Source organism: Thalassophryne amazonica, unplaced genomic scaffold (genome assembly GCF_902500255.1).
Source record: "Thalassophryne amazonica unplaced genomic scaffold, fThaAma1.1, whole genome shotgun sequence".
Taxonomy (NCBI): domain Eukaryota; kingdom Metazoa; phylum Chordata; class Actinopteri; order Batrachoidiformes; family Batrachoididae; genus Thalassophryne; species Thalassophryne amazonica.
The window spans coordinates 1,027-145,205 of record NW_022986280.1 but is presented as its reverse complement, the minus strand read 5'-3'; the positions used below and the strand labels follow the sequence as shown (position 1 = coordinate 145,205).

Sequence of the window (144,179 nt, the reverse complement as noted above, 5' to 3'; positions counted from 1 at the left end):
TATAGAATTCCCTTATCTCCAAATTTATGTTTACTTGGAGACACTACAATTATTGAACTACCAACTAAACAGTCTAAAACTAAACTTGTAGCACTGACTATTGCCAAAAAAAACCTATTTTGCTGAATTGGAAAAATAAACAATCAATCAGTATTAACCACTGGTCAAACCTCCTCTCCGAATATATATCAATGGAAAGAATATCCGCTTTATTAAGAAACCAATTACCACAATTTAATGAAACATGGTCTTTATTCATCAACTCATTAAATTTGAATTGTAATTTGGAGGTCTAAATTTATTTATTCAATTATATTTTGCCTGTTAGGGAATGCCACTCTTGCACCTGTACTGTATTACTATTACATTATGACTTGTTCCTATTATTGCGGACCTACTGACTTTTCTCTCTTGTGCTACAGATCCAGGTTGCAGCTCTTACGTGTACTCTAGCTGTCAGAGATTGATACTGTGTATTTTTGCACTTTTCTTTCTCTCTCTTGAGAATGCTTGAATTGGTGCAGGAGAGAGCTTGTGTCTTCTAGTCGTGGGGGTCCCTCGGGTGTGGCGGGGCTGTGTGGCCGGGGCCTGCGGGGATGGTTTGGTGACCGGGTGTGGAGTCCTGGGCTGCATGGGGATTGGGGTTGGTGGTGGGACACTGGGGGCCTGGGGGGTTGCATTCCGGTGCTGCCCGGTGGATCTGCGGGCTTCCGGGGGGGATAGGTCGGGTGCTGACCCACGCTCCCTTCTGGCTCCTCTCTTTCGGGGCACAGGGATGCCCCTGGCTTGGGGGGGGCTGGGCGGCGGCCGGTCTGCCCATGGGGGGCCCTGGTGCTGCACCACCTGGCTTCTGGTCCTATTGGGGGGTGGGGATAACTGGATGGCCATCGTTCTTATCCACGTTGGGCCTGTCCATTGGTGGGCTGGGGCTTTGTGCCGGGGGGGGGGGGCGCCTCTCCCCATGGCCGGATCGCACGTGGCTCCCCGTGCTCCTGTTTCTCCCCCCGGGTTTGTGGGGCCCAGCTGTCTCCCTCTGGCTCCTCGGCTGCCTCTGTCTCTCCTGGGTCTCATCTCATGCCTCCCTGGCTTGGGGCCACCGGGCGGGGTGGCTCACCCATCTCTGGCTGCCTGGACCCCTTTCCCCCCTGTTGGCTTGTTCTTTCCTGGTGTTTCCAGTGCTCCTCCAGGGCTGCCCACCTCCCCTCTGTCTCGTGGTCTCCCTGGTGCCTCCGCGGGTCTGGAGTTGGGCCGCGGTGCCTGGGGGAGTCAGTGTGTGTGGCCCACTCCCTGCACCGTGCCTCTCCTCCCGCCGGCCACTTGGGGTTGGGCCTCACATGTCACACCCTTTTAATGCACTTCACCAGCACAGTACATGCACGCACCTCATATTGGGGTTTAAGTAGCACATTATAGGGATCACATAGTTCTGCAGCCAGGTGTTGGGTATGGATTGATCTCCATCCGCCACTCCTGCCCTGCCATTTTAATGCACACACTATATTTCAACACATTTAGTAAACACACTCACTTTTCAGAGTCGAGGTTACAGGCGGTGGTGGGTTTGCAGGGGAGGCTGTGGTGCAGCAGTGTACCGCAGCCTCCCATTGCAGTCTGCCACCTGCTGTCTCCTGCCCTGCTTTTAATGCAACACTATCTTTGCTCCCTTAGGGGGTCACACACAACAAGGGAGTTAACTATAACAATTATGGTGGGGTTGGTAGGTAGGGTGAGTGTGGCATGTGGGGTTGGGCCCTGGATGGCTGTGGGGGTCTGGGGCCTGGGGTGAGGGGGTCTGCCTCACCGGCTCTGCCGTGGTCTTGCTGCTGTGGGTTTGGGGGCCGCAGTTTCCATGGGGTGGGGTGTTGCCTCATTCTCATTTAGGCAGTTACCAACCCTGGGCTTGGTTCCGGGGTGGGATCCGGGGTGGGAGTGATTTGGAGGCTGGGGGTGTCTGGGGGGGTCCTGTGGGCTGCTTGGGGGGGTCTCAGGTGTCAGGAGAACCTCGTGTGCTTCCTGGCCCGGGGGGTGGGTCTCGCCTCTTTCCTAGGGGCCGGGCCCCGCCCTCGTGTGCCAGTGGTCCCTGCCTGCGCTCTGGGTTCAGTTGCGGTGGCTCCTTTGCCCCCCATCCCCGACGCCGCTCGCTACTCCCTCCGATGCTGTTGGCAGGGTGGTGTGGTTCTGGGCTCCCCCCTCTTGGTGGGCCCTGCCAGCACCCTGTGTGCTTCCCTCGGGTGTGGGGTTATTGCCTGTGCCTCCGTTGGGGGGGGCGGTGTCGGGGGTGCGTTCCGGCACCGTCGGGCCGCTCCCTTGTTGGTCCATCGTGCTGCCCCGGTGGCTCTGGTGGCTCCCCTTCCTGGTCCCTGTGCCCCTCCGCTTCCCTTTTTCGCCTGGTTCCTCCTGGGGCCCTGCGTCCTGGGCCTTTTTCTGTTGTCGCTTGCGGTCAGCCGTATGGCTTCCGACGCACCGGAGTTGTCCATGTCTTATGGTAGGGTTCTGTACTTTTATCTTGGCCCAACACACCAGCCACAGTAGTGATCGGATATGTAGCTGTGATCTGGGTCTCTGTGTGTGGCTGGTTGTGGCCAACACCACAATTCGGTTTTGGGTGCTCTCAAGGGGATCAAGACTCTGGTGTGCTAGATTAGGGAATGAATGCTCAATAACTAGACAACAGACTGTCGCTGTCACTGCTTGTTCATGTATGGTGGTTTGTTCCGGCATGTTTTATGTTGGGTCACTGTCTCCTCTGTGTCTCACTTCACAGTTATTGTCTTCACCACTTGTCTTTCATTTTTTGTCTGTCTTCGTGTTGTTTTGGTGGTCGGTCCCTCCTGATAGAAGTTGTCAGTCGGCTTTGAGTAGGATCTTGTAGGGTGATCGGGAAGGGCGGATGAGGGTCACACATGCACACCACGTTCAGTCACAGACTACATACCTTCTGTCCTGCAAGAATAAATTGCATATATGTGTATTAATGTTCATAAATGGTTCTGCCAGTGTGGCATTTACCATTACTACAACCCCTGGCAAAAATGATGGAATCACCGGCCTCGGAGGATGTTCATTCAGTTGTTTAATTTTGTAGAAAAAAAAGCAGATCACAGACATGACACAAAACTAAAGTCATTTCAAATGGCAACTTTCTGTCTTTAAGAAACACTATAAGAAATCAGGAAAAATAATTGTGGCAGTCAGTAACGGTTACTTCTTTAGACCAAGCAGAGGGAAAAAATATGGACTCACTCAATTCTGAGGAAAAAATGATGGAATCATGAAAAACAAAAGAACGCTCCAACACATCACTAGTATTTTGTTGCACCACCTCTGGCTTTTATAACAGCTTGCAGTCTCTGAGGCATGGACTTAATGAGCGACAAACAGTACTCTTCATCAATCTGGCTCCAGCTTTCTCTGATTGCTGTTGCCAGATCAGCTTTGCAGGTTGGAGCCTTGTCATGGACCATTTTCTTCAACTTCCACCAAAGATTTTCAATTGGATTAAGATCCGGACTATTTGCAGGCCATGACATTGACCCTATGTGTCTTTTTGCAAGCAATGTTTTCACAGTTTTTGCTCTATAGCAAGATGCATTATCATCTTGAAAAATGATTTCATCATCCCCAAACATCCTTTCAATTGATGGGATAAGAAAAGTGTCCAAAATATCAACGTAAACTTGTGCATTTATTGATGATGTAATGACAGCCATCTCCCCAGTGCCTTTACCTGACATGCAGCCCCATGTCATCAACGTGGAACGGCACCAAACAAAAGTTCCAGCATTATCACCTTGCCCAATGCAGATTCGAGATTCATCACTGAATATGACTTTCATCCAGTCATCCACAGTCCACGATTGCTTTTCCTTAGCCCATTGTAACCTTGTTTTTTGTTTTAATGGTGTTAATGATGGCTTTCGTTTAGCTTTTCTGTATGTAAATCCTATTTCCTTTAGGCGGTTTCTTACAGTTCGATCATAGACGTTGACTCCAGTTTCCTCCCATTCGTTCCTCATTTGTTTTGTTGTGCATTTTCGATTTTTGAGACATATTGCTTTAAGTTTTCTGTCTTGACGCTTTGATGTCTTCCTTGGTCTACCAGTATGTTTGCCTTTAACAACCTTCCCATGTTGTTTGTATTTGGTCCAGAGTTTAGACACAGCGGACTGGGAACAACCAACATCTTTTGCAACATTGCGTGATGATTTACCCTCTTTTAAGAGTTTGATAATCCTCTCCTTTGTTTCAATTGACATCTCTCGTGTTGGAGCCATGATTCATGTCAGTCCACTTGGTGCAACAGCTCTCCAAGGTGTGATCACTCCTTTTTCGATGCAGACTAACGAGCAGATCTGATTTGATGCAGGTGTTAGTTTTGGGGATGAAAATTTACAGGGTGATTCCATAATTTATTCCTCAGAATTGAGTGAGTCCATATTTTTTCCCTCTGCTTGGTCTAAAAAAGTAACCGTTACTGACTGCCACAATTTTTTTTCCTGATTTCTTATAGTGTTTCTTAAAGCCAGAAAGTTGCCATTTGAAATGACTTTAATTTTGTGTCATGTCTGTGATCTGCTTTTTTCCTACAAAATTAAACAACTGAATGAACATCCTCCGAGGCCGGTGATTCCATAATTTTTGCCAGGGGTTGTATATATGCAGACAGGGGGAAAAAAATGTGTAAAAAGGTTACACATGCCTCAGTTGTGTAACTGTTTAGTTATAAATGTGGAATAAAGGCCACACACACCTCAGTTGTGTAACTGTTTAGTTATAAATGTGTAAAAAGGTTACACACGCCTCTGTGTAAATGTGTAGTTATAAATGTGTAATAAAGGTTACACTCGCCTCAGGTGTGTAATGCCGCGTTCACACCGGGCGCGACGCGAGCGACTGCAGCCACAGGTTGCCATGTAATCCCTATGTAATGACACGTTTTGGCGCCAAACCGCGCAGCGAGATGCGATGGACGCGAGTGAAGCGGTGTGAGTGAAGTGATTTTGAGCGTTGCGTCACGTCGCATTGCCCTCCACCCCAAGTTCAAAAATCTGAACTTTTTTGTCTCGTCGCGCCGCGATGACCAATCTAGGACTGAATATGTAGTGACATGGAGATGTCTGGAGTTTGACTGAAGATGTGAACATGTCCTGTCTCTGGTAACAGCCTGTGAGCAGGACTTATGTCTCTTTTGTCCTTTATTTCACAATCATGACAGAGTTTTTGGAGCGAACAGCAGCACCACAGCAGCGGGGAGCGGAGTTTCTTTTTCTTTTTCTTTTACGTGCGCACGCGAATCGTCCTGGGGATTATTTTACTTATTAACTACACAGCTGTATAATAAAGCAAATGGTGACTGGTTTCTAAACACAATTATGACAGTTTTTGGAGTGAGCAGCAGCCCTACTTGCAGCAGCGGGAGCGGAGCTTTTTCTTTTTCTTTTTCTTTTACGTGAGCGCGCGAATTGTCCTGGAGATTATTTTACTTATTAACTACACAGCTGTATAATAAAGCAAATGGTGACCGGTTTCTAAACGCAATTATGACAGTTTTTGGAGCGAGCAGCAGCCCTACTTGCAGCAGTGGGAGCGGAGCTTTTTCCTTTTCTTTTTCTTTTACATGCGCGCGCGAATTGTCCTGGAGATTATTTTACTTATTAACTATACAGCTGTATAATAAAGCAAATGGTGACTGGTTTCTAAACACAATTATGACAGTTTTTGGGGGAAGAGCGAGCTGCAGAAAGCAGCGGAGTTTCTTTCTTTTTTTTAAATTATTTACATGTGCGCGCGCGAACGGGACAGTTGATCCTCAAACTGGGTCCCGCAGAGGTGGAACGACCGCTGAAAGCAAATAATGATACTGTCTGTATTGGGAGCTTTCCACAGCAACTCGCTCCGTGTGATCAAGGTCCGTCATGTTAGCTTGACTGACAACCTGAGCCGGCGAGCGGAATGGAAGCTCCTCCTATTTGATGACGCACCGGGGTGAATTTTCGCAGCGAAAGTCCACCAAAACAGAGCGACACACTGGGCGAAGGAGGCGCATCCGTCGCCTGGCGACCCACGCAAATTTGTAGCGTCAGATCGCGTCCGGTGTGAACGCGGCTTAACTGTTTAGTTCTAAATGTGAAATAAAGGTTACACACATCTCAGTTGTGTATATCAGGTTGACAGGTTTGGCTGAATACAAATGCAGGACTCAGACATAAGGCTCTGTAGATAAAAAACTGCTTATTGTAGAAGCAAACAGGGTCTGGTACACAGGTAGGCAGTCCACAATTAGCAGCAGTACAAAGAGCATCAGGGTAAGGTGTGGTTGAGGAAACAAGCAGGTGGTCATAAATACACAAGAGGGTAGCAGGATGAGAAAACAATACAGAGCTTGAAAGAAGGCACAAGGCACATTAATCTGGAGAAGGACTAGAAAAACTGGAGAGCTATATATACACCCGGGTGATGAGGTGCAAATAGGAAGCAGGTGTGCATGTGTGACCGTAGGACCTTTGTGGCCAGGACGGGGTGGGATCAAACTCTGGACTGCTCAAACTAAAGACCAGAACTCTACCAGGTCAGCCAAAGGGGAATCCCCCCGTTAGCCAAGCTAGCAGGAACGTCTTTTCAATCCCGACTTCATCCTGCTACATATCTCCCTACCATTTTTGACTTTGTCCTGAAGTCACAGGTGCATTTAAGCATGTTCTGTGACTACCAACGTCCTGCCGACAATGCCAATTGTGACCGTAGGACCTTTATGGTCGGGACGGCAGTGGGATCGAACCCCGGACTGCTTGAACTAAAGACCAGAACTCTACCAGGTCAGCCAAAGGGGAATTCCCCTGTTAGCCAAGCTAGCGGGAACATCTTTTCAATCCAGACTTCATCCTGCTACATTACGCATGGAACACACCAGAATGGGGGAGTGGCCAGAGAGGTGGAGATGGCCACCACCAAAAGTCAGAGAGAACAGACAAGAGAGGCAGAGACAGAAAGACCAAGAGGGAAAACCCCGACAAGAGAATGAATACACAGAGAAGCAACCAAACCTAATCCAACCATGAAAATAAAACCAGACAAAACCCAAATCCTGACAGTACCCCCACCCCTATGGGCCAACTCCAGACAGGCCAGGAGGAGCAGGATTGGCCGAATGAAAATCCCTAATGAGACCGGGGTCCAAAATAAACTGGGAGGGAACCCACGACCGCTCCTCGGGATCGTAACCCTCCCAATCAATCAAATACTGATAACCATGGCCCCAGCGGTGCGAGGCAACAAGCTGCCACATAGAAAACACGCCTCCCCCACCCACTGGGCGGAAGGCAGGGGAACAGCCGGAAGGCACATAGGGCTTGAACGGAATGGCTTAACATTACTGACATGGAACATGGGATGAATGCACATGGAGGAAGGCAACCGGAGATGGACAGAAACGGGATTGATAACCTTAGAAATGGGGAAGGGAGCAAACGTATGAGGAACCCCACGAAGACATAAATTGCAGGCGGACAACCACACCTTTTGGCCTGCCGAATAAGCAGGTGCGGCTTGTAAAAGGATGAAGATTGGATCAGAGTTCGCCGTGCCCGCTCCCAAGTTCACTGGCTCTATATGATTAAACTGAGGGCCGATGGAACCGGGGATTGCAGAGCAACAGAGGAGAACAAGGACAGCTGGCGACCAAAAACAACCTGAAATGGAGTATACCCAGACAAAGCAGAAGGCAAACTGTTGTGGGCAAGCTCAGCCCATGACAACTGAGAAACCCAAGTGGATGGATGCTGAGAACATAATATTCTGAGACCCTTTTCTAGTTCTTGGTGAGACTGATAACCAGAAGTGAGACTGGACATCGCCCTGAGGAAATGGCAGAATTCCCTCCAAAATCCCAACATGAACTGTGGACCCTGGTCGGAGATGATATCCTGGGGAAAACCTAGAAGATGGAACACATTAGTCAACATAATCTTTGCTAGTTCCTTTGCAGAAGGTAACTTGGGTAATGGTACAAAATGACACATTTTGAATAGTCGATCAACCACAGTCAGTATTACCGTATGTCCTTTGAATGATGGAAGACCAATAGCAAAGTCCACGGAGATATACGTCCACGGTTGCTTGGGAATAGACAGACGGAGAAGAGTACCAGCAGGCAGCCGGGTGGTAGACTTGTGCATGGCACAAACCTGACAGGTGTTCACAAACTCAGAAATGTCCGAAACCAAGCAAGGCCACCAAAACCATTGTTGCACTACATATGTAGTCTTTTTAATGCCTGGATGACAGGAAAACCTACTGCTATGTGCCCAATCAATGACCTCCCACCTGAGAGCAGCCTGGACAAACAACTTCCCTGGAGGGTATTCTGTCGGAATTGTCACGTTCTTAAGAGCGGAAGAGACGTGAGCGGGCCTGACGAGCATTGACACGTTTTGCCGTACGTAAATATGCTAAATTCTTGTGATCCCTGTAAACAACAAAAGGCAACTGTGCCCCCTCGAGCCAGTGTCACCACTCCTCCAAGCCACTTAAACTGCCAGCAGTTCACAGTCTCTGATGCTGTAATTGCGCTCCGCCAAAGTCAGCTTACGTTACAGGATAGCACATGGCTGTAACCTTGTTTCCATAGGATACATCTGAGACAGAATTGCTCCCACCCCAACGTCAGAGACATCATCTCTACCGCAAACTGCCAAGTGGGGTCAGGAAGGAGTAGCACGGGGGCTGCTGTAAAGCATTGCTTTAGGACCCTGAATGCCTTGTCACACTCTGGCGTCTACTTGAACGTACGGAGGGATGAGGTGACATCGTAAAATGGAGGAGCTACGGAACTGAAGTTTTGGATGAATTTACTATAGAAATTGGCAAACCCTAGAAACCTTTGAACTTCTTTGAACTGCCACCTTGTCCAGATGCATCTGAATCTTGCTGTCCGAAATCACGAAGCCTAGGAAAGACACAGTGGATGGTGGAATTCACATTTCTCAGCTTTCACAAATAAATAATTTCGTAGGAGCCTCTGTAAAACTGATCGAATATGTCGAGAGTGGGTCTCAAGGTCAGGTGGAAAAGATGTCCTCCAAATAGACGAAGATGAACTTGTTCAGATATTCACCTACTACATCATTTACGAGATTTTGGAAAACGGCTGGAGCATTCGTGAGACCGGATGGCATTCCAAGATCTTCATAATGACCGGTGGGTGTGTTGAAGGCCATTTTCCATTTGTCCCCCTGTTTTATCCTGACCAAATGGTAAGCATTACAAAGGTCAAGCTTTGTGAATACTTTGGCGCCCTCAAGTGATTCAAAAGCAGAAGCAACCAGGGGAAGTGGGTAACGGTTCTTAACTGTTATGTCATTTAACCCTTGATAATCCATGAATCCCAGAATCACGGACTGAGTCATGTTGTCAAATAGTACATGGAAGCTAATGATTTCGATATGGTTCTCATCAATAGTTAGTTGGACTGACTGAGTTCGGTGAGTGATTTGTCCTAATTTATGGTCATCATGACCTGCAAATAGGAAACAGGTGTGCATGGAATGCACCAGAATGGGGGAGTGGCCAGAGAGGTGGAGACCCCCACCACCAAGAGTCAGAGGGAACAGACAAGAGAGGCAGAGACAGAAAGACCAAAGCAGAAAAAACCCAATAAGAGAATGAACACACAGAGACCCAACCAAACCTAATCAAACCATGAAAATAAAACCAGACTGTCAGGATACGTGGTCGCGTGGCACAGAAGGTGGGTGGACACAAATGCAAACTCTCAGACAATACGTAAGATGTAATCAATCAATCAATTCATCAATCAATCAATTTTTTTATATAGCATATTCCTGTGGTGTTGCCTTATCTGTGGGATTGGCGTTTGGTGTGATCAGCGACGGCTTCGCTTCACACCCCAACCATACTGGTGCTACCAGCACTTGCTAAATTTCTTTTTAACTTTGGTAAATCACTCATTTGCATGTTTCCTCCCACAATTGTATGCAGTTTTTTCATCAAGCCAGAATGTGTATGAACTCAGAAGGCCTGAATATCAATCAATCAATCAATCAATCAATTTTTTTATATAGCGCCAAATCACAACAAACAGTTGCCCCAAGGCGCTTTATATTGTAAGGCAAGGCCATACAATAATTATGTAAAACCCCAAAGGTCAAAACGACCCCCTGTGAGCAAGCACTTGGCTACAGTGGGAAGGAAAAACTCCCTTTTAACAGGAAGAAACCTCCAGCAGGACCAGGCTCAGGGAGGGGCAGTCTTCTGCTGGGACTGGTTGGGGCTGAGGGAGAGAACCAGGAAAAAGACATGCTGTGGAAGAGAGCAAAGATCAATCACTAATGATTAAATGCAGAGTGGTGCATACAGAGCAAAAAGAGAAAGAAACAGTGCATCATGGGTTAATAATAATAATAATAAGTTAATAATAAGCTTTATCTCAAAAACAGTCCAGGGTCCAGTACACAGAAAAGCAGGCAACGTAGCAAAGGTATAAATGAGGGCAAGGCAAAAAATACGCAGTCAGGGACTGGCTGAGGGCAAAGGCACGGAGAGACACAATATCAGAGGCTGAGGCAGAAGGCAAAATCTGGATAAACAGAGAGAGGTCAAAAACACTATGAGGCAAACGAGACAAGCTCAAAGCTGGAACGAAGATACAAAGCTCAATGAGCTGGCACCGCAGTGAGAGAAGTGAGGGCTTAAATAACATGTGATGTAACAAGGTGCATGTGTAATCGAGGGTTCTGGAAGGAGGTGTGGTCTGGTGAAGCAAAGAGACAGGATGAGAAGCGAGAGAGAGAGAGAGAGAGTGAAAATGAAGCAGCTCAAAAGCAAGAAGAGTCAGTGAATGAAAACCAATGGTGAAAGTATAACGTGCCGACAGACCAACAAAAGGAAATGTGAGCAAAATAAAGGGCAAACAAGGAAACAGAGTGACAGGCCTAAAAATAGCACAAGAATAATAACTGACTAGAAACAAGACTAGAACCAAATCTGAATATGACAGCACAAACACGGGAAATAAAATAGAACAGTGTTGTGTGGGCCGCTGAAGAGGAGGTACTGCTGGCCCACCACCACCAGAGGGCGCCCTGTCTGGAGTGCGGGCTCCAGGCACCAGAGGGCGCTGCCGCCTCACAGGAGCAGCCAGGGTGACAGCTGTCACCCATCACCTGAGACGAGACAGCTGATATCCATCAACAGGGACGTATATCAGTAGGACGGCATCTCTACCTCATTGCCGAGATATCGCTCTACCAAGGAGGTAACGAACTCAGCCAGTTACTCTATTCTAAGAGTTAATACTTTTTGCTTGTGCTCAAGGTCAGCTGAAGACAGTGTTGGACGTGACTAGATAAGTACTCACCTTCCAATCCTTCAGTGTTGTTTCTGAGAAGAGGTAGAGGTGGTGTTTCCACCCTGTGTGTTGCTGGGTGCAGCCGCACCCAAACCTGATTGTTTCTGTTCCTTGCCAGCAGTACCGGATCCGACGAGCGGAGGCAGTGGCCACCTGGGGTTCGGGACTTGGCGGCTCCAGTATCCCCGGGGTTCGGTGGCAGAAGAAATCGGGTGGTTCCGGTTCGACTCGGACAGACGTCTCCTATCGTCGAGCCTGCCCACACGACACCTTTGGAATTCGGTTACTGCTGTATTTGTAATCTGTTGTGTTTGTTGTGTGAGTTCACAACAGTAAAACTTTGTGATTTGACTTTCTCCATTGTCCGTTCATTTGCGCCCCCTGTTGTGGGTCCGTGTTCCTACACTTTCCCAACAACAGATTATAACCCAAACTAGAACAGAACGTGGCCAAAGTATAACTAATTGTTGGGAAAGTGTAGTGACACGGACCCACAGCAGGGGGCGTAAATGAACGGACAATGGAAGAAGTCAAATTATAACACTTTACTGGTGTGAATGTCACAACCAAACACAGCAGAATCAGAATGTGCAACAGTCAATTAATAAAGGTGTCGTGTGGGCGGGCTCGACGATAGGAGACGCCCCTCAGGAAACGAACCGGAACCACACGATTTCCACCGCCACCTGAACCCGAGGAATACTGGAGCCGCCATGTCCCGGAGTCCCCAGGTGGCCACCTCTCCGGCGTGTCGGATCTGGTACTGCTGGCAGAAAGCAAAAGACAGTCAAAGGGTGGGTGTGTGAACACCCAGCAACAACGGTGGGAATGCCACCTCCATCTCTCACTCAACACGTTGCAGTGGTCTCAGAGGAAAAGGAGCGCCGTCATGCACAGCCTCCACCAAAACGACCGGTTCTCCTGCAAACACTCACAATCACAGATTTATAAATCTCAAAAAAAGGCTGAGAGTAGTACCTCCAAATGAAGATGATATCTCGGCAGTTTGGTGGAGGTGTCTTCCTGCTTTTATACCAGATGTATGGATTAGTGACAGCTGTCACAGATGATGGGTGACAGCTGTCACCACGGCTTGTTCCTGAGGCGGCAGCGCCCTCTCGTGCCTGAAGCCTGCACTTCAGGCAGGGCGCCTTCTGATGGTGGGCCAGCAGTACCTCCTCTTCTGGCGGCCCACACAACACTAATAACATCACAGAAAATAAGAACTATGGAATGACCAGAAAATAAAGAAAGAACAGAAACAAAACCAGAACCTACAGCAAAACAGATAATGGAATGGCTTGAACAAATGATCACAGGAAACAATACCAAAAACAAAAAGAATACAACAAGATAAATAAAATGCCAAAGATGCATAATAAACAGAACCAGAGAAAACATAATACAAAATGATCATAAAAGGGCAACCAAGAGGATCAAATAAGGGGAGGCAGACGACAACAGGGTACAAACCCATAACTTCGACCAGAGCCAGTGTAACTGTTTAGTTATAAATGTGTAATAAAGGTTACACACACCTCAGTCATGTAACTGTCTAGTTTTAAAGGTGTAATAAAGGTTACACATGCCTCAGTTGTGTAACTGTTTAGTTTTAAATGTGTAATAAAGGTTACACTCACCTGAGTCATGTAACCCTTTAGTTATAAATGTGTAATAAAGGTTACACACACCTCAGTCATGTAAACTGTCTAGTTTTAAATGTGTAATAGTTACACATGCCTCAGTTGTGTAACTATTTATTTTTAAATGTGTAATAAAGGTTACAGTCACCTCAGTCATGTAACCTTTTAGTTATAAATGTGTAATAAAGGTTACACACACCTCAATCATGTAAACTGTCTAGTTTTAAATGTGTAATAGTTACACATGCCTCAGTTGTGTAACTATTTATTTTTAAATGTGTAATAAAGGTTACAGTCACCTCAGTCATGTAACCTTTTAGTTATAAATGTGTAATAAAGGTTACACACACCTCAATCATGTAAACTGTCTAGTTTAAATGTGTAATAAAGGTTACACACGCCTCAGTTGTGTAACTGTTTAGTTTAAAATGTGGAGTCACAATTTTGGGCAGATCTGGGCTTTGATTCGGGTTTTCCCTCTTTCTTTGTTCCCCTTCATGTGCCCAAGCCTTGATTTACTAATTATTTTATTTCCGTCACGTGGTTATTCTCTATTCCGTTTTGATTTGTCACTTTGGTTCTTTGTTACTTTTCTTACTCTGGTCATGGTTCAGTTCCTTTCTCATTTTATTCAGTCAGTCTTTATTGTCTTGTTGTTTATCATGTAGTTATCTTTTTTTGTTGTTGTTGTTCCCATTTCTTATATGATCTTTTGTGCTTTAATATCGGGTTTTGTTTGTCACTTAGTCTCTGTCTTATTTTCTGGTCTGCTTAGTCATTTTTGTTTTCTTAGTCAGATCCTGTTGAGTACATCTTAGTGTTAATCATCTTACAATTTTCTTATCAGTTTTCATGGAGGTGTTTCTAGTGCTTATGCTCATGTCTGATTGTAGTTCCTGTCATAGTAATATTGTATTCTGCCTTCAGTTTCTGTTTGCTCCTAATTTCCTGTTTCCCTCACGCCCCTCTGATTATGTCCTCACTCCACTGCACCTGCCTTTATGTCTTTGTCCCTCACTTTGATTCAGTCTGTTTAGTATTTCCATTCACTCACACTCTTGGCACCTGTTCACGCATCTTTGTGTCTTACCTCACTCCACCTTGTGCTGTCCCTCCTCACCTTCTTGTACTGTGCATTATCTTTGTTCACTAGCCACGCCTCCTTTTCTAGATTGTTCCTCACCTGCACCTTAACTCCTGTCCTATTTAAACAACTCCTAGCTACCGCTATCCTGCCAGTTTGTTGTCGTTCGTACACATCCTAGCTCTTGTTTCCTGTCCTGTTTTGCCTAGCCGTGTTTTTGAAATCTGCTCTGTGTTTTTGACAGCACCTTCTGCCTCATCCCTGAATACTGTGTTTGCTCGTGCCACAAACCCCTGCTTGATTATGACTGCGTATTTGCCTAGTCCGGTTTGTACCTTTGCTCCGCTGACTGACAACCTGTGTACCGAACTTGAGCCTGAATTAAAATGGCGACTTATTTTTTATCTAAGCCTGGTCTGGGAGTCTGCATAGAGGGTCCACCCTCCTTGGGTGCCTGGCACCCGCCCGGCTTGTCAACATATGTCTCAGTTGTGTAACTGTTTATTTATACATGTGTAATAAAGGTTACACATGCCTCAGTGTAAACGTGTAGTTATAAATGTGTAATAAAGGTTACACTTGCCTCAGTTGTGTAACTGTTTAGTTTTAAATGTGAAATAAAGGTTACAGACACCTCAGTTGTGTAACTGTTTACTTATAAATGTGTAATTAAAGGTTACAATCGCCTCAGTTGTGTAACTGTTTAGTTTAAAATGTGGAATAAAGGTTACACACGCATCTGTGCAAATGTGTAATTTTAAATGTGTAATAAATGTTACACACACCACAGTTGTGTAACTGTTTAGTTTTAAATGTGTAATAAAGGTTACACACACCTCTGTGTAAATGTGTAATTGTGTAATAAATGCTACACACGCCTCAGTTGTGTAACTGTTTAGTTTTAAATGTGTAATAAAGGTTACACACGCCTCTGTGTAAATGTGTAATTTTAAATGTGTAATAAATGTTACACACACCACAGTTGTGTAACTGCTTAGTTTTAAATGTGTAATAAAGGTTACACACACCTCTGTGTAAATGTGTAATTTTAAATGTGTAATAAATGTTACACACACCACAGTTGTGTAACTGTTTAGTTTTAAATGTGTAATAAAGGTTACACACGCCTCTGTGCAAATGTGTAATTTTAAATGTGTAATAAAGGTTACACACGCCTCTGTGTAAATGTGTAATTTTAAATGTGTAATAAATGTTACACACACCACAGTTGTGTAACTGTTTAGTTTTAAATGTGTAATAAAGGTTACACACGCCTCTGTGCAAATGTGTAATTTTAAATGTGTAATAAAGGTTACACACGCCTCTGTGTAAATGTGTAATTTGAAATGTGTAATAAATGTTACACACACCACAGTTGTGTAACTGTTTAGTTTTAAATGTGGAATAAAGGTTACACACGCCTCTGTGCAAATGTGTAATTTTAAATGTGTAATAAATGTTACACACACCACAGCTGTGTAACTGCTTAGTTTTAAATGTGTAATAAAGGTTACACACGCCTCTGTGTAAATGTGTAATTTTAAATGTGTAATAAATGTTACACACACCACAGTTGTGTAACTGTTTAGTTTTAAATGTGGAATAAAGGTTACACACGCCTCTGTGCAAATGTGTAATTTTAAATGTGTAATAAATGTTACACACACCACAGTTGTGTAACTGTTTAGTTTTAAATGTGTAATAAAGGTTACACACGCCTCTGTGCAAATGTGTAATTTTAAATGTGTAATAAAGGTTACACACGCCTCTGTGTAAATGTGTAATTTTAAATGTGTAATAAATGTTACACACACCACAGTTGTGTAACTGTTTAGTTTTAAATGTGGAATAAAGGTTACACACGCCTCTGTGCAAATGTGTAATTGTGTAATAAATGCTACACACGCCTCAGTTGTGTAACTTTTAAATGTGTAATAAAGGTTACACACGCCTCTGTGTAAATGTGTAATTGTGTAATAAATGCTACACACACCTCAGTAGTGTAACTGTTTAGTTTTAAATGTGTAATAAAGGTTACACACGCCTCTGTGTAAATGTGTAATTTTAAATGTGTAATAAATGTTACTCACACCACAGTTGTGTAACTGTTTAGTTTTAAATGTGTAATAAAGGTTACACACGCCTCTGTGTAAATGTGTAATTGTGTAATAAATGCTACACACGCCTCAGTTGTGTAACTGTTTAGTTTTAAATGTGTAATAAAGGTTACACACGCCTCTGTGTAAATGTGTAGTTATAAATGTGTAATAAATGCTACACACGCCTCAGTTGTGTAACTGTTAAATGTGTAATAAAGGTTACACATGCCTCTGTGTAAATGTGTAATTGTGTAATAAATGCTACACACGCCTCAGTTGTGTAACTGTTAAATGTGTAATAAAGGTTACACACGCCTCTGTGTAAATGTGTAATTGTGTAATAAATGTTACACACACCACAGTTGTGTAACTGTTTAGTTTTAAATGTGTAATAAAGGTTACACACGCCTCTGTGCAAATGTGTAATTTTAAATGTGTAATAAATGTTACACACACCACAGTTGTGTAACTGTTTAGTTTTAAATGTGTAATAAAGGTTACACACGCCTCTGTGTAAATGTGTAGTTATAAATGTGTAATAAATGCCACACACCTCAGTTGTGTAACTGTTAAATGTGTAATAAAGGTTACACACGCCTCTGTGTAAATGTGTAATTGTGTAATAAATGCTACACACGCCTCAGTTGTGTAACTGTTTAGTTTTAAATGTGTAATAAAGGTTACACACGCCTCTGTGTAAATGTGTAATTGTGTAATAAATGCTACACACGCCTCAGTTGTGTAACTGTTTACTTTTAAATGTGTAATAAAGGTTACACACGCCTCTGTGTAAATGTGTAATTGTGTAATAAATGCTACACACGCCTCAGTTGTGTAACTGTTTAGTTTTAAATGTGTAATAAAGGTTACACACGCCTCTGTGTAAATGTGTAATTGTGTAATAAATGCTACACACGCCTCAGTTGTGTAACTGTTTACTTTTAAATGTGTAATAAAGGTTACACACGCCTCTGTGTAAATGTGTAATTGTGTAATAAATGCTACACACGCCTCAGTTGTGTAACTGTTTAGTTTTAAATGTGTAATAAAGGTTACACACGCCTCTGTGTAAATGTGTAATTGTGTAATAAATGCTACACACGCCTCAGTTGTGTAACTGTTTAGTTTTAAATGTGTAATAAAGGTTACACACGCCTCTGTGTAAATGTGTAATTGTGTAATAAATGCTACACACGCCTCAGTTGTGTAACTGTTAAATGTGTAATAAAAATTACACACGCCTCTGTGTAAATGTGTAATTGTGTAATAAATGCTACACACGCCTCAGTTGTGTAACTGTTTAGTTTTAAATGTGTAATAAAGGTTACACACGCCTCTGTGTAAATGTGTAATTGTGTAATAAATGCTACACACGTCTCAGTTGTGTAACTGTTTAGTTTTAAATGTGTAATAAAGGTTACACACGCCTCTGTGTAAATGTGTAATTGTGTAATAAATGCTACACACGCCTCAGTTGTGTAACTGTTAAATGTGTAATAAAAATTACACACGCCTCTGTGTAAATGTGTAATTGTGTAATAAATGCTACACACGCCTCAGTTGTGTAACTGTTTAGTTTTAAATGTGTAATAAAGGTTACACACGCCTCTGTGTAAATGTGTAATTGTGTAATAAATGCTACACACGCCTCAGTTGTGTAACTGTTAAATGTGTAATAAAAATTACACACGCCTCTGTGTAAATGTGTAATTGTGTAATAAATGCTACACACGCCTCAGTTGTGTAACTGTTTAGTTTTAAATGTGTAATAAAGGTTACACACGCCTCTGTGTAAATGTGTAATTGTGTAATAAATGCTACACACGCCTCAGTTGTGTAACTGTTAAATGTGTAATAAAAATTACACACGCCTCTGTGTAAATGTGTAATTGTGTAATAAATGCTACACACGCCTCAGTTGTGTAACTGTTTAGTTTTAAATGTGTAATAAAGGTTACACACGCCTCTGTGTAAATGTGTAATTGTGTAATAAATGCTACACACGCCTCAGTTGTGTAACTGTTTAGTTTTAAATGTGTAATAAAGGTTACACACGCCTCTGTGTAAATGTGTAATTGTGTAATAAATGCTACACACGCCTCAGTTGTGTAACTGTTAAATGTGTAATAAAAATTACACACGCCTCTGTGTAAATGTGTAATTGTGTAATAAATGCTACACACGCCTCAGTTGTGTATCTGTTAAATGTGTAATAAAAATTACACACGCCTCTGTGTAAATGTGTAATTGTGTAATAAATGCTACACACGCCTCAGTTGTGTAACTGTTAAATGTGTAATAAAAATTACACACGCCTCTGTGTAAATGTGTAATTGTGTAATAAATGCTACACACGTCTCAGTTGTGTAACTGTTAAATGTGTAATAAAGGTTACACACGCCTCTGTGTAAATGTGTAATTGTGTAATAAATGCTACACACGCCTCAGTTGTGTAACTGTTAAATGTGTAATAAAAATTACACACGCCTCTGTGTAAATGTGTAATTGTGTAATAAATGCTACACACGCCTCAGTTGTGTAACTGTTTAGTTTTAAATGTGTAATAAAGGTTACACACGCCTCTGTGTAAATGTGTAATTGTGTAATAAATGCTACACACGCCTCAGTTGTGTAACTGTTAAATGTGTAATAAAAATTACACACGCCTCTGTGTAAATGTGTAATTGTGTAATAAATGCTACACACGCCTCAGTTGTGTAACTGTTAAATGTGTAATAAAAATTACACACGCCTCTGTGTAAATGTGTAATTGTGTAATAAATGCTACACACGCCTCAGTTGTGTAACTGTTTAGTTTTAAATGTGTAATAAAGGTTACACACGCCTCTGTGTAAATGTGTAATTGTGTAATAAATGCTACACACGCCTCAGTTGTGTAACTGTTTAGTTTTAAATGTGTAATAAAGGTTACACACGCCTCTGTGTAAATGTGTAATTGTGTAATAAATGCTACACACGCCTCAGTTGTGTAACTGTTAAATGTGTAATAAAAATTACACACGCCTCTGTGTAAATGTGTAATTGTGTAATAAATGCTACACACGCCTCAGTTGTGTAACTGTTAAATGTGTAATAAAAATTACACACGCCTCTGTGTAAATGTGTAATTGTGTAATAAATGCTACACACGCCTCAGTTGTGTAACTGTTAAATGTGTAATAAAGGTTACACACGCCTCTGTGTAAATGTGTAATTGTGTAATAAATGCTACACACGCCTCAGTTGTGTAACTGTTAAATGTGTAATAAAGGTTACACACGCCTCTGTGTAAATGTGTAATTGTGTAATAAATGCTACACACGCCTCAGTTGTGTAACTGTTAATGTGTAATAAAGGTTACACACGCCTCTGTGTAAATGTGTAATTGTGTAATAAATGCTACACACGTCTCAGTTGTGTAACTGTTAAATGTGTAATAAAGGTTACACACGCCTCTGTGTAAATGTGTAATTGTGTAATAAATGCTACACACGCCTCAGTTGTGTAACTGTTAAATGTGTAATAAAGGTTACACACGCCTCTGTGTAAATGTGTAATTGTGTAATAAATGCTACACACGCCTCAGTTGTGTAACTGTTAAATGTGTAATAAAGGTTACACACGCCTCTGTGTAAATGTGTAATTGTGTAATAAATGCTACACACGCCTCAGTTGTGTAACTGTTAATGTGTAATAAAGGTTACACACGCCTCTGTGTAAATGTGTAATTGTGTAATAAATGCTACACACGCCTCAGTTGTGTAACTGTTAAATGTGTAATAAAGGTTACACACGCCTCTGTGTAAATGTGTAATTGTGTAATAAATGCTACACACGTCTCAGTTGTGTAACTGTTAAATGTGTAATAAAGGTTACACACGCCTCTGTGTAAATGTGTAATTGTGTAATAAATGCTACACACGTCTCAGTTGTGTAACTGTTAAATGTGTAATAAAAATTACACACGCCTCTGTGTAAATGTGTAATTGTGTAATAAATGCTACACACGCCTCAGTTATGTGACGTCATGGAGTTTTTCAGGTCGACAGTGCAACCTGAGCCAACGTCTCGTGACATTCCTACGTGTGCGCGACCGCGCACGCTGCAAGACGGACCAATCATAGCGCTCAGTGGGCACAGCTCGCACAGTGATAGGCGCACGTTGTGTCGTGCGTCACGCTGGGGGGCGGGGCGTGGCTGTAAGCGATGGTAGGAGTCGCCGTGGGAAAAGTGGTCAAAGATGGCGAGAGGCAGCCGCAGTTTGCGGAGTGTAGCTCAGTGTTTGAAACAGCTGCCGTTCAGAGCCGAGCCGCACAGCAAGACCACCGTCAGGTAAAACGCCTCAGTAGACAAAAACACACGGTCCACGTCGAGCTTTAGCAGCCGCCGTCACGCACTCACGCTTTATTCATGGAGCTTATTTACTTTCTGGAGTCCAGATAAAGTCGCCGTTTTGACTTTGTTCCGGCTGAGGACTTTACGAGCTGCTGTCCGTCAGCCTGTCTGACACACCGCCGTGGAGAAGTTTTGGGCCAAATCACTGGAGGCCTCTCAAAGACTTTAGCCGTTAGCTTAGCAACCTGTTAGCTGCTGTTTATGGCGAATCGGACCACAAATGTCAACATCTGGATCAGACTAGGTACCAGGACCAGGTCTGATCCACCAGCCTTCATCTGAGAGTCACTCCAACAAGACCTGGTGCCTGACCTGTAGCTGTGGTACTGACTCTGAGGCTGGTGGATCAGACCTGGTGCCTGACCTGTAGCTGTGGTGCTGACTCTGAGGCTGGTGGATCAGACCTGGTGCCTGACCTGTAGCTGTGGTACTGACTCTGAGGCTGGTGGATCAGACCTGGTGCCTGACCTGTAGCTGTGGTGCTGACTCTGAGGCTGGTGGATCAGACCTGGTGCCTGACCTGTAGCTGTGGTGCTGACTCTGAGGCTGGTGGATCAGACCTGGTGCCTGACCTGTAGCTGTGGTGCTGACTCTGAGGCTGGTGGATCAGACCTGGTGCCTGACCTGTAGCTGTGGTGCTGACTCTGAGGCTGGTGGATCAGACCTGGTGCCTGACCTGTAGCTGTGGTACTGACTCTGAGGCTGGTGGATCAGGTGGTGTATAAAGCGCCTTGGGGCAACTGTTTGTTGTGATTTGGCGCTATATAAATAAAATTGATTGATTGATTGATACTGACTCTGAGGCTGGTGGATCAGACCTGGTGCCTGACCTGTAGTTGTTGTTGGGAAAGTGTAGTGACACGGACCCACAACAGGGGGCGCAAATGAACTGTCAATAGATGAGCCAAAAAGTAACAATTTAATGTTGTGAATGTGCACAACGAACATACAGACAATCACAGAATATCATAACAGTCAATACACAGAGGTGACGTGTGGGCAGGCTCGAGGATATAAGACGTCTGTCCTGAGAGGAGCCGGAACCACACGATTTCCGCCGCCCCAGAACCTGGTGAATACTGGAGCCGCCAAGTCCCGAATTCCCAGGTGATCACCGTCCCCGACTGTCGGATCTGGTACTGCTGGCGAAGAACAAAGACAGTCAAGTGTGGGTGTGTGTACACCCAGTAACAACAACGGTGGGAATGCGACCTCCACCTCTCATTCAATATGTTGCAGCGGTCTCAGCTGAAAAGGAGCGCCGTCTTGCACAGCCTCCTCACAAACGACCGGTTCTCCTGCAAATTCTCACAATAACAGAGTTACAAATCTCACAAAAAGGCTGAGAGTATTACCTCCTATGAAGTATGATATCTCGGCAACGAGGTGGAGATGACGTCTGGTCTTTATGGAGTGAGATGATGTTGAGTAGATGGGTGACAGCTGTCAAGAGGTAATGAGCGACAGCTGTCACCCCCGGCTGTGTCCGTGGCGGCAGCGCCCTCTCGTGCCTGAAGCCCGCACTTCAGGCAGGGCGCCCTCTGGTGGTGGGCCAGCAGTACCTCCTCTTCTGGCGGCCCACACAACAGTTGTGGTACTGACTCTGAGGCTGGTGGATCAGACCTGGTGCCCATTATCGATTCTGCTTATCAGTCTGATTCCTTATCGATTCCCTTATCGATACCTCTTGTGAATTTTCTGTGTACTAAAATTAGACTTTACAGGTTTTCTATGTCAACAACATTTTAAATTGGTCACTGGATCCTTGATCTCTGAAAATAAATAAAAATAAATAAAATCTGTAGTTTTTGTCAAACGCATTTCCTTTCAGACATTTTGGCATGAATGTCTGTCAGTACCTCTGAGCTGAGCTCAGCCGGCTGCTGCATGTCAGTGCGGGACATCTCATTTTGGGAGAAAAAAAAACGTTTTGATCGATTGCTGTTTGTTTGTATTACAACATTTGGAAAGAGGTGTCAATTGATTTAAATGGTGTTTCACTTTGAAGTTATTAATTCCGACTGGACTCTATCGTTCTAACTTGACTTAGAGAGCCGCACAACGTTTGGAGCTGTGTGAACAGAACGGAGGATGATTCTTATTTGTTTCTCCCAACAAGACAGGAGTCTCAGTGACTTTAATCTGCACAAAAGTGACTCACGATTGACACGTTCAGGGATGAGAAGTGGAGAAAAACAAAAAAAGCTGAAACCCAAAATTACCCCCAACACCACCTGCATGAAAAATTTTGAATTCTAGAAGCTCTGAAATGCAATCTGGGACTCTTCCAGACAATAAACTGCAGTGAGTGCAGCATCTATTTAGTGAGAAAAAACCCAACTTTCCTTATTCAAATTCATTCCAGTAGTATTCTGCTCTTACTAGGATGCAGCAGTTTTCTAGTTTGGCAGATAGTTCTGGAGGAAATCACTGAAGAAATTAACACACTGAAAATATGGTTTGACCGAAACAAACTGTCATTAAACTTAAATAAGACAGGGATGAAATGGAGGTGGAAGAGTCACTAGGTGTTCACAGGAAACACATTTATTTCTACATGTATTTGTTTATTTATTTATGTTCATTATTAGTTGGTTTTATATTTTCTGTTTTGTTTTTATTTAGGTTCTTTTTGTCTCTTTCACTAAAATTGTATTGTAGCATTATTAGTTATTATTATTACTATTATTGTTGTTGTTGCTATTATTATTATTATTATTAATATGCGAGGTCTGTTAGAAAAGTATCCGACCTTTTTATTTTTTGCAAAAACCATATGGATTTGAATCATGTGTGATTGCATCAGCCAAGCTTGAACCTTCGTGCGCATGCGTGAGTTTTTTCACGCCTTTTGGTTGCGTCATTCGCCTGTGAGCAGGCTTTGTGTGAGCACTGGTCCACCCCTCTCATCGTTTTTTTATTGCGAATAAATGTCTGAACGATTTGGAGCTTTGCTGCATCAATTTTTTTCCAGAAACTGTGAGAGACCTCCAGGTGGACACCGTTTGGAAAATTAATATGGCTTTCAGGGACGATTTTATGGGGATTACACAGATTAAGGAGTGATCCAGACGGTTTAAAGACCGCCCACAACTGCTGAGAGCGTGCCGTGCTCCGAGCGCCGATCGACAGGCTCAAACCCTGCTGAAACAACCAGATCATTTCCAACGTGAAGGCTTTGTTGATCCGGGATGTCGTCTGACTTACACAAAAAGCCAGAAGGCATGGATATCAGCACTTTTTCGGCACATTCCACTGTTACAGGAGATTTTTTTCATGGAAAGAAAAGCGGAGGGACACACCACGGAGCCGTTCATTACGCGGCACAAAACCACCTCCGTGTTGGTCTCTCAGGACGGCTTTCAGGTGGATTTCAGATGGCTGTCGGGTGCTTTTCAGTCGTGTGATTATCCGAGAAATTGAGCATGAGCTGGACATGCCCCAACATGTCCTGTGAGGCTTCATCACGGCGTTGCTTTGCGCCATGCGGCTCCACTGCAACGCGCGGAACTCCTCCGCACGTCTGTCTCAATGTGCCGAAAAAGTGCTGATGTCCATGTCTTTTCACAATTCCTGTGCTAGTCAGACGACATACCGGATCAAGACAGCGTCCAGTTTAGAAATGAACGGCACATTCCACTGTTACAGGAGTTTTTGTCATGGAAAGAGGAGTGGAATTCCGCGCGTCGCGGTGGAGCCGCATGGCGCAAAGCAACGCCGTGATGAAGCCTCACAGGACATGTTGGGGCATGTCCAGCTCATGCTCAATTTCTCGGATAATCACACGACTGAAAAGCAACCGACAGCCGTCTGAAATCCACCTGAAAGCCATCCTGTGAGACCAACATGGAGGTGGTTTTGTGCCGCATTATGAACGGCTCCGTGGCGCGTCCCTCCGCTTCTCTTTCCATGAAAAAAACTCCTGTAACAGTAGAATGTGCCGAAAAAGTGCTGATGTCCACGTCTCCTGCCTTTTTGTGAAAGTCAGACGACGTCCCGGATCAACAAAGCCTTCACGTTGGAAATGATCTGGTTGTTTCAGCGGGGTTTGAGCCTGTCATTCGGCGCTCGGAGCGCGGCGCGCTCTCAGCAGTTGTGGGCGGTCTTTAAACCATCTGGATCACTCCTTAATCTGTGTAATCCCCATAAAATCATCCCTGAAAGCCATATTAATTTTCCGAATGGTGTCCACCTGGAGGTTTCTCACAGTTTCTGGAAAAAAATTGATGCAGCAAAGCTCCAAATCGCTCAGACATTTATTCGCAATAAAAAAAGGACGAGAGGGGTGGACCAGTGCTCACACAAAGCCTGCTCACAGGCGAATGACGCAACCGACAGGCATGAAAAAACTCACGCATGTGCATGAAGGTTCAAGCTTGGCTGATGCAATCACACATGATTCAAATCCATATGCTTTTTGAAAAAAATAAAAAGGTCGGATACTTTTCTAACAGACCTCGTATAAACAAAAATAAATTTAAAAAATATTACAATTTGTAATACATTTGACAACAAACGCTGAGCCATTAATTATTATACAGAAAACACATGCACACAAACTGACAGCTGCAACAGCTTAATGCTAACTTTAATTTTGAAAATGCCATAGACATGCTAACGCGTTAGCACCGGTCCCGTTTTCAAGTTATAAAATACATCTATCAACTGTTTCAGAAGACCATAACAGGTTGGTTTAACATAAAAAAATGTAAATAATACTCAGATATATGCTCTTTAGGGTTTTAGCGTGGGAAATAAAACAATGAATCAATGAAGCAGTAGATCGAAGCACTGATTCAATCTGTGAATCACTGCTTCGATTGGTTCAAGGTTCAAAGCAAAGCCACGCTGCAGAAAAGTTGATTGCAGATCCACTGCAGGGTCTGTAATCAGCGTAGAGAAATGATCATTTTCCTGACAAACACCCCCAAAAACAATAGCCACTCTGAAGGAGCGATAAGGGAATTGTTAAGTAAAAAGGTTATTGATGTCGGTGGATCAAATCATTTCTTAACGATACCCGAAAGGAACCGGTTCCCGATACCCAACCCTACTTGGGGGGAAGAAGGAGTAACAAGAAGACAGAGGACGGGAAGGAGAGCAACAGTAGTAGCCAATAAGCCAGTCATGGGCAGTATTTATATTTGTATTTACATTTTGCAAATTGTTTCTTACTTCTACTTCTGATACTCTGTGTGCTTCTTACCCTGTGTTAGTGTAGCAGATAACAGAATATTTGCAGAGGAATCCTTCAGATCCGGTTACAAGCACCAAAGTTTGACTGTGTATACCTTTTGGTACATATTTTAGAAAAATAATGTTAGCCACTTGAATTTTCAATAGGGGGCCAAGTAGGGATCAATCGAAGAACTGCATACGAGTAAAAAAAAAAATGTTCCAATCATATTGAAAGCTATACCACATTATGTGTCTGATCACAAAGATTCCAAAAAGGTATAGTTTGGACTATCTATGATTGAATGTTATGGAGTTATGCGGTAAAAACAGCAAAAATGGCGACAAAGGTCAGTTTCAGTTTGTACAGGGGTCAAAAGTTAAAGCTGCTCCAATTTTTGTAAAATGTGAGGCAGATTATTGGTTGAGTTAGTAGGATTTTAAAAAGGAATAGTTTGCACCATGTGTCATGCTTAGTTATCTTGTTACGTGGTAAGATATGTCACATGTCATAGAATCCAATGGACGTCGACATTGTTTGACCTTTACTTTGGAGACCAAACATTCATCACAGAACTATTCCATTTGTTAATCCTTTTATTTCAACCAATAATTTGCACCACGTTTTACCAAAACTGGAGCAACTTTAACTTTTGACCCCTGTACAAACTGAAACTGACTTTTGTCACCATTCTTGCTGTTTTTACCCCATAACTACAGAACATTCAGTTATAGATAGTCCAAACTATACCTTTTTGGAATCATTGTCATCAGATACATAATGTGGTATCACTTTCAATATGATTGGAACATTTTTTAATTTTGACCCTGTGCAATTCTTCAATTGACCCCTACTTGGCCCCCTATTGAAAATTGAAATGGCTAAAATTATTTTTCTACAATATGTACCAAAAGGTATACAAAGTAAAATTTTGGTGCTTGTAACTGGATTTGAACGATTCTTAGTTATCTGCTGTACTATGTGCGACCGTCCAATGCTGACTGTACAACCCTCCATTTCTCTGTGGGAGTCTTCCCCAGGGATCAGTAAAGTTCTGTCTAATCTAATGTAATGTAATCTAATATATGCTGTGCATATGTGAGCTGTTCCGCCATGTTGGATGCCACTTGGACTAACGCATTGGAGTTGTTGCAATTTTACTACCAACTATTGCAGGATTACATCTTTAAGGTGTATTTCGCAACAGCTAAAGTCCTTAATGTCTCATAGCTGAGTTTTTTCCTTTCATGGAGTGGTGCTCTTATAATGGTCAGATTTGGTGTAATTAGGGAAACTGTTGTGCCAAATAAACAGTGTTGGGCACAGCTAACCAAAAAGATAGTTTTGATAACTGCTAATCAGCTAACTGAAACGTTATATTTTATAATGCTAAACCGATAAACTGCCTAAAAATTTATCAGAAGCTACAGCTAACAGCTAACCGATAACTTTCCATTTTGTCTCCCGTACACTCTCAGCTACTAACAAGCCATTTTTGAGTTTAAACACCACCAAAACAAACCCAAACATAGCCAATGAGCCAACTCTTCTGTCTTTGTGCGCCCTGCCCACTGCTGTAGGGAAGAGTCATTTACCTTGACACCATACAGCGGTCCAGCCATGAGGCAGAGGTCTTGAAAAGGAAAGCAGGTTTGACTTGTGGTTTTGATTTATAAATCGAATTAATCCGGAGAGAATAACTACATCAATGTAAACTCTTAAAATGTACCAAGTGATATACTTTCACTTAAAATCATTATAAAAATTTTACATAATTTATTACAACCCTTGAAAAATGTCAGCTACCTGTTTTATAAACATTACCTGCTTATTTCAGCAAGACAATGCCAAGCCACATTCTGTATGCGTTACAACAGCGTGGCTTTGTAGTAAAAGAGTGTGGGTACTAGACTGGCCTGGCTGCAATCCAGACCTGTCGCCCATTGAAAATGTGTGGCGCATTATGAAGCGCAAAATACGACAACAGAGACCCCGGACTGTTGAACAACTGAAGTTGTACATCAAGCAAGAATGGGAAAGAATTCCACCTACAGAGCTTCAACAATTAGTGTCCTCAGTTCCCAAACGCTTATTGAGTGTTGTTAGAAGGAAAGGTGATGTAACACAGTGGTAAACATCCAACTTCATTGGAATTGGGGTTGCATGTAGAGAGGTGTGTGTCTTTTCAAATCATGTCCAGTCAACTGAATTTACTGACTCCAATTAAGCTGTAGAAACATCTCAAGGATGATCAGACTTCCGGTGCAGCGACTCATGGAGTAGGACGTGTTTTTCTGAGCTCCTGCAACTACTTCTACAAAACTAATCTTAGGCACACTTTTCCTCATCTTTTTAATTTTTTCTCTTTTTCTTTTGTTTTTTGCTGTGTGTTTGATTCGCCACCTTTACTTCACTTCAATTTACCGCCAACCTCTTCCCGGTAAAGATGCCTCCAAAACAAGCTAAGCTAAATATACAGCCGTCGCGGCCTTCCCCTCCCGCTCCATCCTCGGCTGGTGGTGGCTCGTGCTCCCCCTCCTGCTCGTTTGAAGCCGCAAGCGGCAGCTCTCTTCCCCCTGACTTTAAGGCCGAACTGCTCTCGTCACTCAGCACCGAGATGTCGGTTATTTTTAAATCTGAGCTACAAGTGGCCCCGACTCAAAATTTAACAAGCATCAAGGATGAGCTCCAGGCTGTGAAGTCCGAGCTATCTGCCTCCATTACAAGCATCCAGTCTGATGTCCGCGCTCTGAAGGGCACCGTAGGTGAAATGGAAACGTCGCTCTCCTCCTGCACTGACGACATCTCTATTTTACAAGCTAAGGTGGATCACCTGTCATCGGAACTGACAAGACTGGACAATAAATGCGAGGACCAGGAGGCAAGATCTCGCCGCAATAATATACGGTTAGTGGGGATTCCTGAGGATTTTTTCACCTCTTCTATCGATGCGGCCGCCGTCTCCTCTTTGCTAAAGGAGGCATTCCAGCTTGAGAAAGAGCCCCTCGTTGACCGCGCTCACCGCACTTTCCAGCCGAAGCCGGGACCCGGAGGACGCCCCCGCCCCATCATTGCTCGTTTGCATTACCATATGGACTGTGTGGACATACTGTGCAGAGCCAGGGCCCAGCAACGGATCAGGATCGGCGACATGAACTTTTCCATCTTCCCCGACCTCACTCAGAAGACAGCTCGCGCCCGAGCTGCCTTTAACGATGTCCGGTGCCAGCTCCGTGAGATACCGGGGATTCGCTTCGGACTGCTCTACCCAGTGCGTCTCCAAGTTACACACAACGGTGCAGTGAGAGAGTTTAAATCACCAGAAGAGGCCACCGCATTCATCAGGTCACTAGGCACGAAAGAAAACTGAGAAAATATGCACAACACTGAAGTGGTGATTGATAATATTTCGCTGATTCATACATGGTCGTTTTCATGCCTTTACAGGTTATGATTTGCTCCCCCCCTTTTTTTTCCCTCTCCCCGCCCCCTTTTTTTTTTTTTTTTTTATTTTATTCACTTTTCTTTATTATTATTATTATTTTTTTTTTTCTTCTCACTTTTCCATTTTCATGTTAATTTCAGTTCAGTTTGGACTTGTATTAGTTGTGCCTTGTGGTAAATTGTTGCTAGGTTTGTAGGAGCTCAAACTGAAATCTGACTTAACCATTAGTCAAAAAACCATAAGTTTTTGTCTTAGAGGTTTAACATCTTGTGGAGTTATCACTGGGTGCTCCATGGTTTGGGGATGGGGCCATTGTAGGTGCTGTGGGGGTGGGTGGGGGGTGGGCTGTTCTATCTTTGAGTGTGTGTGTGTGTGTGTGTGTGTGTGCGTGTGTGTGTGTGTGTGTTTTTTTCACTCCTTTCTTTTTTTTTTGGGGGGGGGGGGGTCCACATTCAGTCTATGTCCAGGTAAATAATGTCTACCAAAGCTAATACTTATGGTACTGGGTCTTCTGTGAGATTTTTGAGCTGGAACATTAAAGGCATGGGGAGTCCAATTAAGAGATCAAAGATATTCACTCATTTGAAACGTCTTAAAGCTGATCTAGTGTTTCTACAAGAAACCCACATGCGTATCAAAGACCAGGTCAGACTCAAATGTCCCTGGGTTTCTGAGGTGTTTCACTCGAATTTCAATTCTAAAGCCAGAGGGGTCGCTATTTTAATTGGTAAGTCAATTCAATTCTCAGCTTCTAAGGTTATATCAGACAAAGATGGTAGATACTTGATTATTGTAGGCACACTATTCCATGTTCCCATCCTATTAGTTAATATATATGCCCCCAATTTTGATGATTCACATTTTATGAATAGGCTCTTTGAATGTCTTCCCTCTTTGAACAATAATCTCCTTATATTTGGAGGGGACATGAACTGTGTAATTGACCCCAGTCTAGACCGTTCTAACCCACGAACCCTAACCCTATCATTAATGTCAAGATCTCTTTCTGATTTCATGTCTAAAAATGGTTGCATTGATCCTTGTAGATTTTACAACCCCCAGGCCAAGGAATTCTCCTTCTTTTCACAGATGCATCAGTCTTTCTCTCGGATTGATTACTATTTCATTGATGCCAAATTAATTCCCAATGTACTTAATGTTAATTACCACCCTATCGTTATCTCCGATCATGCCCCTCTTTCTTTACATATTCAGTTTTCCTCACAATCTCGCTACTCAACACCTTGGAGGTTCAATTCATTACTTCTTTCAGATGATGAATTATTCAATAAATTTATTGCAGCTAAAATTGATTATTTTATTGCTATTAATCAAAATGACACAGAACCTATCACATGTTCACTCCTGTGGGAATCATTAAAAGCATACCTACGGGGACAAATAATCTCCTACTCTGCCCATTCTAACAAATCTCGAAAAGTCAAACTACAAGAACTTTCTATCAACATCACTAAAATAGACCAACAACTCGCCACTTGTTTCTCCCCCAATTTACTTAAACAACGTGTTGCGCTACAGACTGAATTTGACCTTATCACCACTAATGATGCAGAGAGGCTTCTCCTATGCTCACGCTCCATATATTATGAACATGGTGATAGGGCAAGCCGGCTTCTAGCTCACCAACTACGACGCCAGGCAGCCTCGCGTATGATTCCCCAGATAAAGGATTCAGTGGGCACACTGCATAGTGATCCCGCCACCATTATTCTGTTTTTCACTCATTTTACTCCTCTTTATATAAGTCTGAATCTCCACCTAACACTACAGAAATGAACCTATTCCTAGATAGTCTCAATTTCCCAGTGATAAACCCAGTTTCGCTTAAAGAACTTGACTCACCATTGACGGTAGAAGAAATAAATCTCGCTATGAGATGCATGCAAAACAACAAAGCTCCTGGCCCAGATGGGTTTTCAGTTGAGTTTTTTTTTTAAATTTCAGGATAAATTGTCCCCATTATTGCATGCTGTGTATATGGAATCATTTCAATTGGGAACTCTTCCACCCACTTTAAGACAAGCATCCATAAGTCTCCTCTTAAAAAAAGATAAGGATCCGGATCTCTGTAGCTCCTACAGACCTCTGTCACTGATAAATGTGGATGCTAAGATCCTGGCTAAAGTCTTGGCTAATCATCTTGAAAATATTGTACCATCTATTGTTTCACCTGAGCAAACTGGATTTGTTAAGGGGCGGCAGCTTTTCTTTAATGTTCGTACACTTTTAAATATTATCTATTTCAGAACCACTGCAGCAGTACCCGAAGCTGACTACTTATTCGCTGTTCTAAAGAAATTTGACCTGGGAGATGGGTTCATTTCGTGGATCCGTCTCCTTTACACATCTCCACAAGCTAATATTTCTACCAATAATATTCAATCAAATTTTTTCTCTCTTGCCCGTGGCACCAGACAGGGGTACCCTCTATCTCCCCTACTGTTTGCAATAGCTATAGAGCCTTTGTCAATCTTTTTGCGCTCGTCCTCCATTTTTACTGGGATTACTCGACTGGGCACAGAGTTTAAGCTATCACTCTATGCCGATGATTTATTGTTATATGTCTCTGATCCCGTTCTATCCATTCCAAAAATTTTATCTGTTCTTCAGAGATTTGGATCATTTTCGGGATACAAGGTGAATATCTCTAAAACTGAATGCTATCCTATTAACGCTTCAGCATTACAACTCAAACAATCTGATATTCCTTTTAAAGGTCTGGCTTTAGGTATCTAGGGATCAATGTAACCAGAACATTAAATTCCCTTTTTTCTGCCAATTTCTTGCCTTTAATGTCTAAAGTTAAATCCGATTTCCAAAGATGGGGGAGCTTCCCTCTTTCTTTAATTGGAAGAATTAATGTAGTGAAAATGAACATCTTGCCAAAGTTTTATTTTTATTCCACTGTCTCCCACTTTTTTTTGCCTAAACAGTTCTTTAATACAATTGATCAAACTATTTCCCACTTATTATGGGGTGGAAAGGTACCCAGGATCCGCAAATCCACACTTCAGAGATGTAAATTCAATGGGGGATTGTCACTTCCAAATTTCCAATTATATTATTGGGCTGCACATATTCACAAGACCTCATTTTGGTTCAGATCAATAGACTTGCCATGGTGCAATTTAGAGGCACAGTCTTGTGATTCATCCTCCCTTATCGCCTTGCTTACCTCTTCTATTCCATCCAATCTCTCCGGCTTTACAAATAACTAAGTGCTTCATTCCACACTCAAAATTTGGTATCAATTTAGGAGGCATTTCAAATTCAAGTCTACCTCTACTTTATCTCCTCTATTGAGGAATCATTTATTTCAACCTGCGATTACAGATTCAACCTTCTTAGCTTGGCATAACAAAGGACTGAAATGTTTTAAAGATCTTTACAAGGATGGTATTTTTCACAGTTTCTCAGATCTCTCAGTAGAATTTAATCTTCCACCATCTCATCTTTTTTGTTATTTTCAAATTAGACAATGTAGTAGGTCTTGTTTCCAGTTTTCCCCTCAGTACTACCAAGTCTACACTGGGAAGATCTAAGCCATGACCCTCTCCAGAAGTCACTCATATCTAAAGTTTATAATCAGATTTTGTCCTTTGATTACACACCAGTCACCAAAGTCAAGGCTGCCTGGGAACAAGAACTGGGCTTGAATTTGGAAGATAACTGGTGGGACATTGCTCTTAAAAAAATTTATACAAGCTCAGCTTGTGCTCGTCTCACCCTCATACAGTTTAAAGTACTGTTCAGAGTCCATTATTCCAAAGCTCGACTCTCACAAATCTATTCCGCTGTCATTGACAGTTGCGACAAATGCCAAGCTCCATTTTGCAGTTTAACTCATATGTTTTACTCCTGTTCCTTGCTGTCTCACTTCTGGCAGAACTACTTTGATACCATGTCAAAAATATTTTCAAAGACCATAAAGATATCATCCCATGTCACCATATTCGGGCTCCCAGAAGACCATACCAGGTTTACCTCTAATCAATTAGATATTCTAGCCTTCACTTCTCTACTGGCAAGACGGCTTCTTCTTCTTCACTGGAAGTCAACTAAAGCGCCCTCTAGTGCTCAGTGGCTCAACGACACTGTCTTTTTTAAAGCTGGAGAAGATTAGATACTCAGTGAAAGGTAATTCTGATAAATTTTATAACAAATGGCTTCCCTTTTTAACATTCTTTCGCTCTCTCAACTCTTTCCCTCATGATTGATGGACCCCCTCTCCTCCTCTCTCTCTCTGTTAAAAATGTTTTTAGTATTCTCACAATTTCTTGATTATTATTATTTGTATTTATTTACTTTACTTTATTTATTTATTTATTTTTTCCGCTTATTTTGCCTTTTCATGTTCGGTTCTTGTTCAAACAGAAAACCTTAGGAGGCAGATTATATGCATTATTTTTTATTCAATGTGAGGCACAGTATCTCTACTAAACTGATTGTGCTCATTGACAGTTGTATTGCAGATGTGATCTGATCATTGTAATTTTGATATCAGTTCCTGTGCCTTACCTCCTAATAAAACAAAAAAAACAAAAAAAGGATGATCAGTGGAAACAGGAGGCACCTGAGCTCAATTTGGAGCTTCGTCACAAAGACTGTGAATATTTATGTACATGTGATTTCTTATAGTGGGGCAGCATAGCAGAACAATTGTTCATTTTGTGATAAAAGCATGGAATTTGGCACACATATTCTAAATTAACTAATGTTTATTTTCACACATGGAGTCATCCTGGAGCTGACCTCTAATGAGCTACAGGGGTCAGTAAAGAATTACACTTTTGAACCAAATTACTCCAATTTTGGTAAAAAGTGATGCAAACTATTGGTTAAAATAAAAGGATTAATAAATGGAATAGCTTTGACTGTGTTGAATATTTGGTCTCCAAAGTAAAGGTCAAACAAGGTCAACGTCCATTGGATTCTATGACATGTGACATATGTTACCCCGTTATAACTAAGCATGACAAATGGTGCAAACTATTCCTTTTTAAAATGCTATTAACTCAACCAATAATTTGCATCATTTTTTTTTCCTGAATTGGAGCAACTTTAACTTTTGACCCCTGTACAAACTGAAACTGATCTTTTTCACTATTTTTGCTGTTTTTACCCCATAACTCCAGAACATTCAGTCACAGATAGTCCAAACTATACATTTTTGGAATCATTATGATCAGACAAATAATGTGGTGTAGGTTTCAACATGATTGAAGCATTTTTAAATTTTGACCCTTGTGTAATTCTTTACTGTAGCTCATTAGAGGTCATCTCCAGGATGGCTCCATATCTGAAAATAAACATTAGTTAATTTAGAATGTGTGTGTGCCAAATTCCATGCTTTTATCACAAAATGAACATTTTTTATAGAAATTTTAGCTAAGCTGCACCACTATTACTTTTTTATTTGTATTAAGTTTGCAAAAATCTAAAAAACAAACAGACTTTTTGAGGGAAAAAATGAATTTACTCTATTTTGGAATAAGGCTGTAATATAACAAAATGTAGAAGAAGTGAAGTGCTGTGAATACTTTGCGGGCGCACAGTGTGATCCACACAGCCTCGTGTGTGTGTGTGTGTGTGTGCGTGTGTGCGTGTGTGTGCGTGTGTGTGCGTGTGTGTGCGTGTGTGTGTGTGTGTGTGTGTGTGTGTGTGTGTGTGTGTGTGTGTGTGTGTGTGTGTGTGTGTGTGTGTGTGTGTGTGTGTGTGTGTGTGTGAAAAGCTAATACCTTTGACGTGGTGATTTTCCTGGCAAGTGTTGAAAATGTGGATTCTGGGCTCTGTATTGTTGTGGATTACGGGTGAACTGGATTACTCACCACCAAGCTTTATGTAGATAACATGGTGTCAATAAGGCTATAAAGTCATTGAACGTGTTAAATTCCAGAACCTCTGACGCTAAAATGGACTCAGTGTGAAGCTGAGAGAAACATCAACAAAGTCTTCCAACGACACATTCAGTCCTCTAATCCTTGACTGTGTTGGCCTCTTTATTGCTTGTTTTGTGATCAGATACCTGTCATCATGTGGGATCCTGATGACTCGCGTGCCCCCCCTGCTGGGTTCACCGGAGCCAGGTCATGGCATTGTATTGCCTGCCCGCAGCTTCTTCAACCTTGCAGATTCTTTTTCCAAGAGGAAGGAGTATTCAGAGAGACGCATCATTGGGTGAGTCTGACAGTTCTTCTTGTATGGAACTGCTTTGGGTTGCACACAGGCCTGTGGTCCATATCTGTCTTCTTGGGGTGTCAATGGTTGGTACCTAACTATAGTTTTGAGTCATAGTTCAGTCATAGTTTTTTCCAATTAAATGAGGGTGAAGAGCAACTTTGTGATGGAGTTCAGTTACTTTCAGTGGGTGTGTAAGATGCATTGTCAATGGCAGTGTGGCCACACATCCGCCACCATCTGGATGCATGAAGAGCTGTTCAGATGAAAAGCTGATGTGATTTGTGGTTGAACTGAGGAACTACACAAAGTCTTTTTTTAATGGAAGTACGAAGTCAGTGCACAGCATCACTGGACTACACGTCACAATGTGGACTCCTATTTAAAGTTCATGTTGGACTTTAGCAGCAGTGGAACACTAAAATGTAAGTCCCTTTTCTGTTGTTTTGTCATGCTCAGCCCTGGCTCAGGGGTTAGATCATAGTTCTCTGTGTTATTTCCTCTTTGGACCTGCTCCTCTCATCCCTCAGCACGCAGGTGAGCCAGCTCCTGAGCTGTTTGGACACGCCACACCCACAGCCGTCCGAGCCGAAGCTATTGCTAACCTACTTCCGGGTTCAGCTCCAGAGACACCGTCACCCTATTATAACTCAGTGATGTGTAACCGGCTCTCTCCACCTGAACGATTCTCAGGGGAATCAGGAGATGTTCATCCATTCATTACGCAGTGTGAACTCCATTTTGAGCTGATGTCATCTACGTTCCCGTCCGACAGTACATGATATCCAGTTTGACAGGAAGAGCTGCATCCTGGGCCACCGCTGAATGGAGCCGCCGCTCCGACACCTGCCAAACGCTCCAGAAATTCTGTATTTGTGTCCGACCACTTGGTGCCATCTGGCCCATCTGGATCATAGTGTTGTGAAAGTGTAGGAACACGGACCCACAACAGGGGGCGCAAATGAATGGACAATGGAGGAAGTCAAATAACAACTCTTTATTGTTGTGAATAAGCACAACAAACACGGCGAATTACAATAATAGAAAAGAAGTCAATTCACAAAATGTGTCACGTGGGCAGGCTCGAAGATAAGAGACGTCTGTCCAAAGCAGAACCGGAACCACACGATTTCCTCCGCCACCGAACCCCGGGAATACTGGAGCCGCCAAGTCCCGAACTCCCAGGTGGCCACTGCCTCCGCTTGTCGGATCTGGTACTGCTGGCGAGGAACAAAAACAGTTAGATGTGGGTGCGTTTGCACCCAGTAACACGTATGGTGGGAAAACACCTCCACCTCTCGTCGGAAGAAAACAACACAATATCTGTTATCCAAACACACAAAGCAACAGGTATTCCTGTCAGGAAGACAATATAGTCGGCTGAGAACGTTACCTCCTTGGTAAAGCGATATCTCGGCGAAGAGGTGGAGATGTCGTCTTGCTGATGTACCACTGATGATCAGATGATTTGTGACAGCTGTCATAGGTGATAAGTGACAGCTGTCACCCCGGCTGCTCCTGTGAGGCGGCAGCGCCCTCTGGTGCCTGGAGCCCGCACTCCAGGCAGGGTGCCCTCTGGTGGTGGTGGGCCAGCAGTACCTCCTCTTCAGCGGCCCACACAACACATAGTCTTTATTTGCTTCTTTCTTTTTTTTTTTTTTTTTTTTGTCATTTATATTTTATTTTTCCAAGCCTTTTTTGAACATAAACAAGAACAGAAACTCAAATATTCAGTAGGTAGATAAACAATATCGCACTCATACAAAATCTGGCCTCACAGCTGGTATGTACTTTATCCATTTTGACGAATATTCATCAAAGTTATCAGTTTTTAACTTCAATTTAAAGGTTATTCTTTCCACAGTAAAAATTTCATATACTAAGTCAATCCAGTCATCAATCGTGGGAGTTTCCTTTTTTAGCCATTTACGGGTTATACACTTCCTGACGGGAGCAGCTGAATGGAAAACAACAACGGGTTATACACTTCCTGTCCGCCACTAGCAAAAGTCAGCTTTCAGAGAATGTACATCTCTTATATCTCCAAAATACATGTCTTTAAAATTTAAATTAATTTTCTTATTAAAGACTGCTTCCAGGACCTTATGTACGTCTTTCCAAAAAGGGGTTATCAATGGGCAATCCCAGAAAATGTGGAAATGATTTGCCACAGCCTGTCCGCATAATTTCCAACTATCTGTTTGATCTGAATATCTAACTTTTTGAGGTGGTGTACAGAAATAGCGAGTCACATTTTTCCAGCAGAATTCCCTCCATGAGGGAGCGCTTGTGACAGACCACTGTTGTTTACAAATCATTTCCCAATCCTCTGCTGTTACGTGCGGTTAGGTTGTCTTCCATTTCCCATCTTGCTTTGATGTGTAATGAATTATGAGCTTTACAGTTTTGAATGCAAGTATATATTTTTGATATAACGTTTTGATAAGGAGCATCTTTGTATGCATTTTGGAAAATTTCAAGAATTTCTCCTCTGTAAAAAGTTGGTTGTTGTATAAATTTTTTTTTAAACAAAATCTTTAATTTGTAAATATCTAAAATGGTCCTGGTTAGTCAGTCCAAACTTGTTTTTAAGGTCCTGAAAGCTCATCATTTTCCCTTCTTTAAACAAGGAGTAGTATGTAGTAAGACCAGATTTATACCACATCTTAAACCTCCAGTCAATATTACCTGGTTCAAATTCTGAGTCATATGCAAACCATTTGAAAAAAATCTACTTTTTCACTTAACTGGTACCTTTTTAGGATATCACTCCATGCTTTGATAGAGCATTTAATTAAACGATTGCTTATGTCATTCAAAACATTTTTCATTGAGGGATCACCTGTTGTGAAAGTGTAGTGACACGGACCCACAACAGGGGGTGTAAATGAACGGACAATGAAAGAGTCAAATATGAACACTTTACTGTTGTGAAAAGCACAACCAAACACAGCAGATTACAGAATGTGTACAATAGTCAATTAACAAAGGTGACGTGTGGGCAGGCTCGAGGATAGAGGACGTCTGTCCTGAGAAGAACCGGAACCACACGATTTCCTCCGCCGCCGAACCTGGAGAATATTGGAGCCGCCAAGTCCCGAAAACCCCAGGTGGCCACCGTCTCCGCGTGTCGGATCTGGTACTGCTGGCGAGGAGCAGAGACAATCAGATGTGGGTGTGTGAACACCCAGTAACAACAATGGTGGAAATTCCACCTCTCATACAGAAAGCTGGCACGTGCAGTAGTATGTGTACTTATCAAAGGTTTGGAGTGAAGACGTCAGTCCAAACCCAGGCTCCAGCTGCAAGCACTCACAAAACCTACTGCAAAAATAACACAAGCAAACACTGTCTGTGGTAGACAAAACAATGGCTGAGAACAAATTACCTCCTAAGGTAGACGATATGTTGTGTGGGCCGCTGAAGAGGAGGTACTGCTGGCCCACCACCACCAGATGGCGCCCTGCTTGGAGTGCGGGCTTCAAGCACGAGAGGGCGCCGGAGCCACTGGGAGTGACAGCTGTCACTCTTCATCAGCACCAGCTGTCACTCAGTCAACTCATCACCATCACCATAAAGGCCGGACTGCAACTCCACCTCCTCGCCGAGAAATCAGCTACCTTGGAGGTAACTTCTCTGCTGACTTAAAACTGAATAATAGTCTGAACTCTTTTGCAGCCGTTTTCCTGTGGTGTTGCCTTATCTGTGGGATTGGCGTTTGGTGTGATCAGCGACGGCTTCGCTTCACACCCCAACCAGATAAGTGATTAGACAGGAGCTGCACGAGTGTGTGATTGGAGGTGGAGGTGCTCCCTCCTTACTGAACACAGACTGTGGGATTACTCAGTGTGCGTACTCACACTCACCTGTGCTGTTTCTGTTCTCTGCCAGCAGTACCAGATCTGACAGCTGAAGACGGTGACCACCTGGGGACCCAGGACTTGGCGGCTCCGGTGTTCTTCAGGTCCGTTGGCGGTGAGGGCCGTGTGGGATCCGGCTCAGTTCTGGACGGGCGTCTCCTATCCTCAAGCCTGCCCACACGTCACCCAACGTGTAATTGACTGTAGTCCCAAACTGATTATTGTCTGTATTCCGTTGTGCACAATTTACAACATTAAATTGTTACTGTTTGGCTTATCCATTGCCCGTTCTTTCACGCCCCCTGTTGTGGGTCCGTGTTCCTACACTTTCACAACAGGATTTCTCGGCCAGCGTCATGGATCCCGAGGGGCGTCAACCATCACTTGAACAGCCAATGGAAGAGCGAGGTGCACAGGCGCCAGCAGGAGGCGTGTTAGGTGAGCTGCAGCACATCTTAACCGCTTTTACTGCTCGGTTGGACTTAGTTACCGAGCGGAGCATTGTTCTCCATCAAAGAATGGAGGCTCTCACCGCCCAGGTGGAAGCGCATGCTCAGGGCGCTGCTGCAGCACCTCCTCCTGCTGATCGAATGCCAGAGACAGACATTCCACTGGTCGTTCAACGAACCCCCCCACCTTCCCCTGAAGCATACATAAGCCCTCCGGAGCCGTACGGAGGCTGTGTGGAGACGTACGCGGACTTCTTGATGCAGTGCTCGCTCGTCTTTTCACAGCGTCCCGTCATGTACGCGTCAGACGCTAGCCGGGTGGCTTACGTTATAAATTTGCTTCGAGGAGAGGCACGCACCTGGGCTACGGCGCTCTGGGAGCAGAATTCACGGCTCCTAACAATTTACACTGAGTTTGTGAGGGAGTTCCGACAGGTGTTCGACCACCCTCATAGAGGCGAGACCGCTTCAAGCGTGCTGCTGTCGATACGACAGGGGTGTCGGAGCGCAGCGAAGTATGCAGTCGACTTCCGCATCGCGGCAGCGCGAGCCAGCTGGAATGCTGTTGCGCTCCGTGCCGCCTTTGTAAACGGACTGTCTCTGGTCCTTAAGGAGCACCTGGTGGCGAAGGACGAGCCGCGGGATTTATACGGACTTATCGACCTGGTTATACGGTTAGACAACCGATTAACAGAACACTGACGGGAGCGAGATGAGGGACGTGGTCAGGCACAAGCCGTTCCTCTTCCTCCCGGGTCCGAAAGCGTTGGTTAATGATGTCTTGCGGGACTTCCTGCATCGGTTTGTCTTCGTATATCTAGATGATATACTCATCTTTTCTCCTGAGACCCATGTCAAGCATGTACGTCAGGTCCTACAGCGGTTGTTGGAGAACCGGCTGTTTGTGAAGGGCGAGAAGTGCGAGTTCCACCGCACTTCTTTGTCCTTCCTGGGGTTCATAATCTCCTCCAACTCCGTCGACTCTGATCCGGCCAAGGTTGCGGCGGTGAGAGATTGGCCCCAAGCAACAAACCGTAGGAAACTGCAACAGTTCCTCGGTTTTGCAAATTTCTACCGTAGGTTCATCAAGGGCTACAGTCAGGTAGTTAGCCCCCTGACAGCCCTGACCTCCACAAAAGTCCCCTTCACCTGGTCGGATCGGTGCGAAGCCGCGTTTAGGGAGTTGAAACGCCGGTTCTCGACTGCACCGGTTCTGGTGCAGCCCGATCCCAATCGCCAGTTTGTAGTTGAAGTGGACGCCTCTGACTCAGGGATAGGAGCCGTGCTATCCCAGAGCGGGGAGTCCGACAAGGTTCTCCATCCATGTGCCTACTTTTCCCACAGGTTGACCCCGGCTGAAAGGAACTATGACGTCGGCAATAGGGAACTTCTTGCGGTGAAGGAGGCTCTTGAGGAGTGGAGACACCTGTTGGAGGGAGCATCGGTACCATTTACGGTTTTCACGGACCATCGGAACCTGGAGTACATTCGGACCGCCAGGCGTCTGAACCCCAGGCAAGCCCGCTGGTCGCTGTTCTTCGGGCGTTTTGACTTCCGGATCACCTACCGGCCCGGGACGAAAAACCAACGATCTGACGCCCTGTCCCGGGTGCATGAAGAGGAGGTCAAGACCGAGCTGTCAGACCCGACGGAAACCATCATCCCCGAGTCCACTGGCCACCCTCACCTGGGACGTGGAGAAGACCGTCCGGGAGGCCCTGACATGGAGCCTGGACCCGGGGACAGGTCCGAAGGACAAAATGTACGTCCCACCAGAGGCCAGGGCTGCGGTCCTCGACTTCTGTCACGGTTCCAAGCTCTCCTGTCATCCAGGGGTGCGAAGGACCGTGGCAGTGGTCCGGCAGCGCTTCTGGTGGGCGTCTATGGAAGCCGACGTCCAGGAGTATGTCCAGGCCTGCACCACCTGTGCCAGGGGCAAAGCCGACCACCACACGGCCCAAGGCCTCCTCCAGCCTCTGCCCGTGCCTCATCGCCCCTGGTCTCACATCGGCCTGGACTTTGTCACGGGCCTCCTGCCGTCCCAGGGCATGACTACCATCCTTACGATAGTGGACCGGTTCTCCAAGGTGGCCCACTTCGTGGCCCTCCCGAAGCTCCCGACGGCCCAGGAGACTGCAGACCTCCTGGTCCACCATGTCGTGCGTCTGCATGGGATTCCATCGGACATTGTCTCGGATCGTGGTCCTCAGTTCTCCTCCCAGGTCTGGAGGAGTTTCTGCAGGGAACTGGGGGCCACCGTAAGTCTCTCGTCTGGGTACCACCCCCAGACGAACGGGCAGGCAGAGCGGACAAACCAGGAACTGGAGCAGGCCCTCCGCTGCGTGACCTCCGCGCACCCGACGGCCTGGAGTGACCATCTGGCCTGGATCGAGTACGCTCATAATAGCCAAGCTTCATCTGCCACCGGCCTCTCCCCGTTTGAGGTGTGTTTGGGGTACCAGCCCCCATTGTTTCCGCTAGTGGAGGGAGAGGTCGGGGTGCCCTCGGTCCAGGCCCATCTGAGGAAGTGCCGTCGGGTGTGGAGTACCGCCCACTCTGCCCTGCTCAGAGCCCGGACGAGGGCTAAGGCCCATGCAGACCGCCGGCGTTCCCCGGCCCCTGCATACCAGCCCGGGCAGGAGGTTTGGCTATCCACAAAGGACATCCCCCTGCAGGTGGAATCCCAGAAGCTCAAGGACAGGTACATAGGACCCTTTACCATACTCAAAGTCCTCAGTCTGGCCGCAGTGAAGCTGAAGCTACCAGCTTCACTGCGGATTCATCCAGTGTTCCATGTTTCACGGATCAAACCCTACCACACATCAACTCTCTGCACCCCCGGACCGGCGCTGCCTCCTGCCCGGATCATAGATGGAGAGCCTGCCTGGACCGTGCGCAGGCTCCTGGATGTCTGTCGAAAGGGCCGGGGGTTCCAGTATTTGGTGGACTGGGAGGGGTATGGACCCGAAGAATGCTCCTGGGTGAAGAGGAGCTTCATCCTGGACCCGGCCCTCCTGGCCGACTTCTACCGGCGGCACCCGGACAAGCCTGGTCGGGCACCAGGAGGCGCCCGTTGAGGGGGGGGTCCTGTTGTGTGGGCCGCTGAAGAGGAGGTACTGCTGGCCCACCACCACCAGATGGCACCCTGCTTGGAGTGCGGGCTTCAAGCACGAGAGGGCGCCGGAGCCACTGGGAGTGACAGCTGTCACTCTTCATCAGCACCAGCTGTCACTCAGTCAACTCATCACCATCACCATAACGGCCGGACTGCAACTCCACCTCCTCGCCGAAAAATCAGCTACCTTGGAGGTAACTTCTCTGCTGACTTAAAACTGAATAATAGTCTGAACTCTTCTGCAGCCGTTTTCCTGTGGTGTTGCCTTATCTGTGGGATTGGCGTTTGGTGTGATCAGCGACGGCTTCGCTTCACACCCCAACCAGATAAGTGATTAGACAGGAGCTGCACGAGTGTGTGATTGGAGGTGGAGGTGCTCCCTCCTTACTGAACACAGACTGTGGGATTACTGAGTGTGCGTACTCACACTCACCTGTGCTGTTTCTGTTCTCTGCTAGCAGTACCAGGTCTGACAGCTGAAGACGGTGACCACCTGGGGACCCAGGACTTGGCGGCTCCGGTGTTCTTCAGGTCCGTTGGTGGTGAGGGCCGTGTGGGATCCGGCTCGGTTCTGGACGGGCGTCTCCTATCCTCAAGCCTGCCCACACGTCACCCAACGTGTAATTGACTGTAGTCCCAAACTGATTGTTGTCTGTATTCGGTTGTAAACAATTTACAACATTAAATTGTTACTGTTTGGCTTATCCATTGCCCGTTTTTTTACGCCCCCTGTTGTGGGTCCATGTTCCTACACTTTCTCAACACGATATCTCGGCAACGAGGTGGAGATGACGTCCGGTCTTTATGGAGTGGGATGATGAAGTGTAGATGGGTGACAGCTGTCAAGAGATAATGAGTGACAGCTGTCACCCCCAGCTGTGTCCGTGGCGGCAGCGCCCTCTCGTGCCTGAAGCCCGCACTTCAGGCAGGGCGTCCTCTGGTGGTGGGCCAGCAGTACCTCCTCTTCTCGCGGCCCACACAACATCACCAATGAGTATGTTAATGGGGGGTTTATCTGACAAACCACATTCTATCTCCTTCCATTTAGCTTTAGAACTGGGCTTTCACCAGCCCACGAGTGGATGCATTTGAGCTGCTCTATAATAATCATAAAGACATGGAAGTGCCAAAAATCCACCCTCTTTTGAAAGTTGCAATATTTTACATTTTACTCTTGGCTTTTTGCTCGCCCATACCAATCTGGATATAATTTTATCCCATTCCACAAAGTAGTGATCCGGCTTCTCAGTAGGAATTGACTGAAATATATACAACATTCTTGGTAGAATATTCATTTTTATAGTTTCTACTCTAGAGGTAATGCTCAAAAAAGGTATTAAATTCATCTGTTAAAATCCTTCATTATTTCTTTCTTTAATGTACCATAGTTGATTTCTTCTATGTCAGACAGGTTTATTGGTATATTGGTATTGGTGTATACCCAAATATTTTATATACTTCTTCGTCCCCATCTAATCTCTACAATTGTTTAAAATATTGGGGAGGGGTATAATAAAAACAAAGCGCTTGGGTTTTCTGTACATTTAGTTTGTAACCAGAATATAAGCCGTATTCTTACAAAATTGTAAATAATTCTGGCATCGACTCTGTGGGATTTGACAAATAGACCAACACATCATCTGCGAACAAGGCCAATTTTTCTTCACCTGTTACCATTTGAATACCCTTTATCTTATTATTTTGCCGAATATACTGAGCTAATGGTTCAATAAATATTGCAAAGCAGAGTGGAGACTTTAGTGATTTCAGTAGGCTGTCCATTTTTTGGTTATTATCTATAGGAGGTTGTGAATACAATTTTTCATAATGATCTTTAAAACAATTTCTAAGTTTATCCAACTGAGTGTATACTACTTTTGTTGAGGTGTCTTTTATCTTATAAATGGTATTGTCTGATCTTTGTTTTTTCAGTTTATAGGCCAATTGTTTTATATGTTTAGTTCCTCTTTCATAATAATTCTGTTTAGTGAATAATAATTTTTGGGGGATTTCTTGATTGTATATTTCCTTGATCTGGTTTCTCTTTTCCTTAATTTCAAATGTTATTTGCTTATCCAAGGTTCCTTTATGTTTAGTTTCTAATGTAAGTTGTTCTGATTGTAATGTCTTACGTTTTTGAGTCCTTAGCTTTTTAAAATAAGAGGTTTTTCCTATGACTCTCCCTCTCATCACAGCTTTACAAGCATCCCATATTGTAGGAGATGTTTCACCATTGTCATTTATTTGTATATATGCGGCTATTTCTGCAGAGAATTGTTCATGTTTTTTTTTTATCGAGTACTGTATACTATTATTCAGTCTCCATTGTGTCAATTTTGTTCCTTGAGTCATTTTTATGTCTAAATGTAGAGGGGAATGATCTGATATATCCATTGCTCCTATTGTATATTTTTGCATTCTATTTGTATCCGCAATGAAAGTAAAGAGATAATCAGTTCTCAAGTAAGATGAACGTGGAGATGAATAGAATCCATAATCTGTGTTTGTTGGATTGAAATGTCTCCAAATATCAATTATACCTATTTCTGACAGCATAGGTTTAATTTTTTTTAGTTGTTTTTTGTGGTTGAGAAACTCTACTTCTCAACTCAAACCATTTCTTCTCTCTGGCTAAGATTTTATCTTCCTTGTCCTCAAATTAAAATCTTAGCCAGAGAGAAGAAATGGTTTGAGAGAGGTGTCAAGGAAGCATTCTTTGTAAAACAGTTGAAACCCAGCCTTAACCGGGGGGCGGGTCTCAGTCACGCTTTGTCCCCTGTTTACAATGGGGTACTCGGGTTAAAGCACTTTCAGTCTTTTGTTCATAGTAATGAGTCATCAGGAGAGTCGTCAAGGGAGCCATCAGGGGAGGCTTCCATCCCATCATTAGGAGAGTGCTAACTAGAGCACAATAGGTGCTAATTAGAGCTATTGTTTAGTCACTAGCCAATAGCAGTCTGCCTCTCAGTAGGAGGGGTCTGGTTAGGTTAAAAACTCCAGCTTTTGTTGGCTTCTGGTTTATTCTTCTCTACAAGAGTCAAGACAGAAGTCAGACTACCAGAGCAAGAATTTTAGCTGAGGAAGCTTCTGTGATTTGAAGCGAAACGTTCTCACGTCAAGCAACCCAGTCCAGTCGAAGATTCAAGCTTCTCTACTATGGAAACCACCTGGACAACTGAGAGCGTACACAGAAACATTTTTGCTTCATGTTACAGTCTGTAATCATAATAATATGTTGATAATTGACTTGGTGTTCGGTGCAGTGAAACGTGACGTTGCTGTGGGCCCAGAGCTGCCACTGTGAGCAGCGGGATTCATGATGTAGAGCTTTTAAAAATTTTAATTTTGCTTGGAAAAACTCTTACTGCATGTCTTCAGGTAACTTTATGTTTTTCCTGATAAATGGCTGTCTAACGTGTGGGTTTTGAGTTTTTCACCGGACAGACGCACAGATCTGGACCTTGGAGAATTCCGACTTGTGTGATGTGTTACTAGCGTGCGCTCAGTGTTTCTGGTGAAGTCAGTCAGTTTGCACTGTGCCGTAAGAAGGCGTGTTCAGGTCTAATCTGAGGCTGTGTGTGATGCGCGCTGTGTCCTCATGCTCTGAGGGCAGGTCATCATCAAGAAGCCTGTCTGCAGAAATGGCTGCAGCTCTTCTTCCTGCGGCAGAGATGCACTCATGCAACAGGAGAGCAGGAGCCAGACGTGTGGGGTCACATGTCCTGTTTGGTCCTTCACCCGCTCTGTGACGTGTGCCTGTGTGTGTCACTCTGCAGGTTTTCCATGCAGGAGATGTATGGCGTGGTAGCTGGTGTGGAGAACTACCGCCTGTTTGTCCCCTGGTGTAAGAAATCTGATGTTGTGTTCCAGCGATCTGGATTCTGCAAAGCAAAACTCACCGTGGGCTTTCCACCTGTTGTGGAAAACTACACTTCACTTGTTACAACTGTGCGCCCCCATCTGGTCAAGGTAAGCTATTGCTTCCATCACATACAAAAAAGCTTCATTAATTTTACTGTCAATGGTAAGTGTTGAACAGGTACTGACTGGCATGATTACGGAGTGCAGCCGGTACACTCTGGGTGTCGGTCCCAAGCCCGGACAAATGAATAGGGTTGCGTCAGGAAAGGCATCCGGGGAAAAACAAGCCAACACAACCAAATCAAATACAAGTACAAATCAAATTTCCATACTGGATTGGTCAAGGCCCAGGTTAACAATGGCCGCCATTGATGCTGGCAGAAATTGGGCTAATGCTGGGTGAAGAAGAAAAGGAGGAGAACATGTCCAGAGACAGTGGGAGAGAAGGAAAATGAAAAGGGTGCAAGTGAGAGTCGGGACTTTGAATGTTGGCAGTCTGACTGGTAAAGGGAGAGAGCTGGCTGACATGATGGAGAGGGGGAAGGTAGACATATTGTGTGTGCAAGAGACCAAGTGGAAGGGAAGTAAGAGCAGGAGCATCGGAGGGGGGGTTCATGTTGTTGTATCATGATGAGGACAGGAAGAGAAATGGTGTTGGGGTCATTTTAAAGGAAGAGTATGTTAAGATTGTGTTGGAGGTTAAGTGAGTGTCTGACAGGGTGATGAGTGTGAAGTTGGAAATTGAAGGGGTGATGATGAATATCATCAGTGCATACGCCCCACAAGAAAAGAAGATTCCTGGAGTGAGCTAGATGAGGTGGTGGAGAGTGAACCCAAGCATGAAAGATTGGTGATAGGAGCAGACTTCAGTGGGCATGTTGGTGAAGGGAACAGAGGTGATGAGGAAGTAATGGGTAGATATGGTATCAAGGACAGGGATGGGGAAGGACAGATGGTAGTTGATTTTGCAAAAAGGATGGAAATGGCTGTGGTGAATACCTACTTTAAGAAAAAGGAGGAGCACAGGGTGACATACACTGCATCCAGAAAGAATTCACAGCGCTTCACTTTGTCCATATTTTATGTTACAGCCTTATTCCAAAATGGATGAAATTCAGTTTTTCTTCAAAATTCTACACACAATACCCCTTAATGACAATATGACAAAAGGTTTTTGAGGCTGTAACATAAAATGCCTTTCTTCAATGTCAAAAAGGTTTTTTCGTCATCTACAGTCCATAATATAATCAGAAGATTCAGAGAATCTGGAGAACTTTCTACACATAAGTGGCAAGGCTATAAACCAACATTGAATGCCCATGACCTTCGATCCCTCAGGCGGCCCTGCGTTAAAAACCAACATCATTGTGTAAAGGATCTTACCGCGTGGGCTCAGGAACACTTCAGAAAACTATTGTCAGTTAATACAGTTCATCGCTACATCTAAATCAAATCAAATCAAATTTATTAACTTATATAGCACCAATTCACGATAAAATCGTCTCAAGGCACTTCACACAGCATAATAAAAACAAAAAACTGAATTCAAAATTTAAAAACACAATAAAAAGACAAAACCATAAAAGAATACAAAAATAAAAACACATCATAACACTAATGATAAAACAAGGAAAACAAATGAATCTTTAGACATGATTTAAAAGTCTCCACAGTATCTGACTGTCGTATGTGTGCCGGGAGATCGTTCCACAGAGCTGGGGCACGGTAGGAGAAAGCTCTGTGACCGGCAGACTTTTTATTCACCCTGGGAACACACAGAAGTCCTGCACCCTGAGAACGCGGGGCCTGAGCTGGTACATAGGGCCTTACCAGGTCAGCCAGATAGGGAGGTGCAAGTCCATGAACAATTTTATAAACTAATAACAGTACCTTAAAATCCGATCTTGCAGCAACTGGAAGCCAGTATAGGGATCCCAAAATGGGCGTAATGTGGTCGAATTTTCTGCTTTGTGTCAAAAGTCTGGCAGCAGCATTTTGAGCCAGTTGAAGACCCCTAATCCTGGACTGCGGTAAACCAGAGAATTTTCGCTATATTTCATAAATGGAAGAAAGCAGGAGGTCATAAGACAACATAGGATCAGAAATTACCCAAAGATTCCTCACTTTATCCGTATGATGTATAACACATGAACCTAAGCTAAGCACTAGCTGATCAAATTGATGCCGATACCTCGCTGGACCAAGAACCATCACTTCAGTCTTATCAGAATTTAAAAGTAGAAAGTTACTAGACATCCAACTTTTCACTGATGCAAGGCAATCTTCCAAAGATTTTATGTGAATGAGATTACCAGCACTTACCGGCATGTATAATTGGGTGTCATCAGCATAGTAATGAAAGGCAATCCCAAAATGCCGCAGTATATTCCCAAGGGGTGCTACATAAAGGGAAAAAAGCAGAGGGCCTAAAACTGATCCCTGCGGAACCCCAAACTTCATATCCCTAAGATCAGAAGAAGTGCCATTGCACAACACACAGTAAGAACGACTAGACAGGTATGACGTCAACCATGCAAGGGCAGTTCCTGTAATCCCAAATTGATTCTGCAGTCTGTCGAGTAAAATATGATGATCCACAGTATCAAACGCAGCACTAAGATCCAACAGCACCAAGACTGTAGTGGTATCCCAGTCCATTGCGCGCAAAAGGTCATTCACAACTTTATGCAAGTTAAAACTCTACCATACAAAGTGAAAGCCAAACATAAACAACATCCAGAAACACCGCCGCCTTCTCTGGGCCCGAGCTCATTTGAAATGGACAGACACAAAGTGGAAAAGTGTGCTGTGGTCTGATGAGTCCACATTTCAAATTGTTTTTGGAAATCATGGACATCGTGTCCTCTGGACAAAAGAGGAAAAAGACCATCCAGATTGTTACCAGCACAAAGTTCAAAAGCCAGCATCTGTGATGGTATGGGGGTGTGTTAGTGCCCATGGCATGGACAACTTACACATCTGTGATGGTATGGGGGTGTGTTAGTGCCCACGGCATGGACAACTTACACATCTGTGATGGCATGGGGGTGTGTTAGTGCCCATGGCATGGACAACTTACACATCTGTGATGGCACCATCAATGCTGAAAAGTACATCTCGGTTTTGGAGCAACACATTCTGCCATCCAAGCAACGTCTTTTTCAGGGACGTCCCTGCTTATTTCAGCAAGACAATGTCAAGCCACATTCTGCACGTGTTACAACAACGTGGCTTCGTAGTAAAAGAGTGCGGGTACTAGACTGGCCTGCCTGCAGTCCAGACCTGTCGCCCACTGAAAATGTGTGGCGCATTATGAAGCGCAAAATACGACAACGGAGACCCCGGACTGTTGAACAACTGAAGTCGTACATCAAGCAAGAATGGGAAAGAATTCCACCTACAAAGCTTCAACAATTAGTGTCCTCAGTTCCCAAACGCTTATTGAGTGTTGTTAGAAGGAAAGGTGATGTAACACAGTGGGAAACATACCACTGTCCCAGCTTTTTTGAAACCTGTTGCAGGCATCCATTTAAAAATGAACAAATATTTGCACAAAAACAATAAAGTTTATCAGTTTGAACATTAAATATCTTGTCTTTGTGGTGTATTCAATTGAATATAGGTTGAAAAGGATTTGAAAATCATTGTATTCTGTTTTTATTTACATTTTACACAACGTCCCAACTTCACTGGAATTGGGGTTGTATCTATGTAATTTCATTAATTTATTTTTTCATTTATATAGCGCTAAATCACAACAAAGTTGCCTCAAGGTGCTTCACATAAGTAAGGTCTAACCTTACCAACCCCCAGAGCAAGAACACAGGTGACAGTGGTAAGAAAAAAACTCCCTCTGATGATTTTGAGGAAGAAACCTCAAGCAGACCAGTATGTGTAAAAGATTCAGACAATACAATGACAGCACTATTTTTACGTTGTTTGATGTCATGTAAAACAAAAATACACATAACTTTGAAGTACATATGACATATAGTTTGTAGTATATTTTATATAGGTAGTGGAAAATGTTTTTAAAAAGACAGTAGTTTTTGGTCATCTGAGGTAGTGCAAAAATTTAAAAGAAATCCCTTAAAACATTTTTTTTTTCTTTTAAAAAGAGCAGACCTCAAACATGTTATTGTGTGCATTTATTGTTTTCCCAGTTCATCAAGAGAACACAGTTTTCTGACATTTGCATTTTGGGATTTCTGTGGCATCTTCAATGCAGCATTATTATGAAGCTGTTAGCAGATGTGGAAGTCACGGCTTTCAACACCAAATCACACTTAAATGACACACATTGCAATCTTGTCCTATCTAACACTGCTCCCTGACTCCCCCCATCCCATTGGCCAGCTTTCATTTTTATTTGCGACGGAGGACGTGACGGCAGTGCTGTTTTTATCAACCGTGTGGCAAATGAGAATCTAATCCATTGGTAATTTTGAGTATCAGTGAGTATCCAGATATGGTATGTAAAGTGAGAATAACACAGGACCTAATACAGAACTCTGTGGTACTGTTGGGAAGGTGTCGTAGCACGGACCCACAACAGGGGGCGCAAATGAACGGACAATGAGTAAGCCAAAAAGTAACAATTTAATGTTGTGATAATACACAACTAAATGTACAGAAATTTGCACAGTCAATAAACACCAGGTGACGTGTGGGCAGGCTCGAAGATAGAAGACCCCTGACGAGAGAGAAGCCGCGTCCCACACGGCTTCCACCACCAACGGTCTGAAGAACACCGGAGCCGCCAAGTCCCGAGTCCCCAGGTGGCCTCTGTCTTCGGCTGTCGACCCTGGTACTGCTGGCAGAAAGCAGAGATAAGATGTATGAGTGTGAGTCCGCACACTCAGTAATTCACAGTCCATACACAGTTAGGAGGGAGCACCTCCACCTCCAATCACACACTCGTACAGCTCCTGGTTTAACCACTTATCTGGTTTGGGATGTGAGGCGAAGCCGTCGCTGTCACACCAAACGCCAATCCCTCAGACAAGGAAACACTCCAGGAAAACGGCTGTAACAGAAGTTCAGGTTAAACACACAAAGTGTCTGTCAGTAGAGAAATTACCTTTTTAATGGTAGTCGATTTCTTGGCGGGGCGGTGGAGTTGCAGTCCGGCTTAAGTAGTGGTGTAGATGAGTGACAGCTGGTGTGATGAGTGACAGCTGTCACTTCCTCTGGGTCTGGCACCCTCTCCTGCTTGGAGCCCGCACTCCAAGCAGGGCGCCCTCTGGTGGTAGTGGGCCAGCAGTACCTCCTCTTCAGCGGCCCACATAACAGGTACCTCATATTTTATTGCAGCCATGAGAGAACATGAACAGAAATAGTTAAAGTGTAGCTAACAGTATGCAATGTTCAGTGGCATGAAAAAAAATGCACTTAGGGCTTTCATATTTCTTGCTTTTTGTGTTGTCAGAGTTCAAGGTCTGAACTAGATGAATAAAACCCCAAATGCAGTGAAGAGACATGTGAGGAAAAACAAAGAATCAATACAGCTTAGCGACTGCTAGTATGGCTTAGCAGTTGCCCTAAAGCACCAGTGGCATGGTGACTTAGTGGTTAGCACTGATGCTTTATAGCAAGAAGGTTGGGGGATCGCTTCCTGCCCTTTTTGGGTGCATTTTGCATATTCACCCGTGTCTACATGGATTTCCTCCCACAATGAAAAATTATTTAGGTGTCTGCCCTATTCTCTGTTCCTGACCAAGGCAGCACCTCTAGTAGCAGCTTTTGGTAGAGGCGAAACAGGCAGCTGCCCGGGGCGGCAGTTGCAGCTCCGTGGGCACAGGCTAGGGTGCCACTCGATATTATGCCCAAACAAGTTTTTCAGCGTTTTCCAGGTCCCACCCCCTAATTTTTTTTTTTTTACTTTTATGAAGCAAGTTTCATTCAGATATATGGATATTTACTGGTAGCTCAGTGAACTGAAGTGTTTCCTATATTACGTAGTATAACTGGGGCTCAATTGACCAGTCTGGCTGTGAAAGTGGACGAGATGTAGAGTTCATAGTGTCAGCTGTCAATCTAGTTAAGGGTGATATCATTCGGCAACAACTAACAGTTTCATCCCAGAGATGTTTCCCGTGTGCTCCTGCACTTATCACTGCTGTTTCTGGGAGCTGACTGCAATAGTGATGAACACATTCAGGCTCCTGAGGTGTTCCATCGAGATAGATGATGGCAAAGCTCATATGCAGTCTGAAGATATTCATCTTTCATTCCCAGTTCCGACTGACTGCACATGAACTCTCGTCTCTTGGCCATTTCAACACATTTGTGATAAAGGCTCAGGGCTTGGCTCACATGCATGTGTGTGTCATCTCCACAAAATGATCTGCAGCTACTGCGTGAGCTGGACAGCTACACGAGGACAAATGAAGCTGTTATTAAAGCTGCAGGAAAGTCATTCTCTGTACAGTGCACTGTAACATTTTCAGTCTTTTTTGTGTTAATCTGTTTTTGTTCAAAAAGCACCTGCCAGCAGCTGCTTGTCTTCATTTTAAGTATTTCTACAATATTCTTATGGTTATGTTAAGACATCTGTTATTTATCACATCCAAATTGTTCCAAAAATTACAAAACTTTGACGCTGTTGAGCTACCAGTAAATATTATTATAATACATCCAACTTTTGTCAACTTTTTTCTTTTCACCTTACGAACAAATGTGGGGGGGAACAACAAAAATTAGAAACTTTTTTTTTTGAGTGGCACCCTAACACGGGCACTTAAAAAAAAAAATCATCTGCACGGGCATGTTGTATGGCTGGGGGGCCTGGCTGCCTTTTTGTTTCTGTCTTTTGTTTTTCCTTCCAGGTGGCTTGCATTTGGGACTGAGTGGCTGTGTTGCTGAGGTAATCAGGACCTCACCCTGATCACCTGCGGCTCGTCAGGACTCACAGCTGAGGTGCATCTATATGGATTGGAACATGGTGGCATTTAAGACTGGAGTATACAGTGTGTATTTGCCAGAGACTCGACCTTGTGACCAGACGGGTGAGATCGTCGTCTCGGGAGCCATCTCATCATCAGTGGATGCAGAGAACGTCCAGGGTTTGATGCACGAGGAGGGGGTGAGGTCTCACGCTCGTCAGCACACTTCCTGAGGTACGTTAGATTTTGTGACTAACATTTATACAGTCAGTAAATGTGGTGTCCCTCACACCTTTGATATTGAGCTGTATGTTAGTCATGTATCGGCTTCCACTGCAGTGGAGTTTTGTGAACTGGATGTTCCATGCCTGCAGGTTGGGAAGCTGATTAGTAATCAAGCCAGGAAGTGTTTGCTGTTTGTACACCTTTAAGTGTTCTCTCTGTGTGTAGAGTGTGGACTCACATAATGGTTCCTTCTTTCACAGACTCGGTTTGTTGCGGCCACCTGGGGGGTGTCGGCACCACGCCAGACCGCACTTTCTTTTGTTGTTTTTTGTATCACTGTTATGTATTAAATTCAGTTAGCCTTTGTACCGTGCTCTGCTTATTTCATACTGGGTCCTTCAAACGCTGGTCGGTTCTCCGAGCTGCGTCCGACACATAACAGGGCACTTAAAAAATCTTTTTTAAAAAGTCATCACATAAAAAAAAAATCATCTGCAGTGCAAAGGTGTTTTCTTGTAACTGTGTGTGGAATTGGCACATTAGTGCCTCCTGCAGCTGCAGGCACCCTTGCTTGCTGAGGAGGACGGTACAGGGGCGCGAGGGGGGTTAGTTCACCTCTGAGTGTCTCTGATGGAAGGGATGGGGGGGGGGGGGGTTAGTGGAAGAAAGTCAGTTACACCTTGACTTTCTTCCAAATATAAATACAGGCCTATAATTCCTGCACATTTTTCTGAATTGTGTGAGATGAATAAAAATAGGTGAAACAAAACGATTATGTGGTCACCCAGGGGAATTGGTTTAGTCTTGACTTCTGGTTGTGAGTGGGGGGGCAAAAAACGGTCAAAGTCATCAGCTGCCCAGTTTAGGAAAAAAGAAAAGAAGAAAACGAGTGAAGGATAAAGGTTTGCAGCTGTGTTCTGTCTGTATGATTACGGTGATCATGTCATGAATGAAGGTCTGATGCTAATTGGTGGTATAACACGTTTGTTAGCCTTAAGTTGGTATACAACAAATACAACAATAATTCAGTCTTAACAAACACAAGATCTGATTTCACCAAAAAAAATTGTATACTCAAAATGGTCAGAGAAATTGTCAGGATTTTTTAAATGATTATTTTGCACACTGCTAAATGGCAGAAACTGCACTTTGTCAGAGGGATGCACTAATAATAATAACAATCATTGTAAATTATTTATGAGACATTGTGATGCAGATTGGCTGAAGCTGAGTTACAAGTAAATAAAATAATTTTTTAACTGGTGCAAACAAAATTCTGTTAATTTTGGGTGGCTATTTTAGGGGAGAAATCTCAAATATTAAAGTAGTAATGTGTGTAAAATTAACACATGCTTCAGTAGAAGAATGACTCATACAAAAGTGTTCCAAGTTCAGTTATCATTTCTATCCATGATTTGGGTTAATGTTGGGCCTGTAATAAGCCAACGGAGTTTTCATATGTGTAGGTTGTTTCAAAGACCAACATTTGCCATTTGCTCTGATGCAAAGCCTTCACAATACCTGATGGCCATATTTGTTGGCCTTAGGTAAAAATGTGCAAAATTTTGTGTTTGTTGGGGGGCTTGGAGGGGGTCTTCAGTGTCAAATCAGTGTTGAACCACCGCTGAGTGTCTCTACATCTGAAGCTGGTCCCCTGGTGCTGGACTGTGGCTACACACTGCCCCTAGTGGTTGGATTGTGTCTAACTAATTACAGTAGTGTTCAGAATAATAGTAATGTTATGTGACTAAAAAGATTAATCCAGGTTTTGAGTATATTTTCCAATTTCATAGCCTTAAGAGTGTGCATATCATGAATGCTTGGTCTTGTTGGATTTGTGAGAATCTACTGAATCTACTGGTACCTTGTTTCCCATGTAACAATAAGAAATATACTCAAAACCTGGATTAATCTTTTTAGTCACATAGCACTACTATTATTCTGAACACTACTGTATGATGGTTAAATGCAGAGGACCAATTTCACTGTATGTATGTACAATGACAAAGGAAATTACTGTTATTATTATCTTTAGTAGAGGCAGCAAAAATTCTTCTAATGTAAATGCACTGGCCCATCCAGCAGATGTCAGTATAAGCAAAAAACAAAAAACCCTCCCTCCAGGCCACCAAAAATTACTTGGACAAGTCAGTCCAAAGACCACAGGCTGGTGAGGCAGTGAAAGGACATAGACAAGGAAAACAGAGGAGAGGCAAGAAGTTGGGATTAAACCTTAACGTTCTGGCAGAGCGTGCGCGTAAATAAAAGAGCTCAGCTCTGATCAACTGTGGGGCTACTGGTTAACTTTGCAGTCTTCTCCCAAAATATTAGTCCTATCAATGTTCTGTTTTCGCAGAGTTCAACCTTGTGATACCACTTTTTTCCAGACCAAGTACAAGTACGAGTACATACATTTTGGTACTCGTTGATACCGAGTACCAATACGAATCCTTACGACACCATTACAGTTTTATGATGACTTTGAAAACATGTTTTATTCATCAGTTGTTCCTTATTTTTTGACTGTAACTGCTCCCAATATCATTAGCTTTGTTTTTATTAAGTCATTTTACTTAAATCCTGTAACTTCACTTTTTGACTCCAACAGATTGTCCTTTAACATTAACTGTGTGTTTCTTAACAAACATGACACTGACAGACATCTGACTGAAATGTAACTTCAGCACAACAAAATATACAGGAACTGAACTGAAACTGTCCATCACTAACTTTACTTATGTCTGTGAGGACTAAAAGCCTTTTTTGAAAAGGTGAGGGCAGATTCTTTTTGATGAAAAGAAGCTTCTCTGCGTTATTTCTGTTTTTATCTACAATGTGTGACACTGAGCTAAGCAGCCTTTCATTCACTCCCCACACTATTTTTTAACTTTTAATTAAATACGTACCGGTAACATACACAAATTTAAACCGTAAATGGTTTTTCCCCCAAAGGTGGTACATGTAATAATTGGAGGAGGATGGTGTTGCGTGTGCGCGCACACACAGTGTCACGCAGCATCTCCACTCCACACGGAGGCAAAATGGAGTAATTTTAACATTTTTATTTTTTGTTTGTAGCTCATGGGATAATTTCATCATGTGCAGACAGAATCGCCTAATGCCTGTGGTAAATGAGATGTTAACGAAGTGACTCTTTTAACTTCTAACGCAAAAGTCAGGCCCATGGAGGGTAGTGGAGGCACCAAACTCAGCACCACAGACATCCAACAAACAGATTACACCTGTCATGGAGCGAGCCGGTCTCCCATCAGCCTGGACAGCCACGCCAGGGGCTGAAACTCACCAACCTGATGGATATTCTCTGCCACTGAAACTGTGATCTGAGTTCTGATGGAGCAGCTGTTGCGCAAAGTGCCAATGTCACAGAGGAACTTTGTTCAGCCATGGCAAGGAATTAAAATATTTTCAGATGTTATTTTCCAAACTCAAGCTTACAAATGTCTACCCACCAAAACGGTGTCTAAGCTTTATAGAGGGTTACAAGCCCAAAATGGAAACAACACATCATATGTAAAATGTAAATGGGAAAAGGAGCTGAAGATTGCATTGTCAGAGAGTGATTGGCTTACAGTGTGCAACACACAACAAACGTCAACTAGCTCTAAAAGATGGGAATTTGGGTGGAAAAGTCTGATAAGGTTTTTATTACTCCTCATATAATAAACAAATTCCAGGGGTCTCACCAGTGTTGGAGACAGTGTGGTCACTCGAACGCCAATCACTGTCATATCTTTTGGACATGTAAAGAACTAAAACTATTCTGGGAAATTGTGTTTGAAATGACGGACTGTATTATGGCCTATGTTATCCCTAAAGACCCAGAGATCTTCTTACTGGGTCTGATACCCACAGAGACAGTTCTTAAAGAAGACAAGTACATCCTTAAAATTCTCTTGATTGCATCAAAGAAAGCAATAACAAGGAACTGGCTAAAAAAAGGACCCATCCCCCCAGATCGAACAATGGCTAAACATAATAGAGGACATTTATTTAATGGAGCGATTAACTTTTAGTCTTCAACTTAGAGGTCATATCTTTGTAAAACATTGGTCAAAATGGCATAAATATAAGCAAAGCAAAGCTTGAAAGATGACCTGTCAAATAATATAATTTACCATAGAATTGTAAATGTAATGAATCAGCACCCCACACAATTGTTGGTTTTTGTTTGAAAATGAAAAGCACAAATAAACAGTTTAAAAAAATTCTGGAAAAAGTGGTGTCACAGCAGCTTGTAGACTATCTTACTGAGAATAATCTCTGAGCCACTGCAGTCTGCTTTTAGAAAATATCATTCCACAGAGACGGCGCTCACTAAAGTGGTGAATGATCTTCTGCTTACGAAGGATTCTGACACCACTACTGTTCTGGTGCTGTTAGATCTCAGTGCTGCATTTGATACAGTGGATCATCATATTCTACTTGATAGGCTGGAAAATCATTAGCCATGCAAGGGTACCCCCTTTTCTATTTTTTTTTACTAATAGCCCAATTTCATAGCCTTAAGTGTGCATACCATGAATGCTTGGTCTTGTTGGATTTGTGAGAATCTACTGAATCTACTGGTACCTTGTTTCCCATGTAACAATAAGAAATATACTCAAAACCTGGATTAATCTTTTTAGTCACACAGCACTACTATTATTCTGAACACTACTGTATGTTGTGTCCCTGATCTTATGGACAACTGACTTGTTTTAAACATGTTCATGCTGTTGGACAGTGAGGACGAGGTTTGCTGTGAACAATCATCCTCAAAGGCAAGGTTAAAGGTCAGGGTTGTTTGGTTGTTTGACCTCACAGAGATTTCCTCGCATATTCTCAAACTCAGACCTTCCTTCTTTCAAAGTGTTTTTGGTTTTAATGACAAAACAGTCAGTCTGACCTGAGTTCAGTCCAAAGGTTTTCCTGATTCGTGTCTTAGGCCGGCCGGTTATCTGGAACATCAGGATCAATTTTTTACTGTTTGTCTGTACTTAGTTTTTTGGGTTTCTCTTAACCGATGTGTTAACCACTAACAGGAAAAACAACAGAGTCCAGGTGGTGTTTGCTGTTTGTGGTCATTAAGATGCTTCATTGTACGTATATCCATGTGGTTTTCAGGCTTCCTGTTCTGACGGGAAATTGTTCAACCACCTGGAGACGGTTTGGCGTTTCAGTCCCGGCCTCCCTGGCTACCCTCGTACCTGCACTGTGGACTTTGCTGTGAGTGGCGTCAGGCTGGTTTAGTCTTTGCTCTGCGGTAAGGCCGACTCCTAACCTGCTCCTGGATGTTCCTCCTCAGGTCTCCTTTGAATTTCGGTCCCTTCTTCACTCCCAGCTCGCTCACGTCTTCTTCGACGAGGTGGTGAAGAAGATGGTTTCAGCGTTTGAACGTCGCGCCTCCACGATACACGGTGCCGAGACCCCAATCCCCCGCGAGCTGATGTTCCACGAGGTTCACCAGACGTAGCGCTGTCGCCGCATGAATGTGAAGGTCCACAGTGACGGAAAGAAGAGACTTGAACCGCAGTGCCTTCTCATGACCAGCACAGACTGTCAGTAAAGCAGCATACAGTGGAACTACTACATCCAGCCAGCAGGCGGCGCCATTTCTCACTATCCAGACTTGTCGGATGACACTAAACCAGCAGCCCGTGCTGTGCCTCTTTGAGCCATCACATGTGAATGCTGTCCTGTTGGCGGTGGGTGGAGCCTGTCCCAGGGAGGCGGGGTGTTTGTTCTCTTTGATGGCTGTTGTGTCTGTGCAGGCTGATGATGAGGATCATTTATTTTCTTAACCATGTGACAGGAAGTGAACAGGGAATGATGTCACACCTGATGCTGTTTCCTGTTGCACACATTGTGCTGTCACACAGAGGAAGGCGGGGTCAGGGCGGGGTCACCGGCAGATCACCCAGCATGTGATCTAAGATGAACCAGGTTCACGCGGTAGTCACATGTGATGGCGCAAGTTGAGCACAGTAGCCACACTCACATCCTTTGACCTTGGAGTGAGTGTGGCTGACGTCTGTCTTCTCAGATTGAAATTTGGATCTGTGTGTGTGTGTCACACTTATAAGTCTTTATTCACAGTCTTTATTCTGCTGTCTGACTGTTCATAATCAGCACAACCACACAAACCTGGTAACGTGACGGGCGAATGTTTGTTAGCGTCTTGACGGTTAGCGTACCGCCTATCCCGCGTTGGTAAAACATGCCCCTCAACATGCTGTGTGTGCGATATCTAGATTTCTTTGTGATGTCACACAGCAGCTGGTGTTTAAAATGTGCAATGTTAGAAGTTAAAGTGTTCATCTGACGAGGGCCTAAAGGGTCGAGGCAAAGGTCACGCCCCTTGACCCGGTCCTGTCAGATTCCCGTTTCTCCTGCCAACCTGAAGCCTTCACGGATCCAGATGTCACTCGGTGCCTCTTAGCAGCATGCTGACGTATCTCAGTGCTTTTAAACTTCTTGTGTATTTGATCCTATTTATTTGGGTGTGTGTATATATGGGGACCTCTGCTGGTGCCTCTGGGGTTATTGTGCTGTGTATAAATTATCTACATGTACTTCCTGCATGGCTAAATATCCTTTTTCTTAAAATAAAGCTGGGGACAAAAGTCCTTGTGGTTGGTTCTTCCCGGAGCGGTTGGTCGGGCGTCGTGGTTCCACGTGGATCCTGGTGCTGCTGCACAGACACGGGCGGGATTTAGACCAGGACGAGCTGCTGTGCCACACGGTCCAGGATCCCATCAGCAGCACATCAGGCTCTGGCCTCCTGTGGTTTAGATGATGGTGTTATTTTTTTGTCAATAAAGGTCATGTGCACATTTTGATGGTGGAAGGAAACACTTACGGTGGAACCTGAACTACCTGCACTGGTTCCTCCACACTCCAGGGACTCATTTAGATTGATGACAGACTGTGAGGAAGGTCGAGTCTGGATCGATTCCTGGACAGGATGGTGGATGCGGAGTCGTCCCGTGTGGGTTTGTTTAACGTGGGGATGTCGCTGCATGCTGACAAATGCGCGCTCCTCCACAGATCCTCAGCCTGGTAACTCCCCAACGATTGGGGTCTGAGGACCTGCTGCAGGGTTAGAGGTCATCACCTCCTCCACCTGAGCCACGTTGAGGACTTCTAGTTTCTCCAGAAGCCGTGGACCGTCTCATGCTGCTGTTGTTCTTCAAGGTTACTGGGACACACAAGGTCCCCACCGGATTTCAGCCTACCAGGTGATGCCCTACTTGATTACCCAAGTGTCACGATGTGGGCCAGGGGTCAGACTTTGACCCCCACTGATGATGCAGTGAATGAACAGATTCAGACAGCTGTTAAATTACAGCTCCCCTGAAGAAAATCACGATTCAGGAAGTGTATCCGGTGAGGTAGTTTGTTGTGACAGTCTTGCAGTGGCACATTCTGGTGGCAAAGGTGGCAACATGCTTCATGTCGTTGGTTTGCTGCCCTCAGGGGAGGAGACAGCAACATGGCGGTTCGATCGGAGCAGTGCGGTGTTTAAATGCCCCCATTGAGCCGGAAGTGATGTAACATCCACGTGATGTCAGCAGCTGAAGAAACGTGTCCCTGTCGTCTCTCCACCAACATTTGGTCCAGATTCGAAAGCCACTTATTCTTTTGTGAATACGCAGGAAGAATGTTTTTCATTTCTTGCTGTATGGGTAAAAAAAAAAAATTTAATTGGAATCGAGAAGTCGTTCTCCTGCAGTAGTTGTAATTACAAAAGGATTCAAAAGGAGTTTATTGTCATATGCACATAAGGAACATGTTCCCTGCACAATGAAATGTGTTTACTGCACTTTTACTCATCCTAATTGCCAGTTAGGAGCAGAGGTCGCCTTTTACGGCGCCCGGGGACCCAGCTCCAGATGTATATCCCTGCCCTAGGTCACGAGCAGGGCTGAAGTCAAAGTGTTTAAACTTTACTGTTGGTTCTGATTTTTTTTTATTTAAGCAGGAAAATCCTGTTGAGATTAAGAACCTCTTTTCTAAGGGAGTCCAGGCCAAGACAGATAAAAGACAACTAAAAAGATGATGAAAAATTAAAGTTACCAGCACATTATTTAATAAAAAAAGTGCCCGTGATGGAGTCGGCCTCAAGTGTTCTCAGTTTGGATTTAAAAGCACTCGGTGAGGATACTCTTCTGACTTGTACTCCACTATGTACCAATCACAGTTTCCTACCAGCCCACCTCAACCACACATTTATTACATGGCATAGGAAAGGAATTAAGAGGTTTAGTGATCTGTATATATGTTTTGAGGATCTGTGTGCCAAATACAAGCTTCAGCAAAAGGACCTGTTTCGTTATTTTCAAGCTCGCCAATTTGCCAAAAACCACAGCTCACAATTTGCCATCCTTCCAAATGAATCACTTTTGGCCTTAATTTTGAAGACTCCTTTTCTCCATGGGGGTTTTATTACACACTGTTACGCAGTCATCATGAAAACGGTCATTGTCAACCGGGACAAGATCAAAAACCACTGGGAGAATGAACTTGGAACTGAAATCTCAGAAGACACTTGGACTGACGTTTTAAAAAGAGTGAACAGTAGCACGTCTTGTGCAAGACTAAGCCTCATACAGTTTAAAGTTGTCCATCGCTTGCACTGGAGTAGAGCAAGGATCGCTTCCATTTACCCAAATATTGACAGCAATTGTGTCAGATGTCATACTAATGTGGCAGATTTGACTCACATGCTTTGGTCTTGCCATCTTTTAACAGGCTATTGGTCTGATATATTTGATGTACTGTCAAAGGTCTTTGGAGTCACTTTACAGCCCTGTGCAATGATAGCACTATTTGGGGTACTGAACAAAGAAGCAAATTTATCTAAGAACCAACAGAACATTATAGCTTTTGTTTCTCTGCTGGCACGAAGGCGAATTTTACTCAATTGGAAGTCAAGTGCGCCACCTACTGTCGCTCAGTGGTTGAAAGATGTAATGCTGTTTTTGCACTTGGAAAAGATCAAATTTGCTATAAGGTGCTCAGACAAATTCCAATCTGTTTGGGAACCCTTTCTATTACACTTTAGCAGCCTCCAAGGGCTCCCACAGACACAGACATTGCAATAAATGAAAAAGATACTATGGGTTTAGCTGTACAACTTGAGCACACACATAGGCACACTTTGTTGGCCATAAAGATCCCTGAAGGCAGATTGAGCTACTTATTTACTGTTTTAATTTGTTTATTTTGCCATCTACCTATGTCTACCATACACAAAACCAAGGACTATTGCTGGTACGGTTTCTGTCAATTTATTATTCTTATTACTATCATTATTGGTTGGGTCCAGTCGGGGTGGGGGGAGGGATGGGAGGGGGGTGTTTTGAGCATGTACAGAAAAGAAAAATGGAAAAAATGAAAAATCTTTTGTAACCACGTTGATGATTTATTGTTTGTGATTTAGATTTTTATTTTTTTAATAAAAAGATTTACAAAAAAAAAAAAAAGAAGCACTCGGTGAAATTAATACTCTTAATTTCCACTCCTCTTGCAACTTATTCCAGGTAAAAGGTGCAGAGCAGACGGAAGCCCTCGTACCCAGCTCAGTATGGGCACACGGACCAGAAAGAAACAAGTAAAACCGAGTGAAATAGTAAGAACCTGCACTTCTCTTTACAATTAAAGTACAACTGTAGGAAGGCAACAGTCTGGGTATTGCCCTCCCCCAGGAGTATAACTGACATGGGGGGGGTCGACACCTTGCAGTTTGCAGTGAACCTCTGTGTCTACTGAACAGAAACATTCATGTAATCCAACACGGATTAAAAACACCTTGTTTCAAAAATAAAAACCCAATTTAAGCAGTCGAGACACCAGGTGTTTCTATGTGTGAACCACCTCTGTTCCATTTCCTTCCTGAGGGTCACTGAGGGAGTCGTTACACATATAATCTGAGTCTAATCTGCACTGAACTAGTTTCAGATGAAATGATATCAAAGGCTCTGCAGGGATTCAGTGGCCTGGACAAGAGCTGATCCACAGCAATAAATAACTGTCATCAGCATAAAAATGCAAATTGGGGGGAGGTGATGGTCTAGTGGTTAAGGTGTTGGGCTTGAGACCAGAAGATCCTCGGTTCAAATCCCAGCCTGACTGGAAACTCACTAAGGGCCCTCAGGCAAGGTCCTTAATCCCCTCGTTGCTCCGGTGTGTAGTGGGTGCCTTGTATGGCAGAAGTCTGACATCAGCACCACCTTGCAGACAGTAACAAATTCAGAGCACAGACCATCATATTTAACACGTTTGATCCCAGAGTCCCTCTTGAAGGAGTCAACAGCGCCGCCTTTCTTAGGCCCTTCAGTACGACTAACGCTGTATCCAGCCATATTAATATCTTCATCAGCAAGAGATTTGGTCAGCCAGGTTTCAGAAATGACAACATCTGTATCTGTAACAGGTAAACAAGCTGTGGACATTCAGATGAACAGCATTAAGACCAGACAAGGATTTAAAATCAGATGGTGTGTGAATACATGGCCGCTTGGGCCCGGGTTTGGCTGCACGTTACCAGATAACAATAAATCAACCTCAGCTGCGTAACATCACGTACTGAATTTAACATTTGATATGTTAGAACTGAGCATGATCTCTTTTGGAATGTGAGGTCATCATGGCGAGCTAGAAGGCTTTGAAGTCCAGGTAAACCTGTGGGCAGATCAGATCATCAGTTCATGTCCCGTGTCATTTGGATTGGTGATTACACAGCGAGGAGCCATACAGAGCAGCTATGAGCAACGTCCCACAGACAAAACACATTTACTATACATACTGTCCCAGGAACGGGAACAGAGCGGCGCAGGCCTCGGCGCGGGGTCACCGGTTTCAGCGGAACGGCGCAGGCCTCGGTGTGGGGTCGCCGGTTTCAGCGGAACGGCGCAGGCCTCGGCGCGGGGTCACCGGTTTCAGCGGAACGGCGCAGGCCTCGGTGTGGGGTCGCCGGTTTCAGCGGAACGGCGCAGGCCTCGGCGCGGGGTCACCGGTTTCAGCGGAACGGCGCAGGCCTCGGCGCGGGGTCACCGGTTTCAGCGGAACGGCGCAGGCCTCGGTGTGGGGTCGCCGGTTTCAGCGGAACGGCGCAGGCCTCGGCGAGGGGTCGCCAGTTTCAGCGGAGCAGCGCAGGCCTCGGCGAGGGGTCGCCAGTTTCAGTGGAGCAGCGCAGGCCTCAGCGCGGGGTCGCCGGTTTCAGCGGAACGGCGCAGGCCCCGGCGCGGGGTCGCCAGTTTCAGCGGAACGGCGCGGGGTCGCCGGTTTCAGCGGAACAGCCCAGGTCTCGGCGCGGGGTCGCAGGTTTCAGCAGCATTGTATAACAGCACAGTAAGAAGCTGTCAGAGTTGAACCTGGAGGAAAAGACAACTCAAATTATCACAGAGAATGACCACACGAGGAAACACTGGATTTCTTTCCTGATCAGGAGAAAGCCGATCATCACTAACTGCCATTCAGCTCTGAAGGGCCCGCCCACTTCCTGAATTTATTGAAGCACGTTGCACACAGACATATTACAAAAACAATCTACAAAACACAGCTGCGTCTCTCAGTCAGTTCATTGCTATGAATTTGTATCACTCTTCTCCTCGGGCGTCTCACGGTCTGTTCCCAGACAGATAGTAATTGTTCTCAGAAATGAAACATAACAGCGCCAACCTTGGGCTAGTTAGTGTTCAGGCTGCATCGTTCTGCATGGTTTACTGGCTACTACTGAGTTGCTCCCCAAAACAAGTCATTTAATCATCAGAATTCTTCCCAAAATGTAAAATTAAGGTGAAAAAGTTACTTAGTTCCCCTTTAAAGGTGTAGATCAAAAGTATGACTGGAAATCCATCAACAGACTGATTCTCTGTTTTTATTCTAACAGTTGTTAGTGTGTTAGACATTTTAAATTAAATCTCAGCATTGTCTGAAATGCACTTTCAGATTTATGAAAACCTTTATTGTATTAATGTTGGGGCCACTGTGGTTTGGACTGGGATAAACCACTGTTCCACCATAACCTTGCAGTTCCCAAAAATAATTAAATGTTGACTAATCTGAAAAAGGCATTTCAGCAAAGTTGAGGATAAATAGAAGATGTGGGAAAAGAAATAAAGAAACAGAACAGAAAGTCCCCACCTCAGCACTTCACTGGATTCCTGTTAACTTTCCGATGAGTGAACTTGTTGATTTCTGTTTTGGTGTCATATTAATTTACTGCCCCCAACCCAAAGAAAGATGGAAAAAAGTCAACAAAACAAAAAGTTCTTGTCTTTAATAATCTAAGTATTGCCCCCTGAATTTTTTTTTTTTTTAACACACTGTGTCAAAAAGTGTTTCAAACACCCTCAGCCGGAGCTCAGGTCGTGACCTTAGAGCCCTAAATGACCAGGGTTCGACCTGTTGCACAATCTCAGGTCCAGGAAATGCTGATGAGTCAGTTTGTAAATTTGACTTTGAGAAGCTGAAGCTGTGCAGTGAAACAGAGGAGCTACTCGTAGTCACAGAAACCGGCGACATCGCGTTCCAGCCCGTCGTCCTCCGCAACCGGCGACATCGCGTTCCAGCCCGTCGTCCTCCACAACCGGCGACATCGCGTTCCAGCCCGTCGTCCTCTACAACTGGCGACATTGCCTTCAACACAGTCGTCTTCTGAAGCAGGGCGAACGCCGAGTCACTAACTACTCCATCGACTTCCGCATTCTGGCCCCCAAGAGTGAATGGAATCCCGCAGCGCTCCATGACATCTTCCTCCAGGGGATTGCCGAAAATATCCAGGACCAGCTTGTGGCCATAGACCACAAGCTAGTCCTCGCCACCTGAAGACCTCGACAAGTTCATTGCTCTCGCCATCTGGACCGACCAACATCTTCAGGATCATCCTCGCCGTGCAGCCCAGTTTCCTGACTGATGCTCCACTACACCTCCCGTTTACATGCCCTCCGCCAGTCATGTCAGCGTGGACCCACCACAGTGCAGAGGAGCCCATGCAACTGGGTCGCACTTGTCTTTCTTCCGCCAAGAGGCGACAACGTCGTGAAGACAGACCCTGTTTTTATTGTGGACACATGATAACCAATTGTAAGGCCAGGGGTGCCACTGTGCTACCTAAATCCAACTTGCGGGTGAATCTAAACTCTATTATGCCATCCTCAGCACAAAATGTAATTTCTGCTAAATTGTCCTCTGAAACTTAGTCAGCTACCATGTCAGCTTTTGTTGATTCCGGTTCTGATGCTAACTTGATTTTGTCCTCTTGTTATATGGCTGGGGGGGCCTGGCTGCCGGTTTGTTTCTGTCTTTTGGTTTTCCTCCCAGGTGGCGTGCGTTTGGGACTGAGTGGCTGTGTTCCTCAGGCTGTCAGGACCTCACCCTGATCACCTGCGACTCGTCAGGACTCACAGCTGTGGTGCATCTGGATGGATTGGAACATGTTGGCATTTAAGACTGGAGTGCACAGTGTGTATTTGCCAGAGACTCGACCTTGTGACCAGACGGGTGAGATCGTCGTCTCGGGAGCCATCTCATCAGCAGCGGATGCTGAGAACGTCCAGGTTTGATGCACAGTCTGTGAAAGAGGAGGGGGTGAGGTCTCACGCTCGTCAGCACACTTCCTGAGGTACGTTAGATTTTGTGACTAACAGTTATACAGTCAGTAAATGTGGTGTCCCTCACACCTTATTGTATTGAGCTGTTTGTTAGTCATGTATCAGCTTCCACTGCAGTGGAGTTTTGTGAACTGGATCTTCCATGCCTGCAGGTTGGGAAGCTGATCAGTAATCAAGCCAGGAAGTGTTTGCTGTTTGTACACCTTTAAGTGTTCTGTGTGTAGAGTGTGGACTCACATAATGGTTCCTTCTTTCACAGACTCGGTTGTTGCGGCCACCTGGGGGGTGTCGGCGGGGTCCTTGGGTCCGAAACAGCTTCTGGCTCCGGACTGTTAGCGCTGCTGGGAGCGCACCACACCAGGCCGCACCTTTTTGTTATTATATTATCACTGTTATGTATTAAATTCAGTTAGCCTTTGTACCGTGCTCTGCTTATTTCATACTGGGTCCTTCAAACGCTGGTCGGTTCTCCGAGCTGCGTCCGACACATAACACCTCTCTTGCTAGGTCCCTGCACCTGAAATTGTTTAAGATCTTGCACCCTCTGGTGTGAGAGCTGAGCTCTGGGGGAGAACTCAGCTCTCATATGCGCTGAGCTTTCCCTGGAGCTCAGCTCATATGTGGCCCTCCATGCCCCTTCCTCTCCCTCCTGGGTTTGTGGGGCCCGCCTGTCTCCTTCTGGCTCCTTGTTGCCCCTGGCGCTCTTGGGTCTCGTGTGCGGTTTTGCCATCACCAATATTGCCATCATGCCTCTTGCCTCAGATCACTCACTTAAGCTTACAGTCTTGTTGACCTGTTCACTGGAAAAAGAACCTTAGTTATTGCTGCGGCAACACATCAACTCCTCAACTACCACTGACCTTAAAGCTCCACTGCCTGATGTCTTAGCTTCATGTTTGTAAAATACCCAGTTAGTAGACAGACTTGTGGATAGTTTAAACTCAGCGCTCAAAACTGCACTTGACATCACCCTTGGGCACATATTGCGGCATTTTGGGATTACCTTTCACTGCTATTCAGATGATACTCAGTTATACATACCAATAACTGCTGGTAATCCCATTTACATAAAATCCTTAGAAGATTGCCTTGAAACAGTGAGAAGTTGGATGTCTAGAAACTTCCTACTTTTAAACTCTGATAAGACTGAAATGATGGTTCTTGGTCCAGTCAGACATTGGCATCAATTTGACCAGTTAACACTCAGCCTCGGCTCGTGTGTCATACATCACACTGACAAAGTGAGGAACCTTGGGGTAATTTTTGATCCTTCGTTGTCCTTTTGCCTCCACATAAGAAATACTACTAGGACTGCTTTCTTCCACCTGCGAAATATAGCGAAGATTCGTCCCATCCTGTCTATGGCTGATGCTGAGACCCTGATCCATGCATTTATCTCTTCTAGATTGGACTACTGCAATGTTCTATTTTTTCTGGTTTATCGCAGTCCAGCATTAGGGCTCTCCAATTGGTTCAAAATGCTGCAGCCAGACTTTTGACAGGAAGCAGAAAGTTCGACCACATTACACCCATTTTGGCGTCTCTTCACTGGCTTCCTGTCCCAGTGAGATCAGATTTTAAGGTTCTGCTCCTAACCTATAAAATTCTTCATGGACTGGCACCTCCCTACCTAGCTGAACTAATTAAACCTTACGTACCAGCCCGGGCTTTACGTTCTCAGGGTGCAGGACTACTTTGTGTCCCTAAGGTGAATAAGAAGTCTGCAGGTCACAGAGCTTTCTCTTATCGTGCCCCTGTTCTGTGGAATGATCTCCCTGCATCAATAAAACAGTCAGATTCTGTGGAGACTTTCAAGTCCAGACTTAAGACGCACTTATTTTCCATTTCGTATGGCTAGCATACTGGTATAGTATGTTACGCTTTTTACTCTTTTAGTTCATTTTATTAGTAAACGGAGCGGGCCGCGGCCTCAACTTTACCTAAATTCTGGGTCTTTTAGTGAAGTTTAGGGCTAGTGGCCGGCGATCACCTTAGTATTTCTTCTGTTTTTCTTGTTGTTTAATGCTGACAAATTATACAGTATTTTTTGTCTTTCTGATGCCTGATTCTGTTTTTCTCTCTGTTTAAGGTGCAGCTCCATCCAGAGATGGGAGTTATGTTTGTGTTGGTGACCCTCCTGTCCTGTGCGCCAACATTTCCTGTATGTTTGTTTTGTGAATTGTTCTGTAATTTGTCTATCATGGCCCAAGCAGAGGGTCACCCCTTTGAGTCTGGTCTGCTTGAGGTTTCTTCCTCAGAGGGAGTTTTTCCTTACAGCTTTTGCTCTGGGGGTTGGTAAGGTTAGACCTTACCTGTGTGAAGCGCCTTGAGGCAACTCTCTTGTGATTTCGCGCTATATAAAGGAAATAAATTGAAAAAATTGAATTGACATGATTGCACCACCTGTTAACTCCCCCCCTTGGTTCATTGATTACCCACATTACTTCAAACATAAGACTAGAGGTCTAGAATGGAAATGGTGTAGTTCAAAATTAGAAGTATTCCACCTCACGTGGCGTGATGCTATCTTAAGGTCCAGTCACACCTTGACTATTTAGCCACCGTATGCCAACCGTATCAAAAACACTGCCCCAGGTTCAATAAGGGTAAGCGTTGTTTTTTTTTTACTAAGTTGAGAGCATGCTGAAACATGCTGATGTACGTCCTGATAAGCGGAGCTCCACAAAAAAGTTTGGGCATGCTGAACATTTTCAACGAGCTCCAGCGTCAAGAAGCTCGGCCCTTTCAACATTTAAAGTGTCACAGCCCTCCATTTATTCACAGCAGCGTTTCCCACAGCAAGTCCACTCATCAGCATTCTGTACACAATGAAAATGGTCCACCAAGATAAAAAAATAAAATGTTTATGAGACGTACGACAGCGTGTGCCAGTTTTTAATACAGCAGGCATACGCAGGCTAAATCGTCAAGGTGTGACAGAGCCTTTAGACTATAAACACTACTGGTTACAAAGCAGACCTGTTACTCTGATTTGTCCAACAAAAACAAGCATAATTCAAAGTTCTTGTTTCACACGGTGGCAACACTTATTCATGGACAACCACCTGTAAGTCGCTCTCCTTTTACAGCACAAGATTTCCTGGATTACTTCGAGAAGAAAATAGCTGACGTTAGGTTAAATATACAGTGAGGCAAGTAAGCATTTGATCCACTATTAATTTAGCAAGTTTTCCCATCTACAAAGAATGTAAAGGTCTGTAATTTTTATTGTAGGTACACTTCAACTGCAGCAGACAGAATCTTAAAAATAAATAAATTTGAGAAAAATCACACTGCATGATTTTTAAGAAATTTGCATTTTCCGAGAGACTGATTCTGCTTTTTCTCTGAGGTCAGGACAGCAGGGCAGTTACTGAATACACACTGCAGTCTGCGTTTATGGGTGTCGTTGTGGGAACAGGCCCACTGACGGCAGGACGACTGCTGGATGACCCCTGCCAGTGGCATCACTGCCTGCACACTCATTAAATACACATTTGTTTGTTAAGTCATGTTGCATTGATTTCCTGTTTTGTTTCTTCAGCTTGAGTGTACCTTATGACACGTGGTCCTCAGGAAAACATTTTGTGTGTATTATTGGGGGGGAGGGGGGTGTTCGTGTTTGTTGTCATTTTAGTTTAACCACAGCGAGGACACTCGGAGCAGACTGTGAAAGGAGAAAAAGTTTAAAGATGCTTGTAACACTCTGCCCACTGTGGGACATTGTATCACTTCCTGTTCCGGAGCACAGCGGTGTTTTTCTGTATCTGTTAGCTGTTTAATCTGTGCAGTTAGATTGATCTAGTTATCTAGATTACGATTTGTTTCCCAGTGTAATCTTTACGTGCCTTAACTAAAGCACTCCTTCTGCTGAATCACCTCTAAATTATTTACACATTATTCACTTTGCGTGTTTTTAGGAATCCGCTAGCTTAGCGTAGCTACTAGCTCTTAGCCGATTTAGCATGGCGGCTTCTCCTGTCTCTCCCGCACTTTTCTGCTCTGGGTGTGAAATGTTTAGTTATTCCTCGGCCTCCTTTAGCAGTAATGGTACTTGTAATAAGTGTAGCTTATTCGTAGCTTTGGAGGCCAGGCTGGGCGAATTGGAGGCTCGGCTCCGCACCGTGGAAAATTCTACAGCTAGCCAGGCCCCTGTAGTCGGTGCGGACCAAGGTAGCTTAGCCGCCGTTAGTTTCCCTCTGGCAGATCCCGAGCAGCCGGGAAAGCAGGCCGACTGGGTGACTGTGAGGAGGAAGCGTAGCCCTAAACAGAAGCCCCGTGTACACCGCCAACCCGTTCACATCTCTAACCGTTTTTCCCCACTCGACGACACACCCGCCGAGGATCAAACTCTGGTTATTGGCGACTCTGTTTTGAGAAATGTGAAGTTAGCGAAACCAGCAACCATAGTCAGTTGTCTTCCGGGGGCCAGAGCAGGCGACATTGAAGGAAATTTGAAACTGCTGGCTAAGGCTAAGCGTAAATTTGGTAAGATTGTAATTCATGTCGGCAGTAATGACACCCGGTTACGCCAATCGGAGGTCACTAAAATTAACATTAAATCGGTGTGTAACTTTGCAAAAACAATGTCGGACTCTGTAGTTTTCTCTGGGCCCCTCCCCAATCGGACCGGGAGTGACATGTTTAGCCGCATGTTCTCCTTGAATTGCTGGCTGTCTGAGTGGTGTCCAAAAAATGAGGTGGGCTTCATAGATAATTGGCAAAGCTTCTGGGGAAAACCTGGTCTTGTTAGGAGAGACGGCATCCATCCCACTTTGGATGGAGCAGCTCTCATTTCTAGAAATCTGGCCAATTTTCTTAAATCCTCCAAACCGTGACTATCCAGGGTTGGGACCAGGAAGCAGAGTTGTAGTCTTACACACCTCTCTGCAGCTTCTCTCCCCCTGCCATCCCCTCATTACCCCATCCCCGTAGAGACGGTGCCTGCTCCCAGACCACCAATAACCAGCAAAAATCTATTTAAGCATAAAAATTCAAAAAGAAAAAATAATATAGCACCTTCAACTGCACCACAGACTAAAACAGTTAAATGTGGTCTATTAAACATTAGGTCTCTCTCTTCTAAGTCCCTGTTGGTAAATTATATAATAATTGATCAACATATTGATTTATTCTGCCTTACAGAAACCTGGTTACAGCAGGATGAATATGTTAGTTTAAATGAGTCAACACCCCCGAGTCACACTAACTGTCAGAATGCTCGTAGCACGGGCCGGGGCGGAGGATTAGCAGCAATCTTCCATTCCAGCTTATTAATTAATCAAAAACCCAGACAGAGCTTTAATTCATTTGAAAGCTTGACTCTTAGTCTTGTCCATCCAAATTGGAAGTCCCAAAAACCAGTTTTATTTGTTATTATCTATCGTCCACCTGGTCATTACTGTGAGTTTCTCTGTGAATTTTCAGACCTTTTGTCTGACTTAGTGCTTAGCTCAGATAAGATAATTATAGTGGGCGATTTTAACATCCACACAGAATGACAGCCTCAACACTGCATTTAATCTATTATTAGACTCTATTGGCTTTGCTCAAAATGTAAATGAGTCCACCCACCACTTTAATCATATCTTAGATCTTGTTCTGACTTATGGTATGGAAATAGAAGACTTAACAGTATTCCCTGAAAACTCCCTTCTGTCTGATCATTTCTTAATAACATTTACATTTACTCTGATGGACTACCCTGCAGTGGGGAATAAGTTTCATTACACTAGAAGTCTTTCAGAAAGCGCTGTAACTAGGTTTAAGGATATGATTCCTTCTTTATATTCTCTAATGCCATATACCAACACAGTGCAGAGTAGCTACCTAAACTCTGTAAGTGAGATAGAGTATCTCGTCAATAGTTTTACATCCTCATTGAAGACAACTTTGGATGCTGTAGCTCCTCTAAAAGAGAGCTTTAAATCAGAAGTGCCTGACTCCGTGGTATAACTCACAAACTCGTAGCTTAAAGCAGATAACCCGTAAGTTGGAGAGGAAATGGCGTCTCACTAATTTAGAAGATCGTCACTTAGCCTGGAAAAAGAGTCTGTTGCTCTATAAAAAAGCCCTCCGTAAAGCTAGGACATCTTTTTACTCATCACTAATTGAAGAAAATAAGAACAACCCCAGGTTTCTTTTCAGCACTGTAGCCAGGCTGACAAAGAGTCAGAGCTCTATTGGGCTGAGTATTCCATTAACTTTAACTAGTAATGACTTCATGACTTTCTTTGCTAACAAAATTTTAACTATTAGAGAAAAAATTACTCATAACCATCGGCTGCTTTCAGTGATGCCGGTATTTGGTTAGACTCTTTCTCTCCGATTGTTCTGTCTGAGTTATTTTCATTAGTTACTTCATCCAAACCATCAACATGTTTATTAGACCCCATTCCTACCAGGCTGCTCAAGGAAGCCCTACCATTACTTAATGCTTCGATCTTAAATATGATCAATCTATCTTTGTTAGTTGGCTATGTACCACAGGCTTTTAAGGTGGCAGTAATTAAACCATTACTTAAAAAGCCATCACTTGACCCAGCTATCTTAGCTAATTATAGGCCAATCTCCAACCTTCCTTTTCTCTCAAAAATTCTTGAAAGGGTAGTTGTAAAACAGCTAACTGATCATCTGCAGAGGAATGGTCTATTTGAAGAGTTTCAGTCAGGTTTTAGAATTCATCATAGTACAGAAACAGCATTAGTGAAGGTTACAAATGATCTTCTTACGGCCTCAGACAGTGGACTCATCTCTGTGCTTGTTCTGTTAGACCTCAGTGCTGCTTTTGATACTGTTGACCATAAAATTTTATTACAGAGATTAGAGCATGCCATAGGTATTAAAGGCACTGCGGTGGTTTGAATCATATTTGTCTAATAGATTACAATTTGTTCATGTAAATGGGGAATCTTCTTCACAGACTAAAGTTAATTATGGAGTTCCACAAGGTTCTGTGCTAGGACCAATTTTATTCACTTTATACATGCTTCCCTTAGGCAGTATTATTAGAAAGCATTGCTTAAATTTTCATTGTTACGCAGATGATACCCAGCTTTATCTATCCATGAAGCCAGAGGACACACACCAATTAGCTAAACTGCAGGATTGTCTTACAGACATAAAGACATGGATGACCTCTAATTTCCTGCTTTTAAACTCAGATAAAACTGAAGTTATTGTACTTGGCCCCACAAATCTTAGAAACATGGTGTCTAACCAGATCCTTACTCTGGATGGCATTACCCTGACCTCTAGTAATACTGTGAGAAATCTTGGAGTCATTTTTGATCAGGATATGTCATTCAAAGCGCATATTAAACAAATATGTAGGACTGCTTTTTTGCATTTACGCAATATCTCTAAAATCAGAAAGGTCTTGTCTCAGAGTGATGCTGAAAAACTAATTCATGCATTTATTTCCTCTAGGCTGGACTATTGTAATTCATTATTATCAGGTTGTCCTAAAAGTTCCCTAAAAAGCCTTCAGTTAATTCAAAATGCTGCAGCTAGAGTACTGACGGGGACTAGAAGGAGAGAGCATATCTCACCCATATTGGCCTCTCTTCATTGGCTTCCTGTTAATTCTAGAATAGAATTTAAAATTCTTCTTCTTACTTATAAGGTTTTGAATAATCAGGTCCCATCTTATCTTAGGGACCTCGTAGTACCATATCACCCCAATAGAGCGCTTCGCTCTCAGACTGCAGGCTTACTTGTAGTTCCTAGGGTTTGTAAGAGTAGAATGGGAGGCAGAGCCTTCAGCTTTCAGGCTCCTCTCCTGTGGAACCAGCTCCCAATTCAGATCAGGGAGACAGACACCCTCTCTACTTTTAAGATTAGGCTTAAAACTTTCCTTTTTGCTAAAGCTTATAGTTAGGGCTGGATCAGGTGACCCTGAACCATCCCTTAGTTATGCTGCTATAGACGTAGACTGCTGGGGGGTTCCCATGATGCACTGTTTCTTTCTCTTTTTGCTCTGTATGCACCACTCTGCATTTAATCATTAGTGATCGATCTCTGCTCCCCTCCACAGCATGTCTTTTTCCTGGTTCTCTCCCTCAGCCCCAACCAGTCCCAGCAGAAGACTGCCCCTCCCTGAGCCTGGTTCTGCTGGAGGTTTCTTCCTGTTAAAAGGGAGTTTTTCCTTCCCACTGTAGCCAAGTGCTTGCTCACAGGGGGTCGTTTTGACCGTTGGGGTTTTACATAATTATTGTATGGCCTTGCCGTACAATATAAAGCACCTTGGGGCAACTGTTTGTTGTGATTTGGTGCTATATAAAAAAATTGATTGATTGATTCAAACCCCCCACCCCGGTCCTCCTCCTGCACACAGGACACGACCTGCTGCCAGGCAAATAAGCAAGAGACATTATTCTAAAAATTGATTTTTGAACGTGGTAAATTTAAATATCTTGCATCCATCCTTGATTCTGCATCAGCATGAAACCTGCCATTGGGCTGCCCGGTTGATGAAAATCCATCAACTTTAATCCCCGGATACTTCATTTTTGGCAGAAAGAAGGCTGCGAACGTCGGCCGCTTCACCAGCATCCTCTGGAACAGGACAGGCTAGCAGGGCCGCGACGACCGCAGCCTTTGAAGTGTGCAGCTGCTGAACAAGACACTCACTCACCTTCAACCGCTTACTGCAATTAAGGGTCACAGGGGCTGGAACCTATCCCAGCAGTCAGAGTGTGAGGCGGGGTTCACCCTGGACAGGACGCCAGTCTGTCACAGGGCCACCGGGATGCAGACTGACTGAAAAATGATTCTCAAATTGTGCAAATGACTGGTTTTGCTTTCACAATTAATCAGGTTTGAATGTTTGGTGTCCAAAGTGACCAACAAACAGGCTGAACATCCGTAGTTTCTGTTAAACACCAACACGCGGTGTGAAGCCGTCCTGGTTCATCGTGCACCAGCTCTGCTGCCTCCAGACTGATTTCAGCACCTTAACAAACCGTGTTTAACCTTTGACCTGTGTGACCCTGCACTGACCCTCTAGGACAGCTCACCTCGGCCCTGTGACAGTGAGCCCAGAGTGGTTTAAGTAGGTGACCCTGAAGGTGGTGCTGTTCACTAGGTAGGAAGAGTCTGGACTCAGCAGCACAAAAATCCTCTTTACAAAAATTAGTTTAATCAAATCAAATTACTCACATTTTAACAGCTGGGTGGGGAAAAAAAGAGAACATGAAAAGAAAACAATCGACTCATCATTCAGACGCTGCGCTTTCAACATCAACATCACATCAACATGACCTCTGACCTTCCTGGGCAGGAAGGGGACTGGATTGGTGCGACAGTTTTTGAGTAGAGCAGGTGTGGGCACGAGCTCCTGGTCCGGATCCTCCAGAGAGGAGGATGAAGCCCCGTGAGGAGGCATGGCCAGAACTGTCGTACTCATTACCAATCAGAATGGAGACTTTTAGTGAGGGGGCGGTGCTTCCTGCACAGTACCTGTTCCAGCCGCAGCCCCGCCCATTAGTCTGTACAGCGCGTTGAGGTGACAACCTTAGAAACCCATGCCACCGCCCATCCCACCCATGCCACCGCCCATCCCGCCTCCAGGCAGCTCCTTGTCCTCCTTGGGGATCTCCGTGACGACCGCCTCAGCGGTGGCCAGCAGGGAGGCGACTCCCGCTGCGTCCAGCAGCGCCGTCCTCACCACCTGTGGAGACAAACCGGGCGCAAGGGAGAGTCAGTGTTCACCGCCACGCACGCACGCACGCCCCTCAAGCTAACGTGGTACAGTCGCTGATGTAACGTAAAACTAACCTGTTAATGCCTCAGTTTGCCATTTGTTTGATATTTTTGCAAAAGTTACTGAAAAATAAGCTTTTTAAAACCAGATTAAACTGCTTATGAAGATGTTAGCATGCTAACTAGTGGTTAGAGCAGCGTCACTGAGTCACTGGACTGAAACTAATCAAATGAATTCTAGTTCCAGTCAGCAGTCAAACATACGGCAAAAAGTCACACTGTGGGTTTTCCCGCCCTCCATCATGAAACACATCAACGCCAAGTAATCAAAGCTGGCCACGCCCACCAAGAAGGCATGTAGCTAATCTGACCGGATCTTGAGGGGGATGATCCCTCTTCCTGTTGTGTAAACCAAACATATGATCTTCAGCCAGGTTTTACTATGGTTATTTCCATAATTGATTACTTGACTGACTGGTTATCGGCTGCAGCCGGAGTCCTCTGCTGGGGTCAGAGTTCAGTCGACCTTTAAGACTATGACATTAAACAGCTGGTTTTAGACTCTTGTGACATATGTAACAGGGGCAGGAAGAGTAACCAGCGCTTTGTCTGAACTCCAGGACAGACTGCACGTACCTTGGTGGGGTCGATGATGCCCGTCTCCACCATGTTGACGTACTCGCCCAGCATGGCGTCGTACCCGATCTCAGCCGAGCTCTGCAGGATCTTCTCTACCACCAGTGAACCCTCCACACCGGCGTTCTTAGCAATGGTCATGGCGGGGATACGGAGAGCCCGCCTGATGATGTCCACACCTGTGCAGAGAAACAGACGCAGTCGCACTTACCACCAAAATTAAACATTTCATTTCCTGTAGCATCAGAGTAAATGTCAAAGATGACTGGGCCTGTCACAGTAAGACATTTTGTTGCAGAAATCATGATATCGTCAACATTGTTTTTAGTCCAATTTATGCCACAAATATAACAAAATATCACATAAAAATATAAGTAAATCCTTTCAAAGAGCAAGAACTTAACTCTGAAGAATATTCAGCACTGGAACTGAAACGCACACAAAAAAAATCAGTGATTCATATTTCTAAAGGGTTGTCTGGGCTAACGGCCCATCTGTGCCTGAAGTAAGGGGCCATTTTTCTCCATATGAATTGGCCCTAAGCAGACAGCAATGGGCCTATACAAAGTAAAATGAAATTAAATAATTCAAGATGCGTCACGTTTTTATTTAAGCTAAAAATGATGCAAATATGAGTCTGACTCCGCCTCCTGCACAGAACAGGAGAAAAGAGGACAGAAGCAGTGCGTCCTGCTGAAATGTTGATGACTTATGCACACAAACACACACTTAAAGGGTGACTTTACGAGGCCAGTGATATAATAGTGTTCTTCACAATCATCACAACAAAATTAAAGTCGAACAAACTGGCGTATCTTTGAGTTACGTGACAGGACACGTAACTCGCGTGTTTTACTGACCGATCTTCTGGTCGTTGTTGGCTGTTTTGAGGCTGTCCAGAGACGGGATGCAGCGCAGCAGGGCGCAGCCTCCACCCGGCACAATGCCCTCCTCCACGGCCGCCCTTGTAGCGTTCAGCGCGTCAGTCACACGATCTTTCTTCTCGTTCACCTCCACGTCACTCGTTCCTCCAACCTGAAATGCAGCATCCGTGTCAGTCTTCCCTTCAGAGAACCTGAAGGTGGCAGTACTGTGAAGCACCAACACAAACCCACCTTGAGCACGGCCACGCCATCGGAAAGCTTGGCCAGCCTCTCATTGAGCTTCTCCTTCTCATAGTCACTGGTGGTGTTCTCCAACTGCTCGACAATCTCTGCCGCCCGTTTTTCGATGTCTGCAGCGCTGCCGCCTCCCTTCAGCAGCAGAGTGTCGTCTTTAGTCACTTGAACCTCTCCCACCTTACCGAAGTCATGAGCCTGGATGTCCTCCAGAGCCAAGCCCAGGGCTTCATCTCCAAACACCTGTGAGCAGGAGACGACGCCAGACCACAAAGGTCACAGAAAGGTCAAAACCATCTAATCAACTGCAGAGTTTATAGTTCAGGGAGCAGGCAATGGTGCAGCATGCACCACACTACAGAGCCACCTTCAAAGAAGAACTAATAACGTAATGGACACACCAAGGTCTGAAATGATTTGGGACTGGAGTGAACCTACAGTGCCCCCGGTGGCGATGGCCATGTCCTTCAGCTGGTTCTTCCTGTTGTCTCCAAAGCCTGGAGCTTTGACTGCCACCACCTGCAGGCCCACCTTCAGCCTGAAAGTCAACCAGGAGTCACTCTTTGAACTGCCAAGCTCCTTAATGGCTAAGTAAGACCTAGAGGTCCGTGAAGGTACCTGTTGAGAACCAGGGTGGTGAGGGCCTCTCCGTCCACGTCCTCAGCCACGATGACGAGCGGTTTGCGGTGCTGGTTTGCAATCTCCAGGGCAGGAACAATGCTCTGGACACTGGAGATCTTCTTCTCGCTCAGCAGCAGATAGGCGTCCTGGAACTCACACTTCTGACCTGGAACCAGAACAGGACCATCGTCATCACGACAGCAACAGTGAAGTTTGATCTTGTCTACATGGGGACACTTGTGTGACATCATGTCCACTGAGCCCACTTAAAAAATTAGATCCCTCCCATCACTATTTCTAATTTCAGTCACTCATCTCATCAGACCCAAAGTCACGCCCACCCAAGCACATAGCGTTCACACAGCATCATGTGACCTCGCCAACAGACAGATGGAAGTTTAACATGGCAGCAGCCCCGCCCCCTGCTAACCTGCTCCAGCTCACCTTTGGCAGTGTTGATGAAGTAAGGCGAGATGTAACCACGGTCAAACTTCATACCCTCGATGATCTCCAGCTCATCGTGCAGCGTCTTTCCGTCCTGAAGACAAAGCGTGAACCCACAACATCAGTGAGCTGATCAACTTCTCCAGATACGACTGAAACAGGCCAATAACAAACCTCAATCCGAAAATGTAACAAACGTGTCTGAATAATCAGCATCCTGACAGCTGATTGGTTCTGGCCACAGGCTGGACAAACCCTCTGTGACGTCATACACAGGGGTCTACAGTGGCTTTGGAGCTCAAACGGGAGGTTCCAAATGTCGCTGCCTTGGGAAAACAACTCCGCCAACTCCCAGCTCCTTATCCATAAACAGGTTAAGAGGTGGAACGTGGGTAAGACCGGCCTGACCCAGGCCAGATCCAACGCAAAAACAAAGACAACATCGCTGATCATTTAAGTCACTGATAGTTCTTCAATAATCAGTTTTCCTGATTAGTTGTTGGAAGTTGACAATTTACAGATAACATACTTTTTTGTTAGCTTCAGTCCCTATGTAGCATTGTTTATGATAGCAAGACATTCTCCAAAGAGTTCATGTGATTCTGGTCAAACGACGCCATGACGAAGGATGTGACAAAGTGATTTTAGTGAGGATCAGAGGTCCAGGTCAAAGTTTCAACATCACACTAACACACTGGAAAACTGACTGCTTTACACAAATGTCTTCAGATATTTTATTGATTGATGTAACATTTTATCTCCATGACTGACACTTTGAAATGTGGGTGTGGCCAAGCATTTCAATGTTTTTGTAACTGAGTCTTACCTTGACAGTGATAACTCCTTTACGGCCCACTTTCTTCATCGCGTCCGATATGATCTTACCCACTTCTATGTCACCATTAGCTGAGATGGTAGCAACCTGAATGACAGGAAATGACATCACTGCTTTACAGTTAGGCCCAAACACATTTACAGCCAAATCAGGTGACTGGAGCAGAAACGACACATTGCTGTCATTTTCTCTACTTTTGAGGAACAAAATTAACTGGACAACTGTCTGCTGAGCTAATCCACTTCCACCTCCAGGACCAAAACCAACAGGAAACTTGCCAGTGGTCCAAAGATGGTTGACAAAAAGTTCTCATGGTTTATTGGAGGCATCGGCGTGTTTAAAGACATCTACCTGTGCAATCTCCTCAGGTGTGGTCACGGGTTTGGAGAGCTTCTTCAGCTCACCGATGATCGTTTCTACAGCCATCATGACACCGCGGCGGATCTCCACTGGGTTAGCGCCTTTGCTAATGCTATCAAAGCCCTCTCTGGCGATGGCGCGTGCCAGGACTGTGGCAGCGGTGGTGCCATCACCTGCTTCCTCGTTGGTGTTGTTGGCAACATCCTGCACCAGCTTGGCCCCAATGTTCTTGTACTTGTCCTTGAGGTCAATGCTCTTGGCTACAGTCACTCCATCCTTGGTGACCTTCGGGCTGCCCCAGCTCTGCTCAATGATGACAGTGCGGCCCTGGAACATGAAGCATGACACAAATTACCCACTGATGGTTTTCAACAACTGGGCATAGACAAATGTTTTATGAGGAGTAAAAGCCAGGCCAGGAGGCTGAGAGAACCCTCGGTACCTTTGGACCCATGGTAATTGCCACGGCGTCAGCCAGCAGGTCCACGCCCTGCAGCATGAGGGCGCGAGCGTCAGCACCAAACTTCACATCCTTAGCATAAGCTCGTGTGAGGTGAGGAGCCAGAGCCCGGCACACGGGTCTGACCTGCCTCATGACTGCTGGTAGACGAAACATCTCTGCTGTCACCACAAGGAAGAAAGTGACCTAAAAACAAACAAATAAAATGACATTAATGACCATCAACAGGCCCCAAAAATGACTGTCAACAAGCTCCAAACATCAATTCAGACCTGGTTGACTGAAAACTCGAAGCGCAGCTTTCAGCCATTCATTTGTTTGCACCAAGTGTTTCCGACTGGCTCACATAAACACAAGACAGGCTGGTTCCCGCCTCTTTATTTACTACTGTGCATATTTTATGCATATTTATTTTCACCACATAAAATTCTGTCCATAAACAGTTTTTAGCTCAGGTGTTAAATGTTTTTTTTCCCCCACTGACACACAAATTTAAACCAGAACAGGAAAAAAAAAAAAAAAAAAAGAAAAGAAAAATGTCCTGACCACATGTGACACGTCAGAGTTTGCCTGGAAGTGACTTGACTTCACTGCTGCGTTTCCTTTTCCATGTGCACAGAGGAGGCAGGGACCAGCCAGTCGTCCTCGGGGCCTCTTTAACATTGGACATGCCTGGAACACCTCCCTAGAGAGGCCACCAAGGAGTCGGGACGACGGGAATGACATCTCATCAGAACACCGGCTGAATGATGAAACACACCTGACTGGCCTCATTATGTGCAGTACATAAGTTCCAAGGACCAGGGGCCTCATGTACAAAGACTTGCATGAATTTCCAACTGAAACATGGCGTACGCTAAAACCCAGACACTGGCATAAGCACAAAAATACCCAGATGTATAAAAGAGTGCATACGCATTGGTCCTAGCATGTTCCATTCATACATCGCAATCACGGTGGAATTGAGTGCACATGCACCAAGCTCCTCCCTCTTCACACCCCTATTTAAATATGCAAATTCATGTAAACAGGCTTTCGGAGCTGGGATTCCCCCTCAGTCAGATCAGTCAACATGAACACAGAAGAAATAATATGACGTGGAGACACGCAGGCATAGTTTATTTGGTTCCCTGTCAAAAAATAAACATGAAATGGGAGAAATGTTTGTGGAAGTGTCTGCTGTCAGCTCAGAGCAGCGCACACACACTCAAGTGTGTGACATCCCCAAATTTACACCAAATACTGAACACAGGGAGACAATCAGGCGCCTGTTAAGAATCTGCAGCTCTAGTTTCACCACCAAGAAAAAACCCAAACACATTAACAATAAAAAACATATTTGATTGTGCACATGCCCAAACGTGCCTGTGCTGGTTTCATTCAGAACAATTACACAAATAAAGTATTTCCTCACTAGTCAGCCACCCATTGTGCACTGTGCCAGCCTCCATCTGTTGCCAACCCAGTACATTTGTGCATCACATATGATGTGAACATTGATGGAATTAAAATGTTTCCTTAAAACAAAAACAAATTCATCATGTGTTGGCACCTTCATAGCAATATGTGTGCAGTTAACAGCTCCGATTATATTTGGGAAACCGACTCTCGCTGGAAATTGTACTTTAATGTTGGAATGTGATGTACCTGGATGACATTTGGATGACTACATTCCACACAGCTGGCATGGCTCGGCTCAAGGTTGACTGGCACACTCCTGAGACCGATCAGCCAGCTCCCGCTCGAATGCCCGTTTCCAGGAAGCCCAGTGTGGTCAGCACCTGTGTGCACACAGACAACCCCTGGCTCCTCACAGTATTGCACTCTGGGCCGGCTGTGTTCTGCGTACAACTCCAGTAACAGTGGCCTTGGTAATCAAAATCAGCTGATGAGCCAATTATTGTCATTTGTAAGTAAATCCTTTTGTTCCCTGAATACATGCTCACATCAGATTGTGCTATTTGGAAGGTCCTCTAACAACACTAACACAGCCACTGTTAGCGCCATTTTACTCATCACTTTGCTCATGTTTTTATATCCACCCATATAACTGCAAACACGTGGGTGTGTTAGTTGTTCATCAGTGTGTCTCTGATGTGCACATCACTCATGACTTCATGTTTTCACACTATTAACGGTTTCCAGCATCACTTCTACATGTCGGCAGAGGAACAGCTTTAGAAACGTACAAATGCCAGCGAGGATTTGTGCATGACGCACCGCACATTTCCACTGTGATTTCACTTTTGATACGTCTGAAGATTAGTGTGGAGACGGACGGATGCCATGTTTTTATGCATGACCTTTATACATGAGGCCCCTGGAAAGGCAAACACCGCCTTAAAAACAGCAGTGTCCCCCTAGTGGTCACAAATGGTATTGCTTACATATGGAAGACAGAATGAATATGAAGTGAACTGTTTAAAGGTGTGATTTTTACTGACATAACATTAAGCACGTCAGTTAACAGGTTTCAGTTCACATCAATTCGGATTTTTGTCCAGTTCATGGAGTTATATGCTTTAACACACACACACACACACACACACACACACACACACACACACACACACACACACACACACACACACACACACACCAGAAGGTCTTCAGTCTGAAAACGTGGATCTGATCTGCTTCCACTGCGGAACATCAACACCAACCTTTTCTGACACTTTACAGGTGAAAACATTACTTTTTCACTTCAGCCGTTTGTGTGAACGTGTTCTCCCCACGTGGCTCCGCGGGTCACTAGTTACAAGGTCAAACCCCGACACCACGTGCCCCAATCAATTACCGATACCGGATCAATACACGACACCGCCGGCGTCAATCAGCAGTGTATCGATAAATGATCGACACCTGTGAAGTTTAACGAAAACCGGACGAACCGGGTCAGTTCTGAAACCAAACGTTACATCATCCCGCGCCGCAGATAGAATATGTGTCGGTTAATTAACGGTTGTTCCAGACGTTAGCTCCGTAACGTACCGTTTCTCGGGGACTCACCTTAAAAGCGGGTATTTGATGCGCGCAAGATCACAGAAGATCCGAACCGATCCGAGGCTGACCCAGACTGCACGTGCGCGATCACATCCGGGTCATTTACCGGCCCGCCCCCAACCGTGGATAGTCAAATAAACTTGTCTAAATAATAGCGCCAGGTGACGTTTCTGCGTCAGATAAACTTCGACCTACTCGGATTTACGATGACCGGTGACACCGCTCAGTCACGTGACGAACGGCCCGGCCGTTACCGCCGTTACACGCGTAATATTGATCCATGCTCGATCCCGGGGTCCCGCTTCCAGAATTTTCTCGTGTTGATAAAAGGAAAAAAAAAGTTCATCTTTGTCTTTGTGCGTTGATTTTAAAAAAGATGTTTAAGTATAAAACTCATAGTCAGCGAGCAGATTGTGTGAATATGGTTAACCTTGACTGAGAAACTTTATAACTTTATTCTAGAAGCTTCCGGTAGAAAGTGCGCGTGCGCAGAGCTGGTTTTCTGGCGCTTTCCTCACGTGGAGCCTCAGATCCACGCGCGCGACTCCACGACGACCTCGACCGCTGCACACATGGTGAGATTTTATCTTAATCGGAAAAACGTCGAGTTTAATACGGCAAGGTGCTAATTTAGCTTATTTTAGTTTAAATCACTGACGAGGTCAACTCGGATCCGGATTAGATATGTGACAAGGTCAGCCGGGGTCAGACAATCCGGATCTGATAGCTCTGAACCGGGTTCTGAGGCGTGGATGCCGTCAAAAGTCCAAGTCTTTAGTCTGGATCCAGACTAAAAACTTGGACTCGGCTTTAGTCTGGATCCAGACTAAAAACTTGGACTCGGCTTTAGTCTGGATCCAGACTGGTTCCGTTCTGGTCTTTGCAGGCCTCAGGTTGTCCAGAGCCTCAGAGACATGTTGGTAAAATCCTCGTGGATGTTTTAAAAAAGCTAAATGTCTGAACGGCTGTTTTGTCGGTGGTTTAGTTTTTGAGTCCAAACAGAACCGGATCTAGACTGAACGTGGACTCGAACCAGGTACCCACACTGATGCTGAGTAACATTGATACATCTGCAGGGCTCCTTACTGTTTAATGTTATGGAGTGTATTTTGACCGGATCGCCTTGCTGATTGGCAAGTTCAAATGACGTCATCGTAGAGGGTATTTCAACATGGCGGTGCCCTCGGCATCGAGTGTTGCGGCGCCCTCGGCATTGAGTGTAGGTGCTAATTTTTCATCTTTAAATGCCATTTTTGGTGCCATGAAGTCATTTGAATCGGAACAGAAAGCCACCTACTGCCGGAGGGATTCTCCGGCGCTAAAAGCAGCTCAGAAACGTGGTATAGCCGTGCCCGAAATTATTTCCACTGCCACGCCCAAAATTATGTCCACCAGCGCTTTTTGCCACGTGGTGGAAATAATTTTTGCAGTCTTGGTAATTTTCTGTGTAGGATGATAAACAAAACCTGCAAATTCAAGACAGATTAAAAACAAAAATACAGAAGTCCAGAAGTATGTATGCCGATAACTGCTGGTAATCTTGTTCACATAAAATCCTTAGAAGATTGCCTTGCATCAGTGAGAAGTTGGATGACTAGAAACTTCCTACTTTTAAACTATGATAAGACTGAAATGATGGTTCTTGGTCCAGTGAGACATCGGCATCAATTTGACCAGTTAATCCTCAGCCTCGGCTCATGTGTCATACATCACACTGACAAAGTGAGGAACCTTGGGGTAATTTTTGATCCTTTGTTGTCCTTTGGCCTCCACATTAGAAATATTACTAGGACTGCTTTCTTCCACCTGCCAAGAAATATAGCTAAGATTCGTCCCATCCTGTCTAGGGCTGATGCTGAGACCCTGATCCATGCATTTGTCTCTTCTAGATTGGACTACTGCAATGTTCTATTTTCTGGTTTACCGCAATCTAGCATTAGGGGTCTCCAATTTGTTCAAAATGCTGCAGCCAGACTTTTGACATGAAGCAGAAAGTTTGACCACATTACACCCATTTTGGCGTCTCTTCACTGGCTTCCTGTCCCAGTGAGATCAGATTTTAAGGTTCTGCTACTAACCTATAAAATTATTCATGGACTGGCACCCTCCTACCTAGCTGACCTAATTAAACCTTACGTACCGACCTTTACGTTCTCAGGGTGCAGGTGTACTTTGTGTCCGTAAGGTGAATAAGAAGTCTGTGGGTCATAGAGTTTTCTCTTATCGTGCCCCTGTTCTGTGGAATGATCTCCCTGCATCAATACAACAATCAGATTCGGTGGAGACTTTCAAGTCCAGACTTAAGACGCACTTAGTTTCCCTTTCATATGGCTAGCATACTGGTACAGTTTTGTTTACACTTTTTACTCTTTTAACTCATGTTATTAGTAAACGGAGCGTGCTGCGGCCTCAATTTCACCTAAATTCTCGGTCTTTTAGTGTATATTCGGCCGTGAATTGTTCTGTGAATTATTTCTGTAATTTATGTTTGTATCATGGCCCAAGCAGAGGGTCACCCCTTTGAGTCTGATCTGCTTGAGGTTTCTTCCTCAGAGGGAGTTTTCCTTACCACTGTTGCTCTGGGGGTTAGTAAGGTTAGACCTTAGCTGTGTGAAGCGCCTTGAGGCAACTCTGTTGTGATTTGGCGCTATATAAAGGAAATAAATTAAAATTAAAAAGTCCACGTCGGCACGTGTGTTTATCCTTTTCTTTTTTCTGTCAGTGTCGTGTCTGCAAAACCTTCGATCAGTCCACCCCTGATTTTCAATAATGAAAATCACCAATATCGAGTTACTATCATGAATGTGAAATGAGGAGATCTTAAACTCCGATCGCCTTTAAGTTCCCTCCCGGCCGTTCCGTTCAGTCCCGTCGTGAATAAATTTAGATGGCTGGCAAAACAGTGCATCCCACCATTTTGCTGGTTTGCCATTTTTACAGCATCATATCGTCCAGTTCAACTTTGCAGAGGGTGCCGCCATGTTGAAATAAACTCTACCGTGATGTCATTTGAACTAGCCAATCAGCAAGGAGATCCGGTCAACTATCGCTAGGTGCATGTTTGATGTCAGACATGAAGATTCAGACAGCGGGCGATTCTGTGAACGTGAGGGAAATTATTCCATGATCCACAAAGAAAAAGTAAAATAATGTTAAAATTACTCCATTTTGCCTCTGCGTGTCGCGGACATGCCACTCAACAGTGTGTGTGTGCGTGCACATGCCTTGCTCATCAATATTACATGTTCCACCTTGGGGGGGGGGGGGGAGAGATTATGGTTTGTATTTGTGTATGTTACCGGTACGTATTTAATTAAAAGTGAAAAAATAGTGTGGAGAGTGAATGAAAGTCTGCTTAGCTCAGTGTCACACATTGAAGATAAAAACAGAATTAACGCAAGAGAGAGGCTTTTCATCAAAAAGAATCTGCCCTCACATTTTCATAAAAGGCTTTTAGTCGTCACAGACATAAGTAAAGTTAGTGATGGACAGTTTCAGTTCAGTTCCTGTGTATTTTGTTGTGCTGAAGTTACATTTCAGTGGGATGACTCAGTGTCATGTTTAAGAAACACGCGGTTAATGTTAAAGGACAATTTGTTGTAGTCAAAAAGTGAAGTTACAGGATTTAAGTGAAATGATTAATAAAAACAAAGCTAATGATATTGGGAGCAGTTAGAGTCAAAAAGTAAGGAACAACTAATGAATAAAACATGTTTTCAAAGTCATCATAAAACTGTCATGGTGTCATTAAGGATTTGTATTGGTACTCGGTATCAACGAGTACCCAAATGTATGTACTTGGTCTGGAAAAAAGTGGTATTGGTGCATCCCTAATGTTCGAGGCAAATTCTGTGCCTTGAGGCTTCATTTAACACTGTAGTACATACACCAGGCCTGTATGTGGCGCTGTAACGCTCCCACAAAACATGGAGAAGACCATAGAGCATAACTAATGTAAGAGCTAATCAGTGTAGCAGGTGACGCTACAAAGCTGCACGCTGAGTAAAATAAAGCCTTTTAAGAGAGAGTGTTTACGCTGATCGTCTGAAATGGACTTATTGCACATTTAAAGTATGTGTATATATATATTATACAAATAGTGGATGGTAAAGAGTCCAGTTATATTGGACGAGGTGTCTATGTTGACGACATGCCATCGATCATGTTCTCCACCCCCTCCGAAATTAAGCAAACAACAAAGAGTCAAGTAAATTAGATCAATTTATTTTGTTGTGAACAGCATATGAATACTTCTAAAACGTCAGTAACATTCTTGTCTACCTTCTTAGTGTTTTTGGCATCCTTGGGGTTCAATATTTCCACCAGTTCCTCCTCTGTGAATTCAGCAAACCTCGCCGGCAGACGATTTTCTGCTGTTATGTATGTTGCCATTTTTTTTCAACCAGCGTCTGTCAGCTAGTTCCTGATCTTTGTATGCCGCGCTCTGATTGGCTAGCTGTTAGCAGTAAGCTCTAACGCTATTGGTCAGTGGGAACCGATCTAATATAACTTTTGGTCCTAGCCTTTTTGGATCCTTTTGGATCCAATGTAACTTTCTGGCACCAAGCATGTCAAAATACAGGTAAATGATGGACAGAAAGGCTAGTTACTAAGAAATGTAAAGTGCTCGATGCAGTAAATGTGTCTGGAGCAGGGCTGTGAAAACTCCGCGGATCCACGAAATTCCGCAGATTTCATTATGGTGGGCGGGGTTAGTGTTTAACTCTGTAATTGTGATCGTCAGAGTTTTTAAAATGTCTATCACAAAGTTTTTTTTGTTTTTTTGTTTTTTTTTTACGACATTGTACAAGTTTTATGAGACCGCGGCAGTCTGCAGACACTGATCTGTGTGTTATAGATACAAATAAGTGTCCTCGGATCCGCAGAGTTTCAAGGAGAAAAAAGCCTGGCTGTTGAGACGGTTGTCGTAAAGTGAGACTGGTTGGTTGCTGCGGCGACGCTGTGTGTCTTCTGCACAAAGCTAAAGCTGAAGGTAGCATGTGGACATTGCAAACCTTTAGAGCTCCAAAGTTTTTAAAAGAAGACTTGTGCAGCCTGTCTGTGTCACGGAGCGACGTTGCACAGAGAGAAGATGGTGAGAAAGACGGTTTGACAAAGTCTGATAAGGACAAGAATCTGTGGAATCGTCGCTGGCTTCATCAACACATCTGAAAGATTAAAAAAAAAAAAAAAACGGAAAAAGTGAACTTTGCCCTCTCAGGAAACACGGTAAGAATTTTTCTCTCTGAAAAATGAACAGCCTTTGATTGGAAAAAAGACACTGTGGCTTTGAATGGATTTACAGGAATTTACACAAGAACGTTGCTTTTTGCTATAATGTATGTTGGGGTGCTCAAGTTTGGTCCTCGAGAGCCACCTTCCTGACACTCTTAGTTGTCTCCCTGCTCCAACACCTGAATCCAATGAGACTCGTTAGCAGACTTTTAATGAGTCTTTAATTGGATTCAGGTGTTGGAGCAGGGAGACAACTAAGAGTGTCAGGAAGGTGGCTCTCGAGGACCAAACTTGAGCACCCCTGGTATACGAGGTCTGTCCGTAAAGTAACGGTCCTTTTTATTTTTTTCAAAAACTATATGGATTTCATTCATATGTTTTTACGTTAGACATGCATGAACTCTCGTGCGCATGCGTGAGTTTTTCCACGCCTGTCGGTGACGTCATTCACCTGTGAGCACTCCTTGTGGGAGGAGTCGTCCAGCCCCTCGTCGGAATTCCTTTGTCTGAGAAGTTGCTGACAGACTGGCGCTTTGTTTGATCAAACTTTTTTCTAAACCTGTGAGACACATCAAAGTGGACACGGTTCGAAAAATTAAGCTGGTTTTCAGTGAAAATTTTAACAGCTGGTGAGAGATTTTGAGGTGATTCTGTCGCTTTAAGGACTTTTCACAGTGCGAGACGTCGCACAGCGCTCTCAGGCGCCGTCGTCAGCCTGTTTCAAGCTGAAAACCTCCACATTTCAGGCTCTATTGATCCAGGACGTCGTGAGAGAACAGAGAAGTTTCAGAAGAAGTCGGTTTCAGCATTTTATCCGGATATTCCACTGTTAAAGGAGATTTTTTTTAATGAAAGACGTGCGGGCGGATTGCAGCGTCGGCTCGCAGCCGCCGCGACGCTCCGCCACAGGAAAAACACCTCTGTTGGAAGCCTTGAGGACAAGTTGGAACATCTCCAGCTGATAAACAATTTCTCATATACTCACTCCACTGAAAGCCATCAAAAGCCAACTGGATTTTAACAAATGGTTATCAACACGGAGGTGTTTTTCCTGTGCCGCCGCGCGGACCCGTCCGCACGTCTTTCATTAAAAAAACCTCCTTTAACAGTGGAATATCCGGATAAAATGCTGAAACCGACTTCTTCTGAAACTTCTCTGTTCTCTCACGACGTCCTGGATCAATAGAGCCTGAAATGTGGAGGTTTTCAGCTTGAAACAGGCTGATGACGGCGCCTGAGATCGCAGCGCGATGTCTCGCACCGTGAAAAGTCCTTAAAGCGACAGAATCACCTCAAAATCTCTCACCAGCTGTTAAAATTTTCACTGAAAACCAGCTTAATTTTTCGAACCGTGTCCACTTCGATGTGTCTCACAGGTTTAGAAAAATTTTTGATCAAACAAAGCGCCAGTCTCTCAGCAACTTCTCAGACAAAGGAATTCCGACGAGGGGCTGGACGACTCCTCCCACAAGGAGTGCTCACAGGCGAATGACGTCACCGACAGGCGTGGAAAAACTCACGCATGCGCACGAGGGTTGAAGCATGTCTGACGTAAAAACATGAATGAAATCCATATAGTTTTTGAAAAAAATAAAAAGGACCTATACTTTATGGACAGCCCTCGTATGTTATTGATATTTTACCCTGATTTTCCAAATATTCTGCAATCTTTAGCTGTGGTTTTTGAAATGCTGTAACAGTCTTTTCAGTCTTCATGAATTTCATGTAGTTTAATTGTCCTGAGTTTGGTTTACAATTAAAAGGAAAATCATTCCAGGTCCTACTTCCACATCATATTCTGTTATTTCAACATCACCTGCTGGTTCAAATGAAAGGTTGAATACAGGGTCATTTAAATCTGCACTAATTTTGAGACTTTTTGTTCCAAGAGATGCTGAAAATGTATCATTAGATTAAAAAATAATTTTGGTTTCTGGGATCCCACGGGGCCCGAGACCCCGGCTCCTGGGGGCCCGTGCCCCCCAGACCCCCTGCAAATTTTCCTCGGATTTCGCAGTTTTCATTTCACAGCCCTGGTCTGGAGCAGGACTTCCTGAAAACTGAAGTGTGAGTGTGTGAGAAGCTGCCAGGACACCCTGATGACTGATGGGGTTCTAACTAATAAACAGCATCCTGGTTTTAATTCAACCAAACCATCTGACCACTGGGAAAGAACACCTGCAGACAGGCACATGTTGGACAGGACGTCCCCCCTCCCACAAGGCCTGTCTTTACTCCGTACAGCCCCCTAGTGGCTGTTTGCTTGTGACAGGTCTTTGAGCGGTGTTTTGTTTCCTTTCTCGTAGGCCTTCAGGAAGTTCTTGCCCCTGTTTGACCGGGTGCTGGTGGAGCGCTTCACAGCAGAGACAGTAACAAAAGGAGGCATCATGCTGCCGGAGAAGTCTCAAGGCAAAGTCCTGCAGGCCACCGTGGTGGCAGTGGGACCTGGAGCCGTCAACCAGGTACTGAGTCCTCGTTGTCCTCCTGCTGCGTGTTTCACGTGTAAAACCCTAATGACTGTGACGTCCTCCTCCAGAAAGGCCACATGCAGCCCGTGAGTGTGAAGGTTGGTGAGAAAGTCCTTCTGCCGGAGTACGGTGGAACTAAAGTCACCCTGGATGACCAGGTTCGGGATTTATTATTTATTTATTTATTCTTTTACGTCTTCATTCTTCAAGCTGGACTAACATTTTCAATGTGCCTTCAGGACTATTTTCTGTTCCGAGATGGTGACATCCTGGGTAAATATGTGGACTGAGTCCTTCACGGCAGTTCCTGTCAATCCCCTTGTTGAAGACACAGTTGTCCCAGCTGTCTTTTTTTTCTTTTTCTATCTTATAGTGATTGTAAATAATTCCAAGTGCATTTTGTTACAGAATAAAGACTCCACGTTGTCTCTGGTAACTTCAGAAAAAAGCTGAGTCGAACTCTGTTCCAGTGTCCTCAGAAGACAAACTCAACTGATGTGATGCATAATTACATATAAATGATTGTTATTCATGTCCAAATGGTCCCGTGGGGTCAAATCTCAGCTGCTTTTCTTTAAGGGGAAATCCACTGAAGTTGCTGAGACACGAGTTCAGTTTGACATAATGTCTTCACGTTGTCTGAGAGACACTCAGATCTGGGACATTTCACTGTTTGGGTTTGTTTCTCCACCCGGAATGTGTGGACCTCGTTGGACTGGGGTCAGAACTGCTAAATCTGGATGAGATTATTTACTGTAAACACTCAGCTGTTGGATTCGTTCCGCTGTGATTTTGAAGAACTTTCAAAACAAATGTTTACGTACCCTGAATCATTTGGAGGAACTGGTGTGAATGGTCCCCTCAAAAAAAAAAAAAAATTAAATCAGTCCACCCTGCCTTCATTGTGCATGGGTCTGAGTCTAACTCTCTGAGTCTGACTCTCTACACCCAAAGCGATCAAATGGATTAATGTGATTATTAACCATCAGATGACAAAGTAAAACCTCTTAAATTGTTCTAAAGTCATCTTGAAGCAGAAACGTGATAATCTGTGAATCGCTGCTGACGCTCTGAAATGATGTAGGCGCAGCAGCACATCAGACGTCTGCCGTACAGCTGCTGCGCTCTCATCACTTCCTCTGTTTTTTATGATGAAATAATGCTGAATTTATGTGGAAATGATTGTACAAAAGCTTCAGATATGTCTGATTGGAGGCTGTTTGAAGCAGAAACGTGATAATGGGTGAACTGCTGTTGATGCTCAGAGATGATGTGTGGGACTGACTGGTTGGTGATACCTGACCTGAGATCTGTTTATCAGATCCTGAATCTTTGGCTGAACTCTGCAATATTATTTATTGAATTCCTATTAAGGAAGCAGCACGGTGGATTAGTGGTTAGCACTGTTGCCCCACAGCAAGAAGGTCATGGGTTTGATTTCTGCCTGTGGCCTTTCTGTGTGGAGTTTGCGTAGCTTCTCTCCAGGTGCTCCGGCTTCCACATCCAAACACATGTCTGTAGGTGTGAATGTGTTTGTCTACAGGTGACAGACTGGTGTCCTGTCCCGGGTCAACCCCGCCTCACGCCCTGTGACTGCTGGGATAGGCTCCACCCCCATGACCCTTAATTGGAGTAAGCGTTGAAGATTGAGTGAATTCCTATTAAGAGACCAGCAGCTTTCTGGCTAGAAAAAAAAAGTAATATTCAGAACGCAGAATGTGACGATCCTGAAATTGTTTTTGAGGTGAGACTTAAAATGTCAAACATTGATAATTACGTGCATAAAAAAAAATCATCCATCAGTGAATTCCGCCTCTTTCCTCTTAACTGTTGAATCAGTAAAAGTTAGGCATCATCTAAAAAATGTGTTTCAGTGTCAGACTCAAGAACTGAACCATCAGCCCTTCAGATAACTCATGAAGCACTGACAATTTCAAGGTTCATACACATATGTGTGTATGAACCTGTCAGATCTCAAGCTAAGCAGTGCAGGATCTAGGCACAAGGCTCTACTTCAAACCCAAGTCTTCTTCTAAGGAAATCAGCAACTGGATAGATTTTATTTTAAAGTGAGTTTCTTTTACCTTAGGTGAAACAGGCCACTTCACAAATTTTGTGTGAGCCTTTCCATAACTGACAAGGACACTTCATCAGTTATTCTGAACAAGGCTCCGTTGAAGTTATGGAATAGCTCTACTTTAAAGGCTACACTAACAAATCTGTTATCACATTTCTGATTGTTTATGTAAATTTCATCTATAATTAACTGAGGTAAATGAGATCTAGCATTAGAATTCTTCAGATTATTTTGTCAGTCTAATCAAAGGCAGGGGGACAGCCTTGCAGATTTTGTTATATTCATACTGAGAACATTTTAACATATTTAGATGAAAAGACACTATGATTCAAAAATTCACCATCCCCATCCATTATATCAGCAACAAACAAAATATCTCTCTCATACCAATCCTTCTTAAAAAGTGATTTTTCTGTTGATGTTAATAACTTATTCCATAAGGTTGCTCCGTGAGGTGAAAAATTATGGGTAAATATCATTTTCCAAAAGTGAAGAATCTGTTCATGAAATTTTGAAAGTTTCAAAGAAATCTTACTGATATCAAAATCACATTTTAAAAGAAAATCAAATCCTCCAACTTTATTGAACAGTGATCTAGGTATGTGGAACCACATAGAATCAGACTGGGCCAAAAAGGTTTTAATCCATTTAACCTTCAGAGTCCCAACCATTGTTTCAAAATCTGGAGCTCTGATACCACCTTCTTTATACTCTTTAATAAGCTGTGATCTTTTAATGTAATGTGTTTTATTCTTCCACAGAAACTGAAAAATAATAGTTGGCTTTTTTAATAATATTGGGAGAAATATAAAGTGAATGACAAGGGTAGATCAAATTTGAAATGCCATCTGCTGACATGGGGTGTGCAGCCAGTACATTCTGAGTGCTGGTCCCAAGCCCAGATAAATGAGGGTTGTGTCAGGAAGGGCATCCGGCGTAAAACAAGCCAACCCAACTATGCAGACTCAGAATCAAATTCCCATACCGGATGGGTCGCGGCCCGGGTTAACAACGTCCACCACTGGTGCTATTGCCCAACAGGGTGCCGGTGGAAATTGGGCTACTGCTGGGCGAAGACGACGAAGAAGAGGAGGAAAACGTTGCCAGGAACAGCGGGAGAAGAAGAAAACTAGAAGGGTAGAAATGAGAGTGGGGACTCTGAATGTTGGTAGTATGACTGGTAAAGGGAGAGAGCTGGCTGATATGATGGAGAGGAGAAAGGTAGACATATTGTGTATGTTGTATGGTTTAGAGACAGTGGCACTAACAAAAAGACAGGAGGCAGAGCTGAAGATGTTGAGATTCTCTTTGGGAGTGACAAGAATGGACAAGATTAGGAATGAACATATCAGAGGGACAGCTCAGGTGGGACGGTTTGGAGACAAAGAGAGGCGAGATTGAGATGGTTTGGACATGTGCAGAGGAGGGACCCAGGGTATATAGGAAGAAGGATGCTGAGGATGGAGCCACCAGGCAGGAGGAGAAGAGGGAGACCAAAGAGGAGGTTCATGGATGTGCTGAGGGAGGACATGCAGGTGGTTGGTGTGACAGAGGACAGGGTGAGATGGAAACGATTGATCTGCTGTGGCGACCCTAACAGGAACAGCCGAAAGACAAAGAAGAAGATCTGCTTTGGAAAGAATCACTCTGCCAAAAATGGTTAGGTGTCTGGATAACCATCGGCTAAATTTTGTTTTCATATCTGATATTGGGACAGAGATATTGGTATCCTCTCTTCTGAGTATGTTTTTGGACATTGTTAGTCCAAGGTATTTAACTTCAGATTCGACTCTAATTGAAGCAATAGAAGAATCTGTGCATGTATGTAAAGGAAGCAATTCACACTTTTTAGTATTAAGGATTAGCCCTGATGCATTAGAAAAAATATTAATTATGCTTAAAGCTTTTTCAACTGTACATTTATCTTTGAGGAAGATGGCTGTGTCATCAGCAAACTGGCTAATTTTGAGTTCTTTGTCAAAAATCATAATACCAATTTAATCCTGACTATTATTAATGAGCAGTGCTAATAGTTGAGTAGTCAAAATAAATAATTTAGGATAGATAGGGCATCATTGTAGTCCAACATATCTAATATTAGTCTTGTGTGGTTATGGATATTCCTGCCTTTAATGAATGCTGATTGGGATTCATCAATTACAGTCATTAAGCCCTCAGTCGATTCGCATAGACATGTGCCAACAACTTGTAATCGTTACATAGAAGTGTTATTGGTCGCCAATTGTCTAACAGGAGTGAATCTTTATTAGGTTTTGGAATTAATGTTATGAGACCATGTTTCATAGTGGCAGACAAGTTTCTATTTGATATACATTCTTTAAAAGCTATATGCAGTAATACTCTAATTTCGCTCCAAAAGAACAAATAAAACTCAGTTAGCCCATCAACTCCTGGCGACTTTCCTTTTGCCATGTTTGTTATTGCCCTATCTAATTCTTCAATTTTAAGATCATTTTCCATGTTGTTATTAAAGTCATCGTCCATCTTTTTTTTTTAAATCTGCCAATTTTCTCTAAAAGTAAAGAACAACCTGACTCTGAGAACTGAGTTATACAAGTTGCTATAAAACGTACTTATTTCCTCATCAATATCCATTTGATTATCACTCACTTTACCATTTATATTCAGTTTTTGAATTTTCTTTTTGACTTGTCTTTGTTTTTCAAGACTAAAAAAGTAGGATGAGTTCTTTTCTCCTTCTTCAATCCAATGGGCTCTTGAACGTACAAAAGCACCCTTGGCTTTTTCCAGATAAAGAGTATCAAGTTGCGTCTGAAGATTGTTCAAACTAGTTTTTTCATCTTCAGCTAAATTTGATTTGCTGCACAACTGATTAATGTTCTTTATAATATCTTGTTTTATTCTTTTAAGCTTACATATCTGTTTACTGGTATTAATTGCCATCTTCTTTACCTGAAATTTAAACCATTCCCATTTGCTTAGATTTAACATATCCAAGCCCTCAATTTCTTCAAGTAGTTGTTTAACTTTACAACAGAAAGGAACATTCTGTAGTAACATATTGTTAAATTTCCAGATATAGACAGGCTCATATCCATACAAGAACAGAGATAAAGCTACAACACAATGATCTGTTAAAGGAGAAGCAGAAATGTCACATTTAGACACATCGTTAATCAAATTGTCTGAGATTAGCCAATAATCTAACCTAACCAACTATACTGCTGCGTACTGGGATTCTGCATTCTCCAATAATCTGTCAACCCTAAATTTGTGACTAATTGTAGAATAGTTACATCAGGCATACGATCTAACCAGAGATCCGGGACCGTATTAAAATCCCCTCCAATAATAACTATCAGTTGTATAATGTGTCTTCCATCCTTCCACCCTATTTACCCAACAATGAATAAAACGATTTATTCTGTACTTTTCTGTTAAACTCGTAAACACACAGTAAGCTGTAGTTTAGTCCATTAATTTCAGCAACCACCATTACCCAATGGCCCATATCATCACTTTTATAGTCAATTACGTTACCAGGAAATCTGTTCAACAAAATCATCACGCCTGCTGAGTGTGATGTACCATGACTAAGAAAAAGAGTGTCCCCCATTGACTTTTCCAAAATGTTGAGTCATCTTTGACTGAATGAGTCTCTTGAAGAAAAACACAATTAACCTTTTGCTCCTTACAAAAAAGAAAAATAGCCTTTCGCTTTACATTGTCCCTTAGCCCCCTAGTGTTTAAGGAAATAAATGATAGCATTGAACGATTCATTTTGAACGAAAACACAAGGTTTAGCTGATGTGCAGGAATGAGTAACTAAATTAGTCCTTATAAAAAATGACCTCATATGTGCACTATAACCCTCAAAAACTTTAGGGCAGCATGCTAAACAATCAACCTCACATTAGACCTTAGAGCCGTTAACTTGCCTAAGCTGAGCCTATTCTTTGGTTATCAATCATCACATATCCCTCCTTCAAGAAAGCTCGTTTCCCCTTTCTTCTTGCTTCTTCCACCAGCGGCCACAGCTTGCTACGAGCCTCACGATCCTCTTTTGAGAAATCTTCTTTAAACCGTATGTGCAGTTCCTTGCACACTTTGGCATCCTTTGATCTCCTCCATACATCATCTCGCATGGTTCTCATGGAAAACTGGATGATGACTGAACTTGCTATGTTGGGCCTTCTTGACTTCTTCTGCTGGGCCTTCTTGACAACAGATGTGAACTTCGGTTCGCAAGTGAATCATGAAACAGGTGTCAGAAGGAGTCCTGTTCGCAAGTGAATCATGAAGCAGGTGTCAGATGGACATCATGTTCGCAAGTGAATCATGAAGCAGGTGTCAGAGTCCTGTTCGCAAGTGAATCATGAAGCAGGTGTCAGAGTCCTGTTCGCAAGTAAATCATGAAGCAGGTGTCAGAGTCCTGTTCGCAATTAAATCATGAAGCAGGTGTCAGATGGAGTCCTGTTCGCAAGTGAATCATGAAACGGGTGTCAGAGTCCTGTTCGCAAGTGAATCATGAAGCAGGTGTCAGAGTCCTGTTCGCAAGTGAATCATGAAGCAGGTGTCAGAGTCCTGTTCGCAAGTAAATCATGAAGCAGGTGTCAGAGTCCTGTTCGCAATTAAATCATGAAGCAGGTGTCAGATGGAGTCCTGTTCGCAAGTGAATCATGAAACGGGTGTCAGAGTCCTGTTCGCAAGTGAATCATGAAGCAGGTGCTGAAGTTTGCTTCCGATTCATTGCTTCAGAATCCCCATAAAGTTCAGGTAAAATTTACTGTGCGTGCTGATTCTCTTCATCATTTAAACATTTATTTTGTTGTGTGTGTTCGACACTTTAAATGAAGCCTCCCCCCGCCATGTCTGTGCTGCATTGGACAGAATCCAGATTAAAAACTACTTAAATGTGTTAAATCTGGACTACATTATATCTGACAGGATTAAGATTATTAAAGATTAAATTTACCAAAATAAAAAAAAAAAAGTGGAGAAAAACTGAATCCCGAAGCTGTGTCGCTTTCAGGTATTAGACGGGGCCACCCATTGGAATGAAGCTGGAGTATGTGTGCGTCCCAGGCATTAGACGGATGTCTGAGCGACCATCCGGGTATTGTGTCGAGATGGTCATGGCGGAGGGCGCTGCAGTTCTCAGGAGGAATCGGCCTGGAACCAAGGCAAAGGTGAGTGTGCTGAAGCCGCGGCTGAGCCGGACCAGGTTACGGTGATGTTGGAGTTGCGTAGTCTTTGCGGTTTGTTTGGCAGCTCGTGTTTTGCGGTTAAAGCTTCCAGAGATCTCGGGCAGGCCTAACTCTGGAACTAGCTACCGTTGTCTGGTCAGCGTCTACTTCCTGTAGCAAGATTAAGTTTAGCCTCACAATAATCACACTTAATTTCTTCCGTAATGTCACTTTATTTTAGATATTATCCGGAGTTATTCCTGGTGGTAGATTCCTAGCTCCTGTTAGCTCAGTGGCTAATAATAAACTTTATTGTGACTAATGTGTTCGTGTTATTAATTCTGATCGAGTCACTTATTTATTTTTCTGTAGCTTATCTACTGTTTTATTTTTGCTGCTTTTGAATGTTAGCTTTTAACTTGTTTAAATTGTCTTTTCTCAGGATTTTTATAACTGGCCGGATGAATCCTTTGAAGAAATGGACAGTACCCTGGCTGTACAACAGGTGTGTGTGTGTGTGTGTGTGTGTGTGTGTGTGTGTGTGTGTGTGTGTGTGTGTGTGTTCCCCAAGGTTCACTTTGTGGTCCCCTGTTGTTGGTAATTTACTGTCCCCTCACTCAGAACTTAATGTCCAGATATGGATTCAGTCCACACCAACATTAAACAGCCAGTGAGAGTCGTCTTCTTTGTCTTTCGGCTGTTCCCGTTAGGGGTCGCCACAGCAGATCAATCGTTTCCATCTCACCCTGTCCTCTGTAGCTTCCTCTGTCACACCAACCACCTGCATGTCCTCTCTCAGCACATCCATGAACCTCCTCTTTGGTCTCCCTCTTCTCCTCCTGCCTGGTGGCTCCATCCTCAGCATCCTTCTCCCTATATACCCTGGGTCCCTCCTCTGCACATGTCCAAACCATCTGAATCTCGCCTCTCTGACTTTGTCTCCAAACCGTCCCACCTGAGCTGTCCCTCTGATATGTTCATTCCTAATCTTGTCCATTCTTGTCACTCCCAAAGAGAATCTCAACATCTTCAGTTCTCCTGTCTTTTTTGTTAGTGCCACCGTCTCTAAGCTGTCCAACATAGCTGGTCTCACTACTGTCTTGTAAACTTTCCCCTTCACTCTTGCTGATATTCTTCGGTCACAAATCACTCCTGCCACCTTTCTCCACCCACTCCACCCTGCCTGCACTCTCTTCTTCACTTCTGTACCACACTCTCCATTACTTTGAACAGTTGAACCCAAATATTTAAACTCATCTACTTTCACCACTTCTACTCCTTGTAACTGCACTATTCCACTGGGCTCTCTCTCGTTCACACACATGTACTCAGTCTTGCTTCTACTGACTTTCATTCCCCTTCTCTCCAAAGCATATCTCCACTTCTCCAGACTAGACTCAACTTGCTCTCTACTCTCACTACAGATCACAATGTCATCTGCAAACATCATAGTCCATGGGGACTCCTGTCTGATCTCATCTGTCAACCTGTCCATCACCACTGCAAACAAGAAAGGACTCAGAGCTGATCCTTGGTGTAATCCCACCTCCACCTTGAATGAGTCTGTCATTCCGACTGCGCATCTCACCGCTGTCACACTATTCTTGTACATGTCCTGCACTACCCTAACATACTTCTCTGCCACTCCAGACTTCCTCATACAATGCCACAACTCTTCTCTTGGCACCCTATCATAAGCTTTTTCTAAGTCCACAAACACACAATGTAACTCTTTCTGTCCTTCTCTGTACTTTTCCAACAGTATTCTCAGAGCAAACATTGCATCTGTAGTGCTCTTTCTCGGCATGAAACCATATTGCTGCTCACAGATCTTCACCTGTTTTCTAAGCCTAGCTTCTACTACTCTTTCCCATAACTTCATGCTGTGGCTGATCTGCTTTATGCCTCTGTAGTTACTGCAGCTCTGCACATCACCCTTGTTCTTGAAAATAGGAACCAGCACACTTCATCTCCACTCCTCAGGCATCCTCTCACTTTCCAAGATTTTATTAAACAATCTGGTTAGAAACTCTACTGCCATCTCTCCTAGACATTTCCATGCCTCCACTGGAATGTCATCTGAACCAACTGCCTTTCCACTCTTCATCCTCTTCATAGCAGCCCTCACTTCTTCCTTGCTAATCTTTTGTACTTCCTGATTTACTCTCACCACATCATCCAGCCTTTTCTCTCGCTCATTTTCTTTATTCATCAACTCTTCAAAATATTCCCTCCACCTTCTCAGCACACACTCCTCACTTGTCAGCACATTACCATGCGCATCTTTTACCACCCTAACCTGCTGCACATCCTTTCCAGCTCTGTCCCTTTGTCTGGCCAATCGGTACAAGTCCTTTTCTTCTTCCTTACTATTCAACTTCTTGTACAGCTTGCAATATGCCTTTTCCTTTGCTTTGCCACTTCTCTTTTCGCCTTACACCGCATCTCCTTGTACTCCCGTCTACTTTCTTCATCTCTCCGACTATCCCAAAACTTTTTCGCCAACCTCTTTCTCCTTATGCTTTCCTGGACCTCTTCATTCCACCACCAAGTGTCCTTGTCTTCCTTCCACTGTCCAGATGTCATACCCAGTACTGCCCTAGCTGTCTCCCTCACCACATCTGCAGTACTTTTCCAGTTGTCCAAAATTGCTTCCCCTCCAACCAGTGCTTCTCTCACCTGCTCGCTAAATTTCACACAACAGTCTTCCTCCTTCAACTTCCACCATCTGATCCTTTGTTGAGCTCTCACTCTCTTCTTCTTTACCTCTAAAGTCATCCTACAAACAACCATCCTATGCTGTCTAGTGACACTCTCCTGCTACCACCTTGCATCTCCTATAAAGAATGTAGTCCACCTGTGTGCACCTTCCTCCACTCTTATATGTTACCCTGTGCTCCTCCCTTTTCTTAAAGTAGGTATTCACCACAGCCATTTCCATCTTTTTTGCAAAATCAACTACCATCTGTCCATCCTCATTCCTATCCTTGATACCATATCTACCCATTACTTCCTCATCACCTCTGTTCCCTTCACCAACATGCCCATTGAAGTCTGCTCCTATCACCACTCTTTCATGCTTGGGCACACTCTCCACCACCTCATCTAACTCACTCCAGAAATCTTCTTTCTCCTTCATCTCACAACCTACCTGTGGGGCATATGCACTGATGATATTCATCATCACCCCTTCAATTTCCAACTTCACAGTCATCACCCTGTCAGACACTCGCTTAACCTCCAACACACTTTTAACATACTCTTCCTTTAAAATGACCCCAACACCATTTCTCTTCCTGTCCTCACCATGGTACAACAACTTGTACCCACCGCCGATGCTCCTGCTCTTACTTCCCTTCCACTTGGTCTCTTGCACACACAATATGTCTACCTTTCTCCTCTCCATCATATCAGCCAGCTCTCTCCCTTTACCAGTCATACTACCAACATTCAGAGTCCCCACTCTCATTTCCACCCTTCTAGTTTTCCTCTTCTCCCGCTGTTCGTGGCAACGTTTTCCTCCTCTTCTTCGTCGTCTTCGCCCAGCAGTAGCCCAATTTCCACCGGCACCCTGTTGGGCAACAGCACTGGTGGCGGACGTTGTTAACCCGGGCCGCGACCGATCCGGTTTGGGAATTCGATTCTGAGTCTGCATAGTTGGGTTGGTTTGTTTTACGCCGGATGCCCTTCCTGACACAACCCTCCTCATTTATCCGGGCTTGGGACCGGCACTCAGAATGTACTGGCTGCACACCCCATGGTATAAATTTAAACTCAAAGAGCTCCATTTGGAGAAACGTGTGTAACATCGTCATGTCTAACGCGTTATGATTCATTTTATATTTTCGAGGAGCCTCGTCGTCTGTTTGCACTCGATCATTGATTCTCATGTAAAGTATTTCAACAGTATTATTAACTTTCACATTGAACTGGAGACGATTATAATAATACAATCATAAAATAAATGTTCACTTTCTAATTTTACATGAAAGAATGTATACATTTAAAATGAAACGGCTTTTGAAAACTGTTCAGTTTGGAGTCAGTAAATTACAGAGTGTTGTTTGTGTAAGTTGATCAGTGAATGATTGTGTGAGGATTCTGGTGGATCGATCATAATGTCTGATTGATCAAAACACGTTTGTCTCGTAGTGATGTTTCATGTTGCCATTTTTAATTGTAGCGGTATGCAGTTTGACGCTTGAAGAAAATAACTCAGAACACTGATGTTTCTACCAGGGTCAGTTTTATCATGTGGTGGAGTGTCTCTGAAAACAAACAAAAGTCTCGACACGCTGTCTTGTCTTATTTGTAGTGTTGCATTTGTCACGTATAACGTTCGTATTGTATCGGGAAATAAAGACATCGTCTGATCTCTAAGGCACAGCAAGTGAAGCTCCGAATCTACAAGAGTGACATGACACAGAAACAAGGTGTCCCTCTGAAACTTTGATTTCTGATAAACAGTGGTGCTTTAGAGCTGCGATACAGCATACGTCTCACTGCTAAATCATTAAAACTTGAACGTAATGTTTTTGGCACAGGTTGGTGTCCTTTAAAGTCTCATCGTGATCTGAAGCCACCTGCAGAATAAAACCCAGCAGTTCCAGCTGTTCTCACCCATGTTCATCCCTTACGTGCACTTCCTGCCATGTAACAGCTTTGGTGTTGTGGTGTTTTTAAAGATGATCATTGCCACAGTGATACTTTGATTAATCTACACACACTGGGCCTCATGTAGCAACGTTGTGTACGGTGATATTTGAGCGTATATGGGGTGTACGCCAAAACGGCTGCGCTACTTGGCATTTATCAATGTGGTCGTTGGCGTACGCTGCAATGAAAATATACACCAGGTCGAGAGGTGGCGTAAATTATACACCAAAATGAACCAGCGCTGGAATCCACATAAAAATGAAAATGATCAACATGATAAACAGTGCCATTATACAAATCAATGCATATGTTACATAAATAACACTTTCCTGATTATACTACATAATGATTAATACAAATCCCGCCTTTGCGGGATTGTTATGGAGCACAATCCGTGGCCACAGCGCTGACAGGAAGGAGAGCGCTACTCGCCTTTTTCTCCAGACTTCGAGCCTGGAGCCAGAGCAGCGCTGAGCTTAACTTCATGTGGTGTGATCGTTTTAGACTATGAAATTGATAATTACAACTGTAGTGTTGTCATTCCCTTAATTCGCCCGTGCTGCAACCAGGTTTTGTCGTCTCCATTCGGTTGTCACAATAAAATAAATACAGAAATACATTTAAAAAAATAAAGAAATCTGACAGATTAGGGGTGTCTTATTAATTGAGCGAGCAAATATCCACATGTCAATCAATCAATCAATTTTTTTATATAGCGCCAAATCACAACAAACAGTTGCCCCAAGGCGCTTTATATTGTAAGGCAAGGCCATACAATAATTATGTAAAACCCCAACGGTCAAAACGACCCCCTGTGAGCAAGCACTTGGCTACAGTGGGAAGGAAAAACTCCCTTTTAACAGGAAGAAACCTCCAGCAGAACCAGGCTCAGGGAGGGGCAGTCTTCTGCTGGGACTGGTTGGGGCTGAGGGAGAGAACCAGGAAAAAGACATGCTGTGGAGGGGAGCAATCACTAATGATTAAATGCAGAGTGGTGCATACAGAGCAAAAAGAGAAAGAAACACTCAGTGCATCATGGGAACCCCCCAGCAGTCTACGTCTATAGCAGCATAACTAAGGGATGGTTCAGGGTCACCTGATCCAGCCCTAACTATAAGCTTTAGCAAAAAGGAAAGTTTTAAGCCTAATCTTAAAAGTAGAGAGGGTGTCTGTCTCCCTGATCTGAATTGGGAGCTGGTTCCACAGGAGAGGAGCCTGAAAGCTGAAGGCTCTGCCTCCCATTCTACTCTTACAAACACTAGGAACTACAAGTAAGCCTGCAGTCTGAGAGCGAAGCGCTCTATTGGGGTGATATGGTACTATGAGGTCCCTAAGATAAGATGGGACCTGATTATTCAAAACCTTATAAGTAAGAAGAAGAATTTTAAATTCTATTCTAGAATTAACAGGAAGCCAATGAAGAGAGGCCAATATGGGTGAGATATGCTCTCTCCTTCTAGTCCCTGTCAGTACTCTAGCTGCAGCATTTGAATTAACTGAAGGCTTTTTAGGGAACTTTTAGGACAACCTGATAATAATGAATTACAATAGTCCAGCCTAGAGGAAATAAATGCATGAATTAGTTTTTCAGCATCACTCTGAGACAAGACCTTTCTGATTTTAGAGATATTGCGTAAATGCAAAAAAGCAGTCCTACATATTTGTTTAATATGCGCTTTGAATGACATATCCTGATCAAAAATGACTCCAAGATTTCTCACAGTATTACTAGAGGTCAGGGTAATGCCATCCAGAGTAAGGATCTGGTTAGACACCATGTTTCTAAGATTTGTGGGGCCAAGTACAATAACTTCAGTTTTACCTGAGTTTAAAAGCAGGAAATTAGAGGTCATCCATGTCTTTATGTCTGTAAGACAATCCTGCAGTTTAGCTAATTGGTGTGTGTCCTCTGGCTTCGTGGATAGATAAAGCTGGGTATCATCTGCGTAACAATGAAAATTTAAGCAATACCGTCTAATAATACTGCCTAAGGGAAGCATGTATAAAGTGACTAAAATTGGTCCTAGCACAGAACCTTGTGGAACTCCATAATTAACTTTAGTCTGTGAAGAAGATTCCCCATTTACATCAACAAATTGTAATCTATTAGACAAATATGATTCAAACCACCGCAGCGCAGTGCCTTTAATACCTATGGCATGCTCTAATCTCTGTAATAAAATTTTATGGTCAACAGTATCAAAAGCAGCACTGAGGTCTAACAGAACAAGCACAGAGATGAGTCCACTGTCCGAGGCCATAAGAAGATCATTTGTAACCTTCACTAATGCTGTTTCTGTACTATGATGAATTCTAAAACCTGACTGAAACTCTTCAAATAGACCATTCCTCTGCAGATGATCAGTTAGCTGTTTTACAACTACCCTTTCAAGAATTTTTGAGAGAAAAGGAAGGTTGGAGATTGGCCTATAATTAGCTAAGATAGCTGGGTCAAGTGATGGCTTTTTAAGTAATGGTTTAATTACTGCCACCTTAAAAGCCTGTGGTACATAGCCAACTAACAAAGATAGATTGATCATATTTAAGATCGAAGCATTAAATAATGGTAGGGCTTCCTTGAGCAGCCTGGTAGGAATGGGGTCTAATAAACATGTTGATGGTTTGGATGAAGTAACTAATGAAAATAACTCAGACAGAACAATCGGAGAGAAAGAGTCTAACCAAATACCGGCATCACTGAAAGCAGCCAAAGATAACGATACGTCTTTGGGATGGTTATGAGTAATTTTTTCTCTAATAGTTAAAATTTTGTTAGCAAAGAAAGTCATGAAGTCATTACTAGTTAAAGTTAATGGAATACTCAGCTCAATAGAGCTCTGACTCTTTGTCAGCCTGGCTACAGTGCTGAAAAGAAACCTGGGGTTGTTCTTATTTTCTTCAATTAGTGATGAGTAGAAAGATGTCCTAGCTTTACGGAGGGCTTTTTTATAGAGCAACAGACTCTTTTTCCAGGCTAAGTGAAGATCTTCTAAATTAGTGAGACGCCATTTCCTCTCCAACTTACGGGTTATCTGCTTTAAGCTACGAGTTTGTGAGTTATACCACGGAGTCAGACACTTCTGATTTAAAGCTCTCTTTTTCAGAGGAGCTACAGCTTCCAAAGTTGTCTTCAATGAGGATGTAAAACTATTGACGAGATACTCTATCTCCCTTACAGAGTTTAGGTAGCTACTCTACACTGTGTTGGTATATGGCATTAGAGAACATAAAGAAGGAATCATATCCTTAAACCTAGTTACAGCGCTTTCTGAAAGACTTCTAGTGTAATGAAACTTATTCCCCACTGCTGGGTAGTCCATCAGAGTAAATGTAAATGTTATTAAGAAATGATCAGACAGAAGGGAGTTTTCAGGGAATACTGTTAAGTCTTCTATTTCCATACCATAAGTCAGAACAAGATCTAAGATATGATTAAAGTGGTGGGTGGACTCATTTACTTTTTGAGCAAAGCCAATAGAGTCTAATAATAGATTAAATGCAGTGTTGAGGCTGTCATTCTCAGCATCTGTGTGGATGTTAAAATCGCCCACTATAATTATCTTATCTGAGCTAAGCACTAAGTCAGACAAAAGGTCTGAAAATTCACAGAGAAACTCACAGTAACGACCAGGTGGACGATAGATAATAACAAATAAAACTGGTTTTTGGGACTTCCATTTTGGATGGACAAGACTAAGAGACAAGCTTTCAAATGAATTAAAGCTCTGTCTGGGTTTTTGATTAATTAATAAGCTGGAATGGAAGATTGCTGCTAATCCTCCGCCCCGGCCCGTGCTACGAGCATTCTGACAGTTAGTGTGACTCGGGGGTGTTGACTCATTTAAACTAACATATTCATCCTGCTGTAACCAGGTTTCTGTAAGGCAGAATAAATCATTATGTTGATCAATTATTATATCATTTACTAACAGGGACTTAGAAGAGAGAGACCTAATGTTTAACAGACCACATTTAACTGTTTTAGTCTGTGGTGCAGTTGAAGGTGCTATATTATTTTTTCTTTTTGAATTTTTATGCTTAAATAGATTTTTGCTGGTTATTGGTGGTCTGGGAGCAGGCACCGTCTCTACGGGGATGGGGTAATGAGGGGATGGCAGGGGGAGAGAAGCTGCAGAGAGGTGTGTAAGACTACAACTCTGCTTCCTGGTCCCAACCCTGGATAGTCACGGTTTGGAGGATTTAAGAAAATTGGCCAGATTTCTAGAAATGAGAGCTGCTCCATCCAAAGTGGGATGGATGCCGTCTCTCCTAACAAGACCAGGTTTTCCCCAGAAGCTTTGCCAATTATCTATGAAGCCCACCTCATTTTTTGTACACCACTCAGACAGCCAGCAATTCAAGGAGAACATGCGGCTAAACATGTCACTCCCGGTCCGATTGGGGAGGGGCCCAGAGAAAACTACAGAGTCCGACATTGTTTTTGCAAAGTTACACACCGATTTAATGTTAATTTTAGTGACCTCCGATTGGCGTAACCGGGTGTCATTACTGCCGACGTGAATTACAATCTTACCAAATTTACGCTTAGCCTTAGCCAGCAGTTTCAAATTTCCTTCAGTGTCGCCTGCTCTGGCCCCCGGAAGACAATTGACTATGGTTGCTGGTGTCGCTAACTTCACATTTCTCAAAACAGTCGCCAATAACCAGAGTTTGATCCTCGGCGGGTGTGTCGTCGAGTGGGGAAAAACGGTTAGAGATGTGAACGGGTTGGCGGTGTACACGGGGCTTCTGTTTAGGGCTACGCTTCCTCCTCACAGTCACCCAGTCGGCCTGCTTTCCCGGCTGTTTGGGATCTGCCAGGGGGGAACTAATTAAGAATTATTGACGTGAAAAGAGAATACAGTGGTCCCTCACCATAACGCCGTTCACCTGTCGTGGCCTCGGAGTCTCGCGGAGTATTTAGTCCAATTTTGCATGCCTTTTTTTTTTTTTTTTTTTTTACAGTGTTCTGCGTATCTGTTTATAAGAATGTTGTTGCCCAGAAGAGAAAAGAGCGCCAACAACTACTCATAACTGTGTTTGTCACACGGACACAGACACCTGCAGCCAGGTGTGAGTGGAAAAAGGTGCGGCGTCAGGACGCAGAGGCCCGATCTGTGACATACTGGTCAGTCACTATTAATAATTTCTTATGTGTCCGACCTCGTTCGTTGATCGTTAAAATTAATTCGTTAGTTCTAAATGCCATCATAATTATTTATAGGAAAACGTTCTATTTTTATTTCTCAAACAAATGTTTGGGCCTGAAAACAGTTTGGTCTTATTTTCCTACTAAGGTTTGAACTTTGAGAGTGTTTACACACGAGAGAAAAGTGAGAAAATGTTCATGCCTGATTGAGAAAGTGTATAAACTGTGTAGTGAGGGGTTTTACAGCTTTGAAACGTCTATAATAATTGTAAAAAATAACGCTGACTACGTCGCGGCTTCGTGTATTACGGGCTATTTTTTTAGAACGTAACTCCAGCGATTAATGAGGGACCACTGTAACACTTTATTGATTATATACTACAAAACAATTGATATGACGGCCGCTTTTGACGCTCTATTGGCACGCGTCGTGATTGGTGAAGTTCTTTTTCATTGCCGTCTTCCCGGCTTCCATGTCGTGAAATGAGGGTGTGTCTGAAGTGGAGTCTGAATATTTATGGGTGTGTTTATTATAATTACGATTGTTTCCACCCGCCGCATTTATCAAGATCACGTCAGGCGTACACCAGAAATGGGCAGGTGCACACTGCTTGATACATGTCACGGCGACTTTGGTGTATTTCAAGTTTACGCCATAAATTTACGCCACAAGTGCGCGACATTGATACATGAGGCCCACTGTGAGAGTGAAATTGGCCACACAGATGAGGGGAGCGCAACAACTGAATACATTTGCAGTGACTAACACTAAGTTTTGTCCCTGTTCCAGTACATTCAGCAGAACATTCGATCAGATTGTTCCAACATCGACAAGATCCTGGAACCTCCAGAGGGTCAAGACGAGGGTGTGTGGAAGTACGAGCACCTCAGGTATGTCGGGGCGCGGGGGGTCCAGACAGGCCGCCCCCACTGGAGTGTGTTTTAGTGACGCTGTTCTTGTGTGTTTTTAATCATAGGCAGTTCTGTCTTGAGCTGAATGGACTCGCGGTCAAGCTGCAGGTAAATGATTTCTGCTTGCCACACATGCACGTTGGTCTTCGTTTTGGCGGTTCAGTGAAGGTTCAGGGACTGTCCTTGGAACCAGCAGCGTGTGTGTGCGGGGAGCCACCGGGAGCTCTGGAAGCTGCAGGTGTTTTGAAGTAGAAACCACGCGGTCACGTTTATGTGTGGTCACATCAGTGACATGTCAAAAAAAGAAACAAACGTTATCACCTGAAACTGATTGTTTAAAGGGGCAAAGTAGAGAGAGAGTTTTCTGGCCCCGCCCCCAGAAACCTGCCTTCACGTGCTTCAACTTCTGGAGGTGAATGATTGAAACAGTTTGAAAGATATTTCTGGAAGGTTTGATTCTAAAAATGTAGATGATTAACAGCTTTAATTCACTCTGAAAGGACAAAGATCAACCTGACACCAGTACACTTTGACTGAAATGCAAACACATTCAGTGGATTTAAACTTTATTAAATATTTGTGGTAAACATCTGAAATACTTGAAGACGTGCTGAACGCAGTCTTCAGGTTCAGGCGAGGCGCCTCAGAGTCGCAGTCTGATGACCAGTGATTGCTGACAGAGCTGAGCCCGCTCCATCTTTTACAATTAAAAATAAATACATACATATAGGTATATGAGTGACTGAATGTTGATAAACTGCAGGTTTTGGATCATTTATTGGAGTTGATAATGAGATGGTGTTGCTTTAAAGCTGCACTTTGCCCTAAAACAAAAAACTTTTTCTGAAACTTTTACGGACCGACAAAGCCTTAACAAAAAATAAAAAAGTCTCATGGTCCACTGAACTCCCCAAATGTCCAGAAACAATATATCTGTTTACTTGGACTGACAGTGTCATCAGTATCAATATATTTTCTGATACGGTATCGGTAGATTAACCTGCTCACAAGAGAGAGGCAGACAGAAGCCCTCCTCCGCATGTGGGTGAAAGACGTGACTGAACACAGTGACGATGGTAAGTAAGAAAACTGTTCAAAGCAGAAGGCCAGAGGACAGAGGAGTGAAGAGACACTATGAGGTTTACACACCATCGTCCTCTGAAGACGCAGAAAGACGACTTGTATTGGACATGGTCTAAATGGACCGAATGTACGATGCTGAAAAGACCCGTGGTTTTTTTTTCTCTAATTTGCATTATTGTGAAGCTCCTCTCTTTGGTTGGCGGTTTGAATAAAAATAAATTTTCACACAGAGATTTAATTGTTGATTTGCATTCAGAAACACAGTAAAATAAATCAGAAAGAATAAGTTCTCCAGACCTGAGGCCAACATATGGAAGACCTGTCTGTCTGTCTGTCTGTCTGCTCAGCATGAGTCCAGTCCTGTTACTGCCAGAGTCTTCAAATTCACATGGAACATTATTGGGACACAGACCACGGACAAGTTCAAAGATGGCTAACCTTGACGTATTTTGAGAGGTTAAAAACTCACATTCAGTGTGAACATGTTCCATTTTGTTTTTAAGTAGCACGTGTGACAGCCAATCAGAGTAGAGCTGTACAGTGATGCCACTGGCTGGTCTCTCCAAAACCGCTTCATTTTGTGTGTTTATTGTCTTAATGTCTCTCATATATTATGGAAAAGCTAGTGAGAACTAAACACTTGTAAAACTGAAAACACCGTTTTTGGAACCTAATAACACCTCTGAAATGAGTTTGCGGACATTAGCATGATGACGTCACATGTTGGTAGCTAGGTGGAAAACTGTTTCGTTTGTGTGTAAATATATCCTCTTTGTCATTAATTAAAAGCAAGTGAGAAATAAAAACTTCTGAAACTGAAAACACTGCTTTTATAACCTAATAATACCTCTGAAGTGATTTAAAAGACATTTGGCAGACGTTAGTGTTCAGTCTCTTCAGGGGTGATAGCCAGTCAGACTAGAGCTGCACCGTGCCATCACAGACTGATTGCTAGCTGCAAATTCAGGTTGCAAATTCTAAAGAAGACAACGCTCATACGGCCAAGAGTATTTTAACGTTGCGTTATATTTTTTAACAAGATGATGGATGGATGCATGAACATTTCCAAAGCACTAAATATGTCTTGGACTTGATTTCTGTCCAACCTCAAGAAATACAAACTGTGGTACTGCACATTAAATCTGTCTGGAGGGAGCAGCTCTCAAAACCTGGGTGATTGTACAAGGAGACAAGTGAGGGAAGCCACCAACACACCCACATGACTGATGGATATATGGGCTTGTGTAGTTGTGATTGAAGAATCTGCACAGTGGAATTAGGTGTTTTTTAAATTTTCATTTTATTCAAAGAGAAAAGAATTTTTTTCTTAATACACAAACCAACAAACCTGGAAGGAGCTCAACAATAACCATAAATTTCCCCTGTTTCTGTTCTCAAAACAAATGGAAAAACTGCCATTTCTCACTTTTAAAATGGCGTCTGTGTGAAACGGCTGTCGAGCGGTGCTGCGGTCCAGCTTCCCGATGTGTGCGCTGAGTTTGAATGTTTGATTTGGTGCTGTTTACTGCTGGTCCTCAGAGTGAGTGCCACCCGGACACCTGCACCCAGATGACCGCCACGGAGCAGTGGATCTTCCTCTGTGCCGCCCACAAGACACCCAAAGAGGTGAGAGCGCGCCGGCCAAGGCCTTCAAAGCACGTGTACGCACTGCTCATTTAGTTTCTTCAGTTAAGCTGGATTCATTAAGACGTGTCCTTCGTCTGTGAGGTGCAGCGAGCAGCCGGGCTGTGAGCAGCACATAGCAGCCTGTCTTTAAAAAATACACACACGTGTTCCTTCATCTTCAGCCAACACAATCTTGTGGTAATCCCCTAAATTTTGATCACTGACTCTGGCGGTGTTTGGCTGCTTCACCACTAAATTGGGGGCGGGGGCAGTTCCTTGCCGCGTGGCATCAGTTCCTGTTTTTCCAAAAATCCTTAAACACGCCACCGAACGCCGCCTGCCTTCTAAAAGTCACCACGTGTACATCCCGTTTCCCCGACATACCACAGTTTCAGTGGTGGGCACAGCTAACTGAAAAGTTAGCTTCGATAATCGTTAATCTGCTAAGTGAAAAGTTAGCTTTTATGACGCTAAACTGATAAGCCGCTAAAAATTTTGTGAAAGTTACAGCTAACCGCTAACTTTCAGTATTGACTCAGTACACTTTCGGCTGCTGATAAGCCAGTTTCAAGTTTAAGCACCACCGGGGCTGCTGGGTAAATTCAAAGACCATCACAAACCCAAAATGACCACACAAAAATAAATGAATAAAGCATAAAACCCCAAACACTGTCATCATTTTTATCAAAAGAAGTCACAGTTTATGTCTATATTATATATTGTGGCAAGCTGCGTGGAAGAAGGAGCCTGAGCATTTTGTCTTAATGCACTCTGCTGGCTGCTGCAAAGAACTATTTACTTTTCACACACAACAACACAGACGGTGGCAGAAGACATCAAATGCAAGGCACTTTTCACTCATGGTCACAACATAACTCTTCACTAAACTAGCGACACTATAAAAACGGACGATGTGGAGTATGCTTCAGTCTCTTGTCCTTGTGTGAGTCAGTTGTTTTTCTGTTCATGTGGGAGTTAGAGAAGATAACGGGCAGCTGAATGTTCACCAACGCCGTAGACATTCTTCTGGAGGAAAACAACGGGGCATTTTATCCTTCACAGGCTGATAAGCCAGCTGTGTTTGTGGTTGGGTAGTGAAAAACACTTTTACAGTTTCACATGAACAAACCAGATCTCAATTATGAATATTCCCCGGTCTCTGAAATCTTCATTTACACCTGCAAGGCATGCATTTGCTCCAACATGCCATCCGATTTGCGTCTGAGTTAATGCAGTCTGAGAATGCATTGCCTTGCCCAACTCATTAATCATGATGGATAGGTGAGGGGTCATGCTTCTGGTGGCAGCCGTCTTGCCAATTTTCCGGTAGGTCAGGGCAGCACATAAACCAATAAGTACCAGCCCTCCTACTATGAAACCAAATATAAATAAATCCTCAACGTCCTCCACAGAGAATGGTGGAAAGCAGGCGACTCGCTACGTCTCCCAGGCGTTGAGAACATAGCCCGCAGGGTAGGTTCCATCTGGGCACGCAGGGTCCCTGCCCCTGATTGGCTTGTAGAGAAAATGGTGTCAATAGCGTTCAGAAACCAGCTGATCAGTTTCATGGTTAATCCAATATAGTTTGAAGAATTCACAGTCTGGTGAAGTAGGGCCTTTGAAGGTTGGAGCAGAGATAAAGGAGAGAGGAGGAGATGCGACCGCCCTTGCTGGAGTCCCAAGCTGGATATGGGGGAGCTGTTCCTGTGTTTATACAGAGATAACATGACTATTAATACTGCGATTTATTGCTTTTTATGAAGACTGTGACTGTGTTTGGGATTTTATTTTGTATTTATTGTTCAAGCAGGGGTGGTGGCCAAGTGGTTAATGCGCTTGGTTTCAGTGCAGAAGGTTCCAGGTTCAAATCCCACCCCTGTCACATTTCTTCATGTAATGTGGAGTTGCATCAGGAAGGGCATCCGGTGTAAAACCTGTGCCAATTCAACATGCAGATCCACCTTGGATTTGCTGTGGCGACCCAGAATGCAAACAAGGGAGCAGCCGAAGGGACTTTTTGTTTATTTAGTGTTCTTGCATTTGTTTTGTGTTTGTGAATGCAGCACCGTTAACGGTTTATGAATATTGTAGCATTCACCAGGCCGGTTGCTAAGACTATGAATTGTGCTGCAATGCATTATGGGAGTTAGGGTTTTGTTTTTTTAATTATTATTATACATTTTGGTTTAGCAGTGTTGTTAGTATTATAGGTTTGTTACGTTTGTAGCTCAAGTAGTGTAGTTAGTTTGGTGAAGAGTTATGTTGTCACCATGAGTGAAAAGTGCCTTGTGTTTGATGCCTTCTGCCACCGTATAGTGAAGGCACAGTGAAGTGAGTGGAGGGCTGAGCTCCTCGCAGCGGCCTGACTGTTGCAGACACACAACAGACAGGAACTAACATGTATGATTTTAGGGTTTACAAATGTTTTTGTCCATTATGCTACAGTTTAGCAGACTGAAAGTCAGCACAACTAAATTTAGTGGAAGCTGATTTGTCCGCTGATGGTTTTCAAAGTTAGCTGAAAAGCTAATCCTCTAACGAAAAAGTTAGCTTCGCTAATTAGTGGTTAGCGGATTGGTGGAACTGTGCCCAGTGCTGCAGTTTGACCAAAAATCACACAACAGCAGCATGTTCCAGTTGTGCCAGTATCGGACGTCCTCGCGGCCAGTGAAGAGCGGAGCGTCTGCCCCTGAGTGTGTGCAGACACTTTGGAGTTGAGTGTGTGATGATCTGCTGCAGGTGTTTCTGTGAGCCGTCTGAGACGTGTCTGTCCGCTCACCAAACTGTTTAATCTGTCAGCTGGATGGATGAAAGTCACACTGACTTTAACATTTGTGAAGTCAAAGACGTCTGAGCTGATTGCTGACGCCTTTCTGAAGGACTGTTTTTGTGTTTGTGTGTCTCCAGTGTCCTGCTATCGACTACACCAGGCACACGCTGGACGGAGCTGCCTGCCTGCTCAACAGCAACAAATACTTCCCCAGCAGGTCAGTCTGTGACGTGCAGCCTGCTGTGTCCTTGTGGGCGACGGGGGCTGTAACCTTCATTTGATCTTGTTCCAGGGTGAGCATCAAGGAGTCGTCTGTGGCCAAGCTGGGCTCCGTCTGCCGTCGGATCTACAGGATATTTTCCCACGCCTACTTCCATCACCGCCAGATATTTGACAAGTATGAGGTGGGTGTCCTCAGAGACAAATCTCCAAAGAGAAGGCAAAGTCCTCTGGGCGACGACGCCACGTTCCTGCACATGGAATCTGGATTTGTTTGTGGGATTCTGCCTTGCAATGGGCAGGTTGTGATTTTGCTTTGTGGCAGCATTCAGACAGTTTAAACAGCAAACATCTGAAACATACCACACATGTAGCAGCCCCTTCACTACGACCGATGCTTCATGTGTCTTCTGAAGGTTTTACTTGGTGCTCAGTGCTGGTACCGCTGCATGTGGGCAGACTGTGGCGCCGCCATCTTACCACTGCCCGTGTGAGTAGGCATTGAAGAGGCACCGTGTCGGGTCCAGTGTCTTCTGTGGACATTATCGATGTTCAATTAGGAACAAGGAGTTTAGATGCTGAAAGTCATCATGATAAATCTGCATTATCCTGTGCTGAAAAATTCATGCAACACAGAAGTGCCTAAACCTGCAGTTCCTCAAATGGCCATTCGAGGCTGACTTCTATTATTCAGTTAAATATTTAACACAATTCAATATTTAATTGAATAATATGTTAACTGACACACTGTGGTTAATTTGTCTCAGTAATAATCTTCACTAACAACTCACATGTTAGTGTGTAAACTATATATAGAACCATTATTGGTGTAATTTATGGCATTCGCTGTTCCGGAGTTGTGAATCTTGCGCCGTCTTACGGTCCGTGATTCATGCAAGAGGTCAGTTTCAGCAGAGTTTAGGGCACAATGCAATGCAAACACACCTTGTGAAGTGTGGACAACACGACAACATCGGGCCATGGCAGAAGTCCATCACAGGTGCTACACCTCCTCTAGATAACCCTCCCAACTTGGGAGAACGTGTCATCATAATCGTTCCTGAACTCACTGAATCAGTGCCATCCACATCCTCGCTAGCCATTGTTAGCGACACTATAAAAACACAGCAAATCTGTAACACTAACAACTAGACATGGGCCGATAGCTATATATATATATATATATGAGGTCTGTTAGAAAAGTATCCGACCTTTTTATTTTTTGCAAAAACCATATGGATTTGAATCACGTGTGATTGCATCAGCCAAGCTTGAACCTTCGCGCGCATACGTGAGTTTTTTCACGCCTGTCGGTTGCGTCATTCGCCTGTGAGCAGGCTTTGTGTGAGCACTGGTCCACCCTTCTCATCGTTTTTTATTGCGAATAAATGTCTGAACGATTTGGATCTTTGCTGCATCAATTTGTTTCCAGAAACTGTGAGAGACCTCCAGGTGGACACCGTTCGGAAAATTAATATGGCTTTCAGGGACGATTTTATGGGGATTATACAGATTAAGGAGTGTTACTGCCGCTTTAAGGACAGCCCGCAACTGCTGAGAGCGCGGCGCGCTTCCAGCGCCGATCGACAGGCTCAGACCCCGCTGAAACAAGTAGATCATTTCCAACGTGAAGGCTTTGTTGATCCGGGACCTCGTCTGACTTTCACAAAAAGGCAGAAGGCGTGGACATCAGCACTTTTTCGGCACATTCCACTGTTACAGAGTTTTTTTCATGGAAAGAAAAGTGGAGGGACGCGCCACAGAGCCGTTCATTACGTGGCACAGAACCACCTCCGTGTTGGTCTGACAGGACGGCTTTCAGGTGGATTTCAGATGGATTCCGGTTGCTTTTCAGTCGTGTGATTATCCGATTGTGATTGTGCATGAGCTGGACATACCCGAACATGTCCTGTGAGGCTTCATCACGGCGTTGCTTTGCGCCATGCAGCAGATTTTCCAAAGGACAAGGGACGGAAACACTATAACGTCCAAAGTGAACCTGAACTATACTACCCACAATGCTCCCTGCATCAACCAGCCAATCACATTCATCAGCAAGAGACACACACACACACACACACACACACACACACACACACACAATTTAAAGTCTCCAATCAACCTAACCTGCATGTCTTTTGAATGTGTGAGGAAGCCGGAGCGCCCACACAAACATGGGGAGAACACGCAAACTCCACACAGAAAGTCCACAGGTCGGAATCGAACCCATGACCTTCTCACTGTGAGGCAACAGTGTCAACCAGTAATCCACCGTGCCAAGCGACAGCCAGCTTGCCATAAATAACCACACAACAGACTGACTAAAATGTTTGATTTTAGGGTTTACAAACATTTTTGACTGTTAAACTTTGCTCACTTTACCAGCAAAAAAAAAAAAAAAAAATGTTAGCGGACTGAAACTTACCGGAAATAAATTTATCAGAAGGTAATTGGTCCGATGATGGTTTTGAAACTTATCTGAAAAGCTAATCTGCTAGCAAAAACATTAGCTTCAATAATTACCTGCTAAAATAAAATAAAATGTTATATGTTTATGTGTATATGGCAGCAATTTAGGACAAATAATGGCTTATTTGAGATTTCATATGGAGTGTAATGAAGAGATAACATGAATGGATTTGAGTGTTTTTGGAAGTTAAAGGGCATTTTATTGACTCAAATACTAGCGAGGGGAAAAAGTACTATATTTTCCGGAGTATGTCTTTTTTAATTTTTTTTTTCTAGTTTGACAGGTCCTACGACTTAGTCCGGTGCAATTATATAAAGAAAAATCATGATTCCATACATTTTCATGACTGTGAAAATGAGAAACACAACAATAAACTGCTTTTTGTTTTTTGTCTTAAATGAGAGAGAGAGATATGTTGGTGGGCTTTATAACAGGGCTCAGGGACTTTAAGCACAAGTTTAAAACGTTGTGTCAGACTGAACGTGTTCTTGTGCTGCGTCACTACTTTGAGCTGTTCCTCGTGTCTTGGTGATCGTGGGGTCCAGAGATGAAATACAGTCAGTGCTCACACCCATTTAAACAAATGTGAATAAACGCCTTTATCAAATAGCAAAACGTCCTGCTGAATGACACCAGCAGTGACATGTTGCAGTGAGCTGGTTTAAACTGGACTCGCCTTCGTGTTGGACCACTGTCAGTCACTTCAGAAAATGTTCCACATGCAAAACAAATCCACAACTGAAACCAGAGTTTTTCCAAATGTCAGAATCTGCGCCGTGTTAATGGACTTGGATTGTCTGATCCACGTGTGATAATCCATTGTCAGTTATAAAATGACTAACAGGAACATTCCCATAAAGCAGACTCCACGCTGTGCAGACTCAGGTCCAGTTTTAGTCCCAATACGAGAAGCAGTCGACCCAAACACTGAGGCTAATATATTAGCAGAGGGTACCTTCTTCTTCTTGTAAAGTACTGTAGAGTGGAGGAAGAAGAAGAAAAAAGAAAAATGATGTTCTTTGTTCTTTAGAAAAAAAAAAATATATATATATATACACTCAACAAAAATATAAACGCAACACTTTTGGTTTTGCTCCCATTTTGTATGAGATGAACTCAAAGATCTAAAACTTTTTCCACATACACAATATCACCATTTCCCTCAAACATTGTTCACAAACCAGTCTAAATCTGTGATAGTGAGCACTTCTCCTTTGCTGAGATAATCCATCCCACCTCACAGGTGTGCCATATCAAGATGCTGATTAGACACCATGATTAGTGCACAGGTGTGCCTTAGACTGCCCACAATAAAAGGCCACTCTGAAAGGTGCAGTTTTATCACACAGCACAATGCCACAGATGTCGCAAGATTTGAGGGAGCGTGCAGTTGGCATGCTGACAGCAGGAATGTCAACCAGAGCTGTTGCTCGTGTATTGAATGTTCATTTCTCTACCATAAGCCATCTCCAAAGGCGTTTCAGAGAATTTGGCAGTACATCCAACCAGCCTCACAACCGCAGACCACGTGCAACCACACCAGCCCAGGACCTCCACATCCAGCATGTTCACCTCCAAGATCGTTTGAGACCAGCCACTCGGACAGCTGCTGGAACAATCGGTTTGCATAACCAAAGAATTTCTGCACAAACTGTCAGAAACCGTCTCAGGGAAGCTCATCTGCATGCTTGTCGTCCTCATCGGGGTCTCGACCTGACTCCAGTTCGTCGTCGTAACCGACTTGAGTGGGCAAATGCTCACATTCGCTGGCGTTTGGCATGTTGGAGAGGTGTTCTCTTCACAAATGATGCGAAGGAGATGTGTTGCACTGCGTGAGGCAAATGGTGGTCACACCAGATACTGACTGGTATCTTCCCCCCCCAATAAAACAAAACTGCACCTTTCAGAGTGGCCTTTTATTGTGGGCAGTCTAAGGCACACCTGTGCACTAATCATGGTGTCTAATCAGCATCTTGGTATGGCACACCTGTGAGGTGGGATGGATTATTTCAGCAAAGGAGAAGTGCTCACTATCACAGATTTTGACTGGTTTGTGAACAATATTTGAGGGAAATGGTGATATTGTGTATGTGGAAAAAGTTTTAGATCTTTGAGTTCATCTCATATAAAATGGGAGCAAAACCAAAAGCGTTGCATTTATATTTTTGTTGAGTATATATAAATAACTAGAAGACCACACTTTTGGATAAAGAGGGACGGAGATGACTTCTTCAGGACTGGAATGACTTTGGTGGCTTTGACAAGAGTTCTGTGCAAAAACAGAACAAAAAGAAAGTTAGCGATGAGTTCATTATCTTTTGCAAATTTACTGCAAAGAGTTTTCAAACACTTAATTGCATTGCACGTTCACCTGATGTATTAATGTGGGCTTTGTGGCTTAAAGAAACAGTTTACTCTTGTTTTGCACTCGTTGGAATAACAATTAGCTTGTAGCTTCTTATCGCCAAAACAGCGTTTGTGTCATAAATCAAAGTCGGCTTTATTGTCAGTGCTGTATGCCACATACACAGGATTGAAATCGCAGTACTGTCTGAGGCCCACAGTGTGATATTATTATTGTTATTGTTATTATTAATAATAACAATGATAATGATAATAATAAAAGTAGTTGAAATGTAAACATCTAAGAGATTAAGGGCATGCAACATAGAAAAATAAAGTATTATGTATGTAATACAAAAACAAAATAAAAGTACAATAATACAACACATGACATGGTGCCTGACTGGCCGTTCGAAGCACTTCATGAGGATGGGTGGGAGGGAGTGCAACCGACTGGACAGCAGTCGTTGAAGCAGGATGGAGGCGACTTCTTCAGGACAGGAATGATTATGGTGGCTTTGACAACATCCTGACTGCCAGAGGCCTTGAGGGTGTCTGTGAAGACCTCTGTGGGTTCCTCACCACAGTCTCAGTATGTGACCTGGAGCTTTGATCCTGCTGAGGGACCTGCTCATGCTGGCTGGGGACAGTGATAGCACCTGCTCACCGGGAGGGGGTGGGGTCTCCTGTGCAGGGGGTGTTGTATGTCTCAATGCCAGCGAGGAAAACGTTCAGCTTGTTCAGAGATGGCTCTGTCAGAGGCCTGTGGTCCGTCATGGTTTGTATCCCCTGCCACAGACTCTGAGTGTCACCCTCCTGGAGTCCTGCCCCTGGGCCTCTCTAATGCCACTGGCCCACCTTGTCCTCAGCTCTGAAGGCAGCGTTCCTCGCCCTAAGGAGCCTGTAGACCTGCCCTGTGAGCCATGGCTTGTGACTGGCCGGAACAGTGATTGTCCTGGTGTTGGTGGCGCTTTGAGCCGTAGGCAGTGACGGTCTCTGTCCCCCCCTGAGGTCCGTAGTGTTGCTGTGGGTAACAGCCTGCTTGAACTTATTCCAGTCTGTGGTGGAGAATCAGTCTTGAAGTGCCTCTAAAGACCCTTTCGGCCACACATGGACCTGACTTTACCCAGCGGCCTGTATGCTGCCGTTAGCATGGCAGTGACGTGGTCAGAGGCACCGGGGGGGCAGGGTCTTCCTCTGGGTGGTGAAGACTTTGTCCATAGTGTTATTACCCCGTGTAGCAGAGTTGATATGATTGTATAATTTGGGGATTAGGTGCATCTCGGGACAGTTGGACAGGACAAGGACAAACAGAAAGGACGTTGTTGACATGACAACAACCAGGAGAACAGCGTTCTGTCAGAGAGGCGCTGCTGCGTGGCCACTCCCCCATAAATAAATACAGCACTGAGTTTTTAAATGCTGCATTGTTGCTCAGAGAAGCAGGTTACTCGTCTGTTCTACCTGGTAACAGTGAGACCAATTAGCAGTCACACTGTGATTGAATATGTTTGGCTTCTTGTTGCATGAAGCGAGAAATGCAACTTCTAACAGATTCAGTGAGAGCTTCATGAGGCTGGAGTCAGACTTTTTATTGGTTTGCACGTGTGATGGACATGGGCCACAGTCATTTTCAAAAAGCAGAAGCACACTGGAAATGTTAGTGACGTTGGAAATGATTTTAATTCAGTAAAAGTCTTGGGATCCCCCAGTCAGAGGTGGTCAGTGTGGCCTGGGAAAGGGAGGTCTGGGGTCCACTGCTGGAGCTGTTGCCCCTACAACCCAACCCCGGATAAGCAGTTGAAGGTGAGTAACGAGAGTACAAGTTTGTTTCCATGGACACCCGCTGAATTATTAGGTACGAGGCAAACGGCTTCATGTTAAACTGTGTGTCATCTAACGGTTCACTGTTTTCCTTTGATGTTTCTGCACACGTGTGTGTCCTGGGGCGAGTTGTCGGATGCGATGTTTACGTGTGTGCGTGTGTGTGTGCAGAATGAAACGTTCCTGTGTCACCGGTTCACACGCTTCGTCATGAAGTACAACCTGATGTCCAAGGACAACCTGATTGTGCCCATTCTGGAGGAGGAAGTCCAGAATGCATCCTCAGCTGGAGAGAGCGAGGCCTGATGGACACGCACACACACATACACTCACACACACACACACACTACAGTGCATTGTTTGTCGTCCGCGGGGTGTCAGACGGAGATAAGGGTTAACATCACTGGGAGCAGAGCCCAGCTGTCCTGACCGTGACCGTGTCAGACGGTGGGTGTGGCTTTCTCTCACTACTGTTTTAGGGAATGCTTGCTTTAATGTTTTTAAGCAGCTGGATTTGCAAACTGTAACCATGGTGACCTGTTTGTACATAAGCCCACTTTACGTCACGTTTTGTGGCGACACTTTTTTTTTTTTTTTTTTTTTTTTTTTTTTTTTTGCTTCGTGGTGTCCCCTTGTGGGCGTGTCCTGCAGATGGACCACTAAATTAGCCTGCTGCCGGCTCACTGTGGATGTGACACGTTTACACACTGGCGGTTTTTCCAGACTAACAGTGATCCTGCTCGGACACGCCCCCTTGTTATCACCGCATAAAATGTGCCCGATGTTCCCGATTCTCTCGCTGAAAACACAACTGTCAATCTCACAAAGGAGGCGGGACATTGGGGCACAGCCTCTCCCCCAACCTTCCCCTCATTAACTTATGTGGGAGGAGCTTCGTCTAACCCGCCCACTCTTTGTTTTTTAAATGGACTAAAAAAATTTTGTTACTGTTGACATTTTGATGTCTGTTAATAAAAAAGACGTCCAGGAGGCTGTTTGAGCAGTTTGAATGTGTTGACGATGAGTCGGTGTGACGTAATGAAGAACAGCAGCATCTTCAAAGTACAGAACACCAAAAGGTGTGCTGGGAACAGAGAAACCAGTCCGCTGGGACTCAGAAACAGTTAGCTTTATGGCATTTTAAGAGGACAAACTGATTTTGTTGCACCGGATCAATCAAAAAAGAAACTTTGTCTCACTGTGTCACGTGTAGAAGTGGCTGTCATCTGCTGAACACTGGCACCTGCTGGATAGTGGATACTGGACAGGTGATGGAAATGAGCAGCAGGTGTGCTCGTCGGTGAGAGACGAGAGCATTTCAGTACAGAAACGTATGAAATCAGAAGTATGTTATTAATGTGTCACAGCCATTAAGTTCAGAAACTAAAATGACTCAAATCCACAAAACCCCACAGAAAGGATTTGATATGAAAGGTGCTGAAATAGACACTTTCTCTAACCCCTGTCTGCATCTATAATGATGGTAAATGACACACTGGCAGAACCATTTATGAACATTAATACACATACGAGTATATGCAATTTATTCTTGCAGGACAGAAGGTGTGTGTGTGTGTGTGTGTGTGTGTGTGTGTGTGTGTGTGTGTGTGTGTGTGTGTGTGTGTGTGTGTGTGTGTGTGTCACCCCCATCCGCCCTTCTGATCACCGTACAAGGTCCTACTCAAAGCCGACTGACAACTTCTATCAGGAAGAGCCGACCACCAAAACAACATGAAGACAGACAAGAATGAAAGACAAGTGGTGAAGACAATAATTGTGAAGTGAGACACCAAGGAGACGGGGCCCCGACCATACAACATACCAGGACAAACAACCACACATGAACAAACAGTGACAGCGACAGTCTGTTGTCTAGTTAGTGAGCATCCATACCCTAATCTAGAACACCAGTCTTGAACACCCCCTTTTCTACTTTTTTTTTATTATTTATTAATAGCCCAGTTTCATAGCCTTAAGAGTGTGCATATCATGAATGCTTGGTCTTGTTGGATTTGTGAGAATCTACTGAATCTACTGGTACCTTGTTTCCCATGTAACAATAAGAAATATACTCAAAACCTGGATTAATCTTTTTAGTCACACAGCACTACTATTATTCTGAACACTACATAAGGACAGTGTGACAGCAGTGCATGAAGAATGGCAGACTCACTCAAATTGGAGATGGGACTGCATCAAGGATTGGTTCTGAGTCCTTTCTTGTTCACAGTGGTGATGGACAGGTTGATGGATGAGATCAGACAGGAGTCCCCATGGACTATGATGTTTTCAGATGACATTGTGATCTGTAGTGAGAGTAGAGAGCAGGTTGAGTCTAGTCTGGAGAGGTGGAGATGTGCTTTGGAGAGAAGGAGAATGAAAGTCAATAGGAGCAAGACTGAGTCCATGTGTGTGAATGAGAGGAGCCCAGTGGAATAGTGCAGTTACAAGGAGTAGAAGTGATGAAAGTAGATGAGTTTTAATACTTGGGGTCAACTGTCCAACGCAGTGGTGGAGGAAGTACTGAGTCTCAGTACCTAAGTACAAATAACCAAATAGATACTTGAGTAAAAGTAGAAGTACAACAGTGACAACATTAATTTTAAAGTACATATTTGCTTTTAAAGGTACTTTTAAGTATTAAAAGTAAAAGTACTTGCATATTGATTAATGTCCCTATTCTAACACAAACTGTGTGGACGGTTAGATTTTAATTCATCTAGTTTTGGGATGATGTAATGATGCTCACCGTCTGATCTGCAGAATTAAATATCATGAAGAAAAATCAAACCAAGGACACCGGTTAGACATCGTTAAACCATTTGTACCATTTCCTTTAAATATTGTTAAAGATTTCATACTTCACAATAAACAAACAAAAACTTAAGTCACTTCCAGCAGTACTACAGTCTGCAGTATTGCTCGGTCTTCAGCGGTTGTTGGTTAGAATCTGTATAACAGTAAATTGCTGTAAAACACGGTGGGTTTGTGGACAAACTAGAAATGTCAGAGAAGTACAAATACCTGCTGCAACATGAAACAGAGTAAAAGTCAAAAGTATGCACCATTGATTCTACGTCAGTAAAGTATAGATACATAAAAAATGTACTGTAATGAAGTCTTTGTACTTCGTTACATTCCAGCACTGGTTCAAAGTCACTCAGGCAGGGTGGAGGAAGGGGAACGTCTGCAGGACGGCTGAGAGACGGACACCGCCTCCTTGATGGGGGAGGAAAGCCCCACTTCTCCAGTGTGCATGATGAGTGGTGGGCGGGGGTCAGGTGGAGACTGGCGCACCGATCGTCCCAGGTGTTCTGTCCACCTTTGTCAGTGAGGGGGTGGAGCCACTTCATGATGGTGCCAAAAGGTAAGAGGACACTGAGGCCAGAAAGCTGCCCAGTCCACTGGTCCAGGCAGACTGGTTGGTCTCAGACAGCAGCCCCCCACCCAGGACCTCTGTCTCTTATGCCGGTAGATGATTCTTCACCAGGTTCAGTTGGCTGGAAACCAGTGAAAACCTCCTGACAATCTGGTGTTGGTTCTCAGAGCTGTTGACACCTGCAGGTCTTAAAGCTACAGATTCTTTATTGTCATTGTAACAGGTACAAGGAAAAGTTCAGGTATGAACCACACGCACAGGTGAAAGAAAAGACCAGAAACATAACATTTAGCTGAATGACAGGTGTTTCCAGAGCGCAAATTAAAAAACTCGGGGAGGGGGTGTGTGTATACACACACACACACCTATATACATATAGGTGTGTGTGTGTGTATATGTATATATATATATATATATACACACACACACCTACCTATATACATATAGGTGTGTGTGTGTGTGTATATATATATATATATATATATATATATATATATATATATATACACACAACAAAAATATAAACGCAACACGTGCACTAATCGTGTCTAATCAGCATCTTGATATGGCACACCTGTGAGGTGGGATGGATTATTTCAGCAAAGGAGAAGTGCTCACTATCACAGATTTAGACTGGTTTGTGAACAGTATTTGAGGGAAATGGTAATATTGTGTATGTGGAAAAAGTTCTAGATCTTTGAGTTCATCTCATACAAAATGTGAGCAAAACCAAAAGTGTTGCGTTTATATTTTTGTTGAGTATATGTGTATATATATATATATATACGTATATATATATATATATATATGAGAAGTTGCTGAGAGTTCCTGAGAGACTGGCGCTTTGTTTGATCAAATTTTTTTCTAAACCTGTGAGACATCGAAGTGGACACGGTTCGAAAAATTAAGCTGGTTTTCAGTGAAAATTTTAACGGCTGATGAGAGATTTTGAGGTGATACTGTCGCTTTAAGGACTTCCCACGGTGCGAGACGTCGCGCAGCGCTCTCAGCCGCCGTCGTCAGCCTGTTCAAGCTGAAAACCTCCACATTTCAGGCTCTATTGATCCAGGACGTTGTGAGAGAACAGAGAAGTTTCAGAAGAAGTCGGTTTCAGCATTTTATCCGGATATTCCACTGTTAAAGGAGATTTTTTTAATGAAAGACGTGCGGACGGGTCCGCGCGTCGGGACGCAGCCGGCGCGGTGCGGCGGCACAGGAAAAACACCTCCGTGTTGATAACCATTTGTAAAATCCAGGCGGCTTTTGATGGCTTTCAGTGGAGTGAGTATGTGTATATATATACACGTATATGTATATGGCTTGCCTCTACTGGTGGTTGGCTCTCACTGCGGTATTGTATCACTTCCTGTTCCGGAGCACAGCGGTGTTTTTCTGTATCTGTTAGCTGTTTAATCTGCGCAGTTATCTAGATTACGATTTGTTTCCCAGTGTAATCTTTACGTGCCTTAACTAAAGCACTCCCTCTGCTGAATCACCTCTAAATTATTTACACATTATTCACTTTGCGTGTTTTTAGGAATCCGCTAGCTTAGCGTAGCTACTAGCTCTTAGCCGATTTAGCATGGCGGCTTCTCCTGTCTCTCCCGCACTTTTCTGCTCTGGGTGTGAAATGTTTAGTTATTCCTCGGCCTCCTTTAGCAGTAACGGTACTTGTAATAAGTGTAGCTTATTCGTAGCTTTGGAGGCCAGGCTGGGCGAATTGGAGACTCGGCTCCGCACCGTAGAAAATTCTACAGCTAGCCAGGCCCCTGTAGTCGGTGCGGACCAAGGTAGCTTAGCCACCGTTAGTTCCCCCCTGGCAGATCCCGAACAGTCGGGAAAGCAGGCCGACTGGGTGACTGTGAGGAGGAAGCGTAGCCCTAAACAGAAGCCCCGTGTACACCGCCAACCCGTTCACATCTCTAACCGTTTTTCCCCACTCGACGACACACCCGCCGAGGATCAAACTCTGGTTATTGGCGACTCTGTTTTGAGAAATGTGAAGTTAGCGACACCAGCAACCATAGTCAGTTGTCTTCCGGGGGCCAGAGCAGGCGACATTGAAGGAAATTTGAAACTGCTGGCTAAGGCTAAGCGTAAATTTGGTAAGATTGTAATTCACGTCGGCAGTAATGACACCCGGTTACGCCAATCGGAGGTCACTAAAATTAACATTAAATCGGTGTGTAACTTTGCAAAAACAATGTCGGACTCTGTAGTTTTCTCTGGGCCCCTCCCCAATCGGACCGGGAGTGACATGTTTAGCCGCATGTTCTCCTTGAATTGCTGGCTGTCTGAGTGGTGTCCAAAAAATGAGGTGGGCTTCATAGATAATTGGCAAAGCTTCTGGGGAAAACCTGGTCTTGTTAGGAGAGACGGCATCCATCCCACTTTGGATGGAGCAGCTCTCATTTCTAGAGATTTCTCCTGCTCCCAGACTACCAATAACCAGCAAAAATCTATTTAAGCATAAAAATTCAAAAAGAAAAAATAATATAGCACCTTCAACTGCACCACAGACTAAAACAGTTAAATGTGGTCTATTAAACATTAGGTCTCTCTCTTCTAAGTCCCTGTTAGTAAATGATATAATAATTGATCAACGTATTGATTTATTCTGCCTAACAGAAACCTGGTTACAGCAGGATGAATATGTTAGTTTAAATGAGTCAACACCCCCGAGTCACACTAACTGTCAGAATGCTCGTAGCACGGGCCGAGGGGGAGGATTAGCAGCAATCTTCCATTCCAGCTTATTAATTAATCAAAAACCCAGACAGAGCTTTAATTCATTTGAAAGCTTGTCTCTTAGTCTTGTCCATCCAAATTGGAAGTCCCAAAAAACAGTTTTATTTGTTATTATCTATCGTCCACCTGGTCGTTACTGTGAGTTTCTCTGAATTTTCAGACCTTTTGTCTGACTTAGTGCTTAGCTCAGATAAGATAATTATAGTGGGTGATTTTAACATCCACACAGATGCTGAGAATGACAGCCTCAACACTGCATTTAATCTATTATTAGACTCTATTGGCTTTGCTCAAAAAGTAAATGAGTCCACCCACCACTTTAATCATATCTTAGATCTTGTTCTGACTTATGGTATGGAAATAGAAGACTTAACAGTATTCCCTGAAAACTCCCTTCTGTCTGATCATTTCTTAATAACATTTACATTTACTCTGATGGACTACCCAGCAGTGGGGAATAAGTTTCATTACACTAGAAGTCTTTCAGAAAGCGCTGTAACTAGGTTTAAGGATATGATTCCTTCTTTATGTTCTCTAATGCCATATACCAACACAGTGCAGAGTAGCTACCTAAACTCTGTAAGGGAGATAGAGTATCTCGTCAATAGTTTTACATCCTCATTGAAGACAACTTTGGATGCTGTAGCTCCTCTGAAAAAGAGAGCTTTAAATCAGAAGTGTCTGACTCCGTGGTATAACTCACAAACTCGTAGCTTAAAGCAGATAACCCGTAAGTTGGAGAGGAAATGGCGTCTCACTAATTTAGAAGATCTTCACTTAGCCTGGAAAAAGAGTCTGTTGCTCTATAAAAAAGCCCTCCGTAAAGCTAGGACATCTTTCTACTCATCACTAATTGAAGAAAATAAGAACAACCCCAGGTTTCTTTTCAGCACTGTAGCCAGGCTGACAAAGAGTCAGAGCTCTATTGAGCTGAGTATTCCATTAACTTTAACTAGTAATGACTTCATGACTTTCTTTGCTAACAAAATTTTAACTATTAGAGAAAAAATTACTCATAACCATCCCAAAGACGTATCGTTATCTTTGGCTGCTTTCAGTGATGCCGGTATTTGGTTAGATTCTTTCTCTCCGATTGTTCTGTCTGAGTTACTTTCATTAGTTACTTCATCCAAACCATCAACATGTTTATTAGACCCCATTCCTACCAGGCTGCTCAAGGAAGCCCTACCATTATTTAATGCTTCGATCTTAAATATGATCAATCTATCTTTGTTAGTTGGCTATGTACCACAGGCTTTTAAGGTGGCAGTAATTAAACCATTACTTAAAAAGCCATCACTTGACCCAGCTATCTTAGCTAATTATAGGCCAATCTCCAACCTTCCTTTTCTCTCAAAAATTCTTGAAAGGGTAGTTGTAAAACAGCTAACTGATCATCTGCAGAGGAATGGTCTATTTGAAGAGTTTCAGTCAGGTTTTAGAATTCATCATAGTACAGAAACAGCATTAGTGAAGGTTACAAATGATCTTCTTATGGCCTCGGACAGTGGACTCATCTCTGTGCTTGTTCTGTTAGACCTCAGTGCTGCTTTTGATACTGTTGACCATAAAATTTTATTACAGAGATTAGAGCATGCCATAGGTATTAAAGGCACTGCGCTGCGGTGGTTTGAATCATATTTGTCTAATAGATTACAATTTGTTCATGTAAATGGGGAATCTTCTTCACAGACTAAAGTTAATTATGGAGTTCCACAAGGTTCTGTGCTAGGACCAATTTTATTCACTTTATACATGCTTCCCTTAGGCAGTATTATTAGACGGTATTGCTTAAATTTTCATTGTTACGCAGATGATACCCAGCTTTATCTATCCATGAAGCCAGAGGACACACACCAATTAGCTAAACTGCAGGATTGTCTTACAGACATAAAGACATGGATGACCTCTAATTTCCTGCTTTTAAACTCAGATAAAACTGAAGTTATTGTACTTGGCCCCACAAATCTTAGAAACATGGTGTCTAACCAGATCCTTACTCTGGATGGCATTACCCTGACCTCTAGTAATACTGTGAGAAATCTTGGAGTCATTTTTGATCAGGATATGTCATTCAAAGCGCATATTAAACAAATATGTAGGACTGCTTTTTTGCATTTACGCAATATCTCTAAAATCAGAAAGGTCTTGTCTCAGAGTGATGCTGAAAAACTAATTCATGCATTTATTTCCTCTAGGCTGGACTATTGTTAATTCATTATTATCAGGTTGTCCTAAAAGTTCCCTAAAAAGCCTTCAGTTAATTCAAAATGCTGCAGCTAGAGTACTGACAGGGACTAGAAGGAGAGAGCATATCTCACCCATATTGGCCTCTCTTCATTGGCTTCCTGTTAATTCTAGAATAGAATTTAAAATTCTTCTTCTTACTTATAAGGTTTTGAATAATCAGGTCCCATCTTATCTTAGGGACCTCGTAGTACCATATCACCCCAATAGAGCGCTTCGCTCTCAGACTGCAGGCTTACTTGTAGTTCCTAGGGTTTGTAAGAGTAGAATGGGAGGCAGAGCCTACAGCTTTCAGGCTCCTCTCCTGTGGAACCAGCTCCCAATTCAGATCAGGGAGACAGACGCCCTCTCTACTTTTAAGATTAGGCTTAAAACTTTCCTTTTTGCTAAAGCTTATAGTTAGGGCTGGATCAGGTGACCCTGAACCATCCCTTAGTTATGCTGCTATAGACTTAGACTGCTGGGGGGTTCCCATGATGCACTGAGTGTTTCTTTCTCTTTTTGCTCTGTATGCACCACTCTGCATTTAATCATTAGTGATTGATCTCTGCTCCCCTCCACAGCATGTCTTTTTCCTGGTTCTCTCCCTCAGCCCCAACCAGTCCCAGCAGAAGACTGCCCCTCCCTGAGCCTGGTTCTGCTGGAGGTTTCTTCCTGTTAAAAGGGAGTTTTTCCTTCCCACTGTAGCCAAGTGCTTGCTCACAGGGGGTCGTTTTGACCGTTGGGGTTTTACATAATTATTGTATGGCCTTGCCTTACAATATAAAGCGCCTTGGGGCAACTGTTTGTTGTGATTTGGCGCTATATAAAAAAATTGATTGATTGATTGATTGATTGATGTATATATACGTATATGTGTATATACGTATATATATATGTATATATGTATGTATGTACGTGTATATATACAAGGGCTGTCCGCACGTCTTTCATTAAAAAAATCTCCTTTAACAGTGGAATATCCGGATAAAATGCTGAAACCGACTTCTTCTGCTCTCCACAAGTTCTTTTATACTCACTGGGCTGGTAAGCACTGAAAGCCAAGATAGACATGTCCCAACTTGTCCTCTAACACTCCGAAACGGAGGTGTTCCTTTGTCTCGCTTCATTAGCGAATTGGTCGTGACGCGCGAAGCCTCCGCGCGGCTTTCCATGACAAAATCTCTTGTTAAAAGTGAAATCTGCCGGAAAATGGCTGATGTCCAGGTCTTGTGATAACCAGAGAAAGAGCACACGATGGTCTCGTATCCACAGAGCCATCAGCTTAGAAATGATCCAGTGGTTTGTGCCGCATCGTCGCAGCTCGCAGCGCGGCGCACCGACCGTCTTTAAAGGGGTCCTTAAACCTGTAGTTAAAGTCCTTATTCTCTGTGAAGCCCGTAAAATTTTCACTGAAAGCCAGATAAATTTTTCGAATGGTTTCCAGGTGCCAGTCTCTAACAGCTTCTGAAAAAATTCTGATGGAAAAAAAGTCCTTTTCATTCCGCCATTTCCAGACAATGAAAATCCGACGAGGGGGCGGGACCACTCCTTCCACAAGGAGTGCTCACAGGTGAATGACGTCACCGACAGGCGTGGAAAAACTCACGCATGCGCACGAGGGTTCAAGCATGTCTGACGTAAAAACATATGAATGAAATCCATATAGTTTTTGAAAAAAATAAAAAGGTACGATACTTTACGGACAGCCCTCGTATATATCATTAATCAACAATGATTTTGAGGACAGTGATCTTATGTTAATGAGACCCAGTCTAAGGACCTGAGTGGGGTTGACAGTTGAACTGTTTGGGTTTAGGGGTGGTTCCAGAGTAGCATATATAAGATGCCTAGAAATAGGTTTAGGTTTGAGACATTCCACACGCGTTGTAGGTAGCAGACACAAAATCTTTGATGTTGCTAGAACAACCACTGGGCCATCCTCAATTTCAGCATCATCCAATGTAGTAATTTTAATTTAATTTACTTTATATAGTGCCAATTCACAACAAAGTCACCCCAAGGTGCTTCACACAATACACAACAACACAAATTAATCTAAAATCAAAATTAAAAGCAAGAAAAGCACAATAAAAAGGTAAAACACAGTAGAATAAAAAGAAATTACAAGGCAAGCACAAATAGATTAAATTAATGATTAGACAGGTTAAAAAAGTGGGTCTTCAGTCTTGATTTAAAAGACTCCACCATGTCAGACTGCAGAATAACAGCAGGTAGATCGTTCCAAAGGTCGGACCATGGTAGGAGAAGGCTCTATACCCCACAGACTTCTTGTTCATCCTCGGAACACACAGAAGCCCTGCGAACGCAAGGGCCTCGCAGGTATGTAGGGCTTAACCAAGTCCGCCAGATATGAAGGTGCCAGTCCGTGAACAATTTTATAAACCAACAATAAAACTTTAAAATCCAATCTGGCAGAAACCGGTAGCCAATGAAGGGATGCCAGAATGGGAGTAATGTGGTCAAACCTTCTACTTTGTGTCAAAAGTCTGGCAGCAGCATTCTGTACCAACTGAAGTCCTCGAATGCTAGACTGCGGCAGGCCAGAAAATAAAGCATTACAATAATCCAGTCTGGAAGAAATAAATGCATGTATCAAAGTCTCAGCATCAGCCATAGACAGGATGGGACGAATCCTCACCACATTTCGCAGATGAAAGAAGGCAGTCCTCATAATGTCTCTAATATGGGGGCCAAAAGACAATGTAGGATCAAAAAGTACTCCAAGATTCCTCACTTTGTCCGTATGATGCCCAACAGACAAACCAAAATTAAGCGCCAACTGGGCAAAATGATGCCGATGTCTGGCTGGACCAAGAACCATCATTTCAGTCTTATCAGAATTCAAGAGTAGGAAATTACTAGACAACCAACTTCTCACAGATATAAGGCAATCTTCTAAAGCTTTTATATGGGTATGGGTATATGGGTAATGGGTATTACGTATGCAAAGCATATCCCTCTATGATTTTTTTTTTTTTGGAACATATCTTTATTGTTATTAAAACCCTCATCATGTCACAAATTACAGTTTTGTTTTGTTTTTTTTACTTTTTTCCCCCAACAACTCCAAAACACACCCTGCAGCACAGTCTTCAGTCCATATAATATCCCCAAAGGACAAATACAAAAAACAAGAGAAGCAGAAAAAGTGAAAAATTACAGACAACCAAGGCTCCCATACAAATTCAGTCATCATTCCGTGGCTTGGGAAGTGTCCCCCAAAATATGCTCGCTATCCTAGGTCCAACATAATCAAAGAATGGAGTCCATATGTCATAAAATATTCCAGTTTTACCTTTGACCCAGTATGTCAGGTATTCCATGGGCAGCATATTGAATATATTCTTATGCCAATCCGAAAGTGTTGGTGGTTTGTTTGAGATCCATTTTAACAGTATACTCTTGTGTGCAGCGTATGTTAACATGTACAGCAATTTTCTTCTATGAGTCCCTTTGATTTGTGCTTGTGGCATTCCCAGAAGAAGACATACAGGCCTATGTCTTCATTAAAAACTACATTTAACTTTGAGACTACTTTTACCTAGAAGTCTTGAATGTGGCCACAGGTCCATATAGTGTGTATACGTATAACTGCCAACCTCCTTAGTACACTTAACACACATTTCTGACCTTTTAGGGTCCATTTTATGTTAAATTTGAGGTGAAATCTGAAGATGGTGTAATATCCTGAATTGCAGTTCCTTTGCTTGGTTACATATAGATATATTACAGGCATGTTCCCAGATACCAGTCTCTGTAGCTTCATCTAGCTCTACTCCAAGATCTTGAGCCCACATTTGCAGGATTGTGTCCTTTAAAGGACTTCTAAAGGGCCTCATAGCAGCGTCTCACTAAAAACCTGTTGCTACATGTTTTTTTAAGTAGCTGTTCAGTTGGGGACATTTCCAAAGTAAATGTACGCCCAGTGTGATTCTGAATGAAACTTCTGACTTGCAGAAACCTAAAAAAATGTGTTTGAGGTAGATTATATTTTAATCTTAACTGATCAAACGACATCATTTTATCACCTTCAAATAGATCTTTCAAAGTTTTGATACCTGCATTCTCCCAAAACGAAAACCCATTATCTACCAACCCTGGTGGAAAATCTGCATTTCTTCATATTGGCGTAATTGGTGAGAGCACATTAGTTCTCTTTTCACAGGTGCATGTTAGCATACTCTGTGACCCACATCCTGTTCGTGACGCCAGATTGAAGCATCAGGACCTTTGTGCCCGGGACGATGGTGGGGGATCGAACCCACACGGCTCGCACCAAAAGACCATTCCTCTACCAGGTCAGCCAAAGGGGAGCTCCCCGTTAGCAAAGCTAGCGGGAACGTCTTTTCATTTGGGACCCGGGACTTTCATCCCGCTACACTAATAATATGAGGAAGGATTTTCTCCAGCCTTAAAGCCAGAGATTTAGACAGGAGCTTAAAGTCCGTGTTCAATAAGCTAATAGGCCGGTAGGATGAACATTCATCCTCTGGTTTATCCTTCTTGAGAATCAGGCTAATGTTTGCTTCGGTAAGTGTTTTTGAAAGAGTTCTTGTTTCAAGAGAATGATTAAACATATTTAATAAAGGCTTCAACATTAATGACCTAAACTGTTTGAAAAATTCAGAACTAAAGCCATCGGGACCCGGGGCTTTTCCTGATTGTAAAGTAATAACAGTTTCATTCACTTCTTATAATGTTATAGTTTATTCAGGTCTGATTTTTGTTCTACACTAGGTTTAAGAAGGATTAATTTGGAAAAACGTTCTCCATCAGTCTTGGGGCCTCACCTAGCTGTTCACTTGTGTACAAATTTTGATAAAATTCTGTAAAAGCCTTATTTATACCATTGCTATCCCTCTGTATGTGAGCCGAGTTTTGAGAATCAGTTCTTTTTTTTTACCAAATGCGCCAAATACTTGCTGGACTTATTGCCAAACTCGTATAATTTTTGTTTTGCAAATCTCATACTTTGTTCTTCCCTTTGAGTGAGCAATGAATTAAGTGTCGCCCTTGTGGTCAGAGTGATTTTTAAGTTAGCCTCAGTTGGGTTTTGGTTATATGCACGTTCACATTCAGATAGTTGTAATTCTAGCGTCCGCTGTTCCTCTAGACACTTCTGTTTTTTGCTTTATTCATAAGAGATAATTAAACCACGTGAGTATGCTTTACATGTCTCCCATAAAACGGTGTTGAGCCTCACCATGTGTAAATTTTAAATAAACTGGAGCATGGTCTGATATTGTAATACTCACAATATCACAGGCCAGAACAGAGTACAACATTGCCTTTGAGGCAAACAGATAATTCTGGAACTGGTTTTATGCACTGTTGAAAAGAATGTGAATTCTTTATCATTAGGATTAAGTGTTTGCCACAGGTCCAAGTAACCCAAATCCTCACATCTATCAACTGTTGTCTGTGCTCGTTTAGAAGGATTAATATTTTCACCGGGTAATCTATCAATGTGAGGGTGTAGTATACAGTTGAGGTCCCCTCCAGCAATTGACTGGGCACAGTCCATCTCTGACAACTCTGAAGAAGCCTTTGTTATAACATCAGGAGGGTGACCTGGTGGGGCATAAACATTTAAGACTGATATACATATACATATAACATACCTTCCTGTTTTATCTGTGATACAAAACTCTAACGTAAATGGAAGCTGTTTGTTAATAAGAATACAAACTCCTCTGCTATTGGATGTAAAAGTAGAAAAAAAAATACTTGTCCTACCCAGTCCCATTTGAGCTTTTGATGTTCTGTGTCCCTCAGGTGTGTTTCTTGAAGTAGTGCTATATCAACCTCCTCTTTTCTAAGATAAGTCAGTATTTTTTTTCCTTTTCACTGGATGATGTATACCTCTAATATTCCATGTACATAGTTTAAGTGAAGAGTTATTCATGGTGGCAATAAAATATTGAATCTAGCTGGGAGCAGTTGTTGACTGCATGTATCCATTTTACTCTCCATGATTTGATTCTCTCCATATAACAAACCTAATTAGAAAATAAAAGTGCTGTGCTGCTTCCTCTTTAACACAATAACTATGTACAAGTGTTATTCCCCCATGAACAAACAAACACAGGTAATTCCAAATAACAAAAGGGAGGTCAACCCCAACTTTTGATAATGTTTGATAACCCCAACCTTTCCACTAGGGCCTCTTAACCTTACTCTGGATATGATGTTCTGAGCCCGCATAATCAGATGCAGTCAGTATTTGGTCAGCCCTACATAAATTCTACCCCAGTGTCCTATAGTTAATTGCTGTACACCCCCCCCACCCCCCACCCGTTACTTGGGGTGCCCAAATGTCAAAAACAAAATAACTTGATATAAATGATTTCACTGTTGAAAAGTAAATAAAGTAACCCCCCCCCCAAAAAAAAGGTAAAAAGATTGGTAAATACACATCCATAAAGAACTGTGTGTAGCAGCATAGGAGGATACAATGAGAAGGGGGGATAAATTAATGGATATTTAAAAATAAAATAAAATACCGGATCTTTGCTGCCATCTAGCGGTATAACTTAATTACAGCAATATCAGAGTATCACGCAAAAAAACAAAAAAAAACCATAGCAGCTATAATGATAATTGTAAAAGGGCATCCAGTCATTTGGCACAAGAGATTTTAACATTATGTTGAACCTATATACTTCAACCAGCACTTCGAGCAGTTAGTGTCTTTATACATGAATCCCGCAAGTCGTGGTGGCATAATGGGCTGGTGCGACCAACGCTGTGCCGTCAGGTGTGATGTCTCTCCTCAGCGTGTTTATGAATACCATCGCCTCTTCAGGCTTATCAAAAGATTTAGTGGTGTTATTTACGGTGATTCTCAGAGTTGCAGGATAGTTCAAGCCATAAGTCCCTATCCTGAGCGACTGGAGCTTTTATCTGGCCTCATCAAAAGCCCACCGTTGAAATCCTGGAAGAAAAAAATCCTGTTGCCCTCATGATGAACCTTCTTCGTCTGTCTGTCTGCCTCCAACACTCGAACCCGATTGCTGTAGTGGTGGAATCTCACAATCATGACACAGGGATAAGGCTTGTGAGGCGAAGCTCCGCTCCTCAAAAATACAAACACCTGGTTCGCTCTATCCAGTTTAATTTTCCCCACTTTAGTGGTCAGTCCGAGAACCTGGGGGATCCATGATGTACTGTACGGTCGACGTGCCCTCTGAAGACTGGCAAGCCAATAATCCTGACATTTTTGCGCCTACCTCGGTCTTCCTGGTCATCAAGACGCTCCTGCAGCGAGGCCACGGCTTTTTCCAGAAATGAGACGCGCTGCTCCGTCTCAACATTGGTGTCCTCCACCGCTGAAATACGTTGTTCAGCTTCCTCCACACTTGGTCGTGTCTTGCAGTTCCTTAGCAGTATTTCCAATTTTATGTAGAAAGGAGTCACAGTTGGCTTCCATCATCTCAGAAGTATTTAGTGATATTGCAGCCATGGCCTTGGACATCGCTGGGTCTAATTGATCAGTCTCCATAGTTTTGGTGTCGTCGTCTTGTGTTCTGCTAGCCAGTGTGTTCTTCTTGTCTTGGATCATTCTAGAAGATTTAGAAGCCATTCTATCCAACGTTTTACCCCAAAAATGCTCCAAGGACATTACATAAACGTCCAACCGTTTTTTGTAGCCACTATGGGCTGTATCAATTATGTTCGTCAGGATATTTTGCAGGGAAAATGCGGGAGCTCACACTGAACGCTGCTACTCGGCCCGCATCACCGGAAGTTCCCCCCTCGATGATTTTTTATGGACACGTCTACGGAAGCAGGCCACCGTGTCAAATTTTCTCCTCTATACAAATCCATATTCTGATCTCACCAGCAAACAATCTTCTGAAAACATATTTAATGCTGAAAATAACATCGGCATTGAAATCCTCAATAATGACAACTGGGAAATGGGTGGTACACAACCATATTTGGAATATGTGCGTGTGCAGAGCGACGAGCGCATTACCAGCCATAAAATGCAGGGGGAGCTCCTATGAACACACAGACACACACACACACACACACACACACACACACACACACACACACACACACACACACACACACACAGACACACACACAGACAGACTAATGAACATGTTTTTTGGGCCAGTTTTAAAAATGACATTAAAATAGCTCTGTATTCATTTCAAAGGGTTTCCTTCATGGGGACGTGATTTTTTTTTTTTTGTCCCCATAAAGCCAGAGGTCCCCATGGTGTCATTATGTAAACAGCTTTTTGTCCTCATAACGTCATGAATACCAGTGCGCATTGGCGCGCACGTACACACACACACACTCCTGCTCACTACTTAATTTGTACTTTACTGTTTCTTTTGTTTCGTTGTTTGTTTCTGCACTTTGGATCTTTTAAAGGTCAAATTCAGCAGAAATAGACAAACTCTGGGATGAGCGCTGCAGACACAGACTCGTGTCCTTCTTCAGGTCTACATCTATGTGGAAAGAACGCAGGATGATTTACAGACACACACACATCAAACTGCGGTTCTGTTCAGATCCACACAGATGTCAGCGCCACGTCTTCATGAGAAAAGTGAACAGTGAGTGTGAGGCGAGCTTCGTTGTTACATTCCACAGCTGCGCGACTCAAGGTCTCAAATACCAAAGTCTGAGCACTCATGTGCTCACAACACCTCAGTGACACGTGGAACGCTGCCACGCTCACTGAAGGCTCAGACACCACTCAGCTGTGGATCACCTGCAGGGTGCATGAAGCAGCTTCATTAAAGTCCACTTGGGAAAAAGGACTCAGAATAAACATTCTGCAGGAACGTGTGATGTCCAGACGCATCAGTGATAAAAAACGATCCAGAACCTGTAGTTTATGAACATTCAGCATCATCAGACTGAAGAACCACAAACCACTGAGTGTGTTTCAGAGTCACACGTTCATCTGATGTGTCCTTCCTGAGCAGATTAAAGCCTTTAATGAATCTTCTTTGTTTTTGTTTAGGTCATGATTAAATATTTCACATTCACATGAAAGGACACACACACACAGAGAAACATTAATGGCCCTCTTATTCCATTGTGAAGTCTGTCTTATTTAATTCAATTTTGGCAAGCCCTGACCCCCCCCCCAAATTTTTTTATCCTTTTTGTGTGGCAAGGGGGGGGGGGATTGAACTTTTGTGATTTGTTCCTTGTGTTTTGTGTTTCTACTTAACTTGTAAAATTGAAAATAAAATATTGGGGAAAAAAAAGAAACAGACACACACATACACAGTGTTACACACAGTGTGTTTCTGTGTGTCTTTCTGTTTTGTGTGTGTGTGTTTCTGTGTGTGTGTGTGTTTGTATTTCTCTCTATGTTTCTGTGTGTGTTTGTGGTTCTGTGTGTGTGTTTGTTTTTCTCTGTGTGTTTCTCTGTGTGTGTGTTTGTGTTTCTCTGTGTTTCTCTGTGTGTGTGTTTTCTGTGTGTGTGTTTTCTGTGTGTCTTTCTCTGTATGTGTGTGTTTCTCTGTGTGTGTTTGTGTTTCTGTGTGTGTTTCTCTGTGTGTGTGTGTTTGTGTTTCTGTGTGTGTTTGTATGTGTGTGTTTGTGTTTCTCTGTGTGTGTTTCTCTGTGTTTCTCTGTATGTATGTGTGTTTCTCTGTGTGGTTATGTGTGTGTGTTTGTGTTTCTCTGTGTGTGTTTCTCTGTGTCTGTGTTTGTGTTTCTCTGTGTGTGTGTTTTCTTTGTGTGTTTCTCTGTATATGTGTGTGTGTTTTCTTTGTGTTTTTCTCTGTATATGTGTGTTTGTGTTTCTCTGTGTCTTTGTATGTGTGTTTGTGTTTCTCTGTGTGTGTGTATTCTGTGTGTCTTTCTCTGTATGTGTGTGTTTCTCTGTGTGTGTGTTTTCTTTGTGTGTTTCTCTGTATATGTGTGTGTGTGTTTTCTTTGTGTTTTTCTCTGTATATGTGTGTTTGTGTTTTCTGTGTCTTTGTATGTGTGTTTGTGTTTCTCTGTGTGTTTGTGTTTCTCTGTGTGTGTTTGTGTTTCTCTGTGTGTGTTTGTGTTTCTCTCTGTGTTTGTGTTTCTCTCTGTGTGTTTGTGTTTCTGTGTGTTTGTGTTTCTCTGTGTGTGTGTGTTTCTCTGTGTGTGTGTGTTTCTCTCTGTGTGTGTGTTTCTCTCTGTGTGTGTGTTTCTCTCTGTGTGTGTGTTTCTCTGTGTGTGTGTGTGTTTCTCTCTGTGTGTGTGTTTCTCTGTGTGTGTTTGTGTTTCTGTGTGTTTGTGTTTCTGTGTTTGTGTTTTCTGTGTTTGTTTGTGTTTCTCTGTTTGTGTTCCTCTGTGTGTGTGTGTTTGTGTTCTCTGTGTGTTTCTCTGTTTGTGTTCCTCTGTGTGTGTGTGTTTGTGTTTCTCTGTGTGTTTTCTGTGTGTCTTTCTCTGTGTGTGTGTGTTTGTGTTTTCTCTGTGTGTTTTCTGTGTGTCTTTCTCTGTATGTGTGTGTTTGTGTTTCTCTGTGTGTGTGTTTTCTGTGTGTCTTTTCTCTGTATGTGTGTGTTTGTTTTCTGTGTGTGTTTCTCTGTGTTTCTCTGTATGTATGTGTGTTTCTCTGTGTGGTTATGTGTGTGTTTGTGTTTCTCTGTGTGTGTTTCTCTCTCTGTGTTTCTCTGTGTCTCTCTGTATGTTGTGTTTGTGTTTTTCTGTGTGTGTGTGTTTCTCTCTGTGTGTGTTAATATCCGTGTGTGTGTGTGTTTCTGTGTGTATGTCTCTTTCTCTGTGTGTCTGTGTGTGTTTCTCTGCTCCTCTGTGTGTGTGTGTGTGCTCCTCTGTGTGTGTTTCTCTGCTCCTCTGTGTGTGTTTCTCTGCTCCTCTGTGTGTGTTTCTCTGCTCCTCTGTGTGTGTTTCTCTGTGTGTGCTTCTCTGTATGTGTGTTTGTGTTTCTCTGTGTGTGCTTCTCTGTATGTGTGTTTGTGTTTCTCTGTGTGTGCTTCTGTGTATGTGTGTTTGTGTTTCTCTGTGTGTGCTTCTCTGTATGTGTGTTTGTGTTTCTCTGTGTGTGCTTCTCTGTGTGTCTGTGTGTTTGTGTTTCTTTGTGCGTTTGTGTTTCTGTGGGTGTGTTTGTGTGTGTCTGTGCGTTTGTGTTTCTGTGGGTGTGTTTGTGTTTCTCTGTGCGTTTGTGTTTCTGTGGGTGTGTTTGTGTTTCTCTGTGCGTTTGTGTTTCTGTGGGTGTGTTTGTGTTTCTCTGTGTGTTTGTGTTTCTGTGTTTGTGTTTCTGTTTCTCTGTGTGTTTGTGTTTCTGTGTTTGTGTTTCTGTGTTTGTGTTTCTGGGTGTGTTTGTGTTTCTGTGTTTGTGTTTCTGGGTGTGTTTGTGTTTCTGTGTTTGTGTTTCTGGGTGTGTTTGTGTTTCTGTGTTTGTGTTTCTGGGTGTGTTTGTGTCTCTGTCTGTTTGTGTTTCTGGGTGTGTTTGTGTCTCTGTCTGTTTTGTGTTTCTGGGTGTGTTTGTGTTTCTGTGTTTGTGTTTCTGGGTGTGTTTGTGTTTCTGGGTGTGTTTGTGTCTCTGGGTTTGTGTTTCTGGGTGTGTTTGTGTTTCTGGGTTTGTGTTTCTGGGTGTGTTTGTGTTTCTGGGTTTGTGTTTCTGGGTGTGTTTGTGTTTCTGGGTTTGTGTTTCTGGGTGTGTTTCTCTCTGTGTTTCTCTGTCTGTGTGTTTGTGTTTCTCTCTGTTTGTGTGTCTCTGTGTGTGTTTGTGTTTCTCTCTGTTTGTGTGTCTCTGTGTGTGTGTGTTTCTCTGTGTTTGTGTTTCTCTCTGTGTGTTTGTGTTTCTGTGTGTTTGTGTTTCTCTGTGTGTGTGTGTTTCCTCTGTGTTTGTGTTTCTCTCTGTGTGTGTGTTTCTCTGTGTGTGTTTGTGTTCTGTGTGTTTGTGTTTGTGTTTCTCTGTGTGTGTGTTTTCTGTGTGTCTTTCTCTGTATGTGTGTGTTTGTTTTCTGTGTGTGTTTCTCTGTTTGTGTGTTTCTCTGTCTCTTGTGTTTCTCTGTGTGTGTGTTTTCTGTGTGTCTTTCTCTGTATGTGTGTTTGTTTTCTGTGTGTGTTCTCTCTGTGTGTTTCTCTGTCTGTGTTTCTCTGTGTGTGTGTTTTCTGTGTGTCTTTCTCTGTATGTGTGTGTTTGTGTTCTCTGTGTGTGTTTCTCTGTGTTTCTCTGTGTGTGTTTCTCTGTATGTATGTGTGTTTCTCTGTGTGGTTCTGTGTGTGTGTTTGTTTTTCTCTGTGTGTGTTTTCTCTGTGTGTTTGTGTTTCTCTGTGTGTTAATCTGTGTGTGTGTTTGTGTTTCTCTGTGTGTGTGTTTTCTTTGTGTGTTTCTCTGTATATGTGTGTGTGTGTTTTCTTTGTGTGTTTCTCTGTATATGTGTGTGTGTTTTCTTTGTGTTTTTCTCTGTATATGTGTGTTTGTGTTTTCTGTGTCTTTGTATGTGTGTGTTTGTGTTTCTCTGTGTGTCTTTCTCTGTATGTGTGTGTGTGTGTTTCTCTCTCTGTGTTTCTCTGTGTGTGTGTTTTCTGTGTCTTTCTCTGTATGTGTGTGTTTGTGTTTCTCTGTGTGTGTGTTTTCTGTGTCTTTCTCTGTATGTGTGTGTTTGTGTTTCTCTCTCTGTGTTTCTCTGTGTCTCTCTGTATGTGTGTGTTTGTGTTTTTCTGTGTGTGTTTCTCTCTGTGTGTTTTTCTCTGTGTGTGTGTTTCTCTCTGTGTGTGTTAATATCCGTGTGTGTGTGTGTTTCTGTGTGTATGTCTCTTTCTCTGTGTGTCTGTGTGTGTTTCTCTGCTCCTCTGTGTGTGTGTGTGTGTGCTCCTCTGTGTGTGTTTCTCTGCTCCTCTGTGTGTTTCTCTGCTCCTCTGTGTGTGTTTCTCTGCTCCTCTGTGTGTGTTTCTCTGCTCCTCTGTGTGTGTTTCTCTGTGTGTGCTTCTCTGTATGTGTGTTTGTGTTTCTCTGTGTGTGCTTCTCTGTATGTGTGTTTGTGTTTCTCTGTGTGTGCTTCTCTGTATGTGTGTTTGTGTTTCTCTGTGTGTGCTTCTCTGTGTGTCTGTGTGTTTGTGTTTCTCTCTGTGCGTTTGTGTTTCTGTGGGTGTGTTTGTGTTTGTGTTTCTGTGGGTGTGTTTGTGTTTGTGTTTCTGTGGGTGTGTTTGTGTTTGTGTTTCTGTGGGTGTGTTTGTGTTTCTGTGTTTGTGTTTCTGGGTGTGTTTGTGTTTCTGTGTTTGTGTTT

At 43.5% G+C, this 144,179-nt stretch overlaps 3 protein-coding genes across 9 annotated transcripts in view; 2 read left to right on the top strand and 1 right to left on the bottom strand.

The window, feature by feature from the left end:
- The window catches only part of coq10b (coenzyme Q10B), a 63,012-nt gene extending 2,574 nt beyond the window's left edge, over nt 1-60,438 (top strand). Inside the window, exons 2-7 of one of the 2 annotated variants that reach the window (XM_034165512.1) lie at nt 14,416-14,419; nt 20,432-20,523; nt 35,250-35,405; nt 46,606-46,798; nt 58,924-59,025; nt 59,105-60,438. In XM_034165512.1, coding sequence (XP_034021403.1) covers nt 20,432-20,523; nt 35,250-35,405; nt 46,606-46,798; nt 58,924-59,025; nt 59,105-59,272 — 711 coding nt within the window. In that variant the 5' untranslated portion in view covers nt 14,416-14,419 and the 3' untranslated portion in view covers nt 59,273-60,438. Of the gene's footprint in view, nt 1-14,415; nt 14,420-20,374; nt 20,524-35,249; nt 35,406-46,605; nt 46,799-58,923; nt 59,026-59,104 lie in introns of those variants that run through there. The other variant, XM_034165511.1, reaches the window with a different exon arrangement.
- A 16,094-nt stretch (nt 60,439-76,532) lies between these two features.
- On the bottom strand, nt 76,533-84,738 carry hspd1 (heat shock 60 protein 1). 2 transcript variants are annotated; one of them, XM_034165510.1, is made up of 11 exons: nt 84,594-84,738; nt 81,574-81,770; nt 81,123-81,458; nt 80,763-80,858; nt 79,937-80,030; nt 79,490-79,658; nt 79,310-79,409; nt 78,869-79,114; nt 78,614-78,788; nt 77,754-77,932; nt 76,533-77,085 (listed from the first exon to the last, which is right to left on the bottom strand). In XM_034165510.1, exons 2-11 carry the CDS (start codon nt 81,745-81,747, stop codon nt 76,930-76,932), a joined length of 1,725 nt encoding a protein of 574 aa, XP_034021401.1. In that variant the 5' UTR covers nt 81,748-81,770; nt 84,594-84,738; the 3' UTR covers nt 76,533-76,929. The 2 variants fall into 2 exon arrangements, with proteins under 2 accessions (XP_034021401.1, XP_034021400.1); XM_034165509.1 differs by having other exon boundaries at nt 81,574-81,777; nt 84,601-84,737.
- Nucleotides 84,739-85,088: 350 nt separating this feature from the next.
- Nucleotides 85,089-139,071, top strand: LOC117505963 (MOB-like protein phocein). 5 transcript variants are annotated; one of them, XM_034165508.1, is made up of 9 exons: nt 85,089-85,169; nt 92,136-92,291; nt 99,985-100,047; nt 110,138-110,238; nt 110,325-110,367; nt 112,882-112,968; nt 115,876-115,955; nt 116,031-116,142; nt 122,766-123,046. In XM_034165508.1, exons 1-9 carry the CDS (start codon nt 85,167-85,169, stop codon nt 122,898-122,900), a joined length of 780 nt encoding a protein of 259 aa, XP_034021399.1. In that variant the 5' UTR covers nt 85,089-85,166; the 3' UTR covers nt 122,901-123,046. The 5 variants fall into 5 exon arrangements, with proteins under 5 accessions (XP_034021399.1, XP_034021398.1, XP_034021395.1 ...); XM_034165504.1 differs by lacking the exons at nt 85,089-85,169; nt 92,136-92,291 and adding exons at nt 99,375-99,545; nt 139,039-139,071 and having other exon boundaries at nt 122,766-122,903; XM_034165506.1 differs by lacking the exons at nt 85,089-85,169; nt 92,136-92,291 and adding exons at nt 99,375-99,545; nt 139,047-139,068 and having other exon boundaries at nt 122,766-122,903.
- Nucleotides 139,072-144,179: the final 5,108 nt, after the last annotated feature.

Excerpts from the sequence above, each read along its gene's own strand:
- hspd1 (XM_034165510.1), bottom strand. The coding sequence starts at position 81,747 with ATGTTTCGTCTACCAGCAGTCATGAGGCAGGTCAGACCCGTGTGCCGG. Across the intron at positions 80,031-80,762 it reads AAGGAGTTATCACTGTCAAG|GACGGAAAGACGCTGCACGA; the intron begins GTAAGACTCAGT and ends CTTTGTCTTCAG. Across the intron at positions 79,115-79,309 it reads CCATCGCCACCGGGGGCACT|GTGTTTGGAGATGAAGCCCT; the intron begins GTAGGTTCACTC and ends TCCTGCTCACAG.
- LOC117505963 (XM_034165508.1), top strand. Across the intron at positions 115,956-116,030 it reads AACAAATACTTCCCCAGCAG|GGTGAGCATCAAGGAGTCGT; the intron begins GTCAGTCTGTGA and ends ATCTTGTTCCAG. Across the intron at positions 116,143-122,765 it reads AGATATTTGACAAGTATGAG|AATGAAACGTTCCTGTGTCA; the intron begins GTGGGTGTCCTC and ends GTGTGTGTGCAG.